This window comes from Felis catus, chromosome D1, assembly GCF_018350175.1.
Source record: "Felis catus isolate Fca126 chromosome D1, F.catus_Fca126_mat1.0, whole genome shotgun sequence".
NCBI lineage: Eukaryota > Metazoa > Chordata > Mammalia > Carnivora > Felidae > Felis > Felis catus.
Window position 1 is genome coordinate 96,775,405 of NC_058377.1, and position 140,244 is coordinate 96,915,648.

The 140,244-nt window shown below is 54.3% G+C and overlaps 1 protein-coding gene and 4 long non-coding RNA genes across 10 annotated transcripts in view; 2 read left to right on the top strand and 3 right to left on the bottom strand.

Moving 5' to 3' along the window:
• Positions 1 to 40,537: 40,537 nt before the first annotated feature.
• LOC123380583 lies at positions 40,538 to 42,943 on the bottom strand. The gene is made up of 2 exons (XR_006586556.1): positions 41,402 to 42,943; positions 40,538 to 41,144 (listed from the first exon to the last, which is right to left on the bottom strand). It is a non-coding gene; the product is annotated as an uncharacterized LOC123380583 (long non-coding RNA).
• Positions 42,944 to 42,961: 18 nt separating this feature from the next.
• CD82 (CD82 molecule) lies at positions 42,962 to 91,384 on the top strand. Of its 5 annotated transcripts, XM_045039163.1 has the most exons (11): positions 43,001 to 43,113; positions 58,530 to 58,774; positions 63,495 to 63,567; positions 68,610 to 68,692; positions 74,015 to 74,087; positions 78,809 to 78,933; positions 79,032 to 79,106; positions 87,424 to 87,525; positions 89,252 to 89,455; positions 90,077 to 90,160; positions 90,461 to 91,384. In XM_045039163.1, exons 4-11 carry the CDS (start codon positions 68,630 to 68,632, stop codon positions 90,536 to 90,538), a joined length of 804 nt encoding a protein of 267 aa, XP_044895098.1. In that variant the 5' UTR covers positions 43,001 to 43,113; positions 58,530 to 58,774; positions 63,495 to 63,567; positions 68,610 to 68,629; the 3' UTR covers positions 90,539 to 91,384. The 5 variants fall into 5 exon arrangements, with proteins under 5 accessions (XP_003993240.1, XP_044895097.1, XP_044895098.1 ...); XM_003993191.6 differs by lacking the exon at positions 58,530 to 58,774 and having other exon boundaries at positions 42,962 to 43,113; XM_045039162.1 differs by lacking the exon at positions 58,530 to 58,774 and having other exon boundaries at positions 42,982 to 43,113; positions 63,379 to 63,567.
• LOC123380584 lies at positions 79,774 to 82,748 on the top strand. The gene is made up of 2 exons (XR_006586557.1): positions 79,774 to 81,851; positions 82,554 to 82,748. It is a non-coding gene; the product is annotated as an uncharacterized LOC123380584 (long non-coding RNA).
• Positions 91,385 to 98,879: 7,495 nt separating the features above from the next.
• On the bottom strand, positions 98,880 to 103,743 carry LOC123380585. Its single transcript, XR_006586559.1, has 3 exons — positions 103,588 to 103,743; positions 101,391 to 101,688; positions 98,880 to 99,258 (listed from the first exon to the last, which is right to left on the bottom strand). It is a non-coding gene; the product is annotated as an uncharacterized LOC123380585 (long non-coding RNA).
• Positions 103,744 to 119,365: 15,622 nt separating this feature from the next.
• Positions 119,366 to 140,244, bottom strand: part of LOC123380586 — a 21,488-nt gene continuing 609 nt past the window's right edge. Inside the window, exons 2-5 of one of the 2 annotated variants that reach the window (XR_006586560.1) lie at positions 126,490 to 126,614; positions 125,560 to 125,702; positions 121,116 to 122,955; positions 119,366 to 119,817 (exon numbers count right to left, since the gene is read on the bottom strand). This is a non-coding gene — a long non-coding RNA (uncharacterized LOC123380586). The remainder of the gene's footprint in view (positions 119,818 to 121,115; positions 122,956 to 125,559; positions 125,703 to 126,489; positions 126,615 to 140,244) is intronic. The other variant, XR_006586561.1, reaches the window with a different exon arrangement.

Consider the following 140,244-nt stretch of genomic DNA (forward strand, 5'->3'; position numbering starts at 1 on the left):
GCTGGCGGGAGGTCACGGATGCTCCTGGAGGCGGTGAGGCAGCCAGGGAGCCAGTGGTGTCTCCCCCAAGGTGCGTCTGTCCCTGCTGCAATGTGGGGGTACAGTCTCAACCGGGTTCTTGGAGGATCAGGTCCTTCGCCTGAATGTGGCCTTGGGCAAGTCAATTTCCTCCTCGGGCCTCAACGGTCTTGGTATAATTAGAAACTAGCCCTAGTCCCTTGTGTTAGTCAATAATCATATACTAAGCCTGTAGTGCATGTTGGTTTCTCTCTAGTCTCGGGAGACGCGGGAGAACCACGAGGTCTCTCTGATCTTATAAAGCACCTATTCTAGCACAACTGAGTCTCAAATAAACGTACAAAGAAGCAAATTACCCAGACCAAGAGACATGCAGGGAAGAAAGGAAATGAGATGGTGTGACAGAGGAAACTTCCCCAGAAAGACCCTCACTAGGAAGGCGGTCGGGGGCACCCTCTCTGAAGAGGGGACGTTTGATTTTCCACTGAAAGTTTTATGTGAGGGGCGCCTGGGTGGGTCAGTCAGTCAAGTGTCCGACTTGACTGGCTCACGTCGTGATCTCACAGTTCGTCGGTTCGAGCCCCACCTCGGGCTCTGTGCCGACAGCTCAGGGCCTGGAGCCTGCTTCGGATTCTGTGTCTCCCTCGCTCTCTGCCCCTCCCCTGCTCGTGCTCTCTGTCTCTCAAAAATAAATAAATGTTAAACGTCATAATAATAAAACTTTTTTTTTTAAAAAAGGGAAGTTTTGGGGCGCCTGGGTGGCTCAGTTGGTTAAACGTCCGACTTCGGCTCAGGTCATGATCTCACGGTCTGTGGGTTCGAGCCCCGCATCGGGCTCTGTGCTGACAGCTCAGAGCCTGAGCCTGCTTCCGATTCTGTGTCTCCCTCTCTCTCTGCCCCTCCCCTGCTCATGCTCTCTCTCTGTCGCAAAAATAAATAAAAACATTAAAAAAAAAATTTTTTTAAAGGGAAGTTTTATTTGATCAGAGTGGGCACGAGGGGCTGCAGAGGAGGAGACCCCAGCTTCGGACTCACCCATGCACCACGCTTTTGCGACACCGAGCGCGTGGCTTCTACTCTCCGGGCCTGCCTCAGTTTCTCCGTCCGTGGAGAGAGGGGGTGGCTGCCCTTGAAGATCCTGAGAGGCTTTGCAATTAGCTCTCCTGTTGATAAAAGTGGGAGCTCTTGAGTATCTGTGAAAAATGTGGGAGACTTATTTAAACGCGACTGTGTGAGTCAGGAGAGGCTCCGCTGTGCTGGTGGCTGATAAACCCTGACATCTCGACGGCTTAGCACATTAACAATGTATTTCTCACTCACATGGTGTCTGCTGCGTGTTAGCCGCATCACGTGGAACATGTGGCCGCCAAGGTCCAGAGCAGGGAAGAGAAAGACCCGGAGGGCACGCTGGCTCTCAGTGCCTTTGCTGGAAGGCACAGCACGTCTTCCATTCGCGGTCCCCTGGCCGAAGGAGTCCCGCGGCCCCATCCCAGCGGCAAGGGAGTCTGGGCGAGGGAGGAGCCCCTGGAATATTTGGCAGGTTCCAACTGTCTCCGACACACTCCTTGATGGGATGTCGGGGCACCATGGGAGCAGTGAGCCTCGAGCACCTTCGCGGCGCCCGCCCCCAAACACTGCCCTTGGCTTAATCTGTGTCTCAGTTGACATTCAGAGACCCCACCTCTCCTCTGTGCCCACCCCTCCCCCTCCGCGGAGCATCCAGCTCCTCAGAAACATCTGGGAGCCCTGTTTCCCAGTGGGAGACACAGAGCTGGCCACAGATGGTGTCTCGCCGATCCTGGGGCATCCTTGGTATGACTAAGGGGACATCTGTTCTCCCTTTGTCTGGAGCACGGTCAAAGTGAATGAAAAAGGAGAGTGGTCGTTCAACCGAAGAGAACCCATTTGACATATTTAACTTGCTCCGTCTGCCGTCCACTCTCCTGCCGCGGCATCCACGCGCCCTTCCATTCAGTTATTCATTTTTTTTTAATGTTTATTTATTTCCTTTTTGACAGAGAGAGAGAGAGAGAGAGAGCACAAGCAGGGGAGGGGCAGAGGGACAGAGGGAGACACAGAATCCGAAGCGGGCTCCAGGCTCCGAGCCGTCCGCACAGAGCCCGACGCGGGGCTCGAACTCACGAACCGTGAGATCGTGACCTGAGCGGAAGTCGGACGCTCAATCCACTGAGCCACTCAGGAGTCACTTCATACCAGCCCCCAGACGACACGTTGGGGTGCAGAGCCTCTAAAACGTGCACAGTGTTGCTGAGGACACAAGAGGACAGTCGGTCTAAGGGACGTGCCCTCAGGAGCAAGTCAAACTGGCTCGCGAGCCGAGTCATCCGAAAGTAACCACGACGATGACCACGGTGACAGCTGCCATTTCCTGAGTGCTGGTGTGCCAGGCCCCGGGGTACTGTGCTGAGTGCCTTACAGAAAGGGTTGCCTTTGAGCCTCAAAGCAGTCCCAGCAGAGCAAGAACTATGATCCCCACTTTCTCAGTAATTAAGGTCCAAAGGCCGCTATGGTATCTTGTGACGGTGAAGTTTGCTGCGCAAGATCTTCTCAGGGACCGTGGCGGTGTCTCCGTGGACCGGGTTGCACAGCATCGTTGAGGGCATGGCTTCTCGTGGCATGGCCTCCGAGACTGGTTCCCCAGCCCTACTCCGCGTGAAGTAGCCACATCTGGCTTCTGTCGCTTGCCCCCAGGAGCTCTGTGTGGTTGGCATCAGCCCGTGGGGAAAGGCCCCAGCGAATACGGGGAGAAATCCACTGGTCCCTCAGAGGTGCCACCTTTTCCTTCCCCTCTGCTGCTGCCGGGGGCCCAAGGCCACGTCAACGGTCTCTGGGTTATTAAGACCGCCGCCTACAGGGGGGCCTCCTTGGTTGCTCCTCTAGTTATCCTGCACGTTGCCAGCAGAGGGCGCTCTCTAACCTGGAACCCCCATCCTCCCTCCCTGGCTTCCAAGGGCGGCGACCCATAGGACAAAGTCGCCCGCCACCGCCAGGCCTCTTGGGCCCTTCACGTCTGCCACTGGCTGCCTGTGGCCTCAGCTCCAGGCCCTCCCTTCTCTTGACACCTCTGGACTGTTTTCCAGATGTGCTGCTGGCCCTCAGATCTCTGAGCCGTTATTCGCCCTGCCCTACCCTATGTACCTACTATTTACCCAGTAAATCCTTGTTGAATGTTGAGCCCCGTGTCGGTCCTGTCGGCCCCCACAGCATCTGCACAGTACCTGGCTCATATGAACTTCCTGCTAAACAGTCGCTGGATTGATTGAACTAAAATGAGATGGGACCCCGGGGTGGTCATCCCATCGCGAGGTTTCAGACAGGCGGTGCACGGGCTGGGTTCAGCCAGCATCGTTTAAAGCTCAATTTTAAGGGGCGCCCGGGTGGCTCAGTCGGTTGAGTGTCTGACTTTGGCTCAGTTCATGATCTCACCGGTCGTGGGTTCGAGCCCCACGTCAAGCTCTGTGCTGACAGCTCGGAGCCTGGAGCCTGCTTCGGATTCTGTCTCCCTCTCTCTCTGCTCACCACCCCCCCCCCTCCTCGCGCTCTCTCTCTCTCTCTCAAAACCAAACATTAAAAAGTTGTTTTAGTTCAATTTTAAGGTGCGCCTGGGTGATTCAGTCGGTTAAGCATCCGACTCGGGATTTTGGCTCAGGTCATGGTCTTACAGTTTGTGAGTTTGAGCCCCAGAGCCTGCTTGGGATTCTCTCTGTCTTCCCCCTCTCTGCCCCTCCCTTGCTCCTGCTCTCTCTCTCTCTCTCTCTCTCTCTGTCTCAAAATAAATAAATGGGCTTTAAAAAATAATTAAAAATTTTCAGCTTTAAGCAGTGTCAGTATTTTATTTTTTTTTTCAACGTTTATTTATTTTTGGGACAGAGAGAGACAGAGGATGAACGGGGGAGGGGCAGAGAGAGAGGGAGACACAGAATCGGAAACAGGCTCCAGGCTCTGAGCCATCAGCCCAGAGCCCGACGCGGGGCTCGAACTCCCGGACCGCGAGATCGTGACCTGGCTGAAGTCGGACGCTTAACCGACTGCGCCACCCAGGCGCCCCAATGTGTCAGTATTTTAAAAGGGGAGACTCCACGGAGGAACGAATCCCACTTCCTGACTTCCCTTCAATGAGGAGAAGAACCGCCCCCGCCCTCTTCCCCTTCCCGGGACCGACTCCGACAATGGTCCCATTGGTCGAAGCTGAGCGGTGGCTGTTTCTCACAAACAGGGCAAGTGTTCTCCGTTTTTCTACAGCTCCTACCCACCCCACTTCTGTCATTTAGGCAGAACGCATCCTGGACTTCTGCAGGCACTGACATCTTCGGTCCTTGCCCTGTTCGAAGCCTTGTTTTGCACGTGGACATTGGTGCCCGCTGGGGCTAAGACCCCGGTCCCCGCCTCTCGTTCTCCGTGCACCGCTCCCCCCGCGGCGGCATTGGCCCTGCACACACCCTACACGTGCTTGGAATCTCCGTTCTGGATTTGCCTTAAGCTCCTTTTGCTATAAGTTTGGGATGTTTTAGAGCCCTCCTAAGTCTACACCAGCTCCTCCCATTACCAACCCCAGCGAGATCCTCGGTGCCCCCGAGCCGGGCGTCCAGAGCCACATCCATCACTGACCCCGGGCTGTCAGCACGGCCACGTGCCCCTCTCAAAGGCCTGAATCCAGAATGGATTTATCCCGAGGGGTGGGGGGGGGAGCCCCGTATGCTTTTATGTCTTCAATTCATTAGATGTTTCTGTCAGCAGCATAAATCAGGGCTGGACCCTCTTCTCACACACTCAGGAATGGAGAAGACACGCAGGGAGCAGATAGGAAATGCCCGGAGGGCTGGACGTGGCAGATGGTGATTTGACAACCCTGATATTTATCCTTTTGTGCATGCGTGTGCGTGTGTGTGTGTGTGTTTAAACCAAAAAGAGATCTTAGAGAGATCCTTGGGGGGACAAAGCTGGGAGGATGGGTGAGGAGACTGAGATTGGAATTGTTGCTTTCCCACAATCCTACCAGAGTGCCTCCAATTTCTTCCAATTCCATGGTCAGAAAATCTCCCCTTTTATTCTGCCCCAGCACGCCTAAGAGGGGGTGGTCTCCAGAATACAAACAAATAAACAAAAGCCCAAATCACGCTAAGTTCTTGAGTAGCTGTTTACCGCCATTGGTACAAAATCTAAACTCCCTGCCAGGGTCACCCAGGACCTCCGCGGTCTGGGCCTCCCCCTCGTCCCATCTCATCGTCGTGTATAACCCTGCTCTTTGCTTGATGAGTTGAGAAAATCCATTCATTCATTCATTCATTCATTCATTCAACAAGTGTTTCATGAGTACCTGCTAGGTGTCAGATACTTTTATAAGCTCTTGGAGTACAGTAGGGAGCAGAGAAAACCTCCTGCCCTTACAGAGCTTACATTTTTAGTGGAAGAGAGATGATATTACAAATAAGCACATATAATATGTTGGATGGTGGTAAGTGCTATTAAAAAGACAGCAGAATAAGGGATAAAGCGTGAGAGGGGAGCTATTTCAGATGGGGCGATCCAAGGAGATCTCTTTGGGCAGAGATCAGAGGGAAGTGAGGACGTGAACCCCCAGGACGGAAGGAAGGATGACATGGAGGCAAGTGCAAAGGCCCTGCGGTAGGAACATGCAAGTTGTTCTAGTAAGTACAAGAAGGCCCTTGTGGCAGGAGTGAAGTCAGGAGAGGTGGCCAGAAGCTAATTCATGCAGGGGCCGTCAGCCACAGTAGGGACTTTGGGTGTATTCTGAGTGTCCTAGGACCTCTGGAGGTTTCAGCTGGGGAGTGACTCTCATGTTTTCATTTTAAAAGGACTACTCTGTGTGCTATCTTCTGATGGGATAAACAACGGGAGGGCTGAGGGGATGCAGGGGACAGCCCAGGTGGGGCCTGAACTAGGGAGGGGAGGAAGAGGAGGAGTGGGGTGGGGAGGCAGTCTTGGCATCAGAAGAATGGAGAATGGAGCCTTACGCCTTGGGTGTTTGCCTGGGGCACGCCCTGGGCCAGTCTGCCTATACAACATCTTTGTGTTATTCCTACCTGCACTCAGCCACCCTGCTGTCTTGGAACCAAGGCCTGGACTCTCAGACCGTTCACACTCTGACTCTACGTCCCATATTCTCTCGCATCTGAAAAGGTATTAGACTCGCCCCAGCGTGAAGTTGGACTAGATGGGAGAAATGCCCTTCAAAAAAAAAAAAAAAAAAACAAACAAAAAAACTTTTAAATAAAAAAAAAAAAGGGGGCGCCTGTGTGGCGCAGTCAGTTAAGCGTCCGACTTCAGCCAGGTCACGATCTCGCGGTCCGGGAGTTCAAGCCCCGCGTCAGGCTCTGGGCTGATGGCTCGGAGCCTGGTGCCTGTTTCCGATTCTGTGTCTCCCTGTCTCTCTGCCCCTCCCCCGTTCATCCTCTGTCTCTCTCTGTCCCAAAATAAATAAAAAAAATTGAAAAAAAAAACTTTAAAAAAAAAAAAAAAGAAATGCCCTTCAAAGGATGGAGAAGGGAAAGGTAGGAATTTTGTTCCTCATCTCCCCCAGGCTCCTTCCCGTGGCGGGGCCACTGTTTCTAGAATGAGCACCCTCACCCACAGCGTCCCCCTTCCATCTTGTAGAGCAGGGGTGTGTCCCCTTCCCAGATTCATACCATGAAGCCCTAACTGCCAACGTGATTGTGTTCAGAGTCGGGGCTTTTAGGAGGTAATTGGGGTTAAATGAGGTCATGAGGATGGGGCCCTAATCCAATAAGATGGGTGGCCTTGTAAGAAGAGGAAGAGAGAGAAACTCTCTCCTCCCTGCTCCCCCGCCCACCACGTGCACACCAGGCCATGTGAGGACGCGGGGAGGAGGCCCTGCAAGCCACGAAGAGCTCTCACCAGGAACCGCCTGGTCCGGCACCTGGATCTTGGGCTCCCCAGCCTCCAGAACCGGAAGAAATGTCTGCTGTCGAAGCCCCCAGTCTGCGGCGTTTTGTTACGGCAGCCGGAGCAGACTGAGACAAGGGCTCTCCCTCATTCTTGATCACCGGCCTCCCCCCACTGAGCATACCTCCACCCCCGTATGTACAGCTATTTATAAATGTCATACATAGACCACATCTTGTACAATCAGACTGTATATCCAACAGACGGAAAATGTCGGTTTCTCGTTTTTAAGATGGAGAAATAAAAGCAAAACGTTTTGCTCTCTCCTTCATGTCCCCCCATCGGGTCCTCTCGTCCACTTCCCTCTGGAGATGTTGGTTGAGAGCTCAACCCTTGTTCTCCAGGAAAGCCTTTTCTGATCTGCAACCCATTCATTCATCCATTCGTTCATGGGCTCGCTCACTGAACAAATGTTCATGGAGGACCTACTAGGAGCAGAGTAAGTACGTGGGTGCTTCAAACACAGAGGGTTCTGCTCTTGAAGGCAATGTGTTGGCAGGCCTTCCTCTAACGCAGTCTTCTCTGTAATTGGCTCTAATTAATTAAGTGTTCAATTACCTGTTTCCAAGACATCTACCTTTCCTACCAGAGGACAGAGGCCATGACCATCCTCAGTCACTCGCTGGTGCCTTTTCCGTGCTTGGCATATGGAGAACATTCAATAAACAGTGGATGGAGGGACGAAGGAACAAAAAGTGAATGACTGAGTTCACTCACTCTCCCTTTTTTCTCCCGTTCCTCAGGTCAGTCTTGCCATGAGAACACGTTGGAGTAGCTCAGGGGCAGGCGGGCTGGCCAGCAGAGTAGGGGTGGGGTGGGGAGAGAGATTTGCGAGCAGGGGCCAGGTTAGCAGCGGTTTTATTACATCCCATTAAGCATATGGTCATGATTATAATAAGCACATGAGTTATGGCGAGTGACATATGTTTCTTAAAAAGAAAAAAAAAAAAAAAAAAAAGGAGCCAGGAGGAAGAGAAAAAGAAACACAGGGAGCCTCAGAAGCAGCCTGGCTGGCTGGGCAGGGGAGTGGCCGGGAGGGGGCCTGTTCTGCACTGAGGTTTTTAACCCCTTCCCATCCTGGGCGTGGTGTGCAGGGAAAGAAGGACTCCTGGGGCGGGGGGGGGGGGGCAGTCCCGCTCTAGGGGCTCCAGAGGGGATCTCACCCACTTGTCTGAGAGCCACCAGACGACGGGGATGTGGTCAGCTTCGTGGCCCCAGTATCTGGGACAGGGCCAGGGCCAGGGCAGACGTTGGGTGTGCGTATGTGTGGAGGGAGGGAAGGAAGGACAGACAAAGGAGAGGAGGAAGGAAAGGATGAAGGAAGGAAGGAGGGAGGGGAGGAGGGGGATGGAGTTTCTCGGCTTTCATTCATTCATTCAGCAGCCGGGCTCCGTATTGCACACGGCGAGGTATAGCGCAGGAGCCCTCCGAAGGGGTCGGGACACCTGGGTTCTCCCTGGGGTTCACCATGCACGTCCCGTATGGCCTTGGGCGAGTCCCTTTCCTTCTCTTTGTCACATTTGTATAAGGAGGTGGTCACTCAAGTCTCTCCTGGCTCCGACCTCATGAGTGGGAGGGGCAGAATCGCCTGCCACCTGCCCCAGCCTCAGGAGGGAGCACCCCCAGCCCTTAGCTGGGCAGAGACCCGATCACCCGATCACCTGCCTTCTCACCCATTTTACAGGATCAGAGGCCTGGGTGTCCGTGCTGCCTGACAACGAACTTGTCAGTCCCCCCCCCCCCCACTCCCCTCTCCTACCTTCCCCGCGCCTCGAGGTCAAAGGGGATTATAACCAGAGAATCAAAGACCCAAGCATCTTTAGTCCATCTTCTGTGACCGAGGAGAACGCCACATCTGGGCCGCAGCAGAGGACAAAGCCTCCTGTTCTGGAAAGCTCCACCTCACCCTGTCACCCAGGCTCTGGGAGCGGACGTCGTCGGAGGCTGTTGACAGGGTGGGTAGGGGACTGGGGACCTTGAGAAGGAAGTGCCAGGCCCCATCTCTGGAAATGTGCCCAAGAGCCACAGATCACCTACACAGCCGCTCCGTAACTCACTCCAACGGTTTCGCACCCTTGTACCAGATGAGGAGATGCGGTTTGCTCAGACGGTCACAGCAGCAGGCGTGGGATCCAGGCCCGCCTGACTCGGAGGCGGCACTGACCTCCTCCTCCCCGAGGCCTCTACCTCTGCAGAGTAGAGAGTGGCTGCTCCTCGGCCAGCGTGACCATGAGCACATCAGGCTACCTCCACGATGCGCTGTCCTCACCTGCAGAATGGGCCCACCCTCAGAGGACAACCGGAGGGATAATCAGAACAGCATCAGGCACAGAGCCGGGGCGGTGGCATGGGGCTTGGGCTGGACCAAATTAGAGCTTCCTGGCTTTTTCCCCAAGGAAGGCTACTCTTACTATCCTGTGTTTTGAAAGATCTTATCTCTTGAACAAACTCGGTTTTAAAGTAATGATTAATTTATTTCCCCCTTCTTATCCCTCAAACGTGCCTGCGGTCGCTCTCTGAGATGACTGCCAAGTCCATACTGGGCCGTCAGAATTCCAGCCACCCCCAAGACGGGACTTTGTCTGTCCAGCCAGGCATCCCCAAGCGGGGCCTGCAAGGGCCTCGGAACTGTCGGGACCCAGTGCTACCTCCGGGGACCCCAGGCTGAAAGCCCCTGAGAGGTGACGGTGATGCTAAATGAGTCTCGGGTCACCATGGAGCTCAGCCTCTGTGCCCCACGTGGTTCCAGGAGGTTACCCCAAGGGTTCTATACCTATCTTCATACTACACGGGAGGAACCAAGGTTCAAGAGGTATGGGTGGCCCTCCAAGGCCACGAGCTGGGATGTGGAGAGGCGGGGCTCGAGACTGATTCCAGAACCACCCCTCTGACCGCCTTCCCATGCCTGAAGCTAGGATTCCGTGATTGGGGTGAGGGTGGGGGTCCCGTGGCACCCTGAGCCTTGCCTGGAGGACCACCCTGTCTAACGAGGGTCACCAGACACTCATTGATTTGCCCCAACCCGCAGGGCAGCCATACGAAGGCCCCACAAGTCCTTGCATGATTCGGCCAAAGGCTGGCCCCTGGTACCTGCAGCAAAGCCAGGGGAGCCCTGAGCCGAGCGCCTTCCTGCTCTGTGCCTCAGTTTCCCCCATGGTGCAGCACAGACACTCATGCTTCAAAGGGCCCTGGTGAGGCTGTCGAGAGAGAGAGGCCAAAATGCGGGGCCAGCGGGGCCTGCGGGGGACCAGAAGCAGGCCCTCTCTGTGCTTGGCCAGGTGGGGGCAGGAAAGGAAGCCGGGGGAGGAGCGCCTTCTGGGGGTCTGTCCTGAGAACCGGGGCCGCCCCGCAGAGTGATGGCCGCAAGGGGACGGACCCGAAGATAAATAAGAACAGTCCGCGTGAGCCGGGGCTCATCTTAACACTAAGCAGAGGGCCCGAGGCTGGACTTGAAAGCCGCCGGGGGAGATGGATGGGCTGCGGCCGGGGCGGGGGCGGATGAGTGATGGGGTGTCGGCGCGCTCAGTCCCCGCCAGCCCGAGATGCCGGCCTCTGTCCGGCCGCCGGGACTTGGGGGGGGGGGGGGGGGAGGACGGGGAGGGGGGCGCCCTCCCGCCGCCCCGCCCGCCGCCGGCCGGGATTTATGGCTTCGTTAAGGCCGGGAGAGGGGCCGAGGCCAGGCCTGCGGTGGGAGGGTTTGATGTCAGCCTGACTGCCCCTGCTGGATTTCCGCCCCGCGCAGCAGAGGGGAAAGCAGGCCGGGCCCCGCGGGGGCCACGGTGATTCGGGTCACGGGTCACGTAGGGAGGGGCGTGAGGCCTGGCCCCCTTCCTTCTGTCCGCGGGCCCCTGAGGCCTTCAGCCTCCAGGTGACTCCCCGCATGGCCCCGGTCCCCAGCCAGTCTGCCTCTGTGCTTCCCCAGTACCCCTTACGGTTCCAGCCTCCCGGCGTCCACTCGGGCCTCTGCCCGGAGGGCGGGTGCTCTGGACGAGCCCCGTCCAGCCTTGGCAGCCTTCCTGGGACGCCCCTGCCGCCTGCAGGCGGTGTGGGGCTTCCTCCTCAGGGTTCTGCCCCTCGTGGTCCTCGCCAACCTCTTCCGCGGGCGTGGGGTATTTACCCCTGAATGGCCATGAGCTTGAGGGCAGGGAGTCCATCTGTCTTCGTCTTGACGCCTCCAGCATTTACTCGGGGACGTGAACCAAACCACCGTGCACTGAGGTCTCACTACGTGCCAGTGGCTGTGCTGAGGGGAGTGCTATTTTGCCGTTTACTGTGCTCATCTGCTTCATAGGCATGGAAACCGAGGCTCAGAGAATCTTTAGCCGTGATTCCGACTGAGTCTGTCCGAGTCCCAAAACACAAGTGCTTGAGACGACTCAGCGAAGCACCAGCCCTGGGCGGGCGGCGGGGGGTGGGTGGGAACATCAGCCAACACGGACGGAAGTTTCTCTTCTCTGACTGCATCACCCCACGCCCACTGTTTGCATTTGCCAGACAATCTGACTTCCCGTGTAGTCTCCCGTTGGTCCTCAGAGCAGTCCTGTGAGGTCAGCATTATTATGATCACCCATTTCACAGACTGAAAAATCCGACTCAGGGAAGGGGCACGTGTTGCCAGGGTCACAGCCAGCAGGTGGCTGAGCCAGGGCTGTTGGACGTGTCTCTTTCTCCCCAAGCTCAGGAAGGCCAACCTGGGGCGGGGGGGGGGGGGGGGGGGGACGGGGGAGAGGTAGTGCAGGGACTCTGCGGGTGGGCTCTTGGTCCTTCCACTGGGGGAACAGAGAGGAACTTTCCAAAGCCCGGGCCCTTACTAACACACCCCCACTCTGGAAGGGATGGTTCCCTTTAGTGGGATAAAACCCCTGGCTGGCAGCCAGCCTTGTTCTCTCCTGAGCCCGGGAGGATCCCAAGTGGCCCTGACTTCCTGCCCGCCGTCAGCCCCTCCGTGCTGGGGTGGAGGTGCTGCTGTACCCCCCTTCTGGTCCAGGCCTGCAGCTCCAGAGTCAACACAGCGGTGAGGAAGCAGCCTTCTCCCACCACCCCAGCCTCCCCGGTGGGGGTGTGGATGATGCCCCAGCGAGGCCGCCTGGGAGGGGTGAAGCCATGCAGGCTGGTTGCGTCTCCAGTCTTCTTCCCTCCTCGCCCTCCACGGCCCCACGGCCTCGCCTCTCGCTGGCTCCCGTGTATAACTCCTCTCAGCACCTGTCCCAAAGGATTCGTCAAGATCCCGTCCGCTCACTGTTTAGGAGGGAGAGGAGGCTCTGAGGAGGAAACTGACTGGGCTGCGACCTCTTTGGGACAGGAGCGTGGTTAGAATTGGGCCTGCCTCCATTCGCCCGTTCACCCATTCCCCTGCTGTGTGCAAGGCACTGTTTGCTGAGCACCTACTAGGCGTGAGGCACTGTTCTAAGCATCGGGATACCGTCATGAGCGAGACGATTTTCACAGAGCAACAGTCCGGCAGGAAAGACAGACATTAGACAGACCATGACAGAATAATTGACTCCTGCTGTGATAAATCACTTCCCTCACAGCTCTGCTCAAATGTCACCTCCTCAGAGAGACTCTCCCTGACCCCCATGGCTTAAAATCCCACCCTGTCCATCACCATCCCGTTTCTTGATTACTTAATAGCAGCGTGTGTATGTGGTGATACGTATTTCTTCCTTTCCTACCTTTCCCACCATGCGAGTGGAGATACGGCCGTTTTGTGCTGTCTTCTTCACCACCTGGCAGGTAGAGGATGAGGGAACAATGAATGGATGAATGAATGGAGGCAGAGGAGCGGCAGCCTGTGCAGAGCCCAGGATGCCCAAGAGAACTGATAAGGCCTCTTTTGAGGTTCCCCTATGGGGGAGTCGCTACAAGCTGCTAGAAGGGCACTTGAGGGCGGGTAGCGTTCAAGGCGCTGTAGATCTTTGGATCAAATCCTAGCTCTGCCGCCTGCTGTAGGAGTGATCTTGAGCTAGTGTTTATCCTCTCTGAGTCTCAGTTTCTTCATCTGCAAAATGGGGACGAGCCCAGCCTCCGCCTCGTGGGGTTATGGTGAGGACCCCTGGCGTGACAGCTGCGGACCGTTTAGACGAGAGCTGACCCGTGGTGAGCGTTTAGCACACGCTGGCGGCCGTAGCCCAGGGCTGCCTCTCCTGTCCCGCGGAAAATTAGACCAAGGTGGTCAGGATTTGAAAGAAGTGGGTCCTGGTTGGCTTCAGTGTAGGACTGATGGGGTGAAAAGTCTAAAGTACTGAGTGCTAGGCCCTTCCCGGTCTCTCCCCGGAGCACATCATCTGCCCCTCAGCCTCAGTGTCCCCATCTGCTTGAGGAGGCGTGGAGGTGTCAGCCCTCCTCTCTCCAAGCCTGAGGCTCCTCCCCCCAGCCCATTCCCAGCCAAGCTCTCTGTTCCCTGAGGCCTTAACTTCCCGTCAGAGACCTCAGGGCCATGCACAGCCAGGCCTTCACCTCCTGCATGAATATTTTGCACCTTCCCCCAGCCCAGATGTCCTGGAGTCTTGCCTCCTTGGCTCTCTCTGGGCCTGCTCTCTGTCCCTGCTGGCTCTTAGCCAGAAAGCCCCTGACTCCTCCCCTTCCCCCTCCCCCCAGTGCCTGTTGCAGGGGCTGCTCTGCCCCAGGGCCCCCAGGACGCCCTGCACCCCACATTCCCTGACTCCCACCCACCTCCTGCAGAGGACGTCATTTCTATACTTGCAGTCATTAATTTTAGGGACTTGACTCACAGTGTGGGCTGGGGGTTCCTTAATCTCAGAAAGGGCCCTGTTTGCCCTCTACCTCTTCCCCTGGGGAGACATTGCCCAGGAAAGTGCACACACACACACACACACACACACACACACAGAGCCTCAGGAGGGCTACAAAACCTTTCTCCTGAGATAGAGAGCTTATTTCTGAAGCTCCGGACAGTGGGAAGGGGTGGCAGAGGGGCAGGCTCTGGCCTTGGGCCCAGAACCGTGGTTTCTGATGCTGCCTCTGCCTGGGGCTTGCAGGGGAGCTGGGGAAGGGGGAGGAGGGGCAGAGAGGAAGCGCTGAGTCTGCAGTTGAGCAGTGATGTGGAACATTTCACAGGGCGGACGCCGGGGCCGGGTGACCTGACTTCTCCTAGCCTGGAGACCCCAGGGGATGTCACTGTCCTTCCCTGGGCCTATTCTGGCCTCTGCAGAATGTCAGTTCCAGACTGTCAGGCAGCGTGTGGCCAGGCAAAGGGCAGGCAGACTCAGATCCCAGTCCTGGCCCAGGCCCCCGAGGGCTATGCTGCTGGCAGTAAAAGGCTGTCCCTTACCTTGCAGAACTGGGGCAAGGACAGGAACTCGTATGCGGGAAGCATCTAGTGGGTGCCTAGAAAACACACCCTTTCCTCGGGGTTGCCTGCCTGACCCCAGGGTGAGCTCAAGCCCCTCTATTGAGAATTTCTTCACACACTCTGTCCTTCATGGCGGTGACTGCTGTCTGTAATTATAGATGTATTTGTGGGACGATCGGATGAACGCCCTCCTTCCTCGCTAGATTATAATAAGCTCCTTGAAGGCAGAGACCTGAGCGTGGCAAGTAGCAGGAGGTGCTATTAGATGCAGTCAGGAAACCAGAACAGGTATTTCAACAGAGGGAATCTAACACAGGGAACTCGTTCTGACGATGTGGAGGGAGCCGTAAGGCCTGAGCCCGGTGGTCAGGTACCCCAGCGACAAGCAGTGGCAGGAGGCTGCCACATCCTAGGGCCCCAGAGGACCAGGGGAGAAGTGATGACAACAGAGCCTGGGAGCCAGGATCGGTGGGGGACACTGGAAACACAGTTGTGCGGGGGCCTGCCCACGGGAGCCGGGACTTGGAGGAAGGGCCTGTCCCCAGGACCTGGGACCATGGAAGTGACCCAATTACTGCCCAAGATGCAGTGAAAGTAGGGGGTTGGGGGTGGAAGTACCCTGGCTCCCGCCCCCGGGTCCCCGACCTGTTCTGCCCACTGGCCAAGGCTAACAGGAAGCCAATGGCAAGGGAGCCTGACTATCCTTGTTGGTACTGCTGCTGTCAGGCTGGCTCTAAAGGGCTCAGTCTGGGATTTTCCTGACCCCAAGACCTCCACCCCTGCCCTGGCCTTCGCCGCCACCCAAGCCCCAGGCTCCCCCCACGGAGAGCAGGGGAGGGAGGGCAGAGGACGCAGGCCCTGGGGCCCCAGCCCCCACGGAGCCCCTCCATCTCTGCCCTGGGCTCCGCAGGGAGTCAGCGCTCCCTTTCTGCGCCTGTCAGTCAAACCCAGCCTCTTGGAAGTTCAAGCGTGGCCAAAAGGAAGCAGATTTCAAAACACACCTCTGCTTCCCCCCCGCTTCCCCCTGCCCCTCATGGCTGCTGATCCCGGCTCCCCAGGGGCTCCGTTGCCCCTGGCCTGTCCCAGGCAGAGCCCAAACCATACGGATCTGGGGCAGAGGCCCAGGGTGGGCTGTGGGGAGGGAGTGAGGGGGGACCGGCCTTGGTCCCACGCCTGGCTGCGGGCCGTTCGTGGTGGGTGGGGAAGAAACCTGGGGCAGATCAAGGCTACAGCGGCCCCTTCTTTAGTGAGGAGGGACCCCAGGGGTGGCAGGAGAGAGGGGCCTGACCCCTGAACATCTACAAGGATGAGGGCTGTGGTGTTTTCATTGCTCTGTCCCTGCACCAGCATAAGACTTGGCTTCTAGAAGATTCTCCATACATTTCTGTTGCATAAATGAATGAATGAGTATATTCTCCAAGGAATTTACTTCTTCCGACAAAGGAGAAGTTAGCCTAACATTAACACTGAAGGTAAACAGGGGTACCAGGCTGGAGGGCCCCCCCTCGACTACCCACCAAGAACCAGAGCCTTCGTCTCGGCGGGGAGTTTTGGGTCAGAGCACTTGGGACACCATCTTGACTCTGTTGCCTTCTCGCTTTGTGACATTGGACAAGCCAATTGCTTCTGAAAGCCTCAGCTTTCCTCACCTGTAAAATGGGGAGAGACCTTCCTCTCCCAGAGCATCCTGTGAGGCCCGAATTGAATGAGGTCCCGCAAATAAGTCCTAACACAGCCCCCCTGGGTGCAATAGAAGGTTTACAGGTATTGGTGACCTTCGGACGTTAGAGAATGAGCCAGAATGTCTTCCTGTGGGGTTGTAAACAGTGTTAAATCATGGCCAAGGGCTCTAGCAAACGGCCATGGCTTCTTATAGTGTCTTTGGAGATGCAGTTCTCGAATGAGCGCTTCGATGGTGGGAGTTCGCCCTTCCCGGCTGCTTGGATCGGTTCTTAGTCGTCTTCTCCCCAGCACTCCCTCCCTGCTCAGAGCCCAACCATAAAAGCAGTGACAGCCGGGACGACACTGTTCACTTTATTGCAGGGTTGTTTTCCATTTGGAAAGTCTCTCTCCAGAATGTGCTCAAAAATTTTAAGAAGTGAGTGAATAAATTGATGATGTCTTTATTGTCAGGACACCTTCCTGAATTAGAAATAAAAAGACTCTGCTGAATTCAATAAAATGACATGGGGAAAAAATGCTTTCCCCTCCGCGCAGCCCCCCCTCCCCGCCCCCAGACTAAAAGCCCTCTTCTTGTGGCTAGCCTGAGGGGCTGGGCGGTGAAACTTTCTGAAGTTCAGAGCTTTGCCTGAAGGTTCCTCTGATAACTCAAGAACAGGTTGGACGTTTGGTGCCCAGCTTCCGTTGGACGTTTGGTGCCCAGCTTCCCGCAAAGGCCACCGAGAGATCCCTGCCCTCCTAGGAGCAAAGAGCCATGTCAATGGGTGCCCAAGATGTGGGCTCACCTCTGGCCCTTTCCTGGCCTATGCAGCCGCCCACCGGTCCCAGGTGAGCCTCCCCTACACTCCCCCAGCCTATGAGTCACCTGAGAACACGGTGTAGACCCTCCCTTCTGCAAAACTGTGAAGAGACAAAGCCTGCCCTCAGTGTCCCCTCCCTGCCAAGTCCCCCTTCCTTCTTCAGGCCCCACCCACCTGTGCCCTCATGTCCGTGGCCCCAGTGCCCACGCCCCCACCTTATTGACCTTTTCAGTCTGAAGTCTGTCTATGATTCACTAGAAGAGGCAAACAGCAAGGTGGGCTTAAAGGACAAAGCCTTGGGCTCGCACAGATCTGGACCTGAGTCTCCTTGGCCTCTTTGTTGACGTGTGGCCTTGAGCAAGTATCCTCACCTCTCTCTGTTTCAGTTTCTGCGGCAGTGACGCAGACAGCCAGCACGGGATCTGATAGCTACGGACGCTACTTAGTCACATCCCTAAAGTCCTGCTGTCACTAGGGAAGAAGCAAGTTGGGGGAGAAGGAGCCTATGGGATATTGGTAATGCAATAGAGCCAGGCAGCAGCAATTTCCTCTCAAGGAGAAAGAAAGGAAGGGGTGGCCATTTTAATGAACACCTACTATGCGTCAGGCATACGGCAACCTTATTCCTACAGACTCAGAGCGGTTAAGTTACTTGCCTAAGGTCACACACCTAAAAGAGACTCGGATTCAAACTTGGTCTGTCAGACCCTCAGCTCGTGCTAAATGTAGTCCACCCTTGAGAATGTCTCCCCAGAAGCCATGCATGGGAAGGAGTCTTGAAAGGCCGACTGTGGGGGTCCATGAGCGGATAGCAGAGGAAGCCCCTTGGGTCAGAATCCTGCCGTGAGGGAGGATGGGGAGGGAGAGCAGGGTCAGGGCTGAGCCCCCCAGCAGTCGCCTTTCCTCGGCAGCCTTGCTGTACATGATGACAGATTCTGCTCCTGCCTGTACCAGGCAGGTGCTGAGCACCGCCATTTTTCCCTGAGGGAAGACCCAAGCGTTCCGGGAACAGCTTGTTGACTCAGACGCCCGAGTGGGGTCTGTTTCCCAGGGCCTCGGGGTCTCCAGTTCCAATTCTCACGTCATAGTGATGGAGCCGCCGGGACGTCCTGACCTCAATCACTCTGAGTCTCTATAGTCTGGCTCCCCTGCCACCACCTTGGTCCCCATTAGGCCACGTACATGGGGGTCTCGGAGCCAGAAACAGGGAGCTGGGGAGAGCCACATTCCATGGCCCATCTCCTTCTGCACGGGGTGGGGCTCCCACGGCTGGGGACTCCTGGCAAGAAGGAGAAGGGTTGGCTGGATAGGGTGATCCCCAGTCACCCCTGATCTGCACCATCCTCAGGGAGCCACAGGGTCAGGCTGAGAGGGGACACTTTGGCCAAAGTCGTACCTTAGCAAAGGACAAGGGAGCCTTCAAGCCTCAGCACTCAGACCCACTTCCCTTCCCCCGAGGCACCCGGGAAGGAACCAAGACACCAATGCCTTTGCTCTTAGTCCACCCAGCTGCTGTATTCCTTGAGTGAAATGACCCCCATGCTCTGTGCCTTGCGTCCCCCGGGTGAAAAAAATAGGAGGGAGGACTGCTTCCTCACACAGTCCCCACTTTGGGACTATAGGACCTTCTCTACCTTCATCACCCTAACCCTTCCCTTGAAATAAGATGACTTCCTGATTTCTCTTCCCTCTGGCAATGCAGCTTTGTTTTCCATGAAATTCCTAGCCAATCCGAGGAAGGCATCCTGCATCCCTGTGCTCACCCGTCCTCCCTGAGGCCTCCTGCCCCCGTTCTGTGGAGAAGGTCGCGCCGGTCTCATGGCGACGGCCAGCCCCGTGGTCACAGCCCGACTCTACGGTACCCGAGCCGGCGCCCTCAGGTAGGGTGTCTCACGGTCCCTGTGTGTGTGTGCATGACAATGATGACCACCCCTTGCTCGCTGGGTCGCTGGGTCGTTCGGAGTATGAGCTCCCACGGTCTGAATCACCCTCTTGACCCACCTGACCAAGAGCCCGGAGAGCAGCCTTTGGTTTCGGATCTGGTCACTGAGTTGCTGTGACTGACGTGGGGCACGTAACTCTGCATTATCGTGCCTTGATTTCCCCCATCTGAGCAGCGAAAGTGTCCCTCGTCCGTCCCACCCACCTCTCCCATTGTGTCAGACTCAGAGGCACCCGAGGCCACTGCCCCAGGGAAAAACTCCGTGGCCTGGCCCCGAGGCCCAGGGGAGGCCGCAGAGGTGGGAAGGAGGCCCGGGGCTGCGGCCCCTCCCAGCGCTCAGCACAGGCACATGTGCAGACCCATCTGGAACAGCGGGGCCCCACCCGCACACAGGGTCCGGCGGCCGGGTCTCCAGCACGCCCCCCACCCCGCCTGGCTGCCTTCCCTGCCACCCCCGGATTTGTACCCGTAATCTGCATATTTAGCAGTTCACCACACTGCGGGCCAAACCATAAATCCTCTTCAGGCGTGGCCCTGGGAAAGGGCGCCCCGAGCTTCCGCAGGGCCCTGAGGCCTGGCTTCTGAGACCCTGCTCCCCGAGTCTCCCGGGTGGGCGGGGATGTCAGCTGAGTCCTCGGGGTCCCTCCGCCTCCAGCTGCTGAGCCTGGGCAGCTAAGACACCAGATGATCCAAACAGTTGGAGGAGGACTAGAAAGGAAACAGGAACAATTTCATTCTGCCTTCAGGCACTGAGTGAGACGGTCCGGGACAAACCTTTCTGTCTTTCTGCAGACAGGGGTAAACTGAGGCGCAGGTTCACTTGAGTCACTCGGGGCCAACTCAACTACAACGCCAGGATGACCTGTAATGTCTCAGAGGCCTGGCCAACGCAACTGAACTCCTAATTCTTGAGTCTGGAAGCAGCCGGGAACTGTGGTCCCATAGAGTAGGGGCCCCACACACTTGGTCTCCAATTCCAGCTCTACCCCCAGCCGGTCACGTAGCCACAGCAGATGGGTCTGACCCCTCTGAGACTGTTTCCACCACCCTTTTACTTCTGGGCTCTCCCCAGACTCCTTATTTAGCCTCCCAGCCTCCCGCCTCCCCAGCCCCAAACCCAGACCCAAAGGGCCGGGACCTTTTAGTGTCACCGATTCTCAAAAAAATGGAAACAGCACCCTTAGAAAGTTGTTTCCAAAAAAATGTGCACACCCGACATTCTAGTGCCCTCAACCTAGCCTTGAACCTGACCCCTGTCCTAAAGGGCCAGCTATGAGCAATTTCTGAGCTGTGTCTGTGGCCCAGATGGTAAACACACATTCTCTGGAGACTTTTGCACGTAGTCCTGACAACAGCCCCTTGGACAGGGAGGAAGATGATGGAGAACATGGTGTCGGTGATCAGCAGAGGCACCGAGAAGAGCTGTCAGGTAAGGGGTCTGAGGCTTTACTCCCTGGTCGTGGAAGCAGCGGCCATGGGCGTCCCAGGGAAGAACGAACTTCCGCCTTCTGCCCTTTGTTGTTCCCTGCAGCCCCGTGGGCCCCGACCTCTCCGGATCCCCAAAGGCACGCCGACCTCCCTATTTTCAGCACCGCCACCTGCACCCACCTTCCATCTCCGCCGTCCCTCTGGCCTGGGACATCCAGTCACAGGGATTTACGCCAACAGGTGACCCACAGCCTGGCCCTGCTGCCGGGGGCCTGGCCTCTCTCCCCAGCAGCACTGGGGCTTGTCAGGGCAGGACTTGGGGTTGCAGGTCTTCTGTTGTCTGCTCTATTCAAGCTTCTAACAAGGGTTTGTTGAGCTCCTCCTTCGTGCCTGGCACCGTTCCGGTGATGGAAACAAAACCCGTGAAGGAAATGTCCTCTCTCTTGTTACCTTCAGCTCAGGCTGTCCCTGGGCCTCCCGTAAGCGTCCACTCATGGATGAAACAGAGAACTTACAAGAGAAATAGAACAGCCGTGCCTGAAATCCAAAGACCAGGGTGTACGCCCTCCCTTTGCCGTGAACTTACTATGTGTGTGTGCCCTTGAACAAGTCTCTTGGCCTCTGGGGCCTCAGCTTCCCTATCTGTCAAATGGGAGACCGGGCCTCCAGCAGCCCCTGGAATGAGTTGTTCCCTGTTCCACTTCCTCCATTTTTGCCGTGCCCACCTACCACCCGTAACTCTATCAACAGAATATCATGCTTTAAATAAGTGTACTTTTTGGGGCGCCTGGGTGGCGCAGTCGGTTAAGCGCCCGACTTCAGCCAGGTCACGATCTCGCGGTCCGTGAGTTCGAGCCCCGCGTCGGGCTCTGGGCTGATGGCTCAGAGCCTGGAGCCTGTTTCCGATTCTGTGTCTCCCTCTCTCTCTGCTCCTCCCCCGTTCATGCTCTGTCTCTCTCTGTCCCCCCCCCCAAAAAAAAATAAATACACGTTGAAAAAAAAAAGTTAAAAAAATAAATAAATAAATAAGTGTACTTTTTCCAATTAAATGAACTTATTTTAAAAGGAAATTTTAAGTCACTGCCACACATGAAACACCTCCGTGTCGTTTGCCATAGGAAATAACGGCTAACCAGGAAAATAAATACAATGAGGACAAAATAACGTCATTAGCGTCGCTGGAAATTGTTCCTCACCTCTCTTCTCTGTTTTACTCATTCACTTAACAAATGTGCCTTGAGCTCCTTCCACGTGCCAGGTTGCTGGAGATACAGCGATTACAAGGACTAGACAAGGTCCCTGCTCGCTTGGAGCTTCAGTGCCGGGCGGGGAGGGGGGGCGGGTAGCAAACACGCGCTATTGAAGAAAAGCAAACGGAGGAGCAGTGGCCACCCTACCCGGGAGGGTCAGGGAAGGTCTTGATGTGAATCTGAGCAACGCTCTGAAGGAAGCAAGGGCTTGAGCCGTGCAGGTCTCTAAGAGAAGAGCGTTCAGGTGAGAGAAAACAGCAAGTGCAAAGGCCCTGTGGCAGGAATGTGCTGGTGTGTCTGGATAATCATGAGAAACCCAGTGTGGAGTGAGTTGTGGGAAAGAGGAGGAGCTGAGATCGGGGAAGTAATGGGGAGGCTGCTATCAGCAGGGAAGGAGGGGAGTATCCAAGGGGGGCTGAGGGTCGGAGGGACAGCAGACTGAGACCTTCTCACTGGCTTAATGAGAAGGTGAGAAAGGAATAAAGGAACAACTCTCTGGGTCTGTGACTCCATGCTGTCGAGTGCTGGGTCTTTCCAGCCCTCTAATGTCATCCTGTGAAACTCCAGGGATGGCTCACCATGGAGCACATCCCAACTTTCCATTGAGCTCACCTCTGGACAATATGGGTTCTTTCCCGCTCTCGAGGTTCATGATTCCTCGTGTTTCTAGGCTGGACACAAGGCCGCTCAGGGAATGATTTGACGTCTACAAATGCCCAGGAGTCTTCCCCTCGCGTTTCTGTCCGGACGTTGTATCTCCCACCTTCCCGTACGGCCAGCTTCCAGACTGTCCAGTTCCAAGCACATCACCTGAGACCCTCTCTGTTCCAGAGACCCTGTGAGCACAGGTAAGGTTGACAGCCCTTGACCAGCAAGGCCCGTCTGTGCTCTTCCTCAGTTCAGCCTCACAGTAGCACCAGAAGGGCAGACCGTTACTCCCCCATTTTACAGAAGAGGAAACTGAAGCTTACGGGTGTTAAGACGAGACCACTGCCAGCAAATCATGAGAAAGTTGGCCACCCAAGCTGGACTGGTGGGACCCCCAAATCTTGTCCCTTTCCTCCATCCTGCAGGCCTTGCCCTGGCTAGACTCTGCAGAGGCTTGTGGGGTGAGGGGTTTCTGAGGCCAGGTAGTAACTTCCCATATGGCTGGGCACCGGACCCTTGCTCAGAGGGGCTCCAGGGCTGGAGAGGGCAAAGAAAGGAAAGTTCTGAGCTCCCCCCTTGGCTGGCCATCAGAGTAGGGAGATGACCCCCAAAGCCCTCTTTCCAGAAGGATCCGTACTGGGGGAGGGGAGGCGAGGGGTCCAGGGCTGGGAGCAGGGTGAGGCGAGGCAGGGCACAGAGTCGAAGGAGGTACTCCTTGCGAGGTGGGTCCCCATTTCACTCCCTGTGTCTGGCTTGCTCCAGCCCAGTCCTGCCCTTGAACTAGGGCCCTGTCCCCCAGCTTCAGGCAGGGCAGAGAAACTACCGCCCCCCACCTTTCCCACGGCTCGATGCTTTAGAGCCGTAGGCATGGGGAGGTGACACCTGCTCCTGAATCCAGTTCTGCCTCTTATTCTGTACGATTTAGGTCAGCCCCTCCCCTTCTCTGGGCCTCAGTTTCCCCAGCAGTAAGAGGGGGAAATTGAACTCGATTCAGCCACCTGAGCATCAGGATCACTTACAACCCATACAAAGGTGGGGGAGGCTACAGATTTCAGGGCCCCCACTCATAACCTACTAGACCAGAATCTCAGTGAGGAGGGGCCCAGAAATTAGTATTTTTAAGTCTGATGAAGCGTCCGGTCCCTGAGCTACTTAGAACTTCCCAGCTCTAGAAAAAATGCCAGCTGGGTGTGCAAGCATGCGTTCATCCAATAAAGCAACACACACTTCTTGAGTAGCTAGCGCTGTTCTGGGTCCACAGCCAGCAGAAGGAGGCGGCCACAGTCCTGCTGTCACAGAGTGCACACCCGATCATGAGGGGAGAGACAAGAAACGGGGTGAGATGGTTTTAGATGATAAGAGCTGTGAGGGAGAGACCCTGTGGTGTGAGGCTAGGAGGGGCGGGGCCCTGTTAACATCCTTAAAGATGCCTCTTGGAGAAGGAGACATTTGAGCTGACACCCGGATGATGTGACACTCCGGAGGAGGGTTGCTGCAGGCTGTGAGGACGGTCAGTGCAAGAGTCCTGGGGCAAGTGCCAACCTGGTGCATGAGAGCCATGGGGAGCCGGTGCTGAGGGAACATGGTGAGGGTGTGGGAGGCCTAGGTCACAGTGGGTGAGGAGAGTTGGGCCCAGGGCGAGCAGAGCGAGCCTGGGTGAGGCGTTCGGCAAGTCGTAGGTGGGATCTTCTTCGACAGGTGGCTCCGGCTGCTGGCTGAGAATGGCCTGGAAGGTACACCAGGGGAAGCTGGAAGGCAGTCTCCAGGCGAGGTGGTCTGGTGGCTGGGCTGGAGGTGGGACAGATGGGCTGGAGGTGATCAGGCATCCGTTTGGAGGGAGGGTTGATAGAAGTTTTGAATGGACCTACCTGTGCTCCCGTCGATAGATGTACTGGGGAGGGTTCTGAGTGACTCAAGGGCGAGGCTGGGTCTTGCTGGGCCTTGTGCCCCCTTCAGAGGCCAGGCCCGCTGGTTGAGTAAGAAGGTAAGGAAATAGACGACGAGCCCCCCACCAGCACAGCACAGGAATTCCTAATGTGTCCACAAGATGGCAGAATTCCAGCCAACAAGGTGGGGGAGGCGGGGGACGGGGACATCCGCCCCTTCAGGGCATGGCGGCTCTAGGGCTGGACCAAGGGCAGTTACACTACCAAGGTGCACCCCTCATGCTGCATTCTTGTGTGAATGGTGCCCCCTGGGGTGGTCCAATGGGCAACTTGTCTTGGAGTCCGGGTTCTGGTTCGCCTGGTGATGCTAACCACTCAGTGGGGGCTGGGCCGGGCCTACCGTGGATCCCGGCCCCCAGCAGCCCGCACCTCCTAAAAGCCCAGGCTTGAGCTGGCCTGGCTGGGGCTGTGGCCTGACTCTGCCGTCTACCAAACGTGCGACCCTGGCGGAGCCGCTGAGTCTCTCCGTGCCTCAGTTTCCTCATCTGTAGAATGGGGCAGATGATGGCATCCACCTCAAGGGGTGCTGGGCAGCTTAAGTGAGCTGACCCACAAAAAGCCCCTGGATCGTGTCAGTCCTCGATACACGTGAGCATTTGCGATAAATGTTGTTGCCATTGATATTCCTTTCTTCGGCAATTGAATAGGGAGGGAGTTTGGTTCAGACGGGACAAGGTGCATGAGGAAAGGCATGACTGTCCTCAGGGAGGGCAGGGGCGGGGTGGGCCACATAGGCACCGCCTATGTGCCTGGCCCTGCTACGGAGGTACAGACAGGCCCTACTTGAAAAGCTTCATGGCTCAAATGAGCTGGGGACAGGGGGGATCACTCAGCCAGAGAGAATGTTCCAACCCAGCAGGGTGAGTGCTGGCGGAGAGGGCAGCCAATGGGGAATCGGGGAGGCCCCAGAATGACCTCGGAGGGCCCTCAGAGCAGACTGGCATGGGCGAGGAGGGACCAGACAAGCAGACAGGAAGGGGGAGAAAAGGAGGGGGCTCTTGATGTGCAGGAGACAGTGGGGGCAGGCAGAACAGCAGAGGCAGCATAGGTATTTTCTGGAAGAGCAAAGGGGCCAGGGCCTGAGAGGGAGGCGGGGGGTGGGGTGGGGTCGGTGATGGTGGTAAGAAAGGAGGGAAGTTTAGACAGCCGGCCTGGGCCAGGCCAAAGAGAGTGAAATGCTGAGAAGTGAAATTTCGATTTCTCTCCCTAGGAGACCCTGGAAAAAATAGTAAAGCAATCTACGAATAGCATATAACGTGTCAGGTGCTTAGACACCGTATCATTTCGCATTCTGAACAACCCTCATGTCATCAACAACCGTTATTATCTCTGTTCGGGATGCAGACGCTGAGGATCAGAGACGGCAAGTGATTTTCTCAAGGTCACACAGCTGGGCGGTGGTAGAAGCAGGAACAGAGCCTTGACTCACCCTCTGGGCTGCCCTTCCGAAGGTAGGAAGGGTGGCGTTCCGGGCTGAGAACTGGGGGCAGGGATCCGGTGGCCTCTGCCTTGCTGTGTGACCCTGACTCAGAGCGTCCTGCTCTTTCTGCGGCAAATGAAGGGGATGCTGAAGGCGAGGCGGTCTGGAGTGTTGAGAGATGGCCTGGAGGAGAAGCAGGGGCTGGTGGCGCTGGGCCGTGACCCGGGCAGGCGCCAGAGGCTGGGCTCCCCTCTGCTCTGGGGAGTGATGGTCCCGTCGGGGCGAGGTCCCAACTCGGGAGCGTCCAGGGAGCTGCGGCCTGGAGTTAATTAGCCCCTGGAAGGGGCGTGTGCAGTCCGTGACCTTCAGAGGCCGGCTGGCGTCCTGCTGGCCCGACACCGGGCCAGCACCCACGGCATCCGGCCCACTCTTAAGCAGGCTCAAGAGAGGCCCCAGGGTGAGGGGCAGAGGTGGGGTGCAGGTTGGTGGAGAGGGCCCAGCTCAAGCCTGGGAGTCAGGGGGCCTGGCTTCCATTCCTGGCTCTGCCCTCAGGCCCCGGAGACCTTGGATTAATCCCGGCTCACCTCTTGGCCAGTTTCCCACGCAGCTATGAAAGACAATAGATGCAGCCATGGACTCCCTTCCACGGGCCCCCTTCCAAGCCCGTGAGCGTGGGGACAAGCCAGGGAGATAGGAAGTCCCTTGGGGGTGGGGGCCGTCTGGGCTGTGGGAGGACTTGCAGAGTCATCAGACTTGCACTTGGAAGGGACTTTGAGGAATTGGCCTGTGCTTTGGCTTAAAGCAGGCTTCTACTGCTAAAGGTCAGCCTGAGAATCCCTGAGCTAGGCCTCTCCCATTTCACAGAGACAGAGGCCCAGGGAGGGGAAGGGACTTGCTTGAGTCACACAGCCAAGGAGGGGACAGAGGCGGGAAGGAGCACCAATCCCACCTCCCTTATGCCTGTAACTCTAGCATGTTTTCCCCTCAAGTAAGTTTTTTAGTCTCTCCAGGTGGGCTCACGCAGGCACAGAAGTCACCCAGAGGTATGGCCCACGTGGGCCATTGGCTCTCCTGACGTCTTTGGGCCAGGAGACCGTCTCATTCATTCTTCATTCTTTGTCCTTCCTGCCTCAGAAATCCGGGCTGGTGACTTTTTCATTTCATTTCCACTCAGAGAGCCAGAATTGGTAAGGCGGGGGGTCTGCCCCTGTCCCCAGCCTTCCCCAGCAGATACGGGGGAAAGATCAGCTGAAGAACAAGCAACAAGAAAGCAAATCAAACGCTTGCCGACCATCGGGCAGGGCCTGGTAACCCACCTAGTCCTGTCGTAGTATTACCGCTCCCATGTGGCAGATGAGGAAACTGAGGCTTCAAGAAGTAAACAGCAGCCTGGTGTTCCCGGCTGGGAGCAGAGCCCAGGCCTTGAGACTCCACAGCGCGTGCCATGGCGAGGCCTTTTCTGCCCTCCCGACCGCAGGAAAACTTCACCCTGGTCCTCCATCTGCTGGGCCAGCGTCATCCTCAGGGTCACCTGCCCCTTGGTGAGCCTGGACCACAGGCTCAGGGCCCCCAGGTGCTCCATTTCAGAGACAAGGGCGACACCTGGTGGGCACGTGTGAGCCTGACATGCCGCTACCAGTTCCCAGGATAAGCCGGGAAGATGCCCGCGCCCCTCCCTCCCACTTCCTTCCTCCCTCGGTGCATATTTATTGAAGACTTACGCTGCCAGGCTCAGCCTGAGGTGTTGGGAACATAGCATTAAGTGTCTAGATGTGATGTGTTCCAAGGTTAGAGAGAAGTTTCCTTCAAGAAACTTCCAGCATGTAATATTGTTCTGTAACCACAATGACCACACGAAGTATGAAAACCAAGCATTCGCCTTTTCCTCGGAGCAAATGAAATCCTGCATGGAAATGCAACGTGCAATGGTAGCCAACACTTAGGGAGCATTTGCTACACGCCAAGCATTGTCCTCGGTGCTTTGCTTGAATTCAACAACCAATTCTCCCGACAACCCTTAGGAGGCGGGCACAATCATCAGCTTCACTTTGCAAGAGTAAACGTGTTTCTAGCTGCCCATAACGTCACCGCGCATGATAATATCATTAGCTCCGTTTGCAGACGAGTGATCAGAGACAGCGGGTTACGTGTCCAGGGTCACGCAGCTCAAGAGACGCAGAGCCAGGGTTTGAACTCAGGCCGACTGGCTCTAGGATCCTTGGCCTTCATCTCAGTGTTAGACCGCCTCTGCGTGCAGCTGATAGAAATGAGGCTTTAGGGCGCCTGGGTGGCTCAGTCCGTTAAGTATCCGACTCCTGGTTTCGGCTCCGGTCACGATCTCACGGTTCGTGGGTTCAAGCCCCACATCGGGCTCTAGGCTGACCGTGCAGAGCCTGCTTGGGATTCTCTCTCTCTCCCTCTCTCTCTGCTCCTCCACTCTGCATCTCTCTCACTCTCAAAATAAATAGATAAAACTTAAAAAAAGAAGAAGAAGAAGAAGAAAGAAATGAGGCTTCTCTGGCTGAAAGGGAGGGGGATGATTTAGGAGCCATGCTTGTTCAGCTCATCCCCCACCTCCTCTGGACACCCGAAGAGCCATCGACAGCTGTTAGCCTCAGTGTGGAGAGCAGCGCGTACCTCATGCGGAGACATTGACAGGTTTTAAGCAGGGAGGAGGAACAATTCGATTTTTGTGTTGTCATTTCTGTGTCCCTCCAGAGTGGAGCACGGGGCTCGGGACCCGAAGCCGTGATCAGTTACTGGGCCGGACTGGGGCAGTCGCCACAGGAGTAGAGAGCAGGAGGGCAGAGGCGGAAAGGTGATCTCTCTTCGCCACGGAATCACGCGGACACAAGCTTAGCTTTTCGTCTAGTTGGGAGGAGGGAGAGTATGTTTGTAGTTTGCTTCCTGAGCCATCAATTCATTCACAACTATTTATAGAACACCCGCTATGTGTCAGCCACTGTTCTAGATGCTGGGGATATAGTGGGGACACAAGGATACAAGGTCTTGCTCTCCTAGAGCTTACACGATAGTGGGGGGAGTCCAACAGTAATCTAAAAAGTAAGTAAGATAAATGAAGATGGTGATAAATGTTATGGGTCAGATAAAGCACGGGGCTGTGCTCAGAGAGGCAATATTTGTAGTGATTCAAAGTAAAGACTTCAGATCCAGACCAGCTGAATTCTTATATTGCCACGTGACTATGCAGATCTGGGAATAGAATGTTTCTAGCGGAGGCAGCAGCAAGTGCAAAGGCCCCGAGGTGGGAAGGTGCTTGGGGCATTAGAGAAACAAAAGCGTGACTGCAGCAGGGGAGGGGAGGGGGCCCGAGATGCAAGGCAAGGGTCAGATCACACACATGGGAATAAGCTTAGAGTTGTATCCAGGGCAACAAGATACCATAGGAAAGTTTGGGGCAGGAGCAGGACAGGCTCTGATTTGCATTTGTAAACAAGCACGCCGGCTGCCCCGCAGAAAAAGATTACAGGGTAGTAGGAGCAGGAGCAGTTAAGAGGTGATTATTTTCATGGGGGTGGGGGAGACGAATGGTGACTTGGAGGAGAGTGGACGTGGCAGAGATCAAGAGAAATGGAAGGATTCAGATGTATTTGGAGGTTGAATTGGCTGGGCTTCCTGATGGGTTATTAATGAGGGGCACACAGGAAAGGGAGGAATCAAGAGTGCGTTTCAGAGGTGGGACCGTGGACGATCGGTGCTGGGATTTGAGGAGACAAGGAAGCAGGAGGAACGGGTGTGCAGCAAGAGGCTGAGGAGAACAAGAACTCTACGTGTGGTTGTGCAGGAAGAGAAGAGACATAAACACATGGATACGTGAATCGGGGAGTGATGGAGCAGATCCGATCTGGAATTATAAACTTGGGTGTCATCTCACTGAGAACGGGCAAGCCATGGGCTGGGAGAAGACGCTCACAATTCCATGTCTGGATGCAAAACGAACTCTCATCAAGATCACTATCAATACCATCAATGCCAATGCCGGACCATTATCAGTGGTAATGTGAGTATCACAGCCATCAGGGTCATCAACAGTTACAATCTCCATTACCACCATCATCACCACCACAATCACCAACATCACCACCACCGTCGCCATCATCGCATCATCCTCCTCGTCGCCATCACCATGATAATCATCACCGCCACGGCCGCTGTCATCAAAATCATCACCACGGCCGCCACCACTCTCGGTTTCACTATCAACACCACCAGCAACACCACCGTCCTAACCGTCCCCATCAGCATTACTATAACCATCACCGTAATCAGCTCTGTCACCATTGTCCCCACCTGTGCCGTCAATCACCATGACTGTCTCTATCACACTCTTATCACCAGCAGTGACAGCAATGTATCACCGTTGCCACCCTCACCAGCATCACCACCACGATCCCCATTACCTCATAGCATCCCACCACCCTGCCAATCACTATAGCTGGTGCAATTGCTTTCATCACCATTACACCATCACCCCCCCCATCACCGCCAGTGTCACCAGGAACACCACCAATGCCATTGCCAGCCTCACTGCAACCCTACAGTCATCACCTCCATCCTATCATCACCACCATCACCACCATCATCCCCCCCATCACCACCATTGTAGCCACTACCATCACTGTTGTCCTCATCATGATTAGCTCCTGAATTTCATCCTTCCAGCAAAGCCAAAAGCCTTTCGCCTGTGATCTCACTCATCTGTAGTATTCCTCGGTGATGTTGAGCTCACACTCTTTACTTTACAAATGGGGGTGACGGGGGACTCGAGCAGGGGAAGTACCTTGTTCAGGACGAGCCATGGAATAAGACGTTTTGGGGCTGGCAATGGGGATTTGAGTCAGGGGTCCTGGAATTTACAGATGAGTTTGGAGAACAGGTCACTCTCAGAATCCATAGACACTGAATGAATCTTTCTAAGACAAGCTTCAAAGATACAGATAATCTGCTGCTAGCAAGACTCCAAAATCCAGTGGCCATCAGTAAGATGGAAACTTATCTCTGTCTCGGGCCCGGCTGGCACGCCCAAGGTTGAGGGAGACCCAGACTTTCCGTCACATTCCTTCGTCACCCTCAACATGCAGCTTCCCATTCACAGCCCAAGAAAGCTGTCCCAGTTCTCACAGCTGTGTCCCCGCTCCGGGCAGTGAAAGTAGGGGTGAGAAAGGCATGCTCATATCCTGTGGGGACATGACTCAGAAGTTGTGCACATCACTTCTCTGCACACCCGGTGGCCAGAGAGAGGGGCCTCTGCCCATCCAAAGTTTGGATTCTAATAATACGAATTATTATATTAACGCTGGTGGTCAGACGTCAGCAGCCTCGTCTATTCACTCACCCTTGGAATCAGGTTTAAAAGGGTCCTGGAGTCAGAATGCCTGGATTCAAATGCTAATTTGATGACAATGGTGATGACGATAAAGTTGATGAGGGGCCCCTGGGTGGCTCAATCAGGTAAACATCTCAGCTCAGGTCTCGGTCTCATGGTTCCGGAGTCTGAGCCCTGCATCAGGCACTGACAGTGTGGACCCTGCTTGGAGGTGGTGGAGTGGATTGTCACGGTATGGGTAAGAATGGCGAGGCTGGTGGTGACGCCGATGATGTCGGTGGTGACACTGATGATGGTGGCCGGTGACACTGATGGTGGGTGTTCATGATGGTCCTAGTGATCCTGTCACTAAAGCTGATTTCTCTTTGGTGTGAATATTCAGGTAGGTGGGCCCAGCCGAGTGCACAGTCAGCTCCCTCAACATTTGGCCGCTAGCTTGAGGTCTAAGATGGCTGCTGCAACTCCAGCCATCACATCTGTATTCTAGCCAGTGGGAACACAGTGAGCAGGAGCAGGGGGCAGAGGAAAAGGCACTCTTCAGGCCTTTTAAGGGTACCACCTGGAAATTTTTGAAATAGAACTCAGACAACATTCTTTTAAATACAGCAATTGTGGATAAAGTTCATTATATGGCGATGTTCCTATCCATAAAGACCTGTAGGCGAATTCCTCTCAGATCCAGAAAAAAGTATTTAAAGTTTTAAATCTCAGATCCAGATTTAAAGTTAGTTTGGGGGCACCTGGGTGGCTCTGTGAGTTAAGTGTCCCACTTTGGTTCAGGTCATTATCTCACGGTTTGTGAGTTCGAGCCCCACATCGGCTCTCTGCTGTCAGCCCAGAGCCCACTTGGGATCCTCTGTCCCCCTCTGTCTCTGCCCCTCCCCGCTTGTGCTCTCCCTCTGTCTTTCTCAAAATAAATAAATCAACTTAAAAAAATTGTTTTGTTTTGTTTGTTTTTAGATTCCAATGTACAACAGAGATCATACAGTATTTGTCTTTCTCTGACTTATTTTATTCAGCATAATGCCCTCAAGGTCCATCTATATTTTCACAAATGAAATGGCAAATTCTAATTCATTTTTATGACTGAATACTATACGATCGTATATCTATACCACAGTTTCTTTATCCATTCTTCCATCGATGGACACTTAGGTTGTTTCCACAGCATGACTATTGTAAATCACGCTGCATTGGACGTGGGGTGCACGTATGTTTTTGCATTCGTGTTTTCATGTTCTTCTGATAAATACCCAGAAGTTGAATCACTGAATTAGAGGGCAGTTCTGTTTTTAATTTTTGTGGAGCCCCCATACTGCTTTCCATGGTGGCCGCACCAGTTTGCATCCCCACCAACTGTGCACAAGGGCTCCCTTTTCTCCGCATCCTCATCAGCACTCTGTTACCTTGTGGGTTTTTTTTTTTTTTTTATTGTAAACATTCTGACAGGTGTGGGGTGCTAGCTCATTGTGGTTTTGATTTGAGTTTCCCTGATGATTAATGATGTAAGCATCTTTTCATTTACCTATTGGCCATCTGTATGTCTTTTTGGGGAAAATGTCTATTCAGATAGTTATTTATTTATTTATTTATTTATTTTTTTTTTTTTTTTGCTATTAAATTGTGAGCTCTATATATTTCGGATACTAGCCCCTTATAAGTTATATGATTTGCACGTACATTCTCTCATTCGGTAGGTTGTCTTTTCATTTTGTTCACTGTTTCCTTTGCTGTGCAGTTTTTGTTTTGGGGGGGTTCTTTTTTTGTTTTTGTTTTTTTTAAATCTTATTCTTTTTTTTAACGTTTATTTATTTTTGAGACAGAGAGAGACAGAGCATCAACGGGGGGAGGGTCAGAGAGAGAGGGAGACACAGAATCAGAAGCAGGCTCCAGGCTCTGAGCTGTCAGCCCAGAGCCCGACGCGGGGCTCGAACTCATGGACCGCGAGATCACAACCTGAGCCGAAGTCGGACGCTTAACCGACTGAGCCACCCAGGCGCCCCTTTTTGTTGTTTTTTAACTTGACATGGTCTTATTTATGTTTGCTTTTGTTGCTTTTACTTTTGGTATCAGATTAAAAAAATCATCGCTAAGACCCATGTCAAGGAGCACTCCACCTATGTTTTCTTCTAGGAGTTTTATGGTTTCAGGTCTTATATTCAAGTTTTCACTTGATCTCAGCCAAAAGGCTGAGAAGTGATTACCTTCAAGTCTCCAATCCATTTTGAGTTAATTTTTGTGTATAATGTAAGATGGTTTCTTTCTTTTGCATGTGGCTGTCCAATTTTCCCAGCACTGTTTGTTGAAGAGACTGTCCTTCCCCCCACTTTATATTCTTGGCTCCTTTGTTGTGAATTAATTGACCATATACACATGGGTTTAATTCCGGGCTGTCTATTCTCTTCCATAGGTCTATGTGTTCTGCAGTTTTCTTGTAATGTCTTTGTCTGGTTTTGGTATTAGGGTAATGCTGGCCTCGTAGAATGAGTTAGGAAGAAGTCCCTCAATTTCTATTTTCTTTTACTTGTATTTATGGCGAAATTTAGGACACGCACCAATGACCACGAAAATGGGTATGTTCATTATAAGGACAATGCTAAAAACAAGTCTCTGTTCTACCCAAACCAGGAATTGTGACCCTGGGATAATGACTCAGCCTCTCTCTTCACTTTCCTCATGTGTAACCTACCATCAATCACAATAAACAGATCTCACCTATTCTCCTGTTCCAAGTGTCAAATAAAGTACATGTTAAAGGCTTGGCATGGTGCCGAGGACATGGGAAGTGCTCATAATATTAAATATCACTACATCCAGGTCTATAATTTTATAGAGAGAGGTACGCTTCAGTGTAAAAATCTAATCCATGCCTGAAGTGGTAGGTCGTCCGTGTTGCGTAGCGAGCGACTATATTCTTTTTTCTCTAAGAAGGAAAAATAAGGCATTCCTAACCCACCCAGAATTCCCTACCAACTCCCCAAATGTCACGTAAACACACAAAACAGTCTACGAAGGATTTCTGTATGACATAAAACAGCGAAAACACCAATTGCCTAATCATTCCACCCCTAATGGATTCATTAGTCTGTCTGCTTGTCCCACTGGGCATGCCCAGTGCCGACCTGACGCTCAGGGGCTCCTTGGTGGACGAAGGTCGTCTGTCCACCACCCAACCGTTTTTCTAGGTTTTTCAGGAACATCATGTCATGCTCAGGAGATGTGGTAATGCATCCCAGAACCAGCTACACTCTTATAATCGTCCGTTACTTTCTCAGACATGAGAAAAAAGTACGTGCAGTAGGGTGGAGGCACGTGAGGGGCCACAGGAATGGTCCCACCCTTTTGTTTCCTTTATTACCAGACTCTTCTGTCAGTAGATTCGATTTTCTAGGTCTCTTGGCTCACCTTCTCTCTTCACAGGCATCGCCTCTTTCAGAGAAAACATTTATACCTACCAATGCGGGGACGACGATCATGGTGGCTCATGGCCCAGTGGACTGTGTAGACACTGGATGTGGTTCTCCAGGAAGAACCGCAGAGATGCAATTGTGATTCACGCTGGTCTCACTGGATCCGCCCGCAGTAGAGACGCCCTGATGGCACTTTCCTGCAGACTCCTTAGAGCTGGCTGCTTGCCGGGGTAAACATTTGTTCAAGTAGTGTGTGTGTGTGTGTGTGTGTGTGTGTGTGTGTGTGTCCCTCCCTCTCTTCAGAAAAAAATCTCATTCTGACATCTACAAAACAGCTGAGAGCCGGGCTGCCAGAGGAAGGGGGTGGCGGGCCCGAAGCCCCTCCCCACTGGACCACCACAGTGGACTCCAGGCACATCCTCAAAGACTACAAGGTGAGTGTCACCATAAAGCTTGCTTTGAAAAGCACTGAACCAAATTCTTTCTATATTTCTACCATGGCAGCGGCTGCCAGAAAACCTAGTCGTCAGGTTCGGGCTCACCTGTAGGAGCTGATGTGGAATTCTGCCGTGTCACTTACTTCAACCAGTGGAATTGAGCAGAAGGGATTGGATGGGACGTCCGAGCAGGAGTTACGGGAGCCGTCATGGGGCTTGGCCACTGCCAAGAGCGTATCCCAGATAGGGCCCGATTTTTCCTCCTGAACCTATGAATGACAAGGACACAAGGAGCAGGGGCCACCTGACCCACAGCAATCTTCAGCCGTCATTAACATACATGAAAAACAAACCTTTGTTGTTATAAGTCAGTGTGGCTTTCAGGGTTCTTCCTTACTGTAGCATAACCTCACAAAAGCTGACTAATACAGGGCGAAGGTGGGGAGGGCCCTGGAGAAGCAGTTCGGTTAAGACGACCCCTGAAGTCCCTTGCAGGCCCTCATTCTAGACGCCCTGGGTCATTCTCAGTACATGGGACATGGGTCCTGAAAAAGAAGGCGCTGGAGGGAGGCAATAGAACCCATTTATTAAGTTTTGGAGGCAGGTGGCCTCTGGCTTGTTCCCAGCGTTGCCATTGACCAGCTGCGAGCTCTTTTTCCAATTATTTAAACTCACCGAGGGGCGCCTGGGTGGCGCAGTCGGTTAAGCGTCCGACTTCAGCCAGGTCACGATCTCTCGGTCCGGGAGTTCGAGCCCCGCGTCAGGCTCTGGGCTGATGGCTCAGAGCTTGGAGCCTGTTTCCGATTCTGTGTCTCCCTCTCTCTGCCCCTCCCCCGTTCATGCTCTGTCTCTCTCTGTCCCAAAAATAAATAAACGTTGAAAAATAAATAAATAAATAAATAAATAAACTCACCGAGCCTTAGCTTCCTTCTCTACAGAATGGAGATGGGGATGTTCCCACCCCAGAGGGGCAGGGTGAGGGTGAGATGAGCTAGTTCCGGTGCCCGGACCGCAGTCTACCTTCCGTCAGCAAGAGCTGTGGTGGACGCCTGTTACTTTCATAGCTGCCCTGTGTCTTTTGAATAGGCTTTCTGTGTGTGGAAAAACTACCCCCTGCCAAGCTCCACCTCCCAAAGTGGGCATCGAACTCTCACCCCCAGCCTCCGTGCGTCCAGAGGCTCCCTTGCAGGGCTGGGCTTCAGAGGGAACAGGCTCTCACGAGGGGCTTCTGCGCTTTGCTCTTGTGATCAGGGTAGCAACCTCCCGGGCGGGCGGGCGGTCTCCCAGGAGGGGCCGTGAAGTTGGCTTCCTAGGGCACGGAGGCATCGGGCAGAACGTGGTGACAGGGCCAGTGGTCTTATTTGGCCAGGTCTGCGGTGGAGTCTGAGCCTGACGCTCCACTCAACAACTTAGGGGGCTTTGCAAGCACCTTTTACTCAAGTTTTCTACGGAAACAACTAGATTCCTAGCACGTCTTGTGCTTACAGGGCCTGCTGTCGTTAATGGGATTTAGTCACCATTGTTAAATCAGAGTCACCAGGTCCTCAAGGCCTCCAGACACCAGGGGAACTGCAGGCCAGCTGGCATTGGCTTTTAAATCCTACACCCCAAGTTTCCCTTTGTGGGATAGCTGGGGAGTCAGCTGGAGCCTCTAAGATCTAATTTCATGTTTCCCCGAGCCTGGCCCTCAGGCCAGGGCCCCACTCTGCTCTGGGGGAACGTGACCTAACAGAGGCCAGGAGCAGGTGGGGAGCCGGTAGGAACCCTTCCCCCCCCCCCCCCCCCCCCACCTTTCCTCTCTCCAGGCTTCTCCGGATTGGTTGCACTGAGCAGTGTGGACACCAGAGGGCAATACACGCTCATTTTGGAGGGAAGGGTGTGGCGAGCTTTTGTTTGTTTTTTTTTCTCTCTCCATCTCTGTTGGTGACAGCAATGACTTGGAGACCACTAACATGTCCATCTTCCAGCGCTAAGGTAGCAAGTGCTGTGTGCGCACCTTACGGTCAAGGTAACAGACGCAGAGAGGTGAAGAGACGTGCCTCAGGTCGTGAAGTCAGCAGGGCGGGGACAGCAGCCTAGCCCATCTGTCACAGGGGCCTGTGCTAACCCTGCAGCTTTCATGGGGAGGGTGGTGGAGAGAAGGAGGAAAAAAGAGTGTGGTGTTCTGGTCTTCCTCAAAGGTCTGCGTGGTGACACTGCTTCTCAGAAAGCTCTCAGTATGAACACCAGTTAGTTCAACCAGTATCTGTCGAACCCTGGATTGCAAAGCCAGCTTGTCTTCAGGGAGCGAGCAGGTGCAGCTCACAGAAATAAGGGAAACAGGCTGGGTGGACAACAGGGAGTGGTGGGGACTGCGGTCAGCTCGAGGGCGTGTATTATAACCGAAGGGGGCAGCCACGCTCGGGCCCCGCCAGTTGTTGCCCTGTCGGAAGGCGTTCCCAGGGGGGTTGGATGTTCCTTTCAACAGAGGCCAGGCATCTAGATGTTACTTGAAATTTCCCAACTTGGAAGTGCTGGTGACAAACTCAAAGCCTTTTCAACTCATCCCTCTTAACCTCTTCTACCTCAGCCTGATCCAGAGAAGCATCTGGCACTGGTTTTGTGCAGCTCTACCCATCGGCGGGTGTAAAATGGCAGGTCCCCGGCCACCTGGGTGGCTCAGTCCGTTGAGCATCCAGCTCCAGATTTCGGCTCAGGTCATGATCTCAGGGTTCGCGGGTTCGAGCTCTGCATTGGGTTCCACACTCACAGTAGAGCCTGCTTAGGATTCTCTCTCTCGTCCCCTCCCCTGCGTGCTCTCTCTCTCTCTCTCTCTCTCAAAATAAATAAATAAGCTTTAAAAAACTAAAAAAAGAAACAGCTCCCCTTCCTGTTCCCCTTTCTGCAGCACCGCCCTGCTCACCTTAGGGACTTTTAAGCATCTGCAGATACTCACAAAGGGTTGCCCAGAGGACTTGTCTCGTTGGTTTGCTCCCACAACTCCTACGTGTGAGCACGGAGGCCGTGGGAGATGGACTCCAATGTGATGTACTGGCATTCAAGGAACAAATAACACGACTGCTTTATAATTATTTTCATTTTTGCATGCACTGAAAGTTTTACACAATTTTTGCCTATTTTTAAATTTTGTTTTTTGTGCCTCGTTCAAACGATGCGGCTTGGCTAGGAAAATAGTACATATGTCTCGACGATAAATAAATAGAGTAACATATGTTGGGGTGTGGACCCATGACTGTTTGGGGTGTCCGGCCCCTGCCACAGGGTTGTGCTGCTGCCTGAAAGAGGAAAATAAACAGGTGTCCAGGGAACTGTGGATGGGGAGACGCCACTCAATCATTTCAAACAAACAAACAAACAAACAAGCTCTATAATATGCGAAGTGCTTCGCAAATGCTAGTCATCAAGTGAGTTAACCATATTCAAGGTCATTCTTTAAATGTCTGGCCCAGGGGCGCCTGGGTGGCTCAGTCGGTTAAGCATCCGACTTCGGCTCAGGTCATGATCTCCCGGTCCGTGAGTTCGAGCCCCGTGTCGGGCTCTGTGCTGACAGCTCAGAGCCTGGAGCCTGGTTCAGATTCTGTGTCTCCCTCTCTCTCTGATCCTCCCCTGTTCATGCTCTGTCTCTCCCTGTCTCAAAAATAAATAAACATTAAAAAATAAATAAATAAATAAATAAATAAATGTCTGGCCCATGGTAATAGCTTACTTTTAAAGTGAAGGCTGTTAAAAGAAAAACATGAAGGTTGCTATTACTGCTGTCCCCTTGCTATCGGTGTTGTGACAGTACCACGCATCACCCCACTGGTTTATCTGTCAGCTTCCCCTGGGCCAAAAGTCATCAGGGCTGGGTGGCATTAACCCTCACACCCTGAGGTGCAGTAGGGGTCTAAAGGATTTTGGTCAAATGACTGAGACAGGAAGGAATCCATGGGTCGGTTTCTCAGGCAGGAAGCAAGGGGCCCTGCAAGGCCCTGGGGCGTGGGATGTGGGGGAGGGGGTGGTGCTTGTTAACCCCCTGTGGGCTTTTAGGGATAAGCCTGAGTGGCTCAGTGTTGGGTGCTCAGAATCTGGATTCCCTGGGCCTACCGTTTCTGCAACAGAAAACTGGGTTGGCTACAAACTGGTATTTCTCTTTCTTCCATCACTGACTAGTTGTATGAGCTTGGGCAAATTACTTACCTTCTCAGAGCCTCCATTTGCACATCTTGGAAACGGGCATCACAATAGATAGTATGTAGCTCATAGGGGTCATTATGAAGAGGATCAAATGAGTAGTGTTGAAATGTACAGCTTCAAAGAAACAGTATAGGTGGTGAGGAGAGAGGTCTTAACTCTATTCTGAGGACTCTCTGAAGAAGGAAAATCCTAAATAACCCAAGGGCACCAGACCCCTTGTCCACCGGACTTCCTATTCTCATTCTTGTGCACAGATTGCACGGAGGGCTGTGCAAGGAACATCATACACCTTTTTCCCTTTTAAATCGGCTAAGTCAGACACTCAGTTCCCACCAGAGGAAATTTTTCTCCACTTGTTCTGAGGACCCACTGGGTGCAGATTGCATTTTCCAAAGATGGCTGCGACGGTATCTTCCGTTCTGCAATCTCTTCTAGAACTTTGCCACCCCCTCATCGACAGAGGGAGGCTATGTCTCTCATTCCCTTGAACCATGGTGTCTTTGTGCACTGATAGGATACAAAGGAAGTGATGTTACACGACTTCCGAGGCTAGGTCATAAAATGCCACGTGCTTCTACCTTGTTCTCTGCTTGCTCTTGAAACCCAGCTGTCTTGCAGTGGGGCTGCAGCCCCAGCAGCCTGCAGAGGGGCCTCATGGAGAGGAACTGAGGCCTTAGTCCACAGCTCTCCAGCTGAGTTTCCAGCTAGCACCTAGCACCAACTGGCTAGCCATGTGAGTGTGCCATCTTGTTAAGGGTCCTCCACTTCCAACCGAACCAGCTGATAGTGCACAGAACAGAGACAAGCCTTCCCCCCAGTGAACCCACGCCGAATCGCAGATTTGGGGGCTAAATAAATGACCACGAGGACCTTCAGGCCTCCTCCTCTGAAGCTCCTGTGCCAACTCTGGGGTGGGGGAATCTTCTAGAGGCTGGGAACCTCATAGACATACCCTTTGAAGGTCTTGCCAAGCCACCATCTCCCCTGCCTCCACGTTGGCCATTTGATACCTCCTCTTGTCTTTCTAGAATAGTTCTTCCTGCCCCTGTTCCCACCTCCCAAACTCCTGGCTTCACCTCTGGAATGGACCGAAGAATTTCACAAAAGAAGGAAGTCGTCTCTCCCTAGAGGCTGCCTTTGCAAGATGCCCAGGGTAAATCATGACAAAGTCTGACTCCTGTCAGAAGAGAGGAAACAGGGGAAGAACCAAGCCAATTTGATATTTTAGTAAATAATTCGGACACACCTCTCCTTAATGACTATTCCTTACGCTTCTAATATGTACCAGGCAGCGTGCTAAGTGCTACGGAGGCAAGGACAAACAGCAGGGCCACTCACAGACCCAGGCAACAGGGCCACCCGTGTCTACTCAAAACCTATACCCCGCAGCCTTTCAAAATCATGCTTCGGGTATCTAAAAACCCTAGAAATCTCTGCCTAAATGGCCCAACACTTCCCAAGGCCCATCCTTCTGAGGGTACAACTTGCCCCCATGTGCACTCCTGGAGGGGCGACTAAGTGGTGGCTGTAGGCAAGACGTGGGGGCAGAATTTGGGCATGTGGGCTGAGGTGTTTACATCCCTGGGTCCTAGGCTACTTGTATGCACAGGACAGACATGGGGCCGGGAAGAGAATCCGAGTGGACGGGCTGAGGGTTGAGGGTCAGGACTAAACCCGCCCCACACTGCCATGTTCCTGCAGAGAATTCTAAGAAGTCCAAGAATTCTAAACTTGAACGTGGCCTTCTTGGTCAGTATGAAGAATAGTTCTCAAGGTAGGAGAATAAACATTTTATTTTATAGTCTGTTACATGTTTAGATGTAAGCTAGGTGGGTCTCGATTTTTAGCATTAACATGTTGATATTTTTAGCATTTAACAAAACATTTACTTTAGCATTTAATTCAAGCATTTTTTAGCATGTAGGGTACTTAACAGGACAAATAGGCTCTGAGCTCCTATAGGAAGGCCCTCATCTATGGGGCTGCAGAGGGGGGTAGGGGGTATGGCAGAGATTCGAAAACCTGCCTGCCTCCATGTTGCCACAGCTGCCCCCGTCTCTAATCTGGAGTGACAGACCCAAAGGAGTAGCAGATGGGCCTCCGGTGATTGAACGTCTGTCTGGAGGCGAGGGAGGGGCTGATGTGATCCCAGCTGTTTTGCCAACTGCCAATCACCATCACAAACACCCCCAGCTTGAGGGAGGGGACGGGGAACAGGGTGGAAGAGGAGGGTGTTTTACGCCCATTTTCAAGGGTCGGCCAGGAGCCCAGTCCAAGACAGAAAAGCACAGTGGTTCTGAAGATGTGAGCCCTGGACCAGCTGTGTCGACATCATCTGGGAACGTGTTAAGCTGTTGGCCCCTCGCAGGAATGATGGTGTCCCTTTGTGGGAAAGACAACAAAGTGGGACCCTGTTGGCCTTAAAGATTCTTTCGCCCCAATCCCTTGACTTGGTGTGGAGATTCTATAAAGGAGACTTTTTACTGGAAAGAGAACATTTACTGAGCATGCACGGTGTCCAAGAGTGGGCAAACATTTCGTGAACGCCAGCACGTTTAATCCCCAGCGGCCACCCTCAAGACTGGTATTATTATCTTTATTCCCCTTGTACACGTTTCTCCCAGAGTTCAGGACCTTACCTTGCCTTGGGTCGCAAGGCTCCCAGGACGCTACCAGGCCTTTGTGACTCTCAGAGCACCCTAATTTCTTCACCAGTGTGCCCAACGGTGATTCTCCAACTTGCTTGTGATTCAAAATCACCTGGAGGCCTTGTTAAAACAAACTGCTAGGCTCCTCTCCCAGAGTTTCTCATTCAGTAGGCCTGGGATGGGGCTCCCAAACACGCATGGCTAACAAATCCCCAGACACCACTGCTGTTGCTGGAGGTCTAAGGACCATGCTTTGGGAACCACCGTGCTGGGCTGGGATCCAGCTCCCCACCCTAACTCCACCCATGCAAAACCCGGCATAATCATACCTTCCCCATAATGGCGTCCTTGTGAGATGCCAATGAGATAATGGGAGTTAAAGAGCTTTGTCAGCTGCAAGGTGAATGGTCCCGGTCATAAGTAGGAAACCTGCCCGAGGCTGGCCCCTGGGGTCTGGGATGCAGGTCAGGGCACCACAGCCATCTGGAGATCTTTGCAGCCCTTCTTAATTCTGAGTCACTTCTTAAGGGAGAAAACCAGCTTCTGGGGCTCAGGCCAGCAGCCCCTCCTGCTACCCGCCTCATCAACCCACGCCTCCTCCCTCACCTCAGGCAGCCTGCTGAACACAGCCCCAACAGCTGGCTGGCCAAGGCCACTTCTCCAGGGGCCAGTCCAGGCAAGCTGGGGCAGTATCAGGCTTGTGATTCAGGGCTTGCAGCCGGATCCTGCTCACCTCCAGCGTGAGACTCGGAGGCCACGACTTCCTTTCTCTAAACCTCAGGTCGTCCGTCGGTAAAATGGAGCAACAAGCTACCATCGCAGAGGGTTGTGAGAATTTAAGGGCCAGTCCTTTTAGTAGGGCTTGGCATAGAGCCCGGCCCCTGGCGAGAGTCCAGTCGGTAGTAGTTGTTAGTATTTTCAAAAAGTGCCTGGGCCCAGGTCGCCTGCTGATAAAGGCTCGGACTTGGAACGCAAAACCGCTCCCACGCCGTCCCCGGTCGCACCCGGACGCACCCGCCCTGGAATGCCAGCTTGGGGGCCCGAGGCCGGCCCGCCTCAGGTTGAGGTTGGCAGAGCAGAACAGGATTAGGGAGGCGCTGAGGCGGGGAAAGGCGTGCCTGGGGAGGGGGCGCCTCGCCCAAGGGGACTGGGGTAGGCCGAGAGGAGATCGTGACCCAGGCGGGGTGGCGGTAGGGTCGGGGGGGGGGGGGGGGCGGGGACAGCTGAGGAAGGCCGAGGAGGGGCGGGACGGTTAGGCAGCGCTGTGTTGGGGCTTCCCACCAGCCGGGCTCCCGCGCTCGCCTTGCAAGGTTGGGAGGCAGGCCTCCTCCGGGCGCAGAGGACAGGGTCGAGGAGGCGGGCCCGGGGGCGGAGCTACCGGGCTGAATTAGGGAGGCCGTAACGGGGAGGGGCGGGGCAAGAGACGGGCCCACCCCCCGCAGGGCGGGGCTGGGCGGCCGCACCGGAGGCCTGGTGGGCGGAGCCGGATCTGGCCCGGGGCCGACTACATTCCCGCGGGGCCCGGGAGCAGGGCAGGGGGCGTGCCCGGGGCGTGTCCTCCAGGAGGGCGGGGCCTGGCCCCGCCGCAGCCATCCCCGACGGCCGCCGGGAGGGGGACCGCAGAGAGACTGAGTCCAGGGCTGCGCAGTCGGACGGCGAGGGGCTTGCGGCTTGCAGCGCCGAGCAGAAAGCAAAGCCAGCCGGTGAGAAGGGGCAGGGGGGAGGCCGGCCGGACAAACAATAGCAAAGTTAGTTTTCGTTCCCACTTCCAGAGCCCGCTCGGGCAGCTTTCTCGGAACAAGTGACAGATAGGGCTACGGAGGCAGCTGGTGGGTGAAAGGGGGCATAAAGTCTCCGAGTCCTGACCCCCCAGTACTCCAGCTCCGCCACGTACCCGCAGTGTGGCCCCGGGCCCGACCCCCCAGCCGGGTCGGGACTTAACGGGCTCAGTAAACCGAGGAGGTTGAACCAGGTGTTCCTTGTTGCCCTTTCTCGCAAAAACCCTGGAAGGTGCGGGCTGGCAGGTGAGAGCAGCCTGCAGTTCGGCGAAGGGTGTTCACAACGCTGCCCAACTGCAGTTTCTCTCCCTGCCGAGCAGCACGGAGCCAGGTGAACTCTCCTGGAGCGTTAAGCGAATTACTTTAAAGATCACACGAGCTCTTCGCATGGCCCTTGAGCCCACAAGCCCTGGGAAGCAGCCTAAATCAGGGAAATTTCAGTCTCCCCTTCCCCCCAGCGCCGAGATCCCAGTAAGCTTCAGACCAGAACCTCGGTGGGGCTTTTGTCACCCTCCTGGGGCATTTCCAGGTGAGCTGGCCTGGGAGGCCCTGGTTGGAAACCAGGGGACAAGTTCTTACCAGGGTGAGTGGGGAAAAGAAGGGAAAGCCCCACCAGACTGTGGGCCCAGAGTCAAGCCCCCGGCCCAGGGCTCTTGCTGCTGCATGCTCAAGGTTAGTTCTTGGATTTCTGTTCCTGGCGGTAGTAGATCTGTGCCACGGCTGTGGTAGCTGGGCAGTCTAGTTCAGTGGTCAAGATCTGAGGCTCTGGGACCAAACTGGCTAGGATTCCATTCTCCTCCAAGCTTCAGTCTCCTCATCTGTAAAATGTGAGTAACGACAGTACCCAACAGCAGCAGCAAAGACTAAATAGAATAATGTATACACCGTGTTTAGCAAGGCACCAGGCACCCAGCGAGGCCTCACTGTATGACAGCTGCGCTGATGCAGATGGGCAGGTGATGATGGGCTGGCTTCCTGTCGAGGAGCGAGCCTGGTTTTGGAGGGCCGGATCCCGGCTGCAGCCCCTCCTGACCTTGTGAGAGCCAGAAATTGCCACCTGCCATCCGCATCACTTTGTCCATTTCAGGTTTGGGGAGTGTGTCATCTGGACCAAAGAGTGGCTGAGTTTTCTGCAATAGTGCTTGAGGTTGGTGGTTGTCCAGTTCAATAAACCCCAAAATGTTTACTGAGCACCTACTATATGTTAGATGGAGCTAGGAGATACAGAGGTGACCTAGCCAGACCTGGGCTCTGCCCCCATTTTGAGTTGCTGACAATGAGGGCTTCCCCACCCCCACCATGCTCCTGCTGGGGAAGATAACTCCCATCCAGGGCTTGGTGCCAGATGAGATTTCATGAGTCTATTGCTCTAGTGTTTGGAATCCAGCTGTTCCATTGCACACTTGGCTTGGGGTGAGAGTGAGGGTTAGTGTGTTACCTGTTGCTTTTTTTTTTTTTTAAGATCTTTTTGAAGTTTATTTTATTCCTTTGAGAGAGAGCAGGGGAGGGACAGAGAGGGAGAATCCCTAACAGTGCGGAGCCCAAAGCGGGGCTCAAACTCACAAACCTCGAGATCATGACCTGAGCTGAAATCAAAGAGTCAGATGCTTAACCGACTGAGCCACCCAGGCGTCCCATAAACTGTTTGATCAAGGCTGGGCACCGAAGGAGACTGGGGGTGCTGCATGTCGACTCCCTGAATGTCCTGGGGAGATGAGCCCTACACTTTGGAACCAGCTAGAAAGTAGTATGGGACGGAGGCTGATTGAAGGCTGCACTACACGGAGGAGACGGTGTCTGTGTCTAGGGGAGGGGAGGGTGCTTAGAAGCAGCGAGACACTGGGCTCCCAAGTCCTGGTTGGGTTTGGATCGACTTGGGGCCACAGACTCCCCTGTCCAAGCATGTGAACGGCATAAGATTAGAGTGTGGTGTGGTGGGAGGAAGAGGGTCAGTAGGTGGAGCCCATGGGGGAGGAGAAGACGTTCGTCTCAAACAGAACTTAGTAAGCAAATACTGGAAAGCCTTCCCCACTACCCCTCCAGCTCACATGACAAATGATGAAGGATGACACATTGCCCCCATCCTTGGTTGTTTAGGGTCTGGGAAGGGACACCAGTGACTCTGATCAGAGATAAATGAAGAAAGTGTTACTGGGAACTTTCATGGAGGAGGTGGAGTTTTGGTGGGTCTTCAGGATTGGGAAGGTTTCGGCAGCGCCAGTGAAAGTTCTGGGCAGAGGAAAATACCTTGGCAAAGTCCAGGAGGTCAGTGGGTTGAGGGAATTTTTAAGAAATCGCTGCGTTGATCAGTCTGGCTGAAGAATTGGAATGGTGCGGGGATGTGAAGGGGGGGGGTGGTAGGTTGGGTCAACTCACGGAAGGCCTTCAATGTCAAGGTGAAATGTTTAGATCTGGTTTGTAGAAGGTGAGAGCCACTGAAGGTTTTTGAGCCAGGGAGTGACATAATCAGAGGGGCTCTTTAGGAAAGGCAGCCTTGCTTGATGTGCTGGGGTGAGGGACCCCAGGAGTCAAGGGAGAATGATCTGATGGCTGTGGTGATGGGGAAGGAGCTGGGCGTGAAAGAAGGGGCACCGTCAAAGGGGTGGGAGGGGAGCCAGGGTCACGTGGGAAGAGGAGAAAGGGTCCCTATGGATGCCCTCTTTTGCTTGGTTTCCCCGTCCAGCCTAGACCCTGGTGCACAGCAGGGGCTCAGAGGTGCTGGGGAGGGTGATAACATGCTACAGAGTGATAGGGAGGGAGCCGCCCAGGAAGGCCCTGTGCTTGCCCACGGGGGACGCATCTGGGCCAAGTGGTAGGAGCTTGCACCCATCAGCGGTGGGTGTGAGAGCAAGGTCGATGGGAAGAAGTGCCCGTGGCTCTCTCCCTCCTAGCTGCAGTCCAGGAGGGCTGGGGTGAGAGGTTAGCCAGTGGGGACACATTTCCCGCGTGTGTGTGTGGGGGGGGGGGGGCGCGGAATTTTGGTTGGCTCTTGTGAAGTTTCTGCAATATGGGGCAGTCCCCTCTCTCGAAGCTTCAGACAGACCAGAGCCACCGCCTGGAAGCTTCCCCACCTCCTCCTCACTCTTCCCCACCCTGGGGACCCAACCCCAGTCCACCTGAAGACCGGAGCCAAGCCCTGAGCATTCTTTTGGATTTGGAGCATCTGGGGCCAGCTGGCACCCCCGGGTTTTGCCTTGGCCTTGACCCCTGGCTCCAAACCGTTATACCCACTTCCTCCACCGCATGGGAAGCTCCGAGGGGGCGGTTATGACTTAATCAAGAGCATCAAACAGTCAGGAGTTGGCTCCGTGAAAGGTGGGAGGGAGGGAGGGAGGGAAGAGCCTGGGCCCCTCCGTGGGACAGGATGGGGCCAGGGCTGGGGGGGGGTTTCTGTTTAATCTCAGCAGGAACTGCCCTGCCCACCAGCTTCCCCTCCTCTAAGCCTGGATGTGAGGAGCCAGGAGGGAAGCCCAGAGGTAAACACGGCCTGCAGTGTGGTGTGCGTTGCTTTCCTCCCGCCCTCGTCCCCCAGTGCTGCCTGCGAGGTGGCCAACCACAGGCTCGGGGCCCATGTCACAGGCCCAGTTGCCGTCTGGGGGCTGGCGGGTTCCTGACTCACACCTGGGGTTCCCCCTACACTATGGTTTTCCTGTCAGCGCTGATTCACTCTGTGCTGACTTGGAGACACAGCTGAGGAGAGGGAAGAGGCCTGTATTCTGGTTCTTAGATTTCGTTCCAGCTCCTTTGGTTACCGGCTGCGTGACCTCTGATAAGTTCTTTCTCTCTCTGGGCTTCCTTCCCTTCTGTGCTGGTGACCCATCCTTTACTTGGCTTTTAGGAAGTTCTGTAGCCTGGGATCTGTGTTTGTAAAGTAGGGCACATGTGAGCACATGCACACGCGCCCCCCCCCCCTCCCCGCCCCCGTCTCCATATAGCGTGGACCTGGGAGACGGCTCTCACACATGCAAGAGTTGGGCCCACCTCCCTCCCTCGCTTCCCCCACTGGAAGCAACCTTCCTACCTTCTGTCTGTCTGCAGATTAGGGAGATAGTAGAACAGGGTGGCCAAAAGCTGGACTTCGGAGCTAGAGTCTTGGCTCTGCCCCTTGCTGGCTTTGTGACCCTTTCTGAGCCTCAGTTTCTGAATCTGTGAATTGGGTAATGGTAATGACCTCATAGCATGAAATGAGGCCAAAAGCCTGCGCCTCCCCAGTGGCACTCTAAGCTTTCTGAGGGTAAACAGGTCCGAAGATGGGGGGCAGATTTTCTCCAAGCCCTTCCTTTCCCTACACCCCCCGCCCCCCACCACCCCGTGCTTGTCTACACTGAGTACTTTCCTCTTCGTGCTGTTTTGTGGCATCTGGAGTGTCTCTGTGAACCCTCCCAGGAAGGGACCGCCCTGTCCATCTCTGTATCCTTGACTCCTGGCACAAGGCCTGGCACACAGCAGGCTGTCAGGAAGTGATGGTTGAATGAATAAGTAAGTGATTCTCCTTGGGGTGGCCCAGCAGGACCCAGCTCGGTGCCAGATCCTTGGTGGCTGCCTGGCAAAGGTGGAGCCGGGAAGCAGGGTTTGGATGCCTGCACAGCCGCCCCCCTACCCCCGCCCCTGCCCCTCTCGATCCTGGAGCCCGGGTCCAGGGAGGCGAGCTCGGTTTGGCTGGCATGGGATGGCTTCCGTCAGGGCTTCAGCTTCCCTTGTGAGGCCTGGCCTTTCCCCTCCTGAGAGGGGAACAGCCCGACTTCCTCCAGCTCCAGTAGTGAAGGGGCCACTTTGGCCCTTGGTGAACCCTGACTCAGCCAGAAAAGGTGCCTTCAAGTCAGCAGTTATTGGGGTAAAATGCTGTTCCCCTGTGAGGGCACGGACTCGGGGCTGGGGGAGGAGAGGGGCCCTCTGGGAGGCCATCCGTGACAGCGTCTTTGCAGGCCACGAGCTGTGCAACTCTGGGAGGCACCTCATTCTCCTCTGCCTTCTTTCCCCACGGGGGGGGGGGGGGCTTCTGGCTCTTCTTTGGGTCCTGTGCCTGACTTTCCTTGCTGTGTTGAGGGGTGATCTGTTTCTGGACCTAGGCTTATAGAGCCAATGCAGGAACGTGGACCAAGCGTCAGAGTCTGGGTGTTAGGGAGTCTGGGTTCAGATCCTGGCTTCGCGGTGGAGTTGCAGAACGACTTTGTCCAGGGAGGTGACCTTCCGGGCAGGTTTCCTAATTCTTCAGGCAGTGAGGGCTCCAGAAGCCTGCCTGGGGTCGAGCTGGGCTTGGCGCGAGTTGGGAAGGAACCGTAAGCAATGTCACAAACCAAAGTGCCTGAGCATGATTCCTGGCCCTGCCGCTTACCGGCTGGCCGTGACCTTGGGCAAGTGTTTAGCCCCTCTGTGCATCAGTTTAAGCATCTACAGTGGGGATCATGATAGTACTCACTTCATAGGGTTGTTGAGAATGATCTGAATTAATGTACGTTGAAGCGCTTATGATGTGTGCCCGGCACATAGTAGGTGCTGTGTATATATCAGCTCGTTTTGGTAGTGGTGCTATTATCAATAGGAAGCAGGATTTCAATCTTGGGGGGGGGGCAGGAAAGCTTGGCGAATAGCCTGAGTCTGGGGATCAGGAGACCCGGGTTCTGATCCCAGCCCGTCCTCTACCTGCCACGTGACCCTGGGCGAGTTACAGCCCGTCATGGGGTTAACTGTTAACTGTTACCCTGCATTTGCTGCATTTGGCTTTCGCGAGTGAGGCGCATGCAGAGTCACGGTGGGCGCTTGTAGGGTTTTATTCAGAAAGAGGACTCTGGGTGCCCAGCCCATTCTCCTGCACCGGGACAGCCACTGTGGGTGGGCGAGTCCCGGATGCCATCAAGGAGGCACTGCAGACACAGAATGCTAGGGCTACACCTCCCCCCCCCCAAGCCCCATCCCATGACTGTACTCAAGGCTGAAAAGTGGATGGAAAAGTACGTTTGAATACTCACATAACAATGGGATTATACAGATCAGGTTACAGACCTTTATTTTTTTTTTTTACTTTTCCCCATTTTCTGAATCGTCTGCAACGACTTCCATGTTTTTATGCTCCGGAAAGAAGGAACACACTTATACAATACGGCTATCAAAGAACCTGCTATACATAGTTAAACAAAAATGTATCAGTTGAACTTGGGGTCCAATTCAGGTCTTTGTTGTTAATAAATTATATATATGTCATTTTTTTTCCCCCCAAAGGGGGTGGGTTTGGTCTGAAGTTGAGTATCAATTTGTCAGGCCTCAGAAGACAGATGGAGTGTTTGTGGAGGGCCCCAGAGCCTGGGAGAGAAGAGACTGCTATGCATGGGCGTGTCCTCCGACTTCCATCGCGGGCGATACGCTCTGAGTGATGCTTGTTTAGAAAACTTTTCAACAGCCGACACCAGAGGGCTTAATTTCCTCATGTGTAAACTAGGGATGAGAGTAGCAATAGCTAATCAGGGCAGGAGCTTAACACATGTTGAGGTTTTAGAGCGAACCCCGCTTCTCCTGAATTTGGAACCAAATGAAAACAGATGACCAAAATGGGAGCTCCACACGGAAGTGTCATTACTGAGAAGGCTGGCCGGAGAACGTGGCTTTCGATCTGGGGCCCAGAGGGCCTGCTAACCGTCTGCCCTCGAGCTGGCAGAGTTACCTGTGTGGTCACGGGCAACGCTGGACAGGGCCAACCTCCCTGCAAGGAGCAGGTGGTAGTACAGAGGGCAACCCAGATGGAAGGCTTCATGCAGGCAGCCTGGCTCTGGGGGAGGCGGGACCCCGCAGAGAGCACGCCCAGCGTGTCTCCTAGATGAGCCAATCACATAAGCCGCTGTTGGGGTCCGGAAGTAAAGGAGGGGGCAGAGCCAGACCAGAGGTGTTCTCCCGGTAGAGGTCCCTCCACGGAGAAACAAATGGAGAGGGGAATGTTCGTTCCCCTGATAAGCATAAGGCTCTTTGAATGACGCTGGGTATTCAGTAAGCGCTCACGAAGTGTTAATTTGTCGTTGCTTATAATAATGGTTAACAATGAATAATTCTGCTGCAGTTGGAAAATCATTTTCCCCGCCGTTTTAGGAGAGACGGTTTATCAGAATGTTTTTGCGGTGGGACCTGATGAGATGTCCTGGTGTATAGAGAAAATAGAAACTCCGTGGGGGTGGGGGAGGATTGATTTGTCTGAGGTCCTTGCAGACGTGAGTGGGTGGCTAGTCCTTGGGTCACTGTGGTTTTGCAAAGACAACCCACCTCCCTGACCGCTCTTGAACACATAACGGAGGAGCAGCTGGGGCAGGGAGGGTGTGTCGTCTACCTGCGCTGGGCATTTAGAGGCTCTCGGAAAGATCCTCTGATCTCCTTTCTCTCTGCCTCACACCGGCTCCTGGCACGGTTGAGCAGCAGGCTCTTCGTTTGCCGGGAGACTGTGTAGCTGGTTTTGCAAACCGTGCATCAAATCCCTTGGGGACGAGCTGCAAGCAGGGGGCTTAGGTACGGGGCCAGCTCTTCTTCCCACCATCTGCTCACCTTTGGGCAAGTGTCTCAACCGCTCAGAACCGTGGTTTCCTTATCTGTGAGCTGGGTAACAATAGTGGTGCGTCTACCACGGCTTGCCCTTGGGAGGATTAAATGAGGTAATGGATATGGGTGAAATGCTTAGCGGTGGGCCCAGTGCAGAATGCACCCTCAGTAAAAGCCAGAGACCGATGAAGGTGGTTATGAATGAAGGATGCTCCTGCCACTCCTATTGAGAAATGACAGAGTCCTCCTCCCCGGAGACTGAGATCTCTGATCTGACGTAAAGGAGCTCTCCAGGACTGTTTGGAGCTCTGAGGGCCAAGAGGGCCTCCGACTTCCATGTGCTTAGTCCTCGATCAGACTGTCTGAGCCCAGCTTTGACTTGAGGGTTCCTGGCTTAGAGTGGAGGGCAAAGTTAGGGGCTTGTGCCTGCATTAATGGGATCGTGGTCTTGTGGGCATGTCTGTGGTTCATCGAGTCAATCTACCTGCCCAGTCTAGTGGACAGCATCCAGTCTTTGTTTGTATACCTCAAGGCTGGGAGAACCCACTAACTGTCATCTCTGCACAGATGTGACTTTTTTTTTTTCAACGTTTTTTATTTATTTTTGGGACAGAGAGAGACAGAGCATGAACGGGGGAGGGGCAGAGAGAGAGGGAGACACAGAATCAGAAACAGGCTCCAGGCTCCGAGCCATCAGCCCAGAGCCTGACGCGGGGCTCGAACTCACGGACCGCGAGATCGTGACCTGGCTGAAGTCGGACGCTTAACCGACTGCGCCACCCAGGCGCCCCCAGATGTGACTTTTAAAACATATGGTATAGAATTTGAACAAACCCAGCCTCCCTTAGATTCCACTCATGGTCCTGATCATGCTCATTGGGATAATGTCCGCCTGGAATGTGGACACTCCCTAGGGGAGACCAAGTCCCCCTCGCAGCAGAGGTGGCCCCAGGCCAGTGGTTCTGGTGTAGGAAGGAGATATTTCTGTCAACTGTTCCAAAAACATCTGTCTCCATCTGAACCAAATGGGCATACACACACACACACACACACACACACACACACACACACACAGGCTTTATAATTATTGAAGACATAATTTTTGTGGAAAAACTTGGAAGTTAGAGAATAGATGCAAAGGAGGCAATAACAACTCGGAAAGCAGCACTGGGGGTAGTTTGGTGTCCACACACACACAATTGGGATTATACCATAGGAACCACGAGGGAGGATTTTTCCATGTTATTCAATATTCTTCCGCAGCCTGTTTCCCCGCTCCATAGCAACACACCCCGTGGATCTACCATGACCCAGTTGAGCATTCTCCTGCTGTTGCACATTTAGGCCATTTTGAATTTTTCATTAGCTTCCACATTGCTATAGTGGCCACTTTGTCCCTACGTATATCTTGCGCTCAAATCTAATGCTCTCCGCGGAGTGAATTCCTAGAAGTGGTTTTCGAGTCAGGTGGGTTTTAAACTCATGGTCTGAGGACCATAAGCCCTTTCCCCAATACCCACCAGAATGTAATCCCCCCCCCCCCAAACACTTAGCTCCAGCACTACCTGAGAGAGAGGGCACTGTGTCTGTGGGTGCTAGGGAGCAAGTGCATGGAAGGAAGGAGGCTGGTTCTGTGTGTGTGTGTGTGTGTGTGTGTGTGTGTGTGTGTGTGTGTGTGTGTGTAAGAGACAGAAAGAGAAAGACAGATATGGGGGAGCTTTTCCTCTTCAATCGTAGTCTGACTTTTGACCCTCTTCCTGTCTCCTTTCCAGGAGCCTGTGGTGTCATTAACTAATTATGAGATCTCTTTACTATTTAATGACCTTTCTCCATGGTGACTCCTTCCTTCCCAACAGCCTTCGGGGAGCCAGGGAATGGGAAGAGGAACCTGTGGGAGGACGCTCGTCTGGAGTAGGAGTTGGGTCAGGAGGGGTCCAGTGGTTCTCAAACTCTGACATGTGGCAGAATCTCCTGGAAGGTTTGGTAAAGCACAGATCATACCCACAAGGCTTTCTGATTCCATTGGTCTGAGTTGCAGCCCGGGAATGTTGCATTGCTAATATGTTGCTAGGAGATGCTGGTCTGGGAATTAGAATTTGAGAATCCATGGAGTAGGGGAGGCTGTGTGGTGAGTCTCAGCTCCTGGTCCTGCCGACAGTAGGAACCTTGTCCTGTTTAGTAAAGGCTTGTGTGAGGCCTGAACTCACATTCTGCCTGCCTCCACCCCAGTCACCTTTTCCAGCATGTGCTATTTATATATTTATGTGCAGGAGGATAAGATGTTTATCGCCATCCCCATTTCACAGAAAGGAAAACTGAGGCTCTGACAGGCAACCTAATATGTCCAAGGGTGCCCTGAAAGTCAGCAGGGGCACCAATACAGGAACCCTGTCCTTGTCACCTCTCCCTGCTCCCCTACAACACCCCTCCCCACCCCCTACAGTGTATCACACACTCTGGGCTTCTCTCCTGCCGGTCTGGGGCAGAGCAAGAGGTACCTTCCCTGAACACTGTGCCTGCCCCAGGGGACCCCAGGTGAGGGGGCTTAGAGGGCAGGTTTCTCCACACTGTCTCTGAGCCAGGGTCTTGCTGTACTTTTTATCCGCACCCCCCCCCCCCCCCCCCGCAAACCCCTACCCACTAGCCATTCAGTAACATGATCTTCTTCTAAGATCTAGTGTTCTCCAACCAGTTTATGTTCCCACTTATTGTTCTGGACATTTTTCTGGGAAGCCACGGAAACGTGTGCCCGACCACCCCCTGGCAGGCACAGCAGAGGACGAGGAGAGAACCCTCTTCTGTCGAGCATCTAATATGTGCCGGGCCTGCCCTGGACACTGTGCAGCCATGTATCAGTCATCCCCCTGCCAGCCCCCCTTGTACAGACGGCGAAATGGAGGGTCGTAGCAACCTGGCCGGAGTCACAGCCGAAAGGCACAGAGCTGGGCTTTCGATCCCGAACTCCAAGGCTGGGCCCCCTCGTCTAGAGTGGTGGCGGGCCCTGGACCAGTACAGCTGGGGGACAGCCTATGCCCTACCCACGACTCCTGCAAAGAGGGTCGGCCTAAGGGGCACAGCTGCCTTGGAATTCGGCGTCTGGCCCTGGGAGACCCAGTTCAAATGGCGCTTTGCTACCGTCTGGCTGTGTGACCCTGGGGAAGTCACTCCCCTCCTCAGGGGGTTCTCATTTTTGCTAATGATACCTTACGCTTTATAGCTTTTCGCAGTGGACATTTTCTCACGCACTGACTCCTGCAGACCTCCCAACACCCTGTAAAGTGTGCAGGGAGGGTATTATTTCTGAGCCCATTTTATAGATAATGACAGGCTGCGAGTGAGATGCCCGGGGATCCTACAGCGACGGAGCGCTGGGGCAGGACTTAAAGCTGTGTTGCGTTGCTCCCCATCCTGAGCCTGGTCTGTCACCCTGAGCTGTCTCCTTAGTAAGGAGAGAGGACTCTGGCCTCCTCTCTGTTCTCTGCCTCAGCATTGGGCATCCCAGGGCTCTTCCCTGGGCTGGTGGCTCTTGGGTACAAGGGGCTCTAGGAAAGGACTGGACTGGGATCCTCGCTCTGGGCCAGGACCCTGCAGAGGGAAGATGGAGTGGTTCGGGCCGTCCCTGTTACCGTCTCCTGCCTGGCCATTTGGGGCCCCTGCTGATGGAGGGAGGTGGGGTCCGGCCCGGCTGTCCCTCCTACCTCAACTCCTGGCTTCCCCTGGGGATTGTGCCTGCCCTCCTGTACTTCTGCACAGTACAGAATTTTCCAGACTCCCAGACAATGGTGTCTGGGCCCTGCAGTTCTGCCCGGATGCCCTCACCTCCTCCCCTGTCCCCCGACTCAAGTCTTCCTCATCCTTCTAGGCCCAGCTCCAGCCACCCACCTCTCGGGGGCCAGCCATGTGCTCTGGCCAAGCCAACTCGGCTGTCTTGGGTTCTGCCCAGTGGGTGAGCCAATTAACTGGGTTAGTTAACTCCTCCCTGAGGCCATGAGACCAGGGGCTGTGGCCGCTGTAGGTCCGAGCCCCTGAAGGGTCTACCAGGCTGGCAGGGCTCAGGGTGCTGGGTCTGGGTGGGCCGGGCATGGCCGACCCCCTCAGGGTCAGCCTCACACTTGCGGCTCTCGCACTTGGTGACCTTGAGCAAGTTCCCTATCTTCTCTGACCTCTGGCTCCCTTCTCTTAAAAATAAAGCTACTTTTCTCACTGACAGTTGTGAAGCTTGCATGAGATAAAACGTGCAAAGTACCTACCACCACTGACGTCTGTTGGGGTTGAGGTGCTCAGGAAATGCCTCTGCTTCCCCACCCCTCCCCTCCCCTGCAGTCAGCTCGGGCTTCATTCTGCCTCCACCCACCTAACACGTTTGAGCCCGTATCTGGTTGGGCCTTGATCTAAGGCCTGCGCTGTATCTGCTCTAGCTAGGGGGTGTTCTAGGCTGATAACCGAGGAAGGATTGGGCAGAGGGACAGAATCAGCTACACACATAAATGTGGTTTTTAAAAAAAAAAAAAGGGTTTTTTTTTAACGTTTATTTTTGAGAGACAGAGAGTACGAGCAGGGCAGGGGCAGAGAGAGGGAGACACAGAATCCGAAGCAGGCTCCAGGCCCTGAGCTGTGAGCACAGGGCCTGACGCGGGGCTCGAACTCACCAACTGCGAGAACATGAGCTGAGCCCAAGCTGGATGTTTAACCGACTGAGCCACCCAGGTGCCCCCAAACATAAATGTGTTTAACCAGGCTCTGCCGGTTCTAAGTTGTGACCCTGGACATAATCCCTCCTAGAGCCTGTTTCCTGATCTTCAGAAGGGGGTTACTCCTACCTTCTACGTTCTCAGGATCACCCTGGAGCCTTCCCGGTAGGGTAGGGGTGGGAATCCAGGTGACCCGAAGCCCTGAGGGCTGCCTCTCATGAGCCCAGCATGGCTCATTTACCTGTCTGTTTTCCTGGTGCGGCATGAACGGTCCCCTTCCCCTCTGGACACCCGGAGGCTCACCAGGCCGTTGAGTTCTTGGCCCCTGGCCTGGTGTGCTGGGTTGCCCGGGGGCAGTAGCCTGTCTAGGGGAGCGGGCCAGAGGCCCCACCTGACTGTCTGAGACCGAGGTGGTGCCCCCCCCCCCCCCCCCCCCCCCCCCCGCCAGCAGGTCCCTATGCTCACAATTCTTGGAATGCCAAGCCTGGCCCTGGGGCCCACTGGGGACACAGATCCCCTTCTATACTGCTACACAGCTTTCCTTTCCACGCCTGTCTGTCTGCATATGGGACCTTCTCACGGTGACAGTAATCACACGCTTCCCTTTATTGTGCGAGAGCATTTTCATTCCTCAAACCCCCCACCTCCCTGTAAGGCAGGAATGAACTGTTATTATCCTAGAGAAGGAAGGGGGCTTGCCCAGGCCCGCTGCTGGGACTCACGACCTCTCCACCCAGCCCCGTTCCCCCATCCACGGTGTTTGCAGTCTTGGCTACATTTTGCCTTGCAGAGACATGCCCACCGGGAATGGGGAGCCCGGTTGAGAGGAGGTGGAGGTCTCCAGGGTGAAGGGTCCTAGATGCCTGCCCCAGGTGATCCAGGAGCCAGCATAGGGCCTACCCCACTGCACAGGTAGGGAAACTAAAGTTTAGGGAAGAGCTGTGATTAGAAGGTAGAGGGTAGCCCAGGTTGAGCTCTGTTCCTTTCTTCTTCCCCTTCCCCAGGGCCCTGAGGGCTCAAGTTGGGGAACTCCGTGGGGCTGTTTGGGACCTGGGTGCTCATTTTGGCTCAGCCACTGCAGGCTGAGGTCATGTCCTCTGCCTGCTTCAGCAATCTTCGGGGTCTGTGAGTGCCTCTAGTATCCCCTCTGGTGATACAGACCCAGACTTCTCAGAAGGGGAATCTCAGAGGGGGCAGTTTCCGGCCATGGCTCTGCCTGGTGCTCCCAGAATCTGGGGGAGGCCAAGGCTGAGGAGAATGTTCTGGGGAGGGAATGGGCCATTGTTAATGGCTGGTGGGGGAAGGACAGTGCGGGTAAGAACTGGAGGGCGCCAGTCTCAGGGAGGCCACAGGGGAGGCGGGCTGTTGGCTAGAGGAGATGGTGGGGAGTGGGTAGGGGGAGGCCGAGCTGGGGTGGGATCCTGCTTGGGTAAGCAGGGCCTTCATTCCTGGCCGGGTTTTGCCTTAGGCTTCCCTGGGGACTTCCTGTGCAGACCAGAGAGGGCTGGAGTCCTGGATGCACAGAAGGCTCCCTTCACCTAGGATCTGTGTCCTCCCTCTCTCCCTGTCATTCTCTGTCTCTCTTTCCTTACCTCTCCCCTGTCCCGCCCAGCAACACCCCCACCAGTCTACCTCTGCCTACCCACCAAGTACCCTTGGCCCCATCTTTTCTGTGTCTCCCCCCAAGGACCCATGAGAGAGACAGTCCCCGTACCCATGTGCGCAGCACTTTTCCTGGACTGCGTCTCATTCACCCCGCCCCCGTGTCTGTCCCTGGCTCTTCCCATCAAATATCCCTGGAGCCAGAATGCCTCTCAGGCCTAGAGGCGCTGAGAACTGTAGCCTTGGGAGGTGGGAGGTATTAGTCCATTTTACAGATGAGGGAACTGAGGCTCAGAAAAGTTTAGTGGCAGTTAGGAGTAGACAGAGCTAGGGTTTGACCCCGTGGCTGTCTGATGCCCACCCTAACTCCTCATGCCGAGATAATTAGGGCTGCCAGACAGCCCCTGAAAGAGTCTGTGCAGGAGAATGTTCTGGGAAGGCTGCCTGGAGGAGGTAGCATCTCTGCTGCCTTTTTTCTTTCTTCCTGAACCCAGTGCCTAGGGACAGGATGCTGTGACCAAAGAGCCTGCCTGATGCCATGTGGGGTCCCTTCCTTCTCCCTAATTGCCTCCCTAGGGCACACTTAGCACCCAGCCTCAGAGTCTTAGGAACCCCAGCCCTGACGCAGAGGTTAACCCTTTGCTAACCGCCTGCCTCCAGGCTCTGTGATGGGTGTGCGAGCTGGTCCCTGGCTCTCGAGTGTGGTTCCAGAATGTCTTCAGTTGGTTGGGAGGCCAGACTGTAAACCCCAGTGAACTTGGGTTAGGCCTTGGTGAAACTATTTTAGTTGGCTATCGTTTGTAACTTTGTTTCTGCAGGCAGTGTAGATGACAGCAAAGGGTCGGACTGGTGGGGTTCAACTCCCAGCTTTACGGTCTGTGTCACCCTGGGCAAGTCCCTTTCCCACCCTGAGCTTCAGTTTCTCCCTCCATAAAATGGAGGTAAAAGCAGAAGCCGCCTCGTCGGGTCATCGCCAGGGTGAACTGAGCCATGTGGAGCGCTTGGCATGATTGCTGGTGACAGGTAACTGCAAAAGTGTTAGCTTTGGTTAGTATTGGCTGGGTGCCGCTTTAAGATGATGTTGGTGTGTGATTGCTCCCATTCACATCCGCCAAACGGGGCACTCCCTGAGGGCAGGGGGGTCTCCTCCTTCCTCCCCGTGTCCGGCTCAGGGCCTGCCTGGAGTCGGAGATTCAATGACCTGCAGTGGGCTCGGTGCAGGACGGAAACTCTGAGCAGAGATGGCCACTTGGGAGCCCCCGGGAGGGCCGCCCCTCGGGCCACAAAGTAGGCAGGACCCTGGACTCCAGGGTTGGGGGGTCTGGAACACAAAGGTCATGTGACAAGGGCAAGGGCCACCACCTTCCTGAGCCCCCGCCGATAACCCAGGATGATGGAGCCATGCTTTCCGCCTCACCGAGCGGCATGGGGTTGATTGGCTGAGGTTAGCGAAGCACCGCTCCCGCGGAGATGCTTCCGCAAACGCTCATGCCATCCATCGGTCTTCCCTCTGCCCGATGTCTGTTTCAGGTTCACGGGGACAGGAACCTTCCTGGGGCAGTTTGCGGGAAGCCGTGTGTGTCCTACGTCTCAAGGGACAGTCTTCGTGCACACCCTCCTCCTGCCGTGTGAGGAGGGGAGTCATTTCGCCTGACTCTTCCCACAGCCCCCCGTCTCTGTGTGCTTGCATCCGAGCGTTTGGCAAGCTGATCCCACCATTTCCCCGGCCAAGGCTTGATAGCCCCATTTTACAGATGAGGACACTGAGGCTCAAGGTGGGTAGGCAACTTGCCAAAAGTCACACAGCTCTGTGAAGTGGGATTGGAATTTAGGTCTCTCTCAATTCAAAGGCCATACTATGACCTGGTTCATTGTTCTGTCCTCTGCCACGGGGAAGGGGAGGGGTCCTCGGAAGGCGGCTAAATTCTGAGGGCCCATCCAGGTCTTCCTGTTAGGGGCCCTCGAATCTGAGGCTCCTGGATAGCCTCTCAGAGAGTTCTAACTATTCCTCCAAGTTAGGGCTTCCCAGCCGATGTGGTGAATGTCCCCAATGTGTTGAGATGGTTGGTTATCTTCTCAGCCCATGGGGACAGAGCCCTGGGCTGGTCAACTCAGACCAGGAGCATTCCTCTCTATCCACCCCAGGGACCAAACAGATACTTCTCTACGTGTATCGTTATGTGAAACAGGTTGGGAAGGAGATGGCTCTAACCAATCCCCTCCCTTCCCCCACCATACATACTGAGCACACACATTCCCCAGAAGGGTGGGGATTCATAGTCCTCTCTGGGCCTCAGTCTCTTCATCTGAGAAATGGGGACAAAGTAGGTGATGTCAAAGGCATCCTTCTGGCACTGCGAGTCAAAATATATAAGCCCTCGGACCAGCATTGGGAGGGGGCAGGGTCTGCAGGGGGCCCAAGTAGCCTGCCAAGAAGGCCAAAAACAGTCCAGAAAGGGAGCCATGGAGAGGGAGAGGTCAGAGGCTATGGTTCAGCCTCAGTTTGAGCCTTTGGCTGCACGGTGCCAGGTGGGGAGGCTGGAAGGCTCAAGGTGTCTGCGCTTCGCTTCTTGGTGTCGTACCGTCTGTAAAGTGGCCTCATCCTCCTCATGCTAATGGCCTGCCGGTCTCATTGCCTGGGTTTCAGAGCAGAGCCTCGTAGGAAGGGCCGCATCTGTCAGCCTCATCAGCCACGCTGAAAGAACGCTCTGGCCAGGATTGGTGGGGCTGATCTTTTCCTTCCTGACAGGAAGCCAAGAAGCAGCCTTGGAGCCGGGGCGGGATGAGGGGCAGGCAGGCAGGGGTGCGGAAGGGTGGGCTGAGCTGGCTCCACCATCTACTTCATTCACTTGGGCAGCAGGTGAGGAGGAGGGAGCTTAGCCAATTACTTGTGTGGCCTGGGGCGGGTCACTGAACGCCTGAGACTCAGTTTCCTTATCTATTAAATGGGTATGACAGTATCTCTGTGGAGTTCGTTGCAGAGATTAAATAAGAGACAGTGGGAATGGTATGATACAAACTATAAGGTGCTGTTACTCCTGTGCCACAGTCCGGCCGGGCGTGGTGGCTGCCTGCGTTCCTGGGGTGCCCCTGGCCTTCTTCCCCCAAATGCCAGGAGTCAGTCCCAGCTCCAGGTGTTAAGGTCCTTAGGAGAGGACCCGTCACCTGGGCTCATGGGATGGTGCGGCAGAAGCGGGTTCCATATCTGTAAGACAAACAGGAGGGCCTGGAGCTCTAAGATCCTGTGACTCCTGGGAGGGTCTGATCTGAGTGTCTTCTGACCCGGGACGGCGGAGGTGGTGGCTTTCGTACCCCCGTGTTAGAGATGAGATGGGAAGGCTCGGAGAGGTTCTGCAATCCCCTTGCTCAAGGTCACACAGCTAGTTGGAAGCAGAGCTGGGATTCAGACTCAGGTCTTAAAGGAAACATGAGCCTAATCACGTTCTCTGGCCTTGTGATTTTCCTGTTGCCCAGAGAAACGGCCTATTATACTTTTTCTTTTCTCTTTTAACAACAACAACAACAACAACAACAAAAGGGAAGATTGGGGAATGAAAAATAAGATCGTGCAGAGGTCAAAAAGCCAGCCCCCGGAGCCAGCTGAGGTTTCAGGAAACACATCACCTGCCCCGCATGAAAACAAACACAGCCACCTGTGACCAGCCTCTTTTCGTGGATGACCAGGACAAAGTCCAGAGAACTGGGGAGCTGAGTGGCTGAGGACTGGCTTGCAGGTGGAGAGCCCGCAGGATAGGCCGGTTTCCGGAAACCAACAGCCAGGCCAGGCTTTCTCTGAGTTCCTGGTGAGATCAGGTGAGATCAGTTGTCAACTCACCAAACTGGCTGGACCTCCAGGCCTCAGGCCTCTGAGACACTGCCAGAGGCTCAGAGACAGAGGCACCGCCCGTGCTCAGGTCAGAGGCCCTGTTCCTTGGCCGGCCCAGCCCTGCCCTGCCCTGTTTAACCCCTACCCTCTTGCCAGGAGCAGCAGCGGTCACCCTCTGGCACGGAGGCCCCCAGGCCAGGCATACATTTGGAGGCTGGATCCAGCCTCCCCCCCCCCCCCCCCCCCCCACCCCCGGCGAGAGCGCTTTGGACTGTTGGTCAGGAAATCAACGACTCTGGGTAGTAATCATCATTGTTGTAATTTGATAGCATTTATTTGACACTTCCTGGGGGCCAGGCACTTTACAGATATTAGCAGCCTTGCCATAATCCATTAGTCAGTCCATTTTACAAGTGGGAAAGCTGAGGCACCGTGGTGAAGTGATTGCTCAAGGGCACATAGCTGGCTGCGATGCGCAGATTTGGTATCTTCAGTCAGGGAGGGCGGGAGGGATGGCCAGGGTGCCCAGCACAGACTGAGCCCTACTATGCATGAACCTGACTGTGGTTCGTCTTCATACCTGTGTGGGGCGGGTACGTTTACTATGCCCATCTGCTGACAGAGGCAGCTCTGTAGTGTTTCCCAAGGCGATGTGGCTGAGCTGAGGCATATGAGGCCGCTCGGGGGTGGGAACGAAGGGCTGCCGTGTGACTGTCCTATACCTGTCTATGCAGAAGGCCCGGGGAGCCAGGACAGGCAGCAGGTGGCCTGGGGATGTCCAAGTCCTCCCTGTGCGTCAGCCCTGATCTTGCTGTGTGACTTGTGAGCTCTTGCTGTCTCCATCCCCTCTGGGAAATGCGGGGATCTGGAAGGTCTTCTGCAGAACAGATATTCCTCCTGGGATAAATCACCCCGGTGTTGTGTGGGGGAGGGGTGGCGTGAGCCTCTAGCAAGAGGAGCAGAGGTACAGGGAGCTTCGTGTGAGATTCTCCCCGGCCAGGCCCTGCTGCCCCAGGGCCCGCAGGCCTGCCTGCGTCGCACTGGGAGCAGAGGGACCAGGCCACGCTGGGGACCAGGCCGATGGCAGTGGGTCTCAACACATTAGCATCCCCTGGAAACTTAAAAGACCTTGTAGTCTGGACTGTAACCCAGACCAATTTAATCAGGATCTCGGGACCGGGGGGGGCGGGCAGGCACGAGCAAGCTGTACAGCTTCCAGGGTGATTCTACGCACAGCCAAGATTGGGAACCACTGCCCTAAGCCAGTTGGGAGATGGGCGAAGTACGAACCTCTTGGCTTTCCAGGGTGAGTGACCCAGGGAAAGCACGCGCCTGCCCATCTGCGTCTAGGGATAGGGCTCCCAGCTTTTCTGACCTAGAGGAGATTAAAATCCATTCTTGGGAGTAAACAGCCTCCCCTTCCCATAAACCAACAACGTCATTCTTAAGGACCAGAAACCTCCAGGTGCAGGATCAAAGTTGGTTTGTCTCATCTCCTCTGAGAAATCTTTCCTGAGCTCCCCAGACACCCCCTTCCCCTTCCTTCTTCCTGCAAATACATACTGAGCGCTTAGCACGTACTAGGCACTGCTCCAGGCTCTGGGATCCGGGGTGAGTGAGACAGACACAGCCCTCCCCTGAAGGAGCCGTGTTCTAATGGGGGCTCTAGACGCACTAAGTGAACCAATAAGCTAACCGCGGTGAGCAGGCCATGTGATAGGCCCCAGTGTCCAGGGTGCTGTTCCTTACAGTCAGCAGGCGAGACCCCCTCACCCCAACCTGAGATTTGGACAACTTGGTTGGGGCAGGGATGGGGGCTGGATGTTGGCATGTTTGGATTCTGCTGTGCAGATGAGGTGTTCAGGGAAGGCCTCAGGGAGGAGGGAACTTGACCTATAGGGAGTGGAGGAACCAGCCGGGAGCTTTGGGGGAACCACCAGGACAAAGACTCTGAAGCAGGCAAGGACCTAGTGTACCAAGTCACAGAAAAGAGTGGCCTTAGGAATGAGCGCGTGTATGGGGAGGGCCAAGGCAGTGCAGTGCTGAGGACAGGGGAGGGGCAGGGCAAACCAGACGGGGCCCCGCCTGCTGCCTAAGAGGCTGGATTTTATAGGGGACATGTTGGCTACGTCAAGGTTACAGGGCTGCAGGCAGGGGAGTGACAAGGCCTGGTTTACCGTTTTCAAACCCCTTCCTGCAGCGTGGATGAGGGATGGGGGAGGACAAGAGTGGAGCCTGTGACCAGCAGGGAGCTGCACTGGTCCAGGCAGGAGGTGAGATTTGGGCTGGGTGAGGTGTGGGACTAGAGGAGACACCTTCAGGCTACGGGATGAGGGGGAGGAGGGAGAGGGAGTGTGGGTGGGTGTGGCTTTTAGGTGTTTGGCCTGGGACAGCTGTTGGGTGGAAAGGCCATCCCCACCCCATCCCTGGCCCCCGAACCCTGCAGCACTTAGAATCCTTAGCGCCGGCCCCTGAGCAGGCGCCTCTGGTCTGGCATTTCCTAAGACGTGCTCCGTGTGGCCTTGAGGGCTATTAAGTGAAAAGTGGTTTCAGTTCAGCAGTGTTTGCCGCGGCGATCTTGAGGATGTTAACAGCCTAACGTGTGGTGGCTCTCGGGGAGAAGAAGTGGCACTTTACAGACTCGGTGACAGCAAACCTGTTCTTAACAGCGCGTCTTCGAGGACTCATTGTGAGGCGCCACTCCAGGAAACGCTGATCTGGTTCCAGCCCGGCATCGCACAGGTGAGGAGGCGGGCCCAGGGAGGGCGGTCACCGCGCTGGGTCCGGTACCCCGTGTCCCACCAGAGTGGGCACTGAACCCGCACCTCCCCACTCTGGGCCTGCAGGTGCCGCTCCGTCACGTAACTGTTTTCCACGAGGCCGTTTGGGGACATGCGTGTTCCAGGGTCAGGCTGGAGGGCCCCTGCTCCCCCTCCCCGTCCTCAGGTGGGGAACAGACCGAGCCTCCTACCCTACGAGAGCAAATTCTCAGGTGCCCCACACGGACAGCGGTGCTCACGAAGACACCAGCTCTTTCCCAGTCCTGCTTCCTGTACCCAGGGGGCTTCGGGGAAAGTGAAGGAGCCTTGGCGGTGGGTCCTGGCACCCAGAGCTGGCTCAGGGAGCTCGCCCCACAAAACCCCCACCCCACCCCTTGGATGAGGACAGAGGAGGTCTAAAGACAGTCTCCGCTGACTCAGGGGCCGTGGGTATCAGACCCCTTTCAGGTGGCTGAACACTTGAAAGTCCTGGTGTTTTATGGGGAAGTCCCTCCTCACTTCACCATCCCTCCATCCTCCCCTCCACCCATCCCTCCATCCATCTGTCCATCATCCTTCCATCCATCCAGCCCGCCAGTTATCCCTGCATCCTCCCACCGCCAACCCCCATCCGTGGCTCTGTCCAGCCACCCATTCCATCTTTGATTCTGCAACATTTGCTGGGAGCCTACTTTGTTCTCATAAATAATACATAGTCTTTCCCCTCAAAGTATCACGGTTCACAGGGGAGATGGACGATGAAGTAGACAATTACCATACAGCATCATGAATTCTCGTGGTAACCTCCATTTATTGAAAGCCTACCATATGCCAGGCATTTTATCCACATTATCTAATTTAATCTCCGGACAAAGCTTCCAAATGGGTTTCATCTTCCTCCTTTCAGAAATGAGTAAGGTGACGCTCAGAGAGGTTAAGTCAGCTGTTCAAGATCACACAGCTGGGAGATGAGAGAATTACATTCAAACCCAGGCAGGCCCTCTAACGCCGGAACCTGTTCTTGGAACGACGAATCCAGTATCCGAAGCTATCGGAAGGAAGCGGAGAGGGGGCGTGGCTAACCAGCAATCTGTGTTGACAGGGACGAGGTGACTACGGTGGTAGAGACAAGGCTGGCTGGAGTAGAGGCGTCTTCCTGGAGGTGATTTCTGAAGTCAGTCTTGAAGGATGAGTAGGCGTTGGTAAAATATCCGCCCAGTAATCTCACAGTACAAATTGGTTTGGCGTAAAATGGTGCATTTGGTCAATTTAAATTGTGGTTGTGTAGAAATGGTCAATTTACCTGCTATAAAGTATAACATAAAACAGTCCCTCCTACCTACTGCCCAGACAGCTGTCGGAGACTGCTCTGGAATTTTCCAATAAAACGCGCATTCGTGTCATTCCCTTGTGTCGCCGGCCGTCCATACACGCTTGCCAGGAGGCGTGGGCAGACCCTCCAGTGTTTACGGAAAGTATACACAAGGAAGCATAACATTCTCTTCAACTTCATCTGCAAATGAAACCCTCACCTCTTCCACAAGTACCGATCGACACAGGCCCAGGGAGCCCTGGCCGTACGAGGTACTGACCTATCCGTTTACAGCAGTGGGTTCAGTCAGGCCCCTCATTCTGTAGGTGAGGAGAACGAGGACCTAGAAGTCCCTTCCCTGTGGCCATGTGTTGGCAGAGCCAGTATCTGAGCAACTCAGGGAGCTTCCTGATGTTGCTGCCACACCCCGTCACAGAGCCACCTGGGCACGTTCTCAGCCTGGGCTGTGACCCCCCAGACCTTCTTGGGGCTACCCGTCTTCTCCGTGTCGCTTTGAGGGGGAAATGTCTGTACCTTACAGGGAAGAGAGACTTTGCACCCTTGGATGTCGGCCAGTGTGCCACTGGTTCTGGGCACCTTCTCCTCCCTCAGGAGATCCCCAGGGAGCCTCTGGGGCTTCCCGGATTGGCCAAACTGCCTGCCGGTCATGGGGCTGCTGGCTCCTGTTCTAACATCTGAGCCCCACCCCCCCTCCCCAGCTGCCTCCCGGAGAAGATGGGGTGGCCTAAGGGGTTAGGTGGCCTGAATTCTGCCCTTGCTGGTCAACATACCAGTGACTGGGGACAAGCTCCTTCACCCTTCTGTGCCTTTCTTTGCTTATAGGACACGGAAGGGCTTTGCCCAATGTCTAGTACAATTCATGTGAGTGCCCAAGACCAGCGAGGTTGCTCAGAGTCTGGAGCATCCGTGAATACCAGTTTAGCAGGTTCTGTCTCCTTCTTGCCTGCTTGGGAACCCCAGCCGTCCCCAGAGATCCCTTTATATAGTCGAGGCCACTCAGACAGGACGCACTTCACAGGGGAAGGGTCTTGGGCTCTGGAGCCCACCCCTGCTTGGGCGCTGTGCGGCTTGGATGAGTTACTTCACCTCTCTGAGCCACGGCCTCCGGGGATAGGAACACCTCCCTCCCTTTCTGGGCGCGTGAGACGCGGGTGGCCTCCTGGAGTCGGTGCCACTCACTGGCGGCCACTCTTTCTCACTCAGCGGGCCCAGAATTTACTCTTGTCCGCCAACTGCCCTTTCTTTCCTGAGCACCCACAACTCTGTGAGGCTGCCCTGGCGCCCCAGCCTGAGCAGAGGATGTGGAAGTGGAATGTGTAGAAACTCCCTTCCCGTACTGCCTAGAAACAGACAGACAACGGTTGCCAAAGACTGTTTGCGTGTTTCTCCAATTGCACAAGATCCCAGCGCGCGCTGCTCGGGCCCTTGGCCGCTGCCAGAGCTCCAAGAGGCTCTTCCTTCCAGTGAATCGTGACCTGTCTGTAGACTGCTTGGGGCTCAGCCTGGGTCAGCCCCTGGGGGCGTCCCGCGTCACTTACAGGGAGGAGACCTAGCCAGGCAAGCATGAGAAACACGCCCCCTTCCCCTCCATGAGAGACTCTTTCCTCTGCTGTTTCTTGTTCCGCGCAAGTTCATGAAGAACCTATGGTCTTCTGTGCTGGAGGGGGGAGAAGAGGACAGTCACGCTCCTTCATGGGGACCGTCCCCTGCAGGTCTCCCTCAGGCCAGGCCTCGGTTCAAGATCTCAGATCTCTAGACCTCCTGACACAGGGAGCCCCTGTTCTCCCCGCTCCGGATCTGGGATAGGCCCCGGGTGGAGTTGCTATGGCCGGGGTTTCCCTGGCTCCTAACTCCCTGTTGTTGTCCCTGCGTTTCTCAGACCCCAGCCTTGGACCCTGGTAGACTGGAAGAGCCGTTCAGGCCCCTCTCCTCACGTTGCACTTGAATCCCCGCAAGCCTTTGTTCAGGCTTTGCTTCCATGCCACTTGTAACAGGGCGCTCATTACCACTCAGATAGCCTTTTCCTTCTTTGGACGGCTTTGCTTCATGGTGTGCCCAAATGTGACGCGCAGAAAGGCAGCTAAAGAAAATGTTCTCTAATTGAGACGTGAGAAAACTGAACTGGGTCCCTTGGGAGGTGGTGGGCCCTCCCCCTTAAGCCCTCTCCCCCATTACCGGAGGTGCAGAAAGTGAAAGCGGACCTCCCACTGGCAAGGATAGAAGATCCTTACATGCAGAAAAGGCAGAGGGGACCTCCATAGGGACAGGATGTATTCACAAGGCTTAGGGCTGCCTTTTACCCTTGCAAGAGGAGGAAGGGGTAAAGCCCACCCCTTGGCCCTCCTCCCCTCTGCTCTGTGGCCTGCCCCTCCACCTCCCGTCCGCAGGGCAGTGGGAACAGCACTGGGCCCAGTGCCTGCTTCCCCACCCCCAAGCCCAGCTCTGCCCGTGCAGCTGCCCCATGCAGCTGTCCCGGCCCCAGCTGCCCGGCCCTGGCTCCTTTCGCCCCACGGAGCCCAAGAGCTGGGCTGTTGTCATTCCTGGATTGTATGGCTTCAGGGAGGGGGCGAGGGCAGCCAGCTTCCAGCTTCCCTCTTCCGGCCCGAGGTCCATCAGTGTGGGGAGATACAGCCAGTGTGCTCAAGCATGGTTTGTGTTTCAGAAGCACGAGTGTATTGCCCAGGAAAACAGTGAGAAATTGGGAACAACCATGGGTCTAATCATAGAGTATTGATTACATGCTTTGTGATATATCTGTATCCGGGGCTTTAACCCTAGGATCCTTGGGGGTTCCTGAGCGAGCGTTGTGGGGCCTATAAACCTCCGGAAATTATTTGCAAAATGCTGCTTATACGTGAGTTTTCTGGCGGAATCTTGCTCTCCAGAGTGTCAAATGATCAGCAGTATGGAATCCTACACAACATGTAAAGTTGTGTCATAGAACATTTTATCAGCATGCAGAGATAGTATATTGTAGAATGAAAAAGGGTTACAAACCACTCTATACAGTGTGAGCCCGGTTTTGTTTAAAACCATCTCTTAAACACACATGCTGGAAGTATAGCTCCTAAAATGATGACAGTTTTTATCTCTGGGGTAAGATAAAAGTTTTCGTTCCCTTTGTGTTTTTCTGTATTCGTTGGATGTTCTACCACGCATATTTGTTCTCTCTTTGAGGAAAAGGTGGAGGGCGCACTCGGTCCATTTTCTAAGAAGCCAGAACTCTCCTTCCCTCCCAGCAGCCCCCTGGCCCCAGACGGGGCTGCAGATCTGTGCCATAAGCTACGGTCTCACCTCTGAGTCTCCAGCAACCACCTGCCAACTCCCCTGCCTCCTCCCTTTGACCAGCATCCATCTGGGCATTTCCAAAGCCCAAGAGGGTCCTACGTGACTTCCCTCCAGGCCCTGCCCAGTTGAGTGGCCAACCCAGACTAACTGTCAAACATCAAGCAACCGAGCTGGCCTGTAGGCCCGCACTTCCTGGCTGTGTGGCTTTGGGCCAGGCATCGAACCTCTCTGGGCCTCCGGGTACCATGAAACAAGACCTCGTGTTAGTTCCTCCCTCTGGGATTGCCGTGAGGATGAGCTGGGATGATTTGGGGGCCGCTGGGTCACTGAAAGCGGTCAGCATTGTTCCCTTTCCGCCTGGCCCAGCCTGGCCCTGACCTACCTGCCTTCTCTCTCCTCCCCAGGGAGCTCCAGGACCAGCAGGATGGGGTCAGCCTGTATCAAAGTCACCAAATACTTTCTCTTCCTCTTCAACTTGCTCTTCTTTGTAAGTACGACCAGCACCAGCCGATTGCCTCCAACAGAGACTCTCCTCCTGGGGGCAGCCCAGCCTGAGGACCCTCCAGACGCTCCAGGCCAGCGATGGCAGTGGGACATGGTCAGCGAGGGTCGAGGACAGACCACTGCAAACGGAACCGGGTGGGGCAGCCGGGAGATTGCCTACGCTCCAGCTGGTTCTGTGGTGGAGCACTGGATGCCTCTCCCAGCTGTCTCCTCTCGTGTCCCCAGCACCGAGGTCCTGGGCAGTCAGGGTTGGAAGTAGGCACGGGTGTGGAAGAGTCCGCTGGGTGTCCCCTAACTCATCAGCAGGGAGTTCTCTGAAATCTTTCTCGTCCTGTCCTGGCCCTTCCCCTACCTGTGTCCCCACTGAAGAACTCCTGTTACGGTTCGAGATTTCAGCTGCCCCCCTCCTCCCTCACGCCTGTTGTGGGGGGCACACCCAAGCTCCCAGAGGGTGTGCAGGAGAGACCAGGCTTGGGGCCAGAGTGGGGACCCAGTGCCCCTTCACCAGACCCACCCTGGCAGGCCTCACCAGGTCCCCAAGCCATGGGGCCGCCCAGATGTAAGCCCAGTGCACATCTGGAGCTGGTTTTCCTGGGGCCTCCATTTTCCTCTCTGGCCTGGCACTGACTGATTCTTCCTGCTTGGAGTTGCAAGGATGATGTTGGGGTGTGCGTGCGTGTGTGTGTGTGTGTGTGTGTGTGTGTGTGTGTGATGGGGTGGGGGAGTGGCCAGAGGGTGGTGCTAGGGGCTGTGTCTCCTCTGTTGCTGGTTTACCCTATACTGTTAAAAATCAGGCTGAAAAAGAAGATGTTTATTATAATCCAACTTAATTTTTAAAAATTACGCACACACACGAATATTTCTGAGAGGGGAAGAAAATGCCTCTCCGTGTTAGTGTTGGGATTCCTGAGAACTTGGATTTTATTCTGGGTGCTTCTCTGCGTTTTCCAAATCTTCCTACAATAGACATGAATGACTTGTGGGGAAAAGACGTTTTATGTCAAGTTACACAGGATCATAGACAGTTTGGAAAGTGAAGAGTCATTCTAAATCCCCCGTCATAACCGTAACCCAACAGATACTTAGGAGTGTGTTGGCACACGCAAACACACACACACACACCCTTATGTGCATGCACGCGCACGCACAGCTGTGGTGCTGCCTGTTGGGCCGTTTGTCCACCCAGCCCCCTCCTCTGAGACCTTGCTGTGGCTCTTGTCCTCCCCGGATGGCAGCCGGCTCTAGAAGCTACCGCAGCCAGGGCCTGGGCACCTGGGCTTCCCCAGCTTGGCGGTCGGGTCCCTCCTGGCTGGGCCGAGCCTCTGGAAAACAGTTGCTGATGCAGCCGGAGCCAAGCCTTCCCTGGCAGGTGCTTGGTTCCTGGGCCTGCGCCTGGCTTCAAGTCCGGCCAGGACTGGGGGACAGGGGGGTGGGAGTGCTGTGGTTCTACCCCTGGGGACTCTAGGGACTGAAGACAGGGGTCTGGGCTACAGCCTGGGGAGTGCCGGGGTTTGGAGTCCAGGGACACAGACAGCCCGTCTCACCCCGTGCAGTGGGAGGGAGGGGGTAGAGACTGGAGAAAGGAAGCAGGCTTGATGGTTTTGGCCGAGGGGTACCTTCCCATCCTGCTCCTAGCCTGCCCCGTGGAGCCAGAGACTGGAAAAGCTTGTCTCCGGCCAGAGTTTTGGGGGCTGGCAGGAGTCAGGTGTTAACCCCCTGCGTGCTGGGGTCCAGGATGGCCTATCAGGATGTGAGGGGGGTGGGCAGGGAGAAGGGGAGCTTTCATCAGAGGAGGGGGAGGGGAAAGGAGAGACTTAGAGGGACAGTGCACGTTTGTTCGCTCACTCACTCCTCCCTCGTTCGCCATGTGTGTCCTCAACACCTGTGCATATTCAGACCCTGTCATGGGTCCCGGGTAGTCACTCACCAACAGAAGGGCCATGGTTTCTGTCCTACGTTCCTGGTGGAGCTGGGGGGGGCTCCAGTCAAGTATTTATTCAAATGGATGATAAGACGGCATTTGTCCCGTGTGCTGGGCATGAAGGATGTGCCCCCCAGGAGAGGTGGTATTAGGGCACTTGACCTTGTCAGGATGGCCAGCTACAGCTCCCTGGAGTTATGTGTGGGGGGTGGGGAGAGAGGAGTCCGGGCTTCTGCATGAGTCCCGTATGGGGGCGGGGGGGGGCAGAGTGGGGCTTTCCGGGGTGCGGGCCTTGCAAGCCTTCCAGGAAGGATTCTGGTTTTATTTGGTGCATGGTGGGAAGTAGTTACGTGATCAGACTTGTGGTTTGGAAGAGTCGCTCTGGCTGCTGTGTGTGTTCGTATATGCATACGTGTACACGTGTTCATCCTTGCCTACGCTCCCTGCTGACCCCGGGCTTCCCAGAAAATTGCCCAGTCAGCTTTTCTTAGGTTCACAGAAACCCAGAAGCCGCTTCCTGATGCCGTACTGTTCTGGGGGAAGCCGTTGCTATAAGGGTCCTGGCTCCCGGCTGAGCCCTGAGGGGAGATCCTGGTGGACCTGGGGGGCTGAGCGTTGTCAGTTAAGGTGGGGGTGCCCCATGGTCTCAGCCTTGGTTCACAGAGAAAGAGAGTGCCAGGGTGCCTCCCCCATTCTGGTTGGCTGCCTGGCTGGGGCTGTTCCTGGCTGACTCACAGCCTGGCGGCTGGTCCGGCCACACAGATGTCAGTCTTTGGACATCAGACCCACATGGGGCTGAATGGACGAGTGCCGGGGACTTCCTTTTTGGGTGTCTTGAGGCGAGCCGAGGAAGTTAGCTGGGAAGTCCTGGATTTTGACCTACTTGGGATTATGTTTGCCCACAGGGAGTTTTCTGCCCTGCCCTGTGAGTGTAGGGAGTGAGCAAGTCAGGGGCTATGCCATACGGGTCAGAGGTGCACAGGAGCAGACTGTGGGCCTGACGCCTGGCCATCGGCCAGCTGTGCTGTGAGGGGCGGAGTTGGGGTGGGCAGGGCCTCAGGAGTCTTTGGGAACCGAACTCCCAAGTCCTGTAAAGTCCTGCTTCCTCCCAGCAAGCTATATAGTCCGAGGCACCCCCACCTGACTCGAACCCTCCGGCTCAGCAGGGTCCCAGTAGCCTCACTGTCCCCAGAGGCTGGCTTTCCAGGTGAAGACCCAGGACAGACCCCGGGTATCCCTGCTGAGGCCACCGTCTGGCCTAGAGTAATAGACCCGGCTTTCAGCCCCTGATGGGAGGAATGGGCGACCTCTGGCAAATCGGGGCGTCAGTTTCCCCATCTGCAAAATGACAGTGACAGGGCCCATCTGGCAAGGAGGGAGGAGGGGACTCATGACCTGCTGGGAGACACTGGGGGACAAATGTAGGGTTGCCATCAGCTGCTACTGTCTCTAAGGGGGTCAAGACTAGGGCAAGGTGCGTGAGGCCCTCACTTGGGGACGAGAAATAGCCCCGCGCTGTGCCCTCTCAGGGTTCCGCTCTTTTCAGAAGGGAAAACATCACTGGTACCGATCCTGCCTTTATTTAAAAGTTTGATATTTTGTTCATCATAGACTTTTATTTTTTTTTTAATTTTTTTTTTTTTAACGTTTATTTATTTTTGAGACAGAGAGAGACAGAGCATGAACGGGGGGAGGGTCAGAGAGAGAGCGAGACAGAATCTGAAACAGGCTCCAGGCTCCGAGCTGTCAGCACAGAGCCCGACGACGGGGCTCGAACTCATGGACCGCGAGATCATGACCTGAGCTGAAGTCGGGCGCTTAACCGACTGAGCCACCCAGGCGCCCCATTCATTCATCATAGATTTTTAAAATGAATTTTGGTTTTTAAAAGTAATTGCCGCAAATTCTTATCTTGGGCTTTGTGTGTGTGTGTGTGTGTGTGTGTGTGTGTGTGTGTGTGTGTCCTCTTAATTCTTATGCCCAAGGCAAGCACCCCGTCTTCCTTACTGTGGTCCTGGCTCCGGCTTTAATGACAGCACAGCAAGGCTGTTCAAGCCCCGTGGGCTGGGGTGCTCACCCCACCCTGAGGCTCAATCAGCAGCTGCTGGCCTCGCAGCTTAGGACCTGATGGCTGCGCAGGGAGCCCAGGGCCTGTGATGGAGGCGGGAGGTGGCACGCTAGGACCCTCAGGTGGGCTCAGGCCAGGCCCCAGGTGAAGGCCAGCATTGTGGGGTGATGCAGGGTCCTCTGCTCCCAAAGGGAACCTGTGCTCTTGCCCCGACTACAGGCACTTCCCCAGCCTTAGCCGGCTTGGGGGGATGTGAGCCTCCGCTGGGGTCCCACCTGGGGAGTAGGCTCAGGTTGGGGGCCACCCTGGTGTGAGGCAGGGAATCCCTGGGCCTATGCCACCCATTCTCCCCAGGTTTACCTTTCTACTCCTGCCTTTACAGTGGGTTCCTCGTTGGTTCTTTTCCTGAGCACTCAGCACCTGGTGAGATAGGCGCCCTGGGGATACAGAGCTGCATACAGCCCAGCCCTGCCCTCAGGGAGCTCACCATGTAGCCTGAGAAGGACCCACACAGCTGGTTAAAGCCAGTAGGAGGGGCGCCTGGGTGGCTCAGTCCGCCGGTTTGAACTTCCATCTAGAGATTTCGGCTCAGGTCATGATCTCACGGGTTTGTGGGATTCAGCTGGGAGTCTGCTGACAGTGTGGAGCCTGTCTGAGATTCTCTCTCTCTCTCTCTCTCTCTCTCTCTCTCTCTCTCTGCGCCCCTCCCCCACTCTCGTGTGTAGGCACGCTTTCTGTCTCTCAAAATAAGTAAGTTAACTTTGAAAAAATAAAAGAAAATAAGGCCAGCGGGAATGGCTGTTCAGAAGGGTGCAGGAGTGGTTGCCACAGAGTAGGGGCCCCTTGGCCGGCCTGGGGGAGTCAGGAGGGCTCCTGTGGAAGCCGAGCTCTGAGGGGCAAGTGGCAAGTGGGCCTTGATGTTCAAGTCCGTGCAGGGTTTTCCCCAGAGGCGGTTTGGGATGTTTGTGGCCCCTGAGATGGGCTGGGGGAGGGAGGGGGATGGCCCTGGGGAAGAGCCAGGAGGTAAAACAGGAGGGCTTTACCTGGGGGGAGGCTGATTGACTTGGTTTAACCACCCATGGGCCTGCGGTGGGGGAGACTGGAGGCAGGCCCTGCTGTCTGGATGGCTGGGGTGCGCCGGGACTTGGGGTGCAGGGCCTGAGGCCACCCTGACATCCCTGGGCTGGGGCGGGGATGGAGGTGGTGTCCCCCCCCTTCCCCCCGCCGTGTCCTCCTGGCCTGGCTGCAGGGGCAGCCCGCAGGGGCAGCCCGCAGGGCCCTCAGAGGCCCCCATTGACTGCACCCTCTCTTTCCAGATCCTGGGCGCGGTGATCCTGGGTTTCGGGGTGTGGATCCTGGCCGACAGGAGCAGTTTCATCTCTGTGCTGCGTAAGGACCCCTCTGATCCCCCTGCCCGGCTGGCTCTGGAGTGGCGGTCCGGGGCAGCAGGCAGGGCCATCGCAGGAGGATTTGAGCCTCAAAGCCGGTCCCTCTTCCAGCTGCCCTCAGGGCCTGGCCCAAGTCCTGTGCTGAGCACTCTGCCCTGGGCCCCCTCTGCAGGGGTTTTCAGAAGGAATTTTCTCTCCCTCCCTAAACAAAGCTGCTGTTGTCTGGAGAACAGTGGGGGGTTGAGGGAGGCTTGCTCTCCCATTCCCGGCCCTTCCCTCAGCCCTGACCTTGAGAAAGCCTCTTATATTCTCCTTCCCTCCATTTGCCGGCTCAGCAAAATGTGGGCAACAGTCCCTCCCCAGTCAGTTTTGGTAGATGGAGGAAAGGCCGGGAAAGACGGATTGTCAGGATTTGGTGACGTGCCTACTATGTGCCTGGTGCCAGTCAGACTGTTGGGGCCCGTGGGCTGAGGAGGAAACCACCGGGCACAGCAACCATTGTTTGTGTTCCTTACGCGCCAGGCATGGGGCCAAACGTTTTACACATGACAATTGCCTTAGTCCCTCAAGAGCCCCATGAGGTAGGGACTCTTCTGTTGCTGCCTTACAAATGAAGAAAGGAGGCTCAGAGGAGTGATGTCCCTGGCTCAAGTTCACTTAGCTTCGAGTGACAGGTGTGAGATTCGAACCCCGAGAGCTTTGGTCCTGACCGCTGCCCATGGTAGGGGAACCACAGCAGGGAGGCCCCTTCTCTCACTCTTGAAGCAGGAGAGAAGCCCAAGGCACTCTTGCACCGCTGACAAGAGCCCTTCCAGGTCTGCTCTCACACACACACACACACACACACACACACACACACACACACACACACAGCCTCCTCCAGGAAGCCTGCCAGGCTTGCTGCATTGATCTCATGGCTGCCCTGAGGTGGAAGGGAGGCACGGCCGAGGGCCCCCGAGTAGCACAGGGATGCCACTCCCATCAGTGAGTGCATCCTTGGCTCGCTTCCCTCCCAGCTGCTGCTGAGGCAGCAGGTTTGGACTCAGGCCCGTGACAGCTGCTTGATTTGAATAAAGCGGAACCAGGCTAGGATGGGTGATGGAGAGGCCACACCTGTCACTGTGGCCCCAGGGGGCTAGGCCGCCCCTCAGACCTGAAAGGAAGCAAGGAGGATCCACCCTCCAGCCACATCCGATGTGGCCTGGGGCTGGTAGTCTGGCCTCTTCCTGAGGGGCTGCAGACTGTACCCCCATTCTGGGGCTAGGGTCTGCATTTCCCGCCCCGGCGGGGTGCCCACGCTCCCCGTGCCCACCCTCCATGGGCCCTGATGAGGCCCAGGCTCCCCACTTCCTGGCCGTGGCCTACACCCAGCAGGCACTACGCCATGGGGCAGAGTCTAAGGTCCGGCTTGCCCACTGCATCCCTGCCCTCTGCACCTTGCCCCAGGCTCCAGGAACCTCCTGCCACTTCTCCCGCCTCCTCCCACATCAGTTCTCAGACTCTGGAGCTGCCAGAATTTAGAGGTCCCCTAGGGGCACCTGGAATGTTTTCACAAATACAAGGGCCCCCAGGGATCTGACTCCATTGATGTGTGGGTGGGGGCCTGGAGTACTATGGTTTTGAAAAAGCTCCCCAGGTGCTTCCCCAGCCAGGGCTTGTAAACACTAACCTACCAGAGGAAAAAGACTTCCTAAGAATCACACACAAAGTGAGGCTCAGAGCTGGGACCTGTGTCCCTGGCCTGCATGACATAGCTCTTCCCTTACCTAACCGTGGGTCCATGGGGCGAGGCGTTACATCTTACAGTGGGGGGAACTGAGGCACAGGAAGGGGAAGTAACTTGTCCAAGGACACGCAGCTAGGAGGCAGAGCTGGGATATGAACCAGGTGGCATGGGTCCTGAGCTCCCGGAGCCCCAAGCCCCTGTCCTGCAGGGTCCCACACATTCATGCCTGAATGAGAGGAAGTGAGTGCAGTGGTTAGGGGCACAGACTCTGGAGCTGGGCTGCCATGGTTTGAATCCTGTCTCTGCTGCTTACTTACTAGCTGGGTAATCCTGGGCAAGTTACCTCACCTCTCTGTGCCTCTTTATCTGGAAAATGGGGATAATAGAATATATACTGCAAGGTTATGGTGAGAAATGCAGTGAGTTCATACATGAAAAGCATTTAGAACAGCTCCTGGTGAAAAGTAAACCCTACACAAGCGATTACATTTATAACAACATCTTTAAGAAGTAGGATTTCGTTCCATTTCACAGAGCAAGAAATAGAGGCCAGAGAACGGCTTGCCCAGGCTGAGCCCGTTAGCAGCAGAGCTGGGATTTGAGCCCCAGTCCCTTTCAGCCTGGGTCCCTTCCTACCTCACTGGTAGCTGCCAGGCCTGGTGAGACCAAGATGTTTCTGCTGTGCACAGTGGAGGGCCACCCCAGAATGTCCACTTGTCCCCTTCCTAAGTCCAGATGCCGAGACCAGGGCCAGCCTGAGACCGTGGGTGAGGTCAGGGACTGATGTCCACTAACTATTCTGAGAAACCGAGACCCCACATCTGGGCTGGCCTCCTGGGGGAGAACCCGAGTTGGGGTCTCAGCCCTGGGCACCTGGGTCGCCTGTTAGCCTCGCTGGGCTTCAAGGCTCGTAGGGACAAATCGGGATGTAAATCTACCCTCATCGGGCTGTTGTGGAAATTAAGCAGATGATTCGGATAAAGGGCCTTGTTCTGGCTGGCACACAGTGGATTCTAGGCAGTGCCAGTGTCTTTTTTCTGGGAGGTGTCCCTGGGAGGAACCCAAACCCGGGAAGCTTAGAGAAAGTGACACTTGACGGCCTCCCCCCTGCCTGTGCCGATTGCCGAGAGCCTGGAATGAAAACTGGTTCAGTGCCCGGAGCCCCCTATACTCACCACAGCAGGGGCACTGCCCGCCTGCCTGGGGGCTTCTGTGAGGAACTGGGTGGAGGCAGCCCAGCCCTGGCACCCCGAGAATGGAGTGGGCTGTACAGGGCTTTTCCGGAGCTCCAGAACACTCTGTCTGTGACCAGGAAGTGGAACTGAATCAGGCCCTCCTATCCACCCACATTTCGGCTTTGTAGTTTTTTCTTAAGGGCACTAACACCCCCTCGGTGGCCAGGGTGGGGATCTCAGCTTCTCCGAGGTCCCCCAGAGAGCCGGCCAGTGTTCTCCCTGCTGACGGTCACTTGTGTCAGCCCTGGCCACGGCTGAGTCATTAGGAGAGCAGGTTAAACTTCCAGATTCCAGGTGGTCCCCAGGGAAGTCTGTTAGTTGTGATAGACCCAGGAACCCACACTAATACACTCCAGGCTGCCCACCAGGTTTCTGGAAACATCCTGCCCCGGCTGTCTCCCTGAGAGTGCAGGGGCTGTCGTGGGAGGAGTCCGCAGCCCCTGCCAATGGGAGGCGCGTGACGGCCTCTGGGTAGAGCGCATCCCAGGCCGGCAGGCTGGAGGTGGGCAGGAGCTGTGCCCTGTTGTCGCAAGTGATGTGATGGGCTTCTTGGGAAAGAAGAGGGTCTTCTTTCCCTGAAGAGGGTCTCATGCCATCAGGCCCCTCTCGCTCTGCCTCACGCATATTACTGCCAGACTCACACCCTCGCCTTCTGTCTCTCCTTCTTCAAATACGTCAGGCCCACTGCTTCCTCCTTGCTGTTCCCACGGCCTGGAATGCCTTCCCCTCAGGTCTTCACCAGGTCACTTCTCCATCCTGGTCTCAGCTCACATGTCAGCTGCTCAGACCGGCCTCCCCGACCCAGCCAACCCACTCCCTGCCCCATGGCTCTCTACCTGAGCCGGCCTCGTGGCTTCTTGGCCTGCCCCCAAACCAGAGATCTGTACTGTTTACGTATGGCCCCCCCACGCCCCAGCCCACTGGAGGTCAGCTCCTCGCTGTCGGGACCTCATCAGTCTGTACCCCCAGCAGCCCAGCACAACGTCTGGCACGCGGCGGGCACCTGGGAGATTTGTTGGCTGAGTGAATGAACGAGCATCGCGCCTGCGTCAGCACGCGTGCCCCATGCGTCAGGGGAAAGAGCGTGGAATTGGGGGCGTGCAGCTTTCCATACCCCAGCTCGGCGCTTGCCCCTGGGCCTCTCTGAGCCTCTGTGAGGTGGCTGTGCCCCAGCCTACCAGGCAGGATGACGTCAGAGCTAGAGACGGTGTGCGTGAGGCTCTGGAGGGCAGTGAATGGGCTGGAGAGGCTGGGGTTTATTATTACAGGGATAAGGAGGAAAGCAGGCCTTCAGTGTCTGTGGCCCCAGCAGAACCTGCCCGTCCGCGGTTCATTGACTCAGCAGGTATTCATTCAGGTAGCTCTTTGCTGCACTAGACGGTATTCGGGGAGCTGGGGGTTCAGCGGGGACCAAAGCCCCTGCCCTCATCCGGCTCACCCCTTCGCGGAGCCAGTAGGCCAGGAGCAGGATACATCAGTAAAACATAGTCTTTGCAATCCTAAGTGCCCAGGAGAGCGTCAAAGCAGGGCTGGGGATTAGGACGGATGAGAGGGTGTGGATATCCAAGGGAGGCAGCTCCCAAAGCGGGGGGAGGGAGCGGGTCCTCGGGTGGGGGCTGAGCCCAGCACTCTGACTCCAGGGTGGGGCGGTTAGGAGCGGGGCCCAGACCTGCGGGCTTTGCTCCGGACGGAAGGTGGTGCGCTTCAAGAGGGTGAGCCGCCCCCCCGGGCTGCACAGAACGCCCCTCTTTCCATCCCCAGAGACCTCCTCCAGCTCGCTCAAGGTGGGGGCCTCCGTCTTCATCGGCGTGGGGGCTGTCACCATGTTCATGGGCTTCCTGGGCTGCATCGGTGCCATCAAGGAGGTCCGCTGCCTGCTGGGGCTGGTGAGTGCGGCTGGCCCGCCGAGAGGGGCGCAGTGGGGGGGGGGGGGGGCGCCTGGTAGCGGTGCCCGGCCGACTCCGTGCTGCTCTGTGTCCCCCAGTACTTTGCCTTCCTCCTCCTGATCCTCATCGCTCAGGTGACCGCTGGAGCCCTCTTCTACTTCAACATGGGCCAGGTAAGCAGCCTCCCGGGTCCCCGCTGGGCAGGGATGGGCCCCGGGGGTGGGCGAGAGACAGGGGCCCTCTGAGTTGTCCCAGACTAACCCAGGAGGTGCCTGGCAGCCTCTCAGCCCTTGGTCCCTGCGATCTCCCGGCTCGGGCAGAGTTGCTGCAGGGCTTGAACGCGGTAGCTGTGCCCCAGCACTTTGTAGCTGTGGGGTGGTGGGCGAGCCGCTTGCCCCCGTGCCCGTCTCGCCTTCCGCAAACTGGGGAACTAGGGATGATAATACATTCAACTCCCAAGGTTCTGGTGAGCAATCAGTGAGATTACTCTGGTAAAACCCAGCACAGCGCTTGGCATGGTTGTCCTTGTTCTTAGGCACCTCAGCAGGTACTAGATCACGCCATGAGGCCCAGGCAGGGGACTGTCAGCAAAAACATTTGTGTCACAGGGAAGGCACTCAGCTTTAAGGAATAGAAAAGCAGGCTTACTGTGGCTTAAACCCGAAAGACGTCTGCCATCGACGTAACCAGAAGCTGGGTTTGGAGTCTCAAAGGCCGTGCGTGCGACTCACTATGTGACAGCACTCACCTCACGGTCACAAGACGGCTGCCACAGCACCAGGCGCAACATCTGGGTTGCTGCAGCCAGAAGAAAGGGAAAGGGACAAAGGCAAAGTAAGTCCTCCCACAGCCTTCCCCAGATGGGGTCGCAAAGGCACCCCTGGCTTTAAAGGGTCTCCAAAGACAGGCACAAAGAAAAGGGAGCCGGGAATAGCTGTGGGGTGGGCCAGTCGATTGTGATGGTCAAAGTTACCGTTTATGGAGCGCCTATTATGTGCACATGGTATGTTCGAGAAGCTTCTCCCACACGGTCTTGTTCTGTGGCATCTGTGCACTGTGCTATGTTGGCAGACGGGGAGGCAGGTGTTGAGAGGGGTGGGTGTGGCCAGTAACTAGAATCACCAGCATCCCTGCGGTTGGTTCAGCACATACCATATACTGAGTACAAGGCCGGCCACTTGACTTTCATTCTTTGACTGATCCTCACCATGCCCTCCCTCTCAGGGTAGCATGTGAATCCCTGTCCTATGGGTGCAGGGCGAGGGCACCCAGCCAGCCGGTGGCCGGGCCAGGCGAGGGCACAGACTCCCGGACTCTCGGCCAGAGCTCGCCCCAGACCCACTGCACGTGGCCTGTGACCCAGCTGACCCTGGGGGCCCTGCCTTCCTCCAGCATTACAGTTCTTGTCCACCAATGGGGGAGGCAGAGCTGGTGGCTAGTGGGCCCCCGCCTGTTACCACTTGAAGGTCAAGTTGCCTCAAATCACTCTTACAAGGAAGGTGAGAGAGCATTCAACCATCATCAGCCACTGACACCGAACAGAGCCTAGAACAGGTCCGGTACTGGCTGCTGCACGCACACGACAGTCACTGTGCTTTCCCCACCAAAAGGCCTAGGAGATCGTGGGCATGGTACCCTCGTTTTGAGACATGGGAGCACAGAAATTAAGCAGCGTGACCAAAGGTCACACGGCTAGTAAGTGGCAGAGCCAGGATTTGAACCCAGGCAGCTCGCTTTCTGGGTTCATATTGGTGAAATTTGCCTTGCCATGGTCCCTACCTGAGTCTGCCTTACTTATTTATAAATCACACCCAGCCTGTTTCTCCGGAGAATTAGAGCTGAATTCCAACACAGGCACAGGGTCGCTAAAATCAAAAAGAGAGATGGGAAGAGGAAAACCAGTGTCCCTGAAGCCAGGGGACGAGATGCTCATGGTAGCTGAGGGCTAACTTGAATGCTGAGCTTCCTGGCAGCCAAGGCAAAAGGAGAAATAGTGGTTTCGGTAAATGAAAGGAAGTTCGCTTGGCGATCAGACAGGAAGGCAGTGTTTAAGGGAGGGAAACTCTTTCCAGTGAAAGCTCGTGAGATCCAGTCTTCATTTCAGCCCTCTCGGCACCCAGGGCTTCTCTGAGACCCAGTCCGTGGTACCTTATAATCAGGGTGAATAAAAACAGGGCCCCAGTGAGTTCCTGTGATTCAGAAGCTGGTCGACTCTATAAGGTTTTTGAGCGGTCCCTTTCTCATCCTCTGTGTGTTTCCCCATCTACGTTAACAAAGATGGCGCCCACGTACCGTCATCTATCGGATGACAAGCACATGCCAGGAGCCGAGTAGTAACTTGGTACTTGGTTCAGTTGTACGAGCATTTTCCAACTGAAGAAACTGAGGCTGAGAAAAGCAAAATGACTTTTAGACACAGCCACACATGACTCGGATGCGTCACAGTGGAGAATTCCACCCCGATCCCTCTGACCCAAGGCCCGTGCCTCCCGCTACAGTAGGCTGCCTCCCTGTGGGCTGGCATAATCTCTGCCTGGCCAGTGACCGGGAGCTATGCCTCAGAGGCGTCCCACAGCCCCAGAGCGAGGCCTGTTTGGAGAATCGGGACTCCCGACTCCAGTCCGGACCGTCACACCCCACTGTTCCCTCCTCTGCCTCCTGCTTACCACACCCCACCCCCCCTCGGGCTCCACATCTCATGCCTCCGGGTCCCAGCCTGCCTCAGCTTGGCCCCCCTCTTCTCCTGGAAGGCAGAGGGATGTTTCCTGGCTCTGCTGGGGAAGTTCTGGCCCCACTCTATCACCCCGAGTTGGAACGAATGATTTATTTTTACTTTCCCAGCACACTGTAAATCCCGGTGGAAGACTAAACATGCCCTTGATGATGTTTATTCCTGCAGATGAGGTCCAGCTGGGGAGGTGAGCCTTGCTGAGCCTGAAGGGAAGAGGCCTTTTAAAAGCAAGGGCCCGTCCTTCCCCTCACTCTCCATGCCTCCCGGGCAGGTGGGAAGGACGAGCCACCGGGCCCCCCCTGAAGAGGTCTCCGGGGATGCCATTTGTCCTTCCTGCCCCAAGTTCTCAGCAGCCATTGTCCCCAGGGGAGCGACAGGGGAGGCTGGGAGCCTTGGGCAAGACACATGGCCTCTCAGGCCCTGGGTTACCACATCTGTAAATCGAGGGGAAGCCTGCTGGGCCCCCACTCCCAGGGCTGAAGCGAGCACACGCTGCAACACGTGTATAAAATAGGGTGGGGGCCAAGGCCTCAAGTCCACAACCTAACTGCCTGCTCTGAGGCCCCCCGGCAAGTGACTCCGCCCACCTCCCTATGCCTCACGCGCCTTGCAGGTCAACCTGCAAGGCCAACCAGCCGTAACCGTGTGTGTCCACCACCCCCCCCCCCACCTTATCTGCAATCCTGAAACCCAAGAACCACTTTGAAAGGCAAAAAATGCCACTTGCAGCCCATTTGGTGACAAAATCAAACCTAAGCAGAAGCAAGGCTATTTGTGGCCTCTGTTTACCCCCATTTAGGAGTCCCTCGGGAATCATGAATGGGAGAGACCGCGGGGTGTGGCACAAACCCCAGTCCCTTTCTAAAAGTGGAACCTTCCTCGGTGCCAGGGCACGCTGGCCCCAAGGGCCACCTCGGAGCGCTCTGCTGAGGATGAAGACTGTCGCCGCGTGGGAAGGGCATAGCGTCGTGCCCGCCCAGGGCGGACATCTGCTGGCTCCGTTGCAAGGGTCTACCGCGATTGTCCCCGTCATTAACTTCACTGATGCTTAGTAAGGGCTCAGTAAATGGCGGCTGTACCTGTTGCCATTGGTGGAACCTGAGTATTAGCAAGAGCTGTGGGCACCGGGATTTGGGAGTGAAGATTCCCTCTGGCTGTTTCCTCATCTATTTATCCAGCATATTTAGTGGACACAGCCCAGGTCTGGGCTCCAGAGGCCCTGTGTTCTGGGGTGGGCTCGGACGATTTACTCGGCCTCTCTGAGTCTCAGCTGTGGTCTGGGGCCATTCCCAGCTCTGACACTCTGGGATCCTGACTTGTTCTCCGCAGGCCGTGGAGAGTGGGAGAGGGTCAGGAGGAAGGACGTGAACATACTGTTTGCCAGGATGTCGGGCACTGGCCTTGGCGTGCTTAAGCAGGCCGTACTGCTAACCCGCCCACAACCCGCACGGGGGAGGCCACCGGGGCTTCGGTGGGTTCCACCGGGGGCTTGAACAGAAGGCCTAGGGGCTGAGGGCTTGCGTGGGCTGGGTGGGAGCTGCGGGGTAGAGGTGGTGACAGTGGCCGGGCCACACTGCTGGATGCCCCCCCGGGAGGCTGGTCAGGAGAACTGTGATGCCCTTCCCCCACCTCCTCTTTCCCACCTAGGAAGCTCAGAAGAGCCAGTGCGCCCACACCCTAACGTACAGGTGGTAAGACGAGTTCCTTGAGGACCATGCAGTTCTGTGAGATGCCTGCTCCCTGTGCTGGAAACTTCCTGGTCCACCGGCCTGGATTTCTTCCGGCCCTGGGTGTGGGCAGCTGGAGCCAGAACAGAGAGAGGTGGCCTTTCCCTTCCCTCTCGGGAAAGGGAAGAAGGCGTCCAAGCTGCCCTTCTGGAAGGGAATCATGGAGAGAGAGGGATGGAGACGGGCATACCTGTCAGGTGCTGGGGCCTGTGTGGTTCCATGGCAGCGGAGGGCAGTGCCTGACTCAGACTCTGCCCGAAGGAACTACGGGAGCCTGGGGAGTTCTGGGCTAGCTGCCTGTGTAGACTGTGGCTGGCTTTCAGGAAAGACGGAGGCGGTGGGGACTAGGGAACAAACAGGCTTCCCCCTCTGAGTTCACCATTGCAAAGGGCCCGCGTCTCCTATCGGGATCCCAGGATGATGCCTCAGATCTGCTGTATCTGCATGCTTTTTTGTTTTTTCATTTTCTTTAGTTTTTATTTTTGAGAGAGAGAGAGAGAGGTAGACCCAGAATCCAAAGCAGGCTCCAGGTTCTGAGCTCTCTGCACAGAGCCCGACGCGGGCCTCGAGCTCAAGGAACATGAGATCATGATCTGAGCCAAAGTCGGACGCTCAACGGACTGAGCCACCCAGGCGCCCCAAAGTTCTTCCTCATTTTGAAGCAAGGGGCCCCGCATGTTCATTTTGCACTGGGCTCTGATTACACGGCCGGTCGTGGGCAGGACCCTTCATCGCACAGATAGTGCCACAACCCAAACTGGCCGGAGCTGGCCGGAGGCTCGGCTGGATCCCAGGACTCTGTCCCTCTCCATCCCTCGCTCCTGGTCTCCTCCATCGGCTCCCTTCTCAGGCAGACCGTCCCCAGGGGAGCCTGAGGTGGCCGCCAGCAGCATAGGCCCTCATTCCGCCAGACTCGTGGAAAGAGAAGGTCCCCCCGGGTAACGAGCCCGTTCTTGAACCACTCACTCTACTCAGGGTGTGGAAAGCGCCAAGTGGCCGCTTGGGACCTGCCCGCGTCAGCGGGGGGAGGGACAGAGCTTCCCAGCCCCGTGGACGTATTGAGGGGTGGTTACCCCTGAGGAAAGCAAGTACCGTTTCGAGAAGGGAGAATCCAGTGCAGAGCGGACAAGTTGCGGAGGCAGGGGCGTGGTGAGATAGTGGGCATCTTCCCGCTCCCCCTCCCTGTTCCATCGCGTCCCAGGAGAACGACCTGGTTGCCAAGGTGACCTCCCTGAGCTCCCAACACGGCTTTCTGGGCCTCAGGACCCCCAGGCATCCGCTCCGGGCTGAACCAGCCCCCTGCCCTGGCCCCTATGGCCCGGCTATGTCCTTCAGCTACCTTCTGGGCTGCAGGACGGTGTGGTGTTTCCATGGAAACCACCCAGCCTCGATGGAAACCACCCAGCTTCCATCACTTTCTCATTTCAGAGGGACTGAAATAGGGAAGTCCGGGCTGCTGTGGCAACCACGCTGGGGAATAAATAGAGTCTAGGTCGCTGGGGCAGGCAGCCCGCCATGCAAATGCCTCTGGGGACCCCCCTGCTTGCCGCGCCTCGCCTCGGGGATCCTCCGCCCCCTGGGGAGAAGAGGTGGAGAACAGAAGGTCAGGGCCCAAAGGCCCGAGACCCGCAGGCAGCCGGCCCCAGCTGTGTGACAGGGGCCGGCCACTCAGCTTCTCTGGGCCCTCCTTGACACGGCCCTGACCTACTGCAGGGTCCGGCCATGCGTTTTAAGTGCTGGCAGGGCTTAATGGGTGAACACTTAGGCTGGGAATCAGACAAGTCTGGGTCTGAATCCCAGCTCTTCAGGTGTTGACTGCGTGAGCCCGGCCAAGTTATTTAATCTTTCTGGGCCTCGCCTTCCGCATCTCCGAAAATGAGGGACCGGTCTGCCCTGAGTCTTAAAATGAATCAATGCCCTCAAAGTGCTTAGCACGGTGCTGGTGCAGAGCACGCACTTGATAAAAGCTAGCCGCTCTTGTTGTTGTGATTAGTACCAACAGGAAAGCTTTGCAAATCGTGAAGCTCGCGGGGGGGGGGGGGGGGGGGGGGGAGTGAAAAAGTACCATGCTGGGAGTTTTGTCAAGAGGGAGAGGGGCAGAGAGCCCTCCTGGGGAGGGGGCTAGTGTCCCAGGGTTGTAAGGGGGGGGGGGGTCAGGGAGCCGTCCTAGGGAGGGGGCTAGTGTCCCAGGGTTAGTGAGGGGGGCAGAGAGCCATCTGGGGAGGGGGCTAGTGTCCCAGGGTTGTGTGTGGGGGGGGCAGAGAGCCGTCCTGGGGAGGGGCTAGTGTCCTAGGGTTAGTGAGGGGGGCAGGGAGCCATCCTGGGGAGGGGGCTAGTGTCCCAGGGTTGTGGGGGGGGCAGGGAGCCGTCCTAGGGAGGGGTTAGTGTCCCAGGGTTGGGGGGGGCAGAGATCCGTCCTGGGGAGGAGGCTAGTCTCCCAGGGTTGTAGGGGGGGTGGGCAGGAAACAGGGAGCCAGGGCTGTGGGTCCATCCGGAGGATGTGGGTTCTCTGAGCGCTATGTGAGAGCCGCTTTTGGGGTTCTCGCGGAAACCCACTCACTGCACTATGAGCTGGGCTCTGAAAACCCCTGCCTGGAAGTACCTGTCCCATGTCCTAATCCGTTCCCCAGAACCCAGGGGCAGGTTTGCGGCCGTCCCCTTGGCGCCCTGGCCCCTCGCCCTGGGGTTCTGTGGTGACAGCAGGAGGCTGTGACCAGCCTCTTCGTGCTGATGTGCCAGGAAGGCCCCGGAACAAAGTCCACGGGAGGGGCCAGGCGGGGCCAGGCTGGGGCTGGCTCTTGCCCCCTTCCCCACCCCCCCCACTTCTACCTGGAGCCTGGGGCCCTCCCTGTTCTCAGTTCTCAAAGCCGGTTTCGGGTTTGCCTCCCTTTGCACAGCTGACTTGTTCCTGAAAAGCCGCCGAATTGCGAGCCTCTGTTTGGAGCTCCGCTGAAGGGCCTTTGGGGTTGAACCGTTTGTCCCCTGCACCCCTTCTCTGCCTTCTCTGCGAATCGCCGTTTTCTTGGTGGGGTTCAGGTGCCTCGCTCCGTCACCGAGGGACCCCGAATTCCCAAGCACGGAGGGGGATCAGGACGGTCAGGATCTGGATTTTGTGGGGCCTTGGCAGGCACGAGGATTTGTTAGTTGGGAGAGTGTGAGTACCAGCCTTGTGTGAGGCGTGCCACAGAGTACACGCCCATTCGCTATTCAGGCACACCACTCCTACTCCGGCCAGACTTCAGCAGGTACAGCCCTTGCTCCCACGGGGCTGACATCCCAGTGAAGGGGAGAGATAACAAATCCTGAAAACAAATGAGCACGGGACGACAGCACTAGGAAGGAAAACACAGCCTGCCTGCCCTTGCAGGAGGGCCTGGGAGGGGTGGGGGGAGGGGATAGAGAAGGGATGTGTTCTCTAGGGTGATCTAGGAAGACCTTTCTGAAGAGGTGGCATTGAAGCAGAGCCCTGGAGGAGGTGGAGGAGTGAGCCTTGTTAACATTTGGGAGAAGGGGAAAAACAGCTGGTGGGAATAATAAGTGCAAAGGCCCTGGGGCAGGAGCGCGCCTGGCAGGAAGACAGCAAGGAGACCTGTGTAATCGAAGCAGAAGCAGAGAGAGCAGAGGAAAGGGGGTTTGGGAGGAGCAGGGGCCGAACAACGTAGGGCCTTGTGGGCCACTGAGGGGATGATGCTGGAGTTCTTCCCGAGAGGGACAGGGGGCCACTGGAGGGTTTGCAGCAGTGACATGGAAAGATGCACATTTAAAGGGTCCTGCAGCCACTGACTGCTGAATAGAGCATAGGGCGGGAGTGGCTGGCCCTGACCGCTCCGGGCTTAGTGTGGCGGCCAGCAGGCGGCTGGCACCCTGGAAGTACCAGGAAAGTAGTTGGAATGGACAGTGAAATGCCTTCAAGCCAAGAGCGGGTCCCTAGAGTTGGGGTGGGTGAGGAGAGAGGCCTTCTGAGTAGATGTGACCACAGGTGGCGCACGGGTTTCAGGAAATCTGCCCTTGATCTTGTTCTCCGCTCTGCAGCTAAAGGAGGAGATGGGCAACGTCGTGACCAAGCTCATTCAGAACTACAAGGATGGTCACGAGGACAGGCTGCAGGAGGCCTGGGACTACGTGCAGGCTCAGGTGAGGCGGGGGTGGCAGGGACAGGGCGGCGTGAGGGTCCCGGCCTGTGTGGGTCTGGGTGTCCGTGTCCCTGACAGAACGTGCCAGTGACCGTGTCTGTGCGTGCGTATCTGTTGGGGGCCCCTGAGGCGTCCCCTTCCCTGGCGCCCCAGCCACCACAGTCCCTCGCTCAGGGGGCCCAGGGTCCTGGGGGCTGCCCGAGGCTCGCAGCGCTCCGGTCTGGGGTCAGGAAGAAGGCCCTCGTGTCATGCCAGGCTGGGGAGTGTCGGGAGTCTGTCCTGGGGGCTGAGGAACCGTGTGCCAAGGCTGATATGCTCACACGAGTCTGAGTGGAGGCTACCTCTGGGAGCGTATTGACAGGACAGGTGCCGTGGGAACCTTCTGGGGTGAGAGGAAGGTTCTATCCAAATCCTGATGCAACTGGCAGTTAATGCCAGTTGTGTGCACATGCAGTGTGCAATGCAGTGTGTGAACATCAAGCTGTTTGTGCCAGTGTTTGTGTATTCCACCTCAGTTACAGTGAGATCGACCAACTGAATGAATGAATGAATGGCTGAATGAATGAATGAATGAATGGCTGAATGAATGAATGAATGATTAGAAGGAGGCTGCTGTCCCAAGATGAGCACGAACACCTTCAAGGAGTCTGGGGCAGAGCTGGGTCCCTCGAGGGATGGAGTGCACCCCACCGTGGGAGGTAGCTGACTGGTTGGGGGGTTCCCGAGGCAGACAAGGCCTCTAGATCATTCTGTCAGACGCTGCTTGGAACTGGGGCTAAGAAAGCTGACTGAGTCAGGCTCCCGGGGGCTGGAATACCAACTCTGACACTTCCTGAGCCTCAGTTTCCTCGTCTGTAAAATGGGGCTGTTGATCCATGCCCGTGTGCGATGTTTCTGAAGCCCACGGCCCTTACGCACCACGTGAGTGGGGAGGTTTTATTGTTCCTGCACAACCACTGAGACGTGGGCCGGTGGTGGCTGGGGACAGATCCTGGCACCAGTCAGGGTAGGAGGCTCTGCCTGGTGTGGTGGAAGGGCCCAGGACACCTGTCTGCTTTTGCTGAGCGTGTGAGGGCCTGGGGGTGCCCCTCAGAGGCGTCAGCCTCCTTGCCAGAGGAGGCAGCCAAGTACCAGAGCAGATGAAGCTGGGAGGAACTACTGCCTGCTGCCCGGGGAGCCTGAGCGTGCTTGGCTCGCCCCCTGCTGGCCACCGGGCTGCTCGTCAGGCACCTGCCACCCTGAGATGGGAGGGAAGCAGGCGGGGGGCACAGACCACACGCCTGAGCCACAAAGACCACAAAGTTGAGCCGCTGGTCAGTGGCAGAGCTGGGATTCGAACCCGGTAGCCCGACTCTAGACCCCCCCCCCCACTCTTCAACTATGTGCTGTCCACCTTTCTTGTGTCCTATACGACTACGTTCTGTCTTTCAACTTGAACGTTCCTCCTGTTCTCCTTTATTATTTTTACTGCTCCCAATTTATTTTTCCTCCTGCTTTAATATTTATGGTATGTGTTTCCTGAAAGCCCCTTTAAATTCCCCGTGGGGCTCACAGAAGCCAAAGTGAAACCTGAACTCTGATCCTGGCGATTTGGGCAGGACCTGGTGGGGGTGGGGGGCGGTACCTGAAAGCGGCAGATCCGAGCCTCCGTCCTGGGAGACCCCACCCCGGCCAGGAGGGCGGCCTGCCTGAGGGCCGTGGCCACAAGCGGCTGGTCTCCCCGGCAGGTGAAGTGCTGTGGCTGGGTCAGCTTCTACAACTGGACGGACAACGCTGAGCTCATGAACCACACCGGTGTCACCTACCCCTGTTCCTGTGAGGACCAGGAGGGGGATGACAGCTTCCCTGTGAAGACGGGCTTCTGCGAGGCCCCTGACGGCAACAGGACCGAGAGCGGGAACAACCCTGAGCTCTGGCCCGTGTACCGTGAGGTGCGTGCAAGGTGGAGCTGGGGCTGGGCCTGGGGCACTCGTGGGTTCGGGCACAGGCCAGTCAGGCTTGCCTGGGCTACTCCTTCCTGCCTCCCCTCCTTCCTTCCCTCCTTCCTTCCTTCTTCCCTCCCTCCCTCCTTTCCTCCTTCCCTCCTTCCCTCCTTCCTTCGTCCCTCTCTCCCTCCTTTCCTCCTCCCTCCTTCCCTCCCTCCCACCTAACCTTCTTCTTTCCTTCTCCTTTCCTCCTAACCTTCCTCCCTTCCCTTCCCTTCCTTCCTCCCTCTTCCCTTCCCTTCCTTCCTCCCTCCCTTCTTTCCTCCCTTCCTTCCTTCCTTCCTTCCTTCCTTCCTTCCTTCCTCCTTCCCCCCTTCCTTCCCCCCTTCCTTCCCCCCTTCCTTCCCCCCTTCTTCCCCCCTTCCTTCCCTTAGCTGTTCCTGCCGTTGATTCATCTGTTTGCTTGTCATTTGTACCTGCCTCTACATATTCGTTAATTTATCCATTGAAGGAGCATACTCCCCTCTCTGCAGGCCCTCTGCGCTGGGGGCGGGCCCTCCTGGTGATTGTGCATGGAGGGGTGAGGCGGCTGGGCGTGGGTGACATGGCTGTGTTCTCCCCTCGCAGGGCTGCATGAAGAAGGTGCAGGTGTGGCTGCAGGAGAACATGGGCATCATCCTAGGCGTGTGTGTGGGCGTGGCTGTCACTGAGGTCGGAATCCTTCCCCCCCCCACCCCCCCCCAGCCATATCCCATTGTCCTTGCCCTGCTGAGGCCCCCTGGAGGCTGAGGCCCATCAGCTTCTAGAGGCCCTGCAGCAGGCCTGGCCTGACCACTGCCCCTCCCCGGGCCCCTCTGCCGCTGGAATCACAGGCTGGGCACGAGGCTTTAGCTGTGGGTCTGCTTAATCCTGCGCAAACCCCGTGACCCTCGCTGACCCGGACAGTGAGATGCCGCTCCGGGGGCCTGGGTGGCCCTGCCTCCCTCTGACTCTTGCCCTCTCCCCCAACAGCTCCTGGGGATGCTCCTGTCCATCTGCCTGTGCCGGCACATCCATTCCGAAGACTACAGCAAGGTCCCCAAGTACTGAGGCAGCTGCCGCCCCCACCTCCCTGCCCGTCCCCCAGCCTCATGGCTTCTCGGGGTCTCCCTGGCTCTCCTCCAGGCTTACCTCCCACCTCCCTCCCCCACACCCATCCTGTGCCGGCTGGAAGCAGGGGGCTTTCTGGGGCCTGGACCCCTGTCCCTACCTTTTTGCCTCCAGACTTGAGCCCCGGGTGCTCTGTGGATCCTCAGCTTACCGCCAGGGTTCTCTTAGCAATCCAGAGAAAACGCTCCCCGCAGCGTCCCTGCACAGGCGGACTGGGTTTCTACCTGCCTTGGGAGCTGTATATATTGGATGGCAAAGTGTATTGAAAATTGAGGGTGGGGGTGGGGGGTGGATAAGGCACCCTGGGCTGTCAGGGGATGCCCACTGCGTGGGTAGACTTTTTTTCCACGATAACGCTTCTGTCTTTGGTTTTCACATTTTCATTGAAGGCAGTGGGAGAGGGCGGGCTTTGCCTGACCGGAGGAGCAGCAACCCTTCCCCGGGCGGCCCCAGCCCCGCCCTGGCAGCTCAGCTCAGCCTAGGCCGTGCAGAAGAGCCCCCTAGACAAGGGAGTCTGGACTGGCCCCGGGCTGCTTAGGGAATCCAAAGGGCGAACGCTTGGGGCATGACACAGAGCTGACCCTGCATTCGCCAGGATCCCGCGCTATCCAGGGACGGGGAAGGATGCTTTCCCCCGGGGAGAAGCTAGGCTGGCCTGTCGTCTGCCCCCTAGGGAATGGGTGGGTGAGGCTGTGCCTTGTGAGGGGGTGGGGAGAGGCTCTGTGCGTAGCTCTGTGAAACATGTTCGAGGTTTGACAACTATTAAAGAGGATTTGTAACAATCCAGTTGGCTGCGTGGAGATACTGCTTCTGAGTTTGGGAGGATCGATGGTGAAGAGGCCGGCGGCCCCTGAAGCGGGGCCCGAGGGCTGTGGCTGGGAGGTGTTTCCACCGGCCCCACCAGGTGGCGCTGCTGTCCCAGCCAAGGAGCCCGGCGGAGCCCGAAGTTGTTCCTTCCATGGCTACTTCCAGGCACCCCACCAGCCCCTGGCTGGTGAGCCTTTCATACCAGCGGGAGCACTGGTGAAAATGCAGATTCCAGGGCCCGGGGGTTCTGATGCAGCAGATCTGGGTTGGAAAAGAATCTGCATTTTTAGCAGCCCGCCAGTGATTCCTGATTCCTGTTGCTTTAGATCCCCAGGCCCTGATAAGATGTAGCCACAGATGCTCCCCAAAGTGGGGGGGGGGGGGGGGGCGGGGCAGGCCAGACAGCCTTGTCTCCAGCCGGGAGGTAGGAGCACACACTTTAGGGACAGTGTGTCTGTTGACCTGAACCTAATTAATTTCTTGCAAAAGACTTTCCGCGGCTGCTCCACAGGCTCAAGCCCGTGGAAGGCACGGGGACAGCCCCAAGGGGCCGAGGAACCCTGCAGCTCCATGGAGGCCGCTCTCCGCTGCAGTCAGAGGCTCTGCCTGGAGCTCTTACAGTGCACGGAGGTCTGAGGGCTCTGAGTGAAGCCATTCCAGCGTATTTATGACCTGCTTCATTCCACGGGGAAGTACGGGTAATAAAATATAAAACATAACAGGGAAAAATACAAAATTATGGGGAAATAGAGGCATGGGTGAGATAAGTGCTGCTGAGTTGCCCCACCTGGTGGTGGCACATTCGTGCTGTGCACCTCACGTGTTCTCCATGGCTGTACTCCGAGCAGACATCACTAGTCGATCGCCATTCTCATTGCCTTAGCCCAGATGCCAAGGCCATGCTCAAAGCAAATGTTACTCATTGCAGCCTCGGAATCCTTCCCTAGTCGGTACTATCCATAAATCAAGTTGGCATGCAAAATGAAAGCAGTTGCCGTCTTTGAGCTCTGGGCGTTTGGTTGAGCCATATCTAATTTTGCCTCCGAGCTTCCTGGTGGTCAAAGCAAAAAGGGAAACTCTGTCAGCTTTATAGCTCTCATTTCCCAGGGTTTCCTTAGCTTAGCTACTAGGAAGAGTGTGGCTGGCTGGAATCTAGAATTCAAGACCACCCTCAAACACACAGACTTTGATATCCCTTCGTGACTGGAGCAAAAAGCATAAGTGAGCCTACTGGGCCCAACCTTATGCTGGTTATTGGCAGCAAGGACAGAAGCTGTGCGTCTGTCAAGGAGTAGACAGGAAGACCCAGTGAATGCATGCAAAGCAATTGGGTGACCGTTTCACATTTTACACATTTTACATTTCACATTTCATTTTAATCGGTGCTTAAATAGCATGTGCTCTGTCCTGGCCTCCCTGACATAGGTTAGCGGATTTACTCACTATAATCCTATGAGGTGCCTATCCCTCATTCTCCCCAGTTTACAGATCAGGATGATGAACAAGTGATCAAATGATTTCAACATCCTGCTGTCGCCGACAGGAGCCAGAGTCACACCCCGGCCCTCTGGTGGCACGGTCCACAGGCTGAGGTGGATCCGGGAGCTGTCCCACCCTGGCTGTCTGCCCCCTCTGGCCCGTGGAGGGACCCACATGCCACCCCTGGCCTGATGATGGCCTCCTAGGGGAAGAGAGGCTGAGTCCCCGCCTGTGGGTCAGATAAGGAGACTCGGAGCCGTGTGGGGTGGGGACGCAGTCGGATTCAGCTCAGAGGTGCCTCGGTGCCCACTCAACAGTCCCATATCCCCAGGTCTCAGGGAGGGCTTCTCTGAGGAGGGGCTTGGGCCGTGGGAAGAGCAGTCCCGTGTTCCAGCGGAGGCTCTGGTGCTTTGCAGCCTCACGACCCCTGGCAAACCCGTTCACCCCTGGGGACCCCCCTTTCCTCATCTGAACGCTGGGATGGAGACAGGGTCGTGCGAGGCTCAGGTGAAGGGATGTAGAGGCCTCAGCAAGGTGCCTGGTTCCCTGGGAGCCCCGAACCAGAGTGAGTTAGCGGCCATGGTGCCCGTCTCACAGCATTGCCGGCTGAGCAGACTTTCCGGTCTCTGGCCCGGTCCGCGGCAGTAGGCGTCAAGGGGGTCCTACAGGGGGTGAGGGTCTGCAGGAGGTGGGGAGCGAGGAGCACGGGGTCCTAGGGGGCAACATAGAGTCTAGGCCACCGGATGGTGCCACTTTCCTGCCCTTCAGGGATGCCCGTGTGGGGAACTCCGGGCACGAGACCCGGGGAGTAGAGGCCACGGAGGGGCTTCAGTGTCCCCAACCAGGTCTCTGCCCCCGTGATCTCTCAGGGTTCCATCAGGCCCCTGGAGACAATACCCGGGGTGGGGCCCAGCAATCAGAAGAAAGCAGAGAAACTGGGGGGCCCGTTTCTTCCCCCATTTGTGTCTCCCCTCCTCACCCCCTTTAGGCCAGGGTAGTGGGGAGAATGGGATGCTGGGATGGCCCAGGAAGCCAAGTCGGCCCAAAGAGCAGCAGCGGATGTCAGCTGGCCAAGAACAGAGCACCAAGTAAGATGTGGGTGACCCCGGTGCCTGGGTGTTTGGGGCTGAGGCTGGGAGTTTTGTGGGGGGCGCGGGGGAGACACGAGAGAGGTCCGAGGTAAGCACTCTCCCAGGCCGTCTGCTGACCCCCAGCCTAAATGGAACCAGCTGAGGGGTGTCGGCTGCAGGTGCCCTCTCTGGCCTTGGTCGCCTCCCTCCTGGGTGGGCAGAGCGCAGGGGAAGCTGGAAGATTCTATCTGGCCTATTCTCCAGGGCCCTGTCATCCTAATGGGCCCTCACAACCTCACCCTCAGGGAGGGTACAGGGAGCCTCTCAGGATGGCTCTTCAGAAATTCCTTGTCATCGGGGGCCCGGGACCTGGGTTTGGGTCTAGCTGAACCTCCGTCTGTGTGACCCTGGGTCACATAAAGCCGGGGTGAGCTCAAAATTGTGTCTGCAAAATAAAGAAGGCGGAGACAGTGTCAGAAGTTACCAAGAGGGTGGGCTGAACCCCCAGCCTGCTTCCTCCGGAGGCTTGTCGCTGGGCCTCGCCTCTAGAAAGTGCCAGGGCCAGGACTGGAACCGCACAGATGGGACTCTAAGATGTCCCCCTGCCTCCACTGCCCCCCAGGTTCCTGGACACGCCCCCAGGCTGGGACGTGTTGTCAGAGCTTGGCCTAACTTCTGTGACGCCTGGGCTGGGCACTGTGAGCACCCAGCCTGTGGGGCCCTCACTCCCACCTCCTGGGGAGGGCCCAGGTTCCACTGCCCTCCTTATGAACACCCCAGCCCCCCCCCCCCACAGGCCCCGCCACCCCTGAGGGCTCGGTCCATTCTCATCTGTGAGGGAACCTGGAGCCTGTCCTCAGACTAAGCTGTGGGTGGCCAGTGTTGGGCAGACAGAAAAGGCCAAATGTCTGCCAGCCTGGAATGTTCCGGACCGGCCCTGGCAGACCCCAAACCTGCCTGTTCCCTAGCAGAGCCTTCTCCAGCCCCCTCCCTGGGGCCTTACAAGTGAACAGGTTTCCCAGGCTGCGGAGGGACATGGTGAAGGAGGCTAATGTCACCAGTGACCCTGGAGTGTCCCGTCAGCGGGGCCCCTCCCAAAGGACTGCCGCCGCATCCTTCCCCTGCAGGGGGACGGGGACCCAACTTGCCTCCCCGCCTCGGGGCAAATTATCTGGCTGCTCTCTGGGGGTTTGGGGCTAAGCTTCCTTTGTTCATTGGTTGTCCATTTACGTATCCATTCCTTCATTCGTTCGTTCATTCTATGAATAAAGTGGGCACCTATAGGCCAGGCACTGTTCGAGGCTCTTGAGAACACAGCAGTGAAGAAAATCCCCGACCGCACGGCACCTGCATTCCGGTGAAAACAAGGGCTCTGGCACACTCACCTGGACACCCCCCCCCACCCCCAGACACATGTCACACGCCACCCCCGCTGACACCACAGTCCTTGCCGAATGTTGCCGTGGGATCCCGGGGGCCCCTCCAAGGCCTCTGGCATCCTGTGGAAGGAAGCAAAATAATGAACAGCCAGCGGACAAACAGGAAAGCGTGCGGAAGCACTCCCACTCGGCCCCCTTCCCCCCTGCAGCCACACGCCACAGGAATCGGGCCCCCTGGCAGCCCCCTCCTGATGGAAACAAATCAAACCAAGCAGCTCCCGCGCTCGGGAGCCACGGCCGCAAACCTCTCCCTCTGCGGGGACACGGAGGCTATAATTCCAAACTCCCTGTGTTAACTGTGGGAGTTGCGTGAGGCAACACACACAACGAGCTGTTTCCAATGCAGCCTCTCCCCCTGCCTGGTCCTCCGCTTCAGTGGGAGCCCCCATCCGCCGGCGGGATGGAGAGGAACAGGCCAGCGGAGAACTCGGGTGCCTCCAGGGCAGGAGCTGTGGTCGGTCCGAGAGGCTGGGCCGAGCCAGGAAGGGATCTGTGCCCAGTCCCCGCCCCGTGGGGTGGGGTCCCCTTGCTTCTGGGGAAGGTGCAGCAAGCAGGTGGGAGGAACTCCGAGCTGTGGGCACCCCCACCCCCACCCCCGGCACCTGCTTTGGGCTGGGGAAGGGCAGTCCGGACAGAAGCCAGTCCCTCCCCGTCCACTATGTCGCCTCACATGCCTCAAGTAGGCCCCCTGGGAGCAGGAAAGGGCTTCCTGCGGGATGCTGGGGGTGTGGAGTGGCAGAAACAGTGGGGGGCTGGAGTGCAGAGGGGCTGGAGGGGAGGGACGGATGGAAGGTGGGGTCTAGAGAGGCCCCAGCAGCCTCTTGGGGGGCTGTGGGGGGTGGGGGGTGCTGGTGGCAGCTGATAGAAGTGAAGAGGTGTAGCTTCTGCCCCTGCAGCACGCACATGGCTGAGCCCAGCTTGGGACTGGCCAGGGTGACAGCGACCCTGTGTTCCCAGCAGCCAGTCCTCTTGGTGCTGCTTTACGGAGGACGCCGGGCCTTGGGGCCGGGAGGTATCCTGTGTCCGGTAGGATGAGAGGAGAGAGGCCCTTCCTCCGAGGGGCCGGCTCCACACCTGAGCGGGGAGGGAGTGCAGGCGAGAGAAGGATGCTGTGAACGGGACCCCAGCCAGAGGTGGAGCCTGGAGGAAGAGCTCTGCAGGGGGAGGCGTGCCCTGGGCAGCAAAGGGGCGGGCAGGGCAGCTGGAGGAGAGAGGGCGGGAGGCCAGCAGGCCCGGGGAAGGTGCATCTCCCTGGACCCTGCCTCCCGCCCGGGCAGCAGCAGCGGCAATCTCAGCAGCCACCTTGTACATAGTGCTGATGTCCAACCCCCCTGCCCCCACCCCCCCTCAGCCAGCACGGCAGACACGAGTGCTCCCCCCACCCCCTGTTAGTTGTGGAAACCGAGACTTGTGTGCTACATTGTGTGCCACAGGCTGCCCCTCTGCACGAATCTGGGAGGAGTCATTCACACTGTAGTCTAAATCAGTGGTTTCCCCTAGTGTTGGCAGCGAGCAACCAGAAAACCGCCCGTGACTGCCATGCGTCTCTGGTCACACAAGTGGAGATGCTGGGATGGGGCCCTGGAGCCTGTGGCTCAGCGTCCAGTGCCTTCTCCCTGGGGATGCCAATGGGCATAAAGACCCCCCCCCCCACCAACCCATTTCAGAAAAGAAGCTGAGGAGGTGGTCCCTTTTCGAAGAGGCTCAGCTCAATGAAATCTGACGTTTCATCCACAATCTGTGCAGTAACGGTCGGGCACCCACTGAATGCCAGGCACTGGGGAGGGAATCAGGGCGCAGCCAGGTGACCGAAGTCCCTGTGTCACGGAGCTCGCAGTCTAGAGACGGGGCACAGGCAAGAAACACAAGCCAGAAGATGGGCCCCGTGTCGGGGACAGATGATCAGAACTGTCTCTGCTCATCAGTACATGCACAGAAGCTGACGGAAGAAGCCTGTCCCCAGACCGGCTGGCGTCACCTGATGTCCTCGTTGTCTGGGGTTACGTGGGGACGGCCACTCCAAGAGGAGGCTGGCCGGCCCGGAGTTCAGGAGGAGGCACAGGAGCCAATCAAAATGGGGATATAAATGTCACGGCCTCCCGGGGGTTCCACGTGGGCAGGGAAACCTTTCCCAGGCAGCCGAGGGAAACTATCTGGACCTTGGGATGGTCGACCGCCTCGTCGGGAGAGTTTGAGTTTGCTGGGGGGACGGCTGGGGCTGCCCTGTGGGGAGGGGCGTCCAGGTGCGCTGGGGGTACGTCCTGCCTCTGAGGACGGAGGGCGTGCGGGTCATTAGGTCCCCATGACCCCACGTGTGGCATGCGTGCGGCGGGCCCTGTTTGGACTCTGGTCTCCATCCCCTGAGGGTAAAGGAGTTTGAAGCTGGTAACCTGCTTCTGAGGCTAAAAATGGAGCGCTGAAGCCATCTGGGAGAGCCACGGACCTTGCTGCTGGTGTCACAGGGCAGAGAGGGCAGCCGAGGTGGGATCACTGCACTGAGAATCCAGAGACCCAGTTCTGGCCCCAGTGGCGGGCAGAAATGATCACTCTGTCCCCCTTCTTGTACAAACGCCCCCCGCAACGTGACCGTGCAGCCAGAACTTCCCCGGACCCTCCCGTGAGATCCTGCCGTGGGATCATGGCCCGCCGTGGCCAATAGGAGACGGGGAGCGGCCAGGGGGCCGATTCTGAGCCCAAGCCTCGAGAGGTTTCGTGCCCTTCCACTCTCTCCTTTTCTCAAAACTCTGCCACTGCATGTGAAGGAGCCCGGGTTAGCTTGCCGGGGGCTGAGGGCAGGTGGCCTCGTCACCTCTTTACCCCAGCCGGCAGCCCGCCGGCCCTCACAGGGCCACCAGCCCACCCACGGCCAGCCACAGATGCAAGAGGAGGCCCGAAGGACCACGCAGCCGAGCCCAACCTACGTTTTTGACAGGCAGCGTCAGGAGGTAAACAAACAGTGGTCACTTTCCGCCCCGAAATCTGGGGGCAGTTATTACCATATTATAATAGCTGGCTGCTACGGTGATGACCTCAGAGGATAACGATGACGGCTACCATTTGCAGAGGGCTTGCTGTCCGCCGGGCCCAGCTCCCAGCCCTGGACGGAGATCACCTCCTGGGATCCTCCCATCGGCTCTCACACTTGGTGCTTGGATCCCCACTTTACAGACAAGAAAACAGAGGGGTGGAGAAGGCCCTCGTCCGTGCCCACCTGAACAGTGAGAGGCAGGGGCGGGATTGAAACCTAAGTCCGGACTCGGCTCTGAATCACCTTCTCAGACGAGCCTCAATGTCACGGCAAGCCAGCGGCGCTGAGAGGGAGTAATGTATTCTGCACACAGGGGCTGACGTCACTTAGAATGTTCTCAGCCTTCCGTCCCCCAAGAATCATGCCGCGTCTCGCCCGGCTCTTCTCTCTCCCCCAGCCGATGCCTCTAATCCCAGCGCGCTTTCAGAAAGAAAGACAAAAGCACAGATGTCGGGATCATCTGTCTCTCTTTTCTACTCTACCTCCTATTTAATCAGCAAATATTTATTGAGGGCCTGTCACGAGCCCATTTCCAGCATTTTCTTTCCTTCGTGACATCTCCCGGACGCTCGCTGGGTGCCAGGCCCTCACTCAGCACATAGAGTCCTTACAGACGGCACCGCGGTAGTTAGGGCCACCCCCCACTTTACAGACGGGAAAACTGAGGTTGCAGAGAAGTGAAGCGGCCACCCAGAGGCCACCGACGGGATCCCATTCCAGGTCTGGCCGAATCCAGGCCAAGCCTCTTCTTTTTCTATCGCCATAGCTGTGGCTTTTGAAGAAGGGGTTTTGGAATTTCCCCCGGGCTCTGTGTATGGCAGGCAGGCGGCTGGGAGGCTGGGAGGAGAAAGGGTAGTGGGGTATTAGAAACTGTGCCCTGACTCCCGGAGCTGGCCGGCTCCCTGCACGACATCGGGGCCCCAGGAGCTGCCGGGGGTGGGACGCATCAGGCCCATCAGGAGGTGGCGTTGCCGGGGCTGGAGAGATAACCTCAGCCTCCATCCTGCTCCCCTTGTGTCTGGCCCACAAGTCCCGGGCAGCCTTCCCCGCCACCCGCCCGCCCCGCCCCTCTGCTTTGCTGTTGGACCGCAGCCACCAGCCGGCCCCGGGCGCTGGGCACGGTGCCCTTCCCCTCCCGGCTGACCTGTTTACAAATGGGGTATTCAGGGACAGCCTGAGCCGTCTCCGCCTTCCAGGGTGATCCCTGGGGTCGGGACTTAGCCGTCGGCCTCCCAAGTTTCTCAGAGCCCAGCTCCTACAGAGGCTGCCTCCTCCAGGCTGTCCCCACCCAGGTGTCCCGGTTGATCGGAATCCATCTACAAAGAGTCTTCTTGTGGCCCAAGAACTTCAGCAGATGTGTGCGTGGGGGGGAGCAGGAGAGGTACAGAGGTGAGAGGCTAGGAGGCTGGACGGTCTTCTAGGCAATGGGGGAATCTTATCCCACAACCGCGCCTGACTGCCCTCCCCTGGGGCGACTTGGGTGCTGGGGGCCCCCATCGGCTGAGAAACCTTCGACAGGTCACCTGAGACAAGTCTACCTCTCTGGGCCTCCATCTCCTCGTCAAATCAGAGAACGCTGAGAGCCACTTACCACACAGACACGAAGTAGCCCGGGTTGAGTGAGCGCTCCCGCCTTGCACGCGTTATCTCAGCTGTTCCCCCTCCAACAACGCTAAGGCCTAAGAGCTCTCAGCTTCGTCCCCATTTTGCGGATGAGAAAACCGAGGGGGCTCAGAGCAGTTACGTAGCTTGCCCAGGGTCACGCAGCTGGTGAGTGGATGGCCAGAGGGTGTTTGAACTCAGCCACCCTGACTCCCAGCCCCCGGGGGCTCGGCCTCAGGGCTGCTGGCCTCCCTTCTCGGGGGAGGGAGCCTTTACAAATGCCTCGACGTCCTGCCAGGGCACCGGCTGCGGGTCGGGTCCTGCTTCCACACCTGCTTGCCTGATGTGAAGCACGCTGCCAGCCCCAAACTCCCTTCATGCCCTGCGCTCCTCTGCTGTGCTAACCTGCTCACACAGGAGCCCCGCTCCTCCCGCCTCTGTTCTCCTGGCTCCCCACCGTCTTCTCCCCAGACTCTGGGTTCCTCGGGGCAGAGAGAGCTTCTGGCTCGTTCCTCACCCTGCCCCAGCTTGAGCACATAAAGGACACTTAAGACACATTTACTGGGGCGCCTGGGTGGCTCAGTCGGTTGAGCGCCCGACTTCAGGTCGTGATCTCGCGGTTTTGTGGGTTCGAGTCCCGCGTCGGGCTCTGTGCTGACAGCTCCGAGCCTGGAGCCTGCTTTGGATTCTGTATCTCCTTCTCTCTCTGCCCTTCCCCTGCTTGTGCTCTCTCTCTCTCTCTCTCAAAAATAAATAAACATTAAAAAAAAAATTAACTCAGGCAACGGTGAGTGCCCGTATCTGCCTAACAACCACTTAAGCCTTTTCTTATCTAAATTCCTGGGCCCCACCCTTGGAGATTCTCATTCCTTGATTGTGAGGGGCTCTGGGAACCTGTGTTTTTAACAAGCACCTCTGACTCACAGACGCAGGCATTTTGAGAAATGCTGGCTTAGAACAAAGCTCAGAGAGATCCACAGAAGAGGGAGGGGCAGATACACCATTAACATGGCCCAGAGGCTTGGGGCCAGGGTGTCCTGAGAGAATGGGCAAAGGAGACAAATCTGGTGGGCTTCCTGAAGGAGGCAGCGCTGGGGCCAACCTTGAGGACTGGGAATGAAGACACGGGGGTCAGGGGCATCCAGCTCCTTTACCACAATGACCACATCCAGAAGACAGAGGGAGGTGGCAGTAACCCCCTGCGGGCCAAGTCCAGGGCTCCGTGAATCGGGATGTCCCAGGGGAGCATAGGAATGTGATGTCCTGTCTGTCCTATTTGGGAGGGAATGGGGTCAGGGCAGCACTTTCTAAAGGAATCCCAGTCGGGAAAAAAACCTCAGGCCTATGACTAGGCCAACTGGCCTCACCTAGGGGAGGTTCTCCTGGTTCTGGAAGGGCTGGGGGCGAGGGGGTTCGTGGTTGACATTCCCCGTTTCTGTCATGGCCCATCTAGAGCCGCATAGCAGGCATTAAGGCTAGAATTGGTTGCAGGATGTGCTCAGTGAATGCGTAGAGGAGTTCCAGGGTGTCCACATAGACGTCAGCACCGTGATCCAGGGATCCGGGTCTCTAGAACCCACCGACAGCCTTCTGAGAGCTCCAGGCAGGACAGGACCTGCTCATATCTTTAGAGTTTAGCTGTCTGGGGAGACGGGAAGGAAGCACCTGCAGGAGACAGAGAGCCTTGACAGCCAAAGGTTTCATGGAAATGGGCAACGTCCACCAGGCCATGGGGGACAGAGGGCAGGGGCACAGCGTGTGCTGGGCTGTGAGATGCTCCTCTAGGCACTGGGGCCCGGGCTGAACGAGAGGCGACGTGTCTGAGGCGGGATGGGCCAGGATGCCCACAGCTCGTCAGAGTACAGGACACATGTGTTTTCTGAGGACCAAACACGGGCCTGGTCTGCCAATGTGTTTCACAAGACACAGAACATGCCCCTCCTCGTCCTCCTCTTCCTCCTCCTCTTCCTCCTCCTCCTCATCAAGGTTATGTGGTCTAGCAAATTTGGGGAACAAAACACAGAGAGCGTGTATGGACCTAGAAAGCCAGAGAAGACTGGGGAGCAGCCCGGTGAAGGAGGTACATGGTCCACGTCTGGGAGGCACAGGTGAATGTTCTCGGTCGGGAAGGGGCCCGAAGACCCTCGAGTCAGCCCCACCCTCTTCAAGGCCCCGTGAGCAGAGCCAGCTCACAACAGGACGAGCGAAGTAAACCTTTCCTTCCCTCCGCCTCTCCTTCCCTGGCAAAGAGCAGGACGAGGAAGAGGGGTGGAGGAACGAGGACCCATGCAGTGGGGGCAGGAAGGCCAAACCCCCCTCAGGGCTCACTGCCTGCGGAGGGGAGCACGGGTAGATGTGTAAACTCTGACCTAAGCTCACGGCTGTGAGTATTACCTGGGCCCAGATGCTTTTCATTGTTCACCGGACCCTGTGTTTGCAACCTAAAGGGACCTAAGAGTTTTTTGTCACCTAACAGAGGTCAGAAACCTTGTGGCACTGCCAGAAGTTTCCATCCAGGAACAGAGGAAGAACTCCCTCCCAAGGATGAATCGTAAAGGGACATCGGGACACCAGCAAACAGTTTTTCTCCACTTCCAGCCCGTGAGTCCAGATCAGGCAAGGCTCTGGTTTCAGTCACTGTGAGCGTGAATCTGTCTCCCCTCCTAGAAGGGGAGCTCTTCGAGGGCAGGCCTCGTCAGATTTAGCTGCATCCCTCCGGCACCTGGCCACCTGGACAGGTTAATTCTCCCCTTCCTTCTGCCTGACCCTGGGTGTTGAGAAGGGGTGACGTCAGGTACCGGTGACAGGGTAGCCCGAGTTCTCGTAGAAGTGGACAGAGATTTGGTGCATCCCCATTGGCATCTCCCAGTGTCAGTCACGTAAATCAGACAGTCCATCAACCAGTGAGGAAATAAACAGGCCATCAGACAGCCGGGCATCCAGCGGGGGAAGGCTGGACACCAGCCTTGCCCATCGGACACACAGACCATCCAATGACCGCTCTGCACTCAAGCTGCTGTGGACCCCGCTTTCCAGGGTCCCCTCCCAGGACTCTGAGAATGTCTCTCCTCTCCCCGTTCAGGAGGCCTGATGCCGGGTGCTCCTGGCACGGTGCCCGTTCCTAATCAGGAACTTGGCAGCTTCCTCCCTCCCGGCTCCCGTGCTGCCCCTCCTCCTTCCTCTCCTTCCCAAGGTGGGAGCTTTGGGCTCTGCTAAAGCATTACTAAGAACAGGGGTGACGTCACCCTCTTGGGCCCACCCCATCCCCGGCCCCCCCCCACCCTTCACCCTTGGCTGCCCCTGAGAATATGACACATCCTGGGTGGGGGAGGGGGCCATCCCCTGGGACAGACACCCGAAGGTCCCCAGCCCCAGTCTCAGCGCACTCAGACTGCCTTGTCTGCCCCCAGCTGGAGGCTGTTCTGTCTTGCTGCAATGATCTCGGTCCCGGAGACCAAGCCGGACGGATCCAAGCGTGCACTCAGTCTCCTCCAGCTGGGTGGCCCTGGACGCGATAAATCTCTTTGGGCCTCATCTCTAAACAAGGATGATAATTAGACCTACCTCAGAGCAGAGAGCGAATGGGAGGCTTACATGAGGTCATGTCCATCAGGGTCGTGTCCCAGAGCAAGGGACACAACTACGCACATCGCCACCGCCGCCGAAAGTAAAATACCAGTAGTGAAGGTTTGAGGTGAGTAAGTTTGGGAAACAATGCAAAAACTCTCCCCGCGTACCCGCCTTCTGCCCAACGTGACCTCGGTTTTTCACAAGGAGCGCAAGTTTTTATTGGTGTTCTTATTACAAACATGCATGATCACTGCAAAAAGTCACCATGGAAGCAAATTAAAAGCTGAAAATGAAGTTCCTCGGCTCACTTAAACATATGAACAAGGAGGGCGCCTGGGTGGTTTAATCAGTTAAGCATCTGACTCTTGATTTCGGCTCAGGTCATGATCTCATGGTTGGGATTTTCTCTCCATCTTTCTCTGTGCCTCTCCTGTTCACATTCTCTCTCTCTCTCTCTCTCTCTCTCTCCCTCAAAGTAAATAAATAAACTGAAAAAAAAAATGAACAAGCAGCAAGAGCCCACACATATGTAAATACATTTGGAAAGAAATCAAACGCAACTTCTAGAAATGAAAAATCCCCTGTAATCCTTGAGATTGCAGAATTTAAGGGATGGGTCAAATAGATTATGTAAAGCTGAAGGCAGAATTAGTAAAATATAAAATAGAGATCATCCTGAGTGCAGCTCAAAGGCGAAAAGGGTTGAAGAATATAAAGGAGAAGGAAGGAACAAGGCATGGAGGGTTGAGTACGAAGATCTAACATGTGTAATTAGAATATTAGACAGAAAGGAGAGAGTATACAGAAGAGGCAGCACTTGGAGAGATCATAAAAAAAGTTTTCAAGAACTGTAGAAAGACAACAAACCTTTCACCCAGAAAACCCAATAATTCCGAAGCACCAAATAAGCACAAAAAGTTAAAAGAAATCCACAGCTAAACACATTAAAAGAAATCAGCAGAGTTAAAAGACAGAAAAAGACGGAGATAATGTGAAAGCAGACAGAGAGACAAAAAAATCACTTCTAATGGAACGGCATTTAAACAGATGGGGCTGACTTCTCAACAACAGCAATTCAATCCAGGAGCTAGCAGAACGGTATTTCTAGCATATTTGAAATTTATATTGCTGAAATAAAATAGCCGTTTACCTAGACTTCTCCATCTAGCAAATCTACTTTTCAAGGACAAAGATGTAATAAAACAGAGAGCATTTGCCAACAGACTTCCAGAGACCCTCTTAGAATCAAGAACAAGAAGAGAATATCTACTCTCATCGCTTCTACTTAACATTATCCTGGAGGCTCTCGCCAGAGCAATTAGGCAAGAAAAAGAAATTCAAGGCACCTAGATTGGAAAGGAAGAAGGAAAACCATCTTTATTTGTAGATGACATATTCTTGAATGTAGAAATCCCTGAAGAATCAGCTCAAAAACTGTTCGAACTAATAGACAAATTCTGCAAGGTTGCAGGATGCAAGATCTATGTACAAGAATTCATTGTATGTCTATATATTAGCAATGAATAACCTAAAAATGGATGTAGAAAATAATTCCCTTTGCAATAGCATAAAAAAATAAAATACTTAGGAATACACTTAACAAAAGAAAGGCAAAAGTTGGACTCTGAAAAACAACAATATATGTCGAGATAAAGTAAGGAAGATGGAAATAAATGGGAAGGTTTCTACGGTCCATGGATTAGAAGCCCTATCATTGTTTTTTTTTTTTTTTAATGTTTATTTATTTTTGAGACAGAGAATGAATGGGGGAGGGTCAGAGAGAAAGGGAGACACAGAATCCGAAGCAGGCTCCAGGCTCTGAGCTGTCAGCACAGAGCCTGACGCGGGACCGCGAGATCACGACCTGAGCCAAAGTCGGACGCTTAACCGACTGAGCCACCCAGGCGCCCCAAGAAGCCCTAGCATTGTTAACATGGCGATACGCTCCAACTTGGTTTATAAATTCAGTGCAACCTTGGGGCGCCTGGGTGGCGCAGTCGGTTAAGCGTCCGACTTCAGCCAGGTCACGATCTCGCGGTAAGTTCGAGCCCCGCGTCGGTCTCTGTGCTGACGGCTCAGAGCCTGGAGCCTGTTTCTGATTCTGTGTCTCCCTCTCTCTCTGACCCTCCCCCGTTCATGCTCTGTCTCTCTCTGTCCCAAAAATAAATAAAAACGTTGAAAAAAAAATTAAAAAAAAAAAATTCAGTGCAACCTTTATCCAAAGCACAGCTGGCTGTTTTATAAAAATTGACAAACTGATCCTAAAATGTATATAGAAATTTAAGGGACTAAAGTAGCCAAAACAAATTTGAAAAAGGACAAAGTTGGGGAGCTCACGATCCCGATGACAAAACTTACCCTAAAGCTATAGCAATCAAGACAGTGTGGTATTGGTGTAAGGATAGACATAGAGACCAATGGAAGAGTCGACAATTCCAGAAACAGACCAGTACATTCATGGAAAATAGCACCTAGACAACTTAATGGAGAAAGAATATTCTTTTCAACAAATGGTGTCGAACAACTGGATATCCACATGCAGAAGAAGGAAGGTGGACCACTTCCTTATACCCTACGTGAAAATGAACTTAAAATAGATCACGAAGCTACATACACGCAAAAACGAAAACTGTAGAACTCTTAGAAGAAAACATTGGTATAAATCTTAGTGACTTAGAGTTAGGCAGAACTTTCTCTGATACAACAGCAGTAGCACGAGCAACAAGGAAAAATAGATGAATTAGATTTCATTAAAATTTAAAACTTTGGGGGGGCCCCTGGGCGGCCCACTCAGTTCAACGTCTGACTTTTGATCTCTGCCCAGGTCGTGATCTCACCATTCGTGAGTTTGAACGCTGAGTCAGGCTCCGTGCTGTCAGCTCTGCTCGGGATTCTGTCTCCCTCACTCTCTCTCTCCTACATAAATAAACATTAAAAAAAAATTTTTTTTTTAACTTTCGGGCTTGAAAAGACACCATCAAGAGAGTGAAAAGACAAATACAGAATGGAACAATATATTTGCAAATCATACACGAAACAAAGAACTCGTGTCCAAAATATATAAAGACACAACCCCGTTGCAAAACAAGGCTTAAAGTAGACATGTCTCCAAAAAATATATACAAGTGGCCAATGAGTACATGAAAACATAAGTACATGCTCAACATAATTAACCAGCGAGGAGATGCAAATCAAAACGACAACGAATACCACTTCACACACACTGAGACGGCTCTAATAACGTTTTTAAAAAGAAGAAAGAAAGTGTCGAATATTGGCGAGAACCGTGGAAATTAGAGCCCTCATTCATTGCCCAGGAGAATGTAAAACAGTGTAGTCACTTTGGAAAACAGTTTGGCAGTTTCTCAAAATATTATATGTGGAGTTACCATAAAACCCAGCAATCCCACTCCTAGTTACATCCCCAAGAGAAATGAAAACACACATCTGTACAAGAATTATACATACATGTTTACAGCGGCATTATCCGTAAGAGCTAAAACTGGAAACAAACCAAATGTCCTTTGGCTAATAAATGGATAAATAAAGTGTAGTCTATTCACACAATGGAACATTATTTGGCAATAAAAAACAATGAAGTACTAATATGTGCTATAATGCAATGCCTCCTGAAAACATTATGCTAAGGGGAAGAAGCCAGTCACCCAAAAAACCCACATACAACATTTCGCATATTCCGTTTGTGTGAACTGTTCAGAATGGGCTCATCTCCAGACCCAGAATAGAGATTAGCGGTTGCCTATGGCTGGAGGATTTGGGGGGAGATGTGGATTGACTGCTAATGGTTACGAGGTTTCTTACCCAGGTGATAAAAATGCTCAAAAGTTGGTTGGGGTGACGGTTGCACGATTCTGGGAAGGTACTAAAAACATTGAAATATACACTTTCAATGGATGGATTCTATGGCATACAAATCACAGCTCAATGAAGCAGGTTTTTTTCATATACTCTAAGCTGAAAGGAAAATATCTGAGTTGAAAGGCCCGAGACGCATAAAAGAATGGTGAACAAAGATGGGGGTAAATAGGGGGTTACATTCAAAACGCAATGACTGCATAACATGGAGCTAATGATGTCTAATTTGGGAGAGTCCAACGTGACAAGGTAGAACTTATGGAGTTTTGTCATCCTGAGGAAGAACGTGGGGATATTAAGGGTAACAACCAAAAAAGTTAAGAAAACTGAGTAACTAGGAGAGAGGGAAATGGATCTGAACATCTTACCCGTGGCCATTTAAGTAGGTCACACAGCAGCTGTACCTATAGGCAGAGTTTCATAAAGAAGGCACAGCTTGCCACAAACCAGATAGACCATCGAGGGCGGGATATTGGGGTATAGGCAGGAACAGTACTTTTTGTTCCTATTATTTGTTTTTTTCCCATTAGTATGTTTTTCAGGGGTGCCTGGGTAACTCAGTCAGCTGAGCGTCCCCCTCTTGATTTCAGCCGAGGCCACGATCTCACGGTTGGGAGATCAAGCCCCGAGCTGGGCTCCGTGATGAACGGGGAGCCTACTTGGGATTCTCTCTCTTCCTCTCTCTCTCTCTCTCTCTCTCTCTGCTCCTCCCCCCTCAAAATAAATAAATAAACTTAAAAAGATATGTTTTTCAGTGAGGGTCAAATCCATTCAAACCATTTAAGTGAGGGAAAGAAAGAAAGAGAGAGACAGAGATGGGGGGAGGAAGGAAAGGAAGGAAGGAAGGAAGGAAGGAAGGAAGGAAAGAAGGAAGGAAGGAAAGAAGGAAGGAAGGAAGGAAGGAAGGAAGGAATAAAATAAAAGAAACAAACAGAAAAGCTGTATAAATAGCATAATACGATGGTAGGATAAACCCAATTATATCAGTAATCACAATCAATATGCATGGACTGAATGTTCTCGTTAAAAGGCAAAGTTTTCAGGCTAAATTCAAAATTAAATGACAACTCTAAGCTAAGTATCTTAATCTCAGAGCTTACATTTGCTTGCACGTTTGTTTCTTTTTAAAAATTGCTCTTTTGGGCACCTCGGTGGCTCAGTCAGTTGAGCATCTGACTTGGCTCAGGTCATGATCTCACAGTTCGTGAATTTGAGTCTCACATTGGGCTCTGTGCTGACATCTCTCTCTGCCCCTCCTCTAGTCATGCTCTGTCTCTGTCTCTCTCAAAAATAAACGTTTAAAAAAATTTAAAAATTGCACTTTTATTGAAATATTGTTCATACTTGACAATTCACCAATTTAAAGTGTATAGTTCTGGGGCACCTGGGTGGCTCTGTTGGTTGAGCATCCAACTTCGGCTCAGGTCATGATCTGTCAGGTTCATGAGTTTGAGCCCCCCACTGGGCTCCATGCTGTCAGCCCAGAGCCCGCTTCAGATCCTCTGTCCCCGCCTCTCTCTGCCTCTCCCCGACTTGTGCACGTGCACTCTCTCTCTCTCTCTCTCTCTCTCTCAAAAGTAAATAAACGTGAAAAAAAATAAAGTGCACAGGTTAGTGGTTTTTAGCATATTCACAGAGTGTGCAACCATCAATTTCAGAACCTCTCCATCACTCCAAGAAGTTACCCCCTGCGCACAACAGTCACTCCCTGTTTCCCTCAAAACTTTTCAGCCCTAGGCAGTCATTACTTTCTAATTTTTTTCTGTCAATCTCCCTATTCTGGACACTTCACTTCAATGGAATCACATAGTATGTGGTGTTTTGTGACTGGTTTATCTCACTCAGCATTATCTCCTCTAGGTTTGCCCATGTGGTAGCATGTTCAGTACTCCATTCCTGTTTATTGCCAAATAATATCCCACTGGATGGATATACATCTTATCTGTCCATTCATCAGCCAAAGTACATTTGGGTTGTTTCCACCTTTTGGCTATTATGAATAATGCTGCTGTGAACATTCATGCGCAAGCTTTTGTGTGAACATACTTTATTTTTTGTTTTGTGTGGATATATGTTTTCTAGGACTGGAATTGTTGGGTTATATGAGGAACTGGAAGATTTTCCCAAAGTGGCTGCAACGTTGTAGCTTCCCATTAGCAATATGTGAGGGTTCCAATTTTTTTTTAATGTTTATTTCTGAGACAGAGAGAGACAGAGCACGAGTTGGGGAGGGGCAGAGAGACAGGGAGACACAGAATCCAAAGCAGGGCAGGCTCCAGGCTCAGAGTTGTCAGCACAGAACCCAACGCGGGGCTCAAACCCACAAACCGTGAGATCATGATCTGAGCCCAAGTCGGAGGCTTAACCAACTGAGCCACCCAGGCGCCCCAATCGGATTTTTTAATTATAACCATTAGACTGATTATGCATCATGGTCAAGTGGGATTTTATTATAGGAATGTAAGATTGAACATTCAAAAATCAATCAAAATAATTCACCATATTGACAAACAAAAAAGAAAACTCATTTGATCATCTGAATAGAAGCAATAAAAGGATTTGTCAAATCCGATATCCATTCTTTATAAAAACTCTCAGAAATAGAATAGAATAGAATAGAACAGAATAGAATAGAATAGAACTTTCTCAACATGATAAATGGTAGCTATAAAAAAACCCTGTACAACTGGGGTGTCTGGGCGGCTGAGTCAGTTAAGCTTCTGAATTCAGCTCAGGTCATGATCGCATACCTTGTGGGTTCAAGCCCCACATCAGGCTCTGTGCTGACAGCTCAGAGCCTGGAACCTGCTTCAGATTCTGTGTCTCCCTCACTCTCTGCCCCTCCCCCACTCATGCTCTGTTTCACTCTCTCAAAAGAAACAAAACAAAACAAAACAAAAAAACAAACCTCTACAACTAACATCATAGTTAATGATCATAAAACTGAATATTTTTCCTCCAAGATCAGGAACAAGTCAAAGATGTTTACTCTCACCATTTCAATTCAACATGCTACTGGAGGTTCTGGCTGGTGCATTCAGGCAAGAAAAAAAAAAGACATCATCATTAGAAATAAAGAAGTAAAGCTGTCTTTAGTTTGCAGATGGCATTATGATCTATGCAACAAATCCTCTGGAATTTACAAAAACACTGCTAAAATTAAATGAATTAAGAAAAGTGGCAGGATATAAGATTAATATACAAAAACCAATTCTAGTTTTAGATTCTAGTCACAATAGGCAATTGAAACAAAATGCCATTTACAATCATATCAAAAGATATGAAATACTTAGGGATCAATCTGAGAAAAGATGTGAAAAACCTGTATACTGAAAACTATAAAATATTGCTTAGAGATGGTAAAGAAGATCTAAATAAATGGAGAGATATACTCTGTTTATGGATTGGAAGGCTCCGTATTATTGAGATGTCAGTCCTCCCCATATCGATCTGTAGATTCAACTGAATCCCAATCAAAATCCTGGCAAGCTGTCTTTGTAGAAATTATCAAGCTGATTCTAACATTCACTTGGACATACAAACAAGCTAGAATAACTGAAAACAATTTTGAAAAAGAACAAAGTTGGGGGAATTATACCACGTGGCCTCAAGTCTTAGTACAAAGCTATGGTGATCAAAACAGTGTGGTGTTAGCATCAGAATGAACAAATGGATCAATGGAACAAATGGTCTTGAACTAGACCCACATATAAATGGTTTGTTGATTTTGGACAAAGGTACAAGGCAATTCAGTGGAGAAGGGAGAGTTGCTGAGAGTTTAACTGCCCTACTCCATGGTATTGCTGCCTCATCATCGATGTCGTTTGGCCTGCAGAGACCTTGAACTGACATTAGCCCCCTAGGGCAAGTATGTGCTCTAGATGACAGCCCACAGAGTCGCATGCAAATCCTGATATGACTTTTGCCACTGTCCTTGTGATGGTCAGTATGGTCGCTCTCTCTTGCCTCCCAGGGCCTTTCCCTTGCATGCCCCCAGATGAACTAAGACCCCCATGGAGTTCAACAACACCCCACTCTTTTGATTTGAATTGACCATTCTATCTTAGCCTCCAATGCCTCCAATGCACTCCACCCGCTTCAAGAAAGGCAAGTGCCCCAGGTTTTGCCTTTCTCGCTCCGTCTACACCCTGCTTGGACCTCCCCTTGGGGCATGCCAGGTACCTCCTCCAGGACCTGTGAATAATAAATTGTCTCTATTTCTTTTTTTAAACTTTTTTTTTAACATTTATTTATTTTTGAGACAGAGAGAGACTGAGCATGAATGGGGGAGGGTCAGAGAGAGAGAGGGAGACACAGAATCTGAAACAGGCTCCAGGCTCTGAGCTGTCAGCACAGAGCCCGACGTGGGGCTTGAACTCACAGACCGCGAGATCGTGACCTGAGCCAAAGTTGAACATTTAACCGACTGAGCCACCCAGGTGCCCCAAATTTCTTCTGTGGTTTGTTGTTGAATCTTGGCTCATCATCTGGCACCCTGTGCTTCACTTAATTGTTTATTTAACAAAGTCCTAACAGAAGTCTTGTCAACACATGGGGCTGGAACAATTGAATGTCCATATTTTAAAAACTAACTTTGATCCAAACCCCACACTGTATATAAAAACTTGTTCAAAATGGATAACAGACCTAAATGTAAAATATATAGAATTTTACCATTTCTGGAAGAAAACAACAGAAGATATGTGTGGCCCTGGGCTATTAAAGAAAAAACTGGAAAACTGGACTTCATCAAAATTAAGAACTTTTGGGGCACCTGGGTGGCGCAGTCGGTTAAGCGTCCGACTTCAGCCAGGTCACGATCTCGCCGTCCGTGAGTTCGAGCCCTGCGTCAGGCTCTGGGCTGATGGCTCGGAGCCTGGAGCCTGTTTCTGATTCTGTGTCTCCCTCTCTCTCTGACCCTCCCCCGTTCATGCTCTGTCTCTCTCTCTGTCCCAAAAATAAATTAAAAAACGTTGAAAAAAAAATAACAACTTTTGGGGCACCTGGGTGGCTCAGTTGGTTAAGCACCCGACTCTTGGTTTCGGCTCAGGTCATGATCTCACAGTTCATGAGTTTGAGCCCCACGCTGGGCTCTATGCTGGGCACAGAGCCTGTTTGAGATTCTCTCTCTCTCCCCCTCTCTCTTTGCCCCTCTCCTGCTCGCTTGTGCTCTCTCTCTCTCAAAATAAATAAATAAACTTAAAATTTTTTTTAAAATTAAAGAACTTTTGCTCTTTAGAAGGCATTGTTAAGAGAATCAAAAGATAATTCACCAACAGGAAGAAAATGTTGGCTAATCACATATCTGAGAAAGGACGTCTATCTAGACTACATAAAGAATTCTTAAAACTCTACAAGTAAAAATTAGAAATGGGCAAAACATTTGAACAGATACTTCCCCAAGGGAAATATACAATACAGATGTCAAGTAGCAAATGAAAAGATGCCCAATGTCATTAGCCAAACAGGGAAATGTTAACCACAAGGGGATACCATTTGACACCTGTAAAATGTCAAAGACTGACCATACGAAGTGCTGGGGAGAATAGGTTAGAACTCTCATACGCTCCTGGCGGGAATGTAGAATGGGCCAACCACTCGGGAAAACAGTGTGACAGTTTACATAAAAAGTTACCTACATACCAGCTCTACGACCCACCCAGCCTACTTCTATTTACCAGAAGTAAAGGCCTATGTGTCATTCAAAAATGTATACATCAATGTTCGTGGCTGCTTTGTTTATAGTAGCCCAAACTAGTAACAACCTAAATGTCCACTGAGAACTGAAAAGAGAAACAAATTCTGGTATGTTCATGCACTGGACTATTACTCAGCAATAAGAAAGAATAAATATTGATATGATAGCAAATTAGATGAACCTCCAAATAATTACGCTGAGTAAAAAGGTGTATATTGTGCGATCCCATTTCATAAAATTCTAGAAAATGCAAACGAACGTATAGGGACATAAAGCAGGTCATTCGTTACCCGGAGGGAAGGTTGGGGAGGGGCAGGAAGCAATTATCAAAAGGTAGGAGGAAACTTCTGGAAAATGAGAGATACGTTCACTGTCATGAAAGCAGTGATGGTTTCACAAATGTATATGTATCTCAAAACGCATCAAATTGTGTGTGTTGTATATGTAAAGTTAATTTATGTCCATTATATATCAATTAAGCTGCTAAAATAATCAGAAGATACTATCAACTTTCTCCAAATACATGAATGAATACTTAGAAAAATAAAACTTAAAATTTGATACCAGAAGAAATATGATGTAAAGTGGTGTCCTCTAAAGTTCACATGGGATCTCTAATTTTTTTTCTTAATGTTTATTTATTCTTGAGAGAGAGAGAGAGAGAGAGAGAGAGAGAGAGACAGAGCATGAGCAGGGGAGGAACAGAGAGGGAGACACAGAATCTGAAGCAGGCTCCAGGCCCTGAGCTGTCGGCACAGAGCCCCACGAGGGGCTTGAACTCACAAACCACGAGATCATGGCCTGAGCCGAAGTCCGACGCTTAATGACTGAGCCACCCAGGCGCCTTGACCCCTAATTTGAATAGTCCTAGAACCACAAAAGAAATCAAACCCAAAGTTTCAGATTCTCCACTGTGGAAAATACCAGGCTCAGTTACAGGCAAGTTCCACCAAACAGTCAAGTTTCAGATAATTCCAGTCTTACACAAAATATTCCAGCGGTCGGAAAAATGAAGATAATCCCCAGCTCATTTTTTGTGAGAGGAGGAAAACCTGGAAACGCAAGCCGGATACAGCACAATGACAAAGGAAAGTACCTCACTCATGAACATAGAGGCCAAACTCCGGATAAAGTGCCAGCAAACCGAATCTTCTAAGGAACAAAAATGTCAACACATCAGGTCATGTTCAGCGTATCCCAGGAATGCAAGGTTGGTTTGACTTCGGAAACAAGATTAATGTAATGTAGCACATTACACGACAAGCCCCACGGATACAGAGACAGAACTCGATAACTTTCAACGTCCGTTTGTGAAAGAACTCTCAGAACAGTAGGAAGAGAAGAAATTTTTCTTTGGCCTATCACAACCCTATCACCAATAAGAAGAATGATGGAAGGGGGCGCCTGGGTGTCTCCGTCGGTTAAGCGTCCGACTCTTGGTTTCTCGGCTCAGGTCATGACCTCGTGGTTCATGAGTTTGAGCCCTGCCCCGGGCTCTGTGCTGGCAGCGTGGAGCCTGCTTGGGATGTTCTCTCTCCCTCTCTCTCTCTCTCTCTCTGTGCCTCGCTCCTGCTCGTGCTGTCTCTGTGTCTCTCAAAATAAACAAATGAACTTCAGAACAAAAAAAAAGAACGATTGGAAACATTTGCTTTAAAATCGGGCAGAAGACAAACACGCTTGCTCGTCTCACTTTGAGTTACTGCTACATTGGAGGTCCCAGCGAGCGCAGCAAGACAGAAAAGAAGGTAAAGGAAAAAATGTTTCGAGATGAAAGGATATAAACATTGGAAGGAAAGAAAAATAAGTATTTGCAAATGATGTGGCTGTTTCATGGACAGCCCCAAAGTATTCGCAGACACGGTGCAGTTGGGTTTTGTACCACACAGGGGCTCTGAGTCCCAGCCGCCCCTGCGGTCAAAAATCTGCATACAATTTTTGACTGCCCCCTCCCCCCCCAAACTGAACTACTTACAGCTTACTGTTGACCGGAAGCCTTCCTGAGACCACAAACGGTCGATTCGCATATGTATTTCGTCTGGGATATGCATTAAACACTGTATTTCTACAATAAAGGAAGCTCGAGGACAGATTATTGAGAAAATCGTAAGGAAGAGAAAATACGCTTACGGTCCTGCACTGTACTGATGGGAAAGAAAACAATCCGCGCCTAAGTGGACCCGCGCGGCTCAAACCCGTGTTGTTCAAAGGTCAACTGATTTAGGATTAACAAGAGACGTGAGCATATAAGATCAACATAGAAAGATCCATGACCTCTCCGTGTCCCAGGACTATTAGAAAATGTAAATCATAAGCACGGCGGTGTTCGCGGTGGCCGCCCCGTCCGGAAAAGGTGGACAGCAAGCCCTGGAGTCGCTGTGTTTGTGTCAGGATTAAGGGGTAAGCCCAGTACGAGCAAGCGCAATACTAAATTAGGAGCGCCTGGGTGGCTCAGTCGGTTGAGCGGCCGACTTCGGCTCAGGTCATGATCTCGCGGTCCATGAGTTCGAGCCCTGCGTCGGGCTCTGTGCTGACGGCTCAGAGCCTGGAGCCTGCTTCGGATTCTGTGTCTCCCTCTCTCTCTGCCCCTCCCCTGCTCATGCTCTGTCTCTCTCTGTCTCAAAAATAAAATAAACGTTAAAAAAAAAAATTTAAATTAGCCAACGTCGGTTCTCCTTGCTCCTCCCCAAGCCGCTGAGGTGTGTACCCTCTGGGGACCACACGGCAGGACTCGGCTCACATCTGGGCCTCGAGAGTTGCAGGAAGACAGGTGTGGCCCTCATCCGAACATCCATAAGGCAGAACCTGAGCGGGGCCGCAGGAGACAAGGTGCCACGGGGCCAGAGAGGTGGGGAGAGACGCTTTCCATCTGGAAGCACTTTATGGGGGAACTTGCAGGGGGCAGAACCGAGGAGAGAGAGGAGGGGTCAGCGTGGACCAGGGCTGGAGGTGGGAGCATGGAGAGAGTGTCAGGGGTCGTGTGGGCTGCGGCCGGCATGTGGCCTCTCACCTCCTCCCACGCTCCTTCAGGTCATCCACTCTGTTCCCTGCCCCACCCAGCCCTGGTGGCTCCCCTAGAGCCGGTGGCCTTCCGGCCCGTGAGGGTTAGAGAGAAGCCTCCTGTCCGCTGGAGGAAACCTCTGCGGGGTGTTTACTGCGGGGACCCAGGCGGCTGCGATCCGGGGCTGAGCGCTGACCAGGGACTTTGGAAGGAAGAGGGAAGGGGCTTGGATGTTTGAACAGCTGGGGTGGATCGGGGGGGGGGGGCTACCACCCTCCTTTCCCCTCTCCCCTCCCCTCCTTCCGGGCTCAGATGCCCCTTCCTACCTGGGCTTCTGGCTGTCAAACAGTTCATGGAGCTTCATGGCCGGAGGACATTTTCTGCCCTCAGACAGATTGGGGGCCGGGGGAGGGGGGCAGGGGACTCGGGACTCAGCAGGAGCGTCCCGGCACGATTGTGCTATGGGTGCCACAGAGAGCTGGGTTGGAGGCTCAGTTACACGTGAGTCCATCAGAAATCACAGCTCACCTACAAGGGACGACGTACAAAGGATACCTTCTCAACAGGGGATACCAGGCCTCCCATCCCCCTGTTCCCCGTGGAGACAGGCCCGGGACTCGTGGGGAGACCCCGGGGAGGGCTTTCTTAGCCCCGAGCTCCAATCACATCTGCCCCCAAAGCCAGCCTGAATCCCTTACAGGGCTGCGATAAACAGCCTTTCGGAAGCCATGGCTCCTGAATGTGGCACCCACTGAAACCTGTCACATGTATTGGGACCGCCAGCATCATCTTGGTCATCCTGCATGGATGTGTTATAAGGACCGGGCACCTCCATAGGTGGTCACTCTGCAGCCGCCTGCCAGTGACCGTGGGCCTGAGTTCTCTCCCGCGTTGCGAAGCCTGGGAGGGGCTGACCTGGTGAAGTTCCACGTTGTCCACCCAAAACTATGTGCTCAGAGAATCCCCTGCGGCGACCAGAGGGGCTTTCAGCGAGGGCCCCGGGTTGACCCGAAATGGGATTCTCCAGGGAATCTCAGAGATGGTCCAGTAGAATCAGCCAGACCTCCTGGGCAGAGGGCTTTCATCGTAGGTGGCCGGGGACAAACAACAGAATCACTTTGAGGGACCTTGACAGAGCAACTTGCACCTGCCCCCCACCCCTGCCGCTTGGCAGGAGGCTCTGAAGGAGCACGCTCAGGTCCCAGCCGCACAGCTCCCCAGCTGTGCAATCTTGCCGGGCCTCGGTCTTCCCATCAGTCCAGTGGGGGGGCAGTGACTCCTGCTCACAGGGTTGTCGTGAGACCAGACGAGACCTTCCGGGTCGGCTGTCAGCCTCCCGGCCCTGGCCTGAGAGCTGGGGTTTCCTGCCTCCCAGCGGATGGCATCCCTGCCATTATTTTTCCAGGGCTTTCCTGCCCGGTGACTGCAGGCAGCCCGTGGGGAGGGGGAGGGGGTGGCTGTGGGGCTGGGGCGGGTGAGCCCGTGGATTTGCTGACTTGGCCTCCCTTCTGGGTCACCGTGGGAGGAGAGACTCCAAAGGCAGGGAAACGGCCTCCGGCCTCCAGGTCTTGCCAGCCTGGCTTCCTTTCTTTTTCCCTGCCAGACGCTGCAGGGTCTAAGGGGGGCAGAAAAGTATCTGGAGGTTGTGGAATAGAAGAAGCCATGAAAGCGAAGTCTCCGGGTCCCTCAGAAGAAACACAAATGCTGGGTCTCCCTTCTGTTTCTCCCCGGCTGCTTCCCTCCACTCTCACCCTCTCCCCCCAAAACTTCTCTCCTCTCCCCGTTCACGTCTGCAGGCGGGCATGACAGCAATACTTTCTTGGGCCCACTCTGGGCAGGCCCTGGGCACGTGTCAGTGCCTAAGCTGGGATTTCCTGATTCCTTCCAGTCCTCCTGGGGCAGGTGGCCACAGAAGCACGTTACTCTGATCAAGGACCTTGGGCCCCAAAGCCTGGCAGGGACAGAGGCTCCCGCTTGCCACGGCAGGGCCTCCTGATGAAGCTCGGGCCTTTAGGGACCGGGAGTCCCCCCGGAAAGCCTGCATTTCTCTTCCATGCTGACCGAGGACTGCCCTCCTGGCCAGGGCCCTGGTGCCAGAACCTGTCCTGAGATCACCGGGCTCTGCCCGTGTGGTCGGGGGCACAATGATTCACGAGAAACAGCAAAGGTCATGGAGGGAGCCGACACCACTGGAGTCAGGCCTCAGTTTGGCCGCTGCCCAGCTGTGCAACATGGCACAAGTCAGCCTCTCTGAGCCTCAACTGTTTCATCTGTCAAATGGCCGTGACAATACCCAGTTTGGGAAACAAGAACTAGAGTATGCAGGGCGTCTGGCCCAGAACAGCACCAAGGAAGTGGACCCCACTGCCGTTGTCTCTGCTCTTATCCTAGGTGTCGAGGTCCCCAGAGGGCCAAACTTTCTTCTGTTGAAGAAGGTTTGACCAGAGGGCCAACCTTTCACCTATGCCCCGTTTCCCTCTTGGCCCACTCCAGAGCCACGGGCAGAAGAGTGGGCTATCTTGAGAGCGCTGGGTCCCAGGAACCCCACTGCTGTACGCTCACTGGCTGGGGAGTCATGGGGGGAAGTTGTCACGTCTTCCGGGGCCTCATTTTGCTGTCTGCAAAACGGTGTGGGTGGTTTGGGTTGAACGAGATAGTGCAGGTCAAGTCCCAGCTCCTGAAGCACGTGGACCCCTCATCACACATTGGCTCTTATTTGACTCCCAGATCCTCCTTCTCCCTTACACATGCCTCTATGGCCTGGACGGGGCTGGTCCAGGCCAGGGAAGGCCAGGGAAGGAGGCGCCAGGTATGATCTGATCAGACCCGGGCTTCCCCAAGTTCACAGCCGGTGTCCTTCCCTCCAGCCGCCCCAGGGACTCAACACATCTCAGCCTCTTTTCCACGCTGAGGCAGAGATCAGGTCAGGAGGTGCTGGGAGAAAGGAATTTGCAGACAGGGATGATGCTCTGTGGGTTCTTACCGTTCCGACTGGTTCATTTCCCTGCTCTGCTGGCTGGTAAATTTACATACTATCACCCCTAGTTATCGATCTGATTCAACGATATTGCTTGCCCACTGTACATGCTCTGGTATTAGGTTATATGTGTATGTTGGGGGGGGGTGGGTGGCAAGGCGACTCGGACGGCAGGTCCCCAACCCACTTAAGGAGCTCAGAGGGATAAAACAGACACACAGTCCCCTCACTCGACACATCTTCAGACAAGGAAGACAATGCAATGTGTGTGAAAGGGGGTAGCAAATCAAGTTTTGTGGGAAGAAAGGAAATGGTTAATTCTTTGCCGAAAGGGGTAGAGCTAGGCGCAATCTTGGAAGATCTCCTGAGGGAGGCATCCTTGGAGATGAATATTGGAGAGTGGGTAGGATCTCTTCTGGGAGAAGGAGACTAGAGTATTCCAGGGGAAGGAGCAGGGGCAAACACGTCAAGCCTCGTGGTGTGGTATTTGGTGGAGCACAGGATTTGCTGGAGGAGGGATTTCCAGTGAAACCAGAAAGGGCACCACACGTTGGATCCTCAAAGTGGAACTGATGGTGGGGCCGAGGTGCACTCCGATTTCCTTCCTGCGCCAGAGCCTCTGGGCTCGGTTCCTCAGTTGATAGCATGGGGATAAATCTTATCATCCTCCCAGGACTGCAGAGAGGGAAAAAAGAGTGGGTATGTAAGGCTCCTGGCTCACCGTAAGGACTCATGAAAGCTGGTCCTTCAGATGCTTCTCTTCTGTCCATCGGCTTCCCAAGCACAGACCACTCCCAACTGCAGAACTGGAGTTAGTTGCGGACTTCACCGTCACAGTAGGGTAAGCCCCAGAAGGCGGGGGCACCATTAGGTTCAGTCAGCAAACGCTTATTGGGATATCAAGTATGCAGCCTGCAGTGGTAGGGCCTGGTTCACGGAGAGCGCTCAATAAGCGGAGGGAGGGATGGAGAGGTGGACAGATGAGAGAAGGGGTGGAGGGGGAAAAGTGGATGGAGGGATAAGAGATACAGAGATTGAGGGAGGCACAGAGAGGGGGTGGGTGGTTGGTTGGATGGATGGATGGATGGATGGTTGATTGGATGGTGGATGGATGGATGGATGGATGGATGAATGGATGGATGGATGGTTGATTGGATGGCAGATGGACGGATGGATGGTTGGTTGATTGGATGGCGGACGGATGGATGGATGGTTGATTGGATGGCGGACGGATGGATGGATGGTTGGATGGCGGACGGATGGATGGATGGTTGATTGGATGGCAGACGGATGGATGGATGGTTGATTGGATGGCAGATGGACGGATGGATGGATGGTTGATTGGATGGCGGACGGATGGATGGATGGTTGATTGGATGGCAGATGGACGGATGGATGGATGGTTGATTGGATGGTGGATGGATGGATGGATGAATGGATGGATGGTTGATTGGATGGCAGATGGACAGATGGATGGATGGTTGATTGGATGGCGGACGGATGGATGGATGGTTGATTGGATGGCGGACGGATGGATGGATGGTTGATTGGATGGCAGATGGACGGATGGATGGATGGTTGATTGGATGGTGGATGGATGGATGGATGGATGGGTGATTAGATGGCAGATGGATGGATGGTAAGACAGATGAGTAACAGCATGGAGGGAGAGAGGGAAAGACGCCTGATTGGCTGGATGAAGGGATAATGGGGTGGAATGATGAGTGGAAGGACTGAGGAGAGAAGGATGGATGAAGAGATGGAAAGATAGAGAGGGAAGGGAGGAATGGAGGGATAGAGAGATTGAGGAGGGATGCAGAGGTGGAGAGGGAGAGAGGGAGAGATGAATATAGAGAAGGATGGGTAAAGGGAAGGGAGAGGGATGCAAAAATGGAGAGATGGACGGATGGTGGGTGATGGGGTGGAGAAATGGATGGGGAGACGGACGTCTGGTCATTCTCTGAGGAGCTCACCTTTACCTGGCCCTGCAGGTACTGGCGAAGGATATGTGCCTGTTTGATTTTAGAGCGTGCGTGTTTGCTTAATCGAAACCAGTGCGTGTGGACAAGCGTCGGAAAGTCAGGCGGCCCTGCAAATGCTAAAACATGCTATTTTATCTCCTTCTTGGTCGGGAGCGGGAGGTCCCCCGAGGAAGACAAAGAGAAGAGAGGCAGGGAAGTCTGCTGAGGGAAGAAGGAGAAGCCAGCTCAGCTGTTCCGCGTAAACTTCCCACCCCGGTGGCATATGGGGACCATGTGGCCCTTTTCCTCCCGGCACCAGAGAAACGTCATGCCAGGAACGCTGGCAGCCGAGGGCACAGAGCATTCCCAGAGGGAACAGTTGGCAGTTGGGCAGGAGGCAAGAGTTTGAAGCCACAGCCTAGAGCCTGGCTCTGGGGTGGGGCCCGAGAGACTGCAGGAAGCTGAGGAGACGGGGGCCCCAGGCCCCCCGTCCTCCAGGACTCTCTGCAGTCACCCCTTGGCCTCCAACAGGCCCCAGGGCCCCCCTCCCCAGGTCCTTGGAGCTCACCTAGATTTGAGACATCAGCATTGTGGGGGCATCTGGGTGGCTCAGTCGGTTAAGTGTCCAGCTTTGGCTCAGGTCATGATCTCATAGTTCACGAGTTCAAGCCCCGCATCAGGCTCTCTGCTGTGAGCACAGAGACCACTTCGAATCCTCTGTCCCCTCTCTCTCTGCACCTCCCCCGCTCACTCACACACGCACGCACTCTCTCTCTGTCTCTCTCAAAAACACACATTAAAAAAGAAGTCAGCCTTGTGGAAACAGCCCCAGATTTGGGGTCACTCTGCCATCCACTTACCATAGAACCCCGAACTCATCACTTCTTTCTGGCTGGGCCAGGACTGAGTCTTGCTTTCAATAAGCCATCTGAGCCCCAACATTTGAGGGCTCAGCACAGCCTCCCTCCAACCCTCAACCCCTCAACCCAACTCGAGGGAGGGAGGGAGCCCTTCCTTTCTCCAGTGAGTGTGTGACCAGACTCCCAAGAGGCGACTGACGACTCCAGACAGCACGAGTGTGGGCTGCCGGCTCCTCCCTGTGAACCACGCTGTATCTGGAAAGAGCCAAGTTCAAGTTGAGCCAGGGAGCAGCCCAGCTGGGCTGGGTGGGCCAGACCACAGAGGACAGGGCTGCAGGCTCGCTGGACTCCGTATGTGTGGACCGGCCGGTTTGGACCCAGAGTGCTCGCGAGCCCGCCAGACGGAGGGTGGGGGGGGGTCCATTAGAGGCAGCGGGGCACCCCCACTCTGCGTGGTCTCTCCCTCCGGCAGACTGCAGGCAGCTTGGGGGCCAGGGAGGCTGCAGACGGGCAGGGCCCAGCCGCGCTCTGGCTTCCTGGATCTGAGAGTTTGCACTCATTTATTATTTAGTAAATGTGTCTTAATCACTGACTAAGGGATGTGTAAAGCACCCCAGCGGGCGGGGCGGGAGTTATGTGTATGCGTCTGCGTGCATGTCTGTGTCTGTGGTTCGTGTGGGCTGTGTGTGTGTGTGTGTATGTCTATGTGTGTCTGTATATGCGTGTGTGCATGTCTCATGCATGTGCGTCCACGTGTGTGGGAGCACATGCATGGCGTTGGGCGGGGAGGGGGCTGCTGAGATGCATCCAGTGGGGTCTCTGTGCTCCCAGGGGCGTGACTCCAGCAGGTCCGGGGTGGGGAGGCCGGCAAATCCACGTTCCCGGGAGCGAATGCAGAGGGTGTCAGTGGAAACTCCTGCCATGTGCCAGGTCCTGAGTCAGCGTCACCCACAAGGCAGGCTCCAGGAGAGTCATGAGCCGAATCACGGTCCCTAGGAGAAGGGACCATGTGGAAAGGCTTAAGTTTAATTTTTTTTTTAATTTAGGTTTTAATTGCTAGTATACACGGATAGAGAAATGTGGGTAATCTGGAAGGATGCGAGTGAGACGTCAGCCTCCCACACCCCCCTTCCCCAGTTTCACCCTCCAAAGTCCCAGGCTCCCCTGAATCCGCACTCATGGGAAAGGCCAACCTATCTCGTCCCAGGGGTACAGTTAGTACTAAGGCACCCCATCCCGTCCAGATGGGGAAACTGAGCCACAGACCCCGCAGGGCCTCAGGATTCTCTGGGTCAAACTCTTTCCTTCCACAGATGCGAGAGAGACGGAGGTGATGGGGCTTTGAACTGACAAAGCAGGTGGGGCTGGGGGGCGGGGGCCGGGTCTGGGACCCTTGACTCCTGACTCCCACCCGGCATTCTTTCTCCTGAGCGCGCTGCTCCCCTATCTGCTGAGCAGGGGCAGATGGGACCCCTAAGAGGGCCTGGGACACGGGCAGTGCCAGCGCCCGCGCCCCCCCCCCCCCCCCGGGCCACGGCCACACACTCAGCAAGACTTCTGATCAGTGGAGGCTCTGGGTCTGGGCTGCGGCAGGGGCCCGTGGCTGGGGCCCCCAGGCTGAGCGGCACCGGATGGTTGGGGGAGGCCTATCTCGTCATCCGCCTCCCGCTCACACCAGCCTCCTTGAGAGTGGGGAGGGACCGAAGGGGGACCCCCCCCCGCTCCAGCTGACTTGGCATTGCTGGCGGGTGGGGGTGCCCCGTCTGGGTGTTCCCTGTGTAGTCACTCACAAAGCTGGGACTCACAGGCCAGCGGTGAGGAGGGAGTGACAGAGAGCCCGTACGTCACCCACTGGCACAGGTGCACCCCTCCGTCTTCGAAGGAAGAGAAAAGTCGGAAGCAATTAGAGTATTCGAAGATTGCGGTGATTACCCCCACCTGTGCACCCAGACCAGTGCCTGACACGGAGGAGATGCTCCGTGAAGGTTTATGGAAGGAAGGACGGACGGAAGGAAGGAAGGAAGGAAGGAAGGAAGGAAGGAAGGAGCAAATGAATGAAGCATTTCAACTTTGAGCTTGAATACCCTTCAGGGTCTCGGTAAGGCGCTGTGGGCTGTGCGAGGGAGTAGGTGGGAGGGCAGGAGTGAGCTTGCCCTGAAGAATGTTAGGGTCTGACAGTCATCGGGAAGGTCCTCAGCTCCGTCGAGGACCACGGGATGCATCCTGGGCAGAGAAGCTGAGGGAAGGGCTCCCAGGGTCTACTGTTTCCAGATGCTGGGAATGTGGCCGCCCCCTCTAGACCATGGCCTGGAGGTGAGGGTGGGCCCCAGAGGACCCTTTCCCCAGGACGCTGGGTCCCAAAGGCTGGGACAGCCGTGGGAAGGCTCTCTGTCCTGTGTCCCTGGGCCCACTCACGGTCCTGTATTCTCTGTCGTCTGGCTGTCCCAGCCCCTGCCCCACCCCCTTAGCACAGACTGCTAGTTGTGGGTCTCCCCCGTTGCCTAAGGGCATGGGCAGGGGCTGATTGGTTTGCCTGGCCCTAACCCTAGCAGGGAGTGTCACGGGGACTCAGGGGATGTTGGAGGTGTGGGTGAAGGAAGGAAGGTAGGAATGCCCCGCCTCCCCGAGAAGGCAGCCTCAGCACCGGCCACCTCAGGGCTTGCCGTCTGGTCTGCCTCCTGCACCTTGGCCACTCAAGGGCAGTCCCCCGGAAGCTCACGAAGGCCCATCTGTGGGCACAGACCCTGCATCTTCGCCCCTCTCTTAACCCTCCCCACCCCCAGGATCGGTCTGGGCCCCTCTCCCTTCACCTCCCATTAGAATAAGCATCCATTGGGGCGCCTGGGTGGTGCAGTCGGTTAAGCGTCCGACTTCAGCCAGGTCACGATCTCGCGGTCCGGGAGTTCGAGCCCCGCATAGGGCTCTGGGCTGATGGCTCAGAGCCTGGAGCCTGTTTCCAATTCTGTGTCTCCCTCTCTCTCTGCCCCTCCCCCGTTCATGCTCTGTCTCTCTCTGTCCCAAAAATAAATAAACGTTGAAAAAAAAAATTTTTTAAAAAAAGAATAAGCATCCATTTAAGGCGGGATTTCTTCAGGGTGCCTCCCCCTCCCAGGGCGGGCGGGGCCCCAACCTGGGCTTTGGAAAACTGCCTTCCCACCCCTGGGTTTTCTTTTAATTGTCCTTTCCCTTTGACTTGCAGGGGGGCGGGGGAGTGGGGGAAATACAGCTGGGCCGGTCCAGCTGTTTCCCCAGCAGCCTGTAGCTGCTTCGGAAATGAGGTGACAGCCAGCCCCCCACCCCTGCCCCCAGCTGGGCGAGGATTAAGTTAACAGGCTGCCAAATGTTCTGGGGCAGCCACCCGAGCCCTGGGCTGCTCCCTGCAGCCCGAGGGAGGGGGGAAGAGGGCAGAAGAGGGGCGTCTGCCCGGGTCCAGCGAGGTCCTGGCCCATCGGAGAGCTGAGATTCTTGGCTTCTTTCCAACTGGCCCCCCACCCACCTCGCCCTTGATCTCGTTTCTGCTACGGCCTCAGCCGCCAGAGCTGCTCTGCTGTGTGACCCCGGCAGGCCTCTTAACCTCTCTGGCTTCCCATTTTTACCTTCTGGAAGGTGGGGTGGAAATGACAAGGCAGAGGGTGTGGGACGACCAGTACCATCACCACCCGTCCGGTCCATCCGGTCCATCCGTTCCTCGTGTCCACACGCAAGGTTTTCTGGGCCTCAGGATGTGTCAGACTAAGTGCTGGGGATGGAGGGGGGGTGGGTTACAAAGCACCGAGCCAGCCCTCAGGGAGCCAGATGGTGTGGTGGAGGGGGTGGGCCGGGAGAGACAGAGAAAATTGAGGTGAGCAGAGGGGAGGCAGAGCAAACAGAGGAGGGTACTGAGAGAGGTCAGGGAAGGCGGCAATCTGGAAGATGCTCAGCGGTGGCCCGCTCAGTGGATGGGATGATTCCCACCCTCACTGGGGAGGACATTGCTCTACTGACCGCACTGGTTCAAATGCCAACTCTATCCAGAAATACCCGTATAGACTCACGCAGAAATAATGGTAACCAAATATTTGGGCGACCTGCTGCCAGCCAAACTGACTCCTAAAATTAACCATCACACCCCTCCATTTGCTTCCTTTCTGGTAACCTCCTTCTGCCTCCTTTTCCTTCGGGACCCAACTTGGAATCTAATCTACCATGACCCACCATGTCAAAGACACTCTTTGCCAATTCCCGAATTCCCCTCTTCCACCTATCTTTGGCACTTGCCGACAAAATTCCAGTCTTGGATGAGTTAGTTCCCTGCTTTCTCTTTACCTGCACTAGGAGAGCAGGAGGAGATCACCTCGCAGCGTGGGGGGGGGGGGGGGAGGGAACTGGTCCCACTGGAAATTCAGGAGCCTCAGTGGGCCCTCAAAGTACTCACAATGCCCTTGTATACCTTGGGAGCTCCCAAGCCCCACAATGTCTATTCCAGTTCATGCTGCTGTGTAACAAAACGCCCAAGACTCACCGGCATAAAACAATATTTAACTCACAGATCTATAATCTAGCTCATCTTTGCTCCATCGGGGTGCTCGGGCAGCTCAGCGGACGATTGGCTGATTCACTTCCAAGGGACTCAGTCACGTGGCCAGCAAGCAGTATCTCTCTCAGCTGAGAACTTAGAAAAACATTTTGTGTGAGGTGTGTGTTGGGAGAGTGGCGGGGAGATGATAAAGCACATGGGGGGTGAAATGCTTACAGTAAGTGGATCTGGGCAAAGGGCATACGAGGTGCTTTTTTGTACAGTTTTATGTTTGCAACTTTTTTGTAAACTTAAAATTACTTTCAAATAAAAGTTAAGAAAGTCCAAGTGTATTACATAAATTCTAAACGTTGGAAGTTCTGTGGCTATTGTCATCATGGGTGCCATGGTGGTCAAAGAGCAGACTGGACTCTGTGTTCAATCGGTGGAAATATGCTGAAACTTATTTTATGGCCCAAAAGAATCCTTCTGGAAAATTCCACGTGCCCTTGAAAATAATTCTGTCATTATTTGGTGTATTTTTCTGTACGTCAGGCATTGCTTATTAATCGTGTTATTCGTATCACCTACATAATCACTGGCTTGGGGTTTTTTGTTTGTTTTTTCCTTTTTTGCCACCGTGTTCTAAAAGCTACTGGAGAAGGTGTGTTAAAATCTCCCACCAAGGGACACCTGGGTGGCTCAGTCGGTTGAGGGTTGGACTCTTGATTTCAGCGCAGGTCACGATCCCAGGGTTGTGAAATCGAGCCCCGCATTGGGCTCTGCACTGAGCGTGGAGCCTGCTTGGGATCCTCTCTCTCTCTCTCTCTCTCTCTCTCTCTCTCCACACCCCCCCCCGTCCCTTTCTCCCTCTAAAATACATCTTAAAAATATCTCTCACCAAGGCTGTTGACTTGTCTATTTCTTTTTATAATTCTCTATCTTTTTGTTTACGTATTACTAGGTGGGTATAAAAACCAGACATTGTCAGCAAAATAATCCACACAAAGCAACTTTCCTCCACTGTCCTCTCCTGCCTCCTTCCAGGCCAATCGCGCTTCTCAAAACACTTGTCTACATCTGGGCAGCTCAGTGTAGCATGAGGACCAGCAGCCTGAGCAGCAGCTGTGAGCTTGGTGGAAAAGCAAAAGTCTCTGCTCTACCCCAGGCCTTCTGAATTAAACCCCTGGGCTCAGGAATATGTTCTCACAAGACAGTCAGTTCCTAGAAATGCTACACATTGGAGAAGCACTGACCTTCATTGCTTGCCTCGTCCGTGCCTTTGATCTATTCCTCTACCCATCCGGTCTGGCTCCTGCCCCTCGCTCTTCCCAAGCGATGGCTCTCATCGGGCTCAAAAATAATTTTCTAGCTACTAAGTCAAATAGGAATTTTACCCCTTAGCAGTGTTCCACCTGTGGACCATTTTCTCCCTGGTCTTAGAGAACAATTTTTCATTTTCTGTAAAAATGCTCTACATGCTGATGTAAACGTTAATTACAGAACAATGGACCCAAATAATGCGAAACAAAAGCATCCCCAATTCTATCACTCAGAGGCAACTGTTATTAGCATTTGGTTAATACAATTCCAGACATGCTTTGATGCATCTACATGGATAGAAGAGTGGATAGATAGTAGAAAAATAAAGAGCTGTACTGTAATAATATGGGATAACAGATATTCTATTTTTAAGTAAAAAATATGGAATTGAATTTTACTTGACTTTAACTGTATAAAAATGAATCCAGTGGGGGGAAAAATGACCTAATTTTTTTTTTTAATTTTTTTCAACGTTTTTATTTATTTTGGGGACAGAGAGAGACAGAGCATGAACGGGCGAGGGGCAGAGAGAGAGGGAGACACAGAATCGGAAACAGGCTCCAGGCTCTGAGCCATCAGCCCAGAGCCTGACGCAGGGCTCGAACTCACGGACCGCGAGATCGTGACCTGGCTGAAGTCGGACGCTTAACCGACTGCGCCACCCAGGCGCCCCCTGACCTAATTTTTTAAATAGTGTTTTGACTAGATACTAAAAAGCTAAAGAGGAAACATTGTACGTAGATACTCTGTTCTCGTTAACTTGTTTTCAGGGGTCCAGGTGAACCGTTCTAAAACTACTTTACATGTATACAAGAGCTGAACAAATAAGTATGTATATTCTAGATTATCAGAGTCAGGGTTTCCACTGCCGGAGAAAGAAGTTACAAATCAGTAAGGTGGGGAGGCTGGAAAGAATGCTGTAATCCTAGACGACACTCCAGATGTCAGTATGAACACACGTTTATTATATGTATTCTACACGTGTAACTCGTGTGCATTATATATATACATTATACACACAGAGATAGATACAGAAATAAATATCGTTATGTGTGTATACATATATTTCCTAGCTCTGTCTGCTGAGGGGGCCCGGAGGCAGTGCCACCCCAATAGCAATAATCACGCCTCGCACCCAGACCTTGATCTCTAAATACCATTCTCCCGTGAAAGGAGCCAGTGATCTCTGCAGGCATGGCTGCTTCTAAAGCTAAAACAGATGATACAAGATGAGCTTGGAGCATCATATAGTACCGGGAGGTAAGAAAGTACTTCCAGACAGAAAACAAAACCACCCCCAAACCGGAAGCACGTCAAGAGGACGCAGGATGTTCAATGTCACAAGTCATTAGGGAACTGACAATCAACACAATGATGAGATGCTGGGACACACACCTATCCGAGTGGCTAAACTCCGGGACGCTTGGACGGCTCGGTCCGTTAGGCATCCAACTCGTGATTTCAGCTCAGGTCACGATCTCACGGTTTTGTGAGATCGAGCCCCACGTCGGGCTCTGCGCTGACAGCATGGCCCCGGCTTGGGATTCTCTCACCCTCTCTCTCTCTCTGCCCTTCCCCTGTTCTCTCTCTCAAAAATAAATAAATAAATAAATAAATAAATAAATAAATAAACAAACTAACGAACTAAATAAATAAATAAATAAACTAACTAACTAACTAACTTAAAATAAAAGGAATGGCTAAAAGCTAAGACGCTGTCAACACCAAAGGCTGGTGAGGATTTCGAGTATCGGGGACTCTCTTTGCCGGTGGGAGTTCGCAGGTTACAACCATCTCGGAAGACAGTGTCTTGTGGTTTCCCACAAAGGTAAACAGAGTCTGACCACATGACCCAGCAATTGTGTTCTTAAGCATTTACCCGATTTATTTGAAAATGGTGTCCACATAAAAACCCGCGCCCGAGTGTTTAGAGCGGTTTTATTCGTGATCTGCAAAACTCGGAAGCAACCGATAGGTTCTAATAGGTGACTGGATAGGGGGAAGGATAAAGAAACTGCAGCACAGCCAGACAGTGGGATGTTGTTCAGTAATAAAAAGAGGTGAGCTAGCTCGCTACGAAGAGACGTATGGGAACCCTAAATGCGTGTTGCTAAGTGAGAGAAGCCAGTCTGAAAGGCTGTGTACTATATGGTTCCAGCCATCTGACATTCTGGACAAGGCACAACTATGGAGACAACAAAAGACCAAGGGTTGCCTGGGTCTGGGGGACGGAGGGTGAATAGGTGTAGCACAGGGGGTTTTCAGGGCAGTGAAACTATCCTGCATGGTACTGTCACAGTACCGAAAAGAAAAAGGACCCTGGAGCCACCCTGATAAAGCTGCCAAATTCCAAGCCTGGAATGATTTGGGCAACAAAATAGATAATGATAGTATCGATTATAACCCAGAGAATAAAATAAATATTCATGAGTCCATAGTGACATAAACAAATGATTGACTAGATAAATAAATGCAGGAGAAAGGACAAATCTTCCTCATCGAGAATGAAAAATAATAAATGTAGGATGAACGAGGGCAATTGGAAATTATCATGCGAACACAAGACTAATACTTAATGCAGATGAATGTCCCCGAAGTATCTCTCAAAAATATGTGTTAATTACTGTGGTGGTTGTAGTGTATTTCCACAAATTCTTCCATACTCTTTCCTCTAGAAGGTGGATGTTAATTCCTCTCCCCTTGAGTAAGGGCTGGACTTAGCGACCCACTTCTGTCAAAATAGAGTATGGAAGGGGAAAAACAGTTACTTTTCAGAGACACCTGGCAGACCCCGCCTTAACCAAGTGATACGGTTAATGTCACCAGTCATAAGTCATGTTGCCCTCACGGACCTACTGATATGACATGAAAAAGGCGCTTGTACCTTTTTAGTATTCTTCCCCCAAATTTATCGTCTATTCTGATCACGAGAAAACATCAGACAAACTCAAATTGAAGGACAGTGTGCAAAACACCTGAGCATCACTCTTTAAAAATGCCAAGGTCATGAAAGACCAGGAAGGACTGGGAAAGAGTCCCATATTGGAGGAGACTAAGGAGGCATGAGAACTAAACGGACTGTGCTTTTCTGGATTCGATCTGGGAGCAGAAAAAGGAGATTAGTAGGAAATTTGGTGAACTCCAAATAAAATAGGTGCTTTCGTTAACGGTCTTGTACCAATGTCAGTGTCAGCATTCATATTTGGACAAATATGGCATGGTTATGCAAGACATGGGCATTAAGGAAAGCTGGGGGAAAGGTATATTGCGACTTTGCTGTAAATCTGTGATTACTTCAAAAAAAAAAAAAGCTTAATCATAAGTCGGAAAATTGAGACAGAAGAAACTGCTACATTTCAGATAAAATTATTTTTCATAGCTAGTGATATTAGTTTCTATCAGGTCTTTAAAGATAAGACACATGATTATATAAAATATTAATTATGAGATTAGAATGATTATATTATTAAAAAAATTTTTTTTAATGTTTATTTTTGACAGAGATAGAGAGAGAGAGAGAGAGACAGAGGATGAGTGGGGGAGGGGCAGAAAGAGAGGGAAACACAGAATCCGAAGCCGGCTCCAGGCTCCGAGCTGTCAGCACAGAGCCCGACGTGGGGCTCAAACTCACAGACCGCGAGATCACGACCTGAGCCAAAGTCAGGCGCTCAACTGACTGAGCCACCCAAGCACCCCAACTATATTATTTTTTAAATGTCGTTTTCCCAACTTTATTCTGAATATCTATTGATTCTTGCTGTGAAAAATGAGGAAATCAGCACATTATACTTTCTCTTACTTTCTGCTTTCCATATCCCAATTTTTGTTAGTCGTATTACTATTTATTGTTGATGTTTACAACATTTACACTGTGCTTAATACTCCAAATTTGGAAAGATTTCAATTTCTATATTTAAATGGATTCAGTGCTTATCACCAATATGTTTACCCTGCTTTCTCCATTCTGAACTATTTATTTTAAGAAATCCTTTGCTGGCTAGATTTTATTGCTCGGCTGTCTGTTTCAAGAAGGAGTAAGAGGGGGGCACCTGGGTGGCTCAGTCGGTTAAGTGTCTGACTCTTGGTTTCGACTCAGGTCATGATCTCACAGTTCATGGGATCGAGCCCCACATCAGGCTCTATGCTGACAGTGTGGAGGCTGCTTGGAATTCTTTCTCTCCCTCTCTCTCTGCCCCACCCCTGCTTACAATCTCTTGTGCTCGCTCGCTCTCTCTCTCTCTCCCAAAATAAATAAATAAACTTACACACAAAAAAGAAGGAATAAGAGACACTCATTCCCAAAGCTCTCGGTTGCTTGGGAATGTCTGTCTGTAGCCTTCGTAGTTGAAGGGAAGATATATGGGTATAAATTCCTTGGGTCACAATTTCTGTCCTTCAGGACCCCGTAAATGTTGCTCACTGACCCTGGCACAGTATATGTCTGGAGAGGTCTGCAGCCAGCCTGATTTCTCCCATTGTGTGACTCAAAACTCAAGACAGGCTTTTGCCTGGAATCTCATATAATTCTCTTTGGCCTTGAAGTTCAGGAACTTCATTAGAAGTTAGAATATCATGCCTTATACGGATGGTCCTGAATCCATTTTGTATCTCCACATTCAGATTTTTATTTCAGGAAAATTTGTCCCCATTATATCTGAATATTTTTCATCTTTCTTCTGTTTGTTCCATTTCTCTTGTCAGAAACACCGCAAACATTGTATCTCTCTGGTCTGTCCTCTATGTCTTTCAGTCTCTCTTATAACTACTTGTTATGGGCTGAGTTGCGTCTCCCCAAGGGTATGTTGGCGTCCTGAACCTTGGTACCTCAGAATGTGACCGTATTGGAAAACGGGGTTGTTGCAGATGCGATTAGTTAAAATGAGACCATATCGAACTAGAGCGGGCCCTTCATCCAACATGGTGTCCTTGTAAGAAGAGGGGACCCTGAGAGAAGAATGCATGTGACAATGGAGGCAGCTGGGAGGGCTGCAGCCACAAGCCAGGGGTCGCCAAGCATCATGGGAGCTAAGAGAGAGCTGTGGAACAAATTCTCCTTCGGATCTCTCAGGAGGAGCCAAGACTGTTACCACCTAGACTTCGAACTTCTGGACTCCAGAACAGAAAGAATACATTTCTGTTGCTTTAAGACATCCAGTTTGTAGGACTTCATGACAACAACCCTAGGAAAAATAGTGTACTATTTTTATATGTTTATTGTTTCCTTTCCACTTATTTTGGTGGGGTTTTCTGCAGGTGTTCACTACGTGCCTCTCTCTGTTCTAGGTCTGTTTATTCTGAGTCAGGTTGTTTTCACTATGCTTTTTAATTTCCAAGCAGTTTTCTCTGTGGCTTCCAGTTCTTTCCCGAGTGCCACCAATTCAGTCTCTTTCTGCCCATGGCCTTGCAATCTCTTTAAGGAACCCTGGGCATCTCTTAGCTCAGTCGGAGAGCTCAAACCACCTGCAGTCTCTTAGAGTCCATGGAGAGCTGTGCGCTTGAACGTTCCCTTGGCTTTTGTTTTTCTTTATAATGATTCCTCCCGTGATGTAAGCTAGTTTTCCTTTTGCTTATGCTCTTCACCTCCACTTCCATTTTTGGGGGGGTTTTTTGGTTTGTTTTTCAGTCCCCTGATGCTTCCTTTGTGATCATCGTCCACCTTGGAACAGACCCAGCCATTTGTTGAAGGATGATGCTAAGAGAGTGGGGCAGGGCTTCTGGGGAGTGACTGGGGTGCGTACTCGCCAACACACTCTTACTAAACCCTTCATTTCCTTTCCGGGCACATAGCCCCCCAGTTTCCATGCTCAGCTTTCCAAGACTCTCAGCAAAGACCTCTAGGCTGTGGGGCTCCAGAGCTACAATCTGCAATTTCTTTTTTTTTTTTTTAGTGTTTATTTTTGAGAGAGAAACAGAGTGCAAGCAGGGGAGGGGCAGAGAGAGAGGGAGGCACAGAATCCGAAGCAGGCTCCAGACTCCGAGCCGTCAGCACAGAGGCGGACATGGGTCTCGAACTCACGAACCGCGAGATCATAACCTGAGTCGAAGTCGGACGCTCAACCGACTGAGCCACCCAGGCGTGCCTGCGATCTGCAATTTCTATCTGTCTCCCTCCTTCTCCGCCTGTGCTGGGCAGTGTGAGGTGCTGGGCGGAGAAGGAGGCGAGTCAGCAAACTCCCTCCCTGCCCCCACACTGCCCTGTGGCATTGCACCTGCCTCTGGATGGTGACTGACGCCTCCACGGCCTGAACTCAGCCCAGACCCCTGTCATCCGCAGGCCTCCCACTGTGCCAGCTGGAGGGACGCCCGCTGCCTCCTGCGACTGTTACGGCTCTTGTTTGAGATCCTATTTTATAGCATTTAGCGAGTATACTTTATGGTTTAATAAAAGATGGAGGTCTTGTTCTCTTTTTCTTCTTCTCCAAATTCATTGTTGTTCTCGGTGAGCTTTGGGTTAAGGAGAGTAAATAGGCCTCCAGTCTGCTATTGAAAATCCTTGCGTTTTGGAAAACTCTCTTCCCTTGGCCTCTAGGACCCGAAATACATGCCCCATTTTCCTCTTTTTTTGCAGGCCACCCCTTCTCGGTGTCCCTTGCCCCATCGTCCTATATCCAGCCATGCAGTGTAGACAGAAAGGCCACACAGCTGGCGAGGGGAGATGCCAACACCAGCACCGCAGGCACACCGGGATGGGCCTCTTGGTGTGAGTTAGCTACCACTGGGCACGGCCGCACCTGCCGGTCATGGAACGCCATGCCATCGTCGCCCCCCTCCTCAGGTCAGAGTCCCAGTGGTAATAACCAGGGGCTCACGACGTGAAGACACCTGTCCCACTTCCTTCCTTCAGTGGCATGGCTGGGGAATTCTGTCGGCTTCCAGGAATCCTGGATATTGATTCAACCTGGAACATTACAGGGGTTGCCGTGAAAGGAGCATCAGTTTCTGATTATAAACAAGAGACCGTGCCTGCCATGCTCCCACGGAGAGATCCTGGAGCTCCTGACTGGTGCCACACGCTCAGCCAAGGAGTAGATAACAGGGTCCGGTGACAGCGAGGATGAGGAGTGAGCCCTAGGGCCTGGGACCTGCATTTAAGCCCATCGATCGGCCCATGGGGCACCTTGGGAACCACCACCCTCTCCAGCCTCGGGGTCTACGTTTATGCAAGGGGTGGGGTGGCCTGGGAGAATCCATGAGTCCCTGCTGGCACTGGTGCTCCAAGGGTTCCGGGCTCCTCTCCAAGCCTCTCCGGCTCCCCATTCCTCCTGTAATCCAGCCTGGGCAGCTGGGTGGGGGTTATTCCGAGACTTCATTTGGGTGAGTCTGAGGAGGCCCCTCAGAGCCTGAGGCTAGGGCCAGCTGGGCGGCTCTGGGGCATTACTTTCTGAGACACTCAGGTCACCATGATCTTTGCTGTCAGTGAAAGAGGGGCTCAGCGCTCTGGTCAAGGGGAGTTTTCTGACCAGCATTCTTCAGATGCTCCAAAGGACATCTCTGCTTATTTCAGGGGCATAACCTTAAGTCAGCCTACAGGCAGCCAGTGGAAGGCTAAGTTATTAAACCTAGTTGACATTTGGGCTATGGCCAAAGGCTTGGGTGACAGGCGGACTTTGAGTCTTGTCTCCAGTCACTAAGACCTTTGGATACTCCTGCCACTCTCTTGCTTCCTTCCCCCCATCCTTACTTAGGGAAGGAGAAGACAGACCTTTCACCCATCCATCCATCCATCCATCCATTCATCCATCCTTCCATCCATCTTTCCATTCTAGGACCATCCGTCCATCCTTTATATGACTTGATCAGAGAAATGCAAATCATTTTCAGTGTTTGGAGCACAGGAGCCAGGGGACAACCTGGGCAAGATGAGGCTTTCAAGAGAGGCTACCCTGAACCTAGGGGGTCATTAATGACATGGCCTGAGAAATAAATGCCCCAGTGCTGCCCACCTGACATGATATACTTAGGCAGGGAAAAACACCAGATTGCGAGAGTCTATTCATTATCATCCCATTTTATGCTATAAAGTGCATGTATGTTTACAGAAAAAAGACTGGAAGGATATCTAGAATCTTAGTGATGGAGATTTCTGGACAGTGGGATTTGGATTTGTTTTTGTTTGTTTTGTTTTCCTCTGTGCCTTCTCCACAATGAGCATGGTGGAAGGCACTAGGGCTGGGAGTCAGGAGACACTGGTTCTGTCTCCTTCTGTCCGTTGCCTTACTGGGAGAGCTTGAGCAAGTCCCTTCCCCTGTCCGGCTCTCTGCTTCCTCATCTGGAGAACGAGAATTGGCCCCCCTGTGCGCTTCAAGGTCCCATCTGGGCTGGCTAATTCAGATCGGGGTTTCCCAGACTGGAGCCTGGAAATATATTCTTAGGAATCCTTGCATCCCACGAAATTTTTCAAAAAATGTCCACATGCTTGCGTTTTGATGATAAAATCTAAAAAATGAGTTCATACACATAAAATACTAAGGATTCTATCTGGCACGTAGTGAACCCCCTTACACGTGAACAAGACTGTCTCCTTTTACAGCGATAATTTATGATGGAAAGACATTTTACCAGAGTAATATTTTAGACCTTGGGCCTCAATTTCTCAAATTGGGGCCTAAGGGCCTGTGAACCTCAGAAGTCCCCAAGACATGTTTTCTCCTATAAAAGGAGCCTACACACTAGTCAAATTTGAATAAGAAACACAGGGCCAGGGCCCCCAAAGAGCTTGGATATCTCTTGTCTGTTTTCACAGCTTCCTTTCAGCCACAGTGACTTGCTTTTTCCTGAGTTTGGCGGAGGCCTTGGAAACACACGTACCTTTCCCAGGAAAATGAGTCCCTGGGGAGGCCTCCCGGCCCGCAGGCTCACTCTAGCACCTGTGTTCTGTAACGTAGCCCTAATTGAAATCACATTAACATTATGATTCCATTATGGGGAACAAGAGGCTGGCTGCAGGAATGCGCCCCGTGGGGCCTAATCAGCTGGACCGGATCATTTATAAAGGACTGTGCATCTGCTTGGAGCTCAGTGTTAAGTAAGGCAGACAGGGGCCTATTCATTATTAACAAGGCTTTATGCGTTTGGCCAGGCAAGAGTACAAAGCTGGCCGCAAGGGGAGTCTGAGGGAGGAGAGGCATTAAGGCACTGATTGCATCTGCCTTGCCCATTGGTGGAGCCCAAGATGCCTTCACCCAGGTGGCGGTGACGCCCATCCCGAGCCTTGCCTGTGGCAACCGCTTCTGCTAACGGGAGAGGCTAAGTGACTTGGCTGAGGTCCCATAACTACTGTGGTAGAGTCAGAATGTGAACCCAGGCAAGCCGGGTCCAGAGCTCACATGCTCAGCCACCTTGCTATATACAGTCCACCCCTTGGCAGTTCACACGAATCCTAGGTTGTACTGCTGTACCACTCGGTGTTCCTGCAACCTCAGATCTTTGAGGTTGTGACGTAAAGGAGGAAGCCCTGGAAATCAGCAAAGGAAGTTCGAGAAGGTGGCTGGATGCTCAGCTCCCCCGCTCTTCATTTATTTCGTTCATTGCTCCGAGCATCAACACTGTACTGGGCACTAGGCTGGGCTCCACAGCTAAAGAGGCAGTTGAAACCCAGTCTTTGCTCAAGAGGGGCTCAGAGATACTTGGAGAGTCCCCGTTCTTTGTAGGAACCATGTGCATTAAGCACCATATACACGGGATCTATTGAATCCTTAACTGCAACAAACAAAGCCTTAATTACAATGTAGTGGGTAAGAGCCATAAATGAGAAATTAATGACCTATAAGCACTCCACTATGAAATATAAGTACATTAAATTAAATACAAAGCTAATTAAATATGATTGAAGGCAGGGGTGCCTCAGTGGCTCAGTCGGTTGAGCGTTGGACTTAGGCTCAGGTCATGATCTCACGGTTCATGAGTTCGAGTCCCACATGGGGCTTGCTGCTGTCAGCACAGAGCCCGCTTCGGGTCCTCTTTCCCCCTCTGTCTCTGCCCCTCCCCTACTCTCAATCTCTCTCTCTCTGGAAAATAAACATTTAAAACTATGATTGAAGGCAATATTATATGGCAGATGTTCAGGCTCTGGAATCCAACAGACCTTATTCTAATCCTGGATCTGCTGCCCAACTGTCGTGCTGACCCTGATCATGTCATTTCACCTCTCAGTGTCCACCCTTCTGCCTCGCTTTGTCCTGGGCATGGCATGAGGGAGCGGGACAAGCAGGATGGACATCTTGGAGGAAGGGCTGCGGCATCGTCTCCAAATCGGCTTTGGAGTCGGGAAGAGAAAATGGTGGTCAGCAGAGTGTGGTGGTTGAGGGTGTGAACTCTGAAGACTCTGGAAGGTTCTCGGGAGCGGACTGGGCTCCAAGTCAGGGCTCTGCCCCAGTGGCTGGGTGACCTGGGCAAGTAACACTACAGTAGGATTTCAGCATCCACACCTATCAAACGGGGACAATAGTAACACTTCCCTTACGAGGCTATTATGAGAATCAAATCGGATGATGGATGGTCATGGTCTGAGACACTGTAAGCATTCAAAAACAAACAAAAAGCCCATACCACTTCAGCTAGCATTTCAGAGGACAGGACCATCCAAGGTGTGATGGGAGTCTGCTTATATCCCCACCAGCTGTGTGGCCCGAGACAAGTCGCCTGGGCCGGTTGAGTGGGTTAAATGGGGGTAGACTGAGGATTCAGGCTGTAGGGTTGAGAGGTGATAACGGGCGTGGATATGCTTTGTAAGCAGTAACACAATGCACAGATGTGCAACTGTCCTATGGAGCACCGACTATATACCACCAGTCCAGAACCCAGATACGGGAGATGGGGGGACGGAGACATGGTCTCCCGTCCTCCAGGGAACCCTGCCGGCTGGGAGAGGCATCTTGTAACAGCTCACACTACCCCACATGTGCGTCACCAACTAGGAAATGCAGGCCCTTGCAGGGGGGGAGGGGGGAGAGTGAGTCTGTTCCTCCCTCCCTATGGCATCTTGGGGCAGCGTGCTCACTGGGCCCGAGCACGACCCCTTGTGTTCCATGCCTTTCACTCCCCCCTGTTCGTTTCAGTGAGGGCCTTTGAGTCCTAATCTCTCAGCAAGTTTCAATGATACGACACGGGGTTCTCAACTGTAGCCACCGTGGTGTCCGTGAGCTCCTCAGACCTTCCTCATCGTACAGCTGAGACTCGTACCCTTGGCCCGACCTCGCCCTCTCTCCCCTACCCTCCCCAAGCCCTGGCGACCACTTGTCTACTCCCTGTGTCCAGGAGTTTAACTTTTTTTAACTATTAATTTTTTTTAATGTTCATTTATTTTTGAGAGACAGAGAGACAGAGTGCGAACAGGGAAGGGGGCAGAGAGAGAGAGTGAGACAGAATCCGAAGCAGGCTCCAGGCTCTGAGCTGGCAGCACAGAGCCGGGTGCGGGGCTCGAACTCACAAACTGCGAGATCGTGACCTGAGCTGAAGTCGGATGCTGAACCGACGGAGCCACCCGGGCGCCCCAAGGAGTTTAACTTTTTTACATAAAGATTCCAGAAGGAAGTGACAGCACGTGTATCTGTCTTTCTCCATCCGGCGTATTGCACTCACCAGCATGCCTTGTGGGTTCTTCCATCCACATGACCAAAGACGGGATTTCTTTCATCTCAGGGGCTGAATAATATTCCACTGTGTGTGTGTGTGTGTGTGTGTGTGTGTCCAGCAGCCTCCTCCCCCGCTCAGACCCCGCTCTATAGCAGTGACTCTGGTTATTTGTTCTTTGGTCCCAATATTCCTGAGACAATGACAACAACCACAACCGCTGCCATCTGTCTAGCACTTACTATCGGTCTGGCGCCATCTGGGCATCGTGTCACCTAACCCTTGTGTCAGCTGCAGAGGGCGGACGCAGCCAAGCCGTGCATCCTACAGGCAAGGACACCGAAGCCTAGGCAGGCTCTGTAGAGCTGGGATGTGGACCCAGGCGGCCTTCCTCCCAAATTGCAGCTCAGCGCCCTTTCCCGTCCGTGGGGCGCTTCCCCTGCAGGCGCTGTGTGCCGAGCCCGGCACAGACACGGCTGCATCGATGCCTCAGGAGTTGGTGCTACTGTTATCCCATTTCACAAGAGGGGGCGACTGAGATGCGACAAGATTGAACAAGCTGCCCCCAAACACGTAACTTAAGCGCCAGAGCAGGAGCTTCAACACATCTCTTTCTGAGATCCGGATCCAGGGTCTCCACCTCTCTTATCTCCACAGTGGGGGCTGCCGGTGACCTTTCCCGTGCTGGGCCTGGAGACGAGGGGCTCCCGGGGACAAGGCAAAAGCAGTCGCATAGGGAAGACACAGGCAGAGCCTTCTTCCCAAGCCACCCAAAGGAACCGGTTGTCTCCGCCCAACGGCCCCTGATTAAAAATAGAGCCTGCCCGCCTGGCTGTCCAGCAGCCAAGCTGAGATCAGAAACCGCTTCCGGCAAGGCTGGGTCTTTTAAGTT

Coding starts and splice junctions, on each gene's coding strand:
- CD82 (XM_003993191.6), top strand. CDS start 68,630: ATGGGGTCAGCCTGTATCAAAGTCACCAAATACTTTCTCTTCCTCTTC. Junction 68,693..74,014: donor TCTTCAACTTGCTCTTCTTT/GTAAGTACGACC, acceptor CTCTCTTTCCAG/ATCCTGGGCGCGGTGATCCT. Junction 90,161..90,460: donor TGGGCGTGGCTGTCACTGAG/GTCGGAATCCTT, acceptor CTCCCCCAACAG/CTCCTGGGGATGCTCCTGTC.